At 45.0% G+C, this 118,420-nt stretch overlaps 4 protein-coding genes and 1 long non-coding RNA gene across 12 annotated transcripts; 1 reads left to right on the top strand and 4 right to left on the bottom strand.

Annotated features, from left to right (window-relative positions):
* Nucleotides 1-3,173: 3,173 nt before the first annotated feature.
* Nucleotides 3,174-19,087, bottom strand: ZGLP1 (zinc finger GATA like protein 1). Its single transcript, XM_083719768.1, has 6 exons — nucleotides 19,060-19,087; nucleotides 14,921-15,466; nucleotides 10,655-10,749; nucleotides 9,558-9,651; nucleotides 4,299-4,430; nucleotides 3,174-4,174 (listed from the first exon to the last, which is right to left on the bottom strand). The coding sequence occupies exons 2-6, from the start codon at nucleotides 15,445-15,447 to the stop codon at nucleotides 4,144-4,146; spliced, it is 879 nt and encodes a 292-aa protein (XP_083575894.1). The 5' UTR covers nucleotides 15,448-15,466; nucleotides 19,060-19,087; the 3' UTR covers nucleotides 3,174-4,143.
* Nucleotides 19,088-26,564: 7,477 nt separating this feature from the next.
* FDX2 (ferredoxin 2) lies at nucleotides 26,565-32,444 on the bottom strand. Its single transcript, XM_083719978.1, has 5 exons — nucleotides 32,308-32,444; nucleotides 31,656-31,695; nucleotides 30,241-30,347; nucleotides 29,046-29,133; nucleotides 26,565-27,379 (listed from the first exon to the last, which is right to left on the bottom strand). The coding sequence occupies exons 1-5, from the start codon at nucleotides 32,420-32,422 to the stop codon at nucleotides 27,223-27,225; spliced, it is 507 nt and encodes a 168-aa protein (XP_083576104.1). The 5' UTR covers nucleotides 32,423-32,444; the 3' UTR covers nucleotides 26,565-27,222.
* Nucleotides 32,445-34,316: 1,872 nt separating this feature from the next.
* LOC310835425 lies at nucleotides 34,317-36,488 on the top strand. Its single transcript, XR_014559664.1, has 2 exons — nucleotides 34,317-35,381; nucleotides 35,569-36,488. It is a non-coding gene; the product is annotated as an uncharacterized lncRNA (long non-coding RNA).
* Nucleotides 35,655-59,223, bottom strand: RAVER1 (ribonucleoprotein, PTB binding 1). 3 transcript variants are annotated; one of them, XM_083718831.1, is made up of 15 exons: nucleotides 58,748-59,223; nucleotides 52,555-52,621; nucleotides 50,060-50,529; nucleotides 48,264-48,455; nucleotides 47,444-47,573; nucleotides 46,674-46,774; nucleotides 46,003-46,086; nucleotides 44,122-44,233; nucleotides 42,505-42,740; nucleotides 41,389-41,482; nucleotides 40,837-40,979; nucleotides 40,235-40,312; nucleotides 39,389-39,514; nucleotides 37,427-37,510; nucleotides 35,655-37,330 (listed from the first exon to the last, which is right to left on the bottom strand). In XM_083718831.1, exons 1-15 carry the CDS (start codon nucleotides 58,955-58,957, stop codon nucleotides 37,184-37,186), a joined length of 2,274 nt encoding a protein of 757 aa, XP_083574957.1. In that variant the 5' UTR covers nucleotides 58,958-59,223; the 3' UTR covers nucleotides 35,655-37,183. The 3 variants fall into 3 exon arrangements, with proteins under 3 accessions (XP_083574957.1, XP_083574956.1, XP_083574958.1); XM_083718830.1 differs by having other exon boundaries at nucleotides 46,003-46,089; nucleotides 58,748-58,996; XM_083718832.1 differs by lacking the exon at nucleotides 46,003-46,086 and having other exon boundaries at nucleotides 58,748-59,034.
* A 2,986-nt stretch (nucleotides 59,224-62,209) lies between these two features.
* Nucleotides 62,210-115,827, bottom strand: TYK2 (tyrosine kinase 2). 6 transcript variants are annotated; one of them, XR_014559315.1, is made up of 25 exons: nucleotides 115,646-115,827; nucleotides 108,170-108,374; nucleotides 101,953-102,076; nucleotides 95,653-95,812; nucleotides 94,574-94,737; nucleotides 94,004-94,388; nucleotides 91,574-91,762; nucleotides 89,590-89,747; nucleotides 89,372-89,489; nucleotides 87,537-87,729; nucleotides 84,484-84,590; nucleotides 83,644-83,820; nucleotides 82,531-82,618; nucleotides 81,978-82,105; nucleotides 80,730-80,865; nucleotides 78,314-78,465; nucleotides 76,239-76,389; nucleotides 75,345-75,442; nucleotides 73,454-73,646; nucleotides 69,768-69,886; nucleotides 68,344-68,516; nucleotides 67,620-67,737; nucleotides 66,392-66,502; nucleotides 64,864-66,302; nucleotides 62,210-62,816 (listed from the first exon to the last, which is right to left on the bottom strand). XR_014559315.1 is itself a non-coding variant. In XM_083718440.1 (24 exons), exons 1-24 carry the CDS (start codon nucleotides 115,784-115,786, stop codon nucleotides 66,168-66,170), a joined length of 3,723 nt encoding a protein of 1,240 aa, XP_083574566.1. In that variant the 5' UTR covers nucleotides 115,787-115,827; the 3' UTR covers nucleotides 62,210-66,167. The 6 variants fall into 6 exon arrangements, 3 of the variants coding, with proteins under 3 accessions (XP_083574566.1, XP_083574568.1, XP_083574567.1); XR_014559316.1 differs by having other exon boundaries at nucleotides 62,210-63,932; nucleotides 64,956-66,302; XR_014559317.1 differs by having other exon boundaries at nucleotides 115,377-115,763.
* Between the last annotated feature and the right edge of the window lie 2,593 nt (nucleotides 115,828-118,420).

Genomic DNA, 118,420 nt, shown 5'->3' with positions numbered 1-118,420 from the left:
CTGGGACAATACTGAAGGAACAGCTGTCATGCAGCAATAAAGCATATATTTTGCATGCAAAATGTTCCAGATTCCATTCCTGACAACTGCAAATATAAGAGGAAAGATTCCACTCCGAAATCCTAGAGAGCAGCTGTCAGGCAGTGAATATAATTAGTGAGCATTGTGGGCTAATAGTCTGACTTAATATAAAGCAGTTTCATAGAAGGCAGCAGACAACAATAATCTAAATTTCCCTGAACTAGCAATAACTAAGATGGTGCCCTCCAGATGTTGTTGGAATCCAGATCCCATCATCCCCGAACAATGGCTGTGTTGGCTGGGTCTAATGGGAGTTTTGAAGGCATGATTGTTGACTATCCCAGCCTAAACTAAATATAGTGGTACCTCGGTTTTCGAACGTAATCCATTCTGGAAGACTGTTCGACTTCTGAAATGTTCAAAAACTGAGGTGCAAAGGGCTGACTGAAGGTTAAATTAAGACTATTGAAAAACACGCAGCAGAAGCTGTTCAACTTCTGAGGTGTGTTCGAAAACGGAAGCCTTTACATCCGTGTTTTCGGCGTTCGAAAACTGAAACGTTCAGCTTCTGAGACACTCGAAAACCGAGGTTCCACTGTACCTCACAGACACTCACTTGCTCTCTCACATACCTTGTACAACTAAAAAACTGACATCAGCCAAAGTTAAGCATTTCTTACTTCTATAGATTTCAAGGAGATAAATTTAAGAGCCCATGCTGAACTCCAACAAGGCTAAAAGGTCCTACACTTAGGAAAGAAGAACCAGCTGCACAAATATAAGATGCGGGACACCTGGCTTATTGGCAGTACCTGTGAAAATGATTTTGGGGTCTTAGTAGACCACAAGCTTAACAAGAGTCAACAGTGTGATGCACCCTTATAAATGTGTTTGGGGGAGCAATTATTGGTTTGTTTTTGTCCTTGTTTTTATTATGTATTGTGTGTGGTTTTTATCTTGTATATTTTATGTTGCAAACCACCCTTAGATCTACAGATGAAGGACAGTACACAAATTAATAAATAACAAGAACAAGAACGACAGCAATAATGTGAGTGGTGGAATTTGAAAAAACAAGCGAAGGAAGAACAGACTGTAATGTGTGAACATGGCAAGGGGAAAAAAGGGGGGGGAGGAAGGTATTATAATGCCAGCAGATCTAAGGAATATCCAAATACCCTTGAGCCTGATTATAGTAGGTGTACAGCAGAGTGAAGAAAACAGCTGCAGGTCAAAGCGAGGTGGAAGAAAGGATCTCTGAATAAAACCCAAAAAAACAGTAACAATAAAGGTGTAGAAGAAAACCAATTAAAACAGATAGTGATGGCAGCAAAGAAGGGGGCCACAGAGGAAATTCCCAGGAAACTTTGAATGAAAGAGGCAGGAGATAAGGACAAACTGGACTGAACAGAGAATGATTTTTAAAATTTATATACAAGAAGAGCAGATAGGCTGCTTACCGACAAAACAATTAAGAAATAACACTCAAAATGTATTGAATATTATCAAACTCTTAGAAAAGAAGAATGAAAAAGAGGCTATCTTAATATTTCTGGATACTGAAAAAGCATTTGACAATGCCTCTTGGGCATTTATGAAGAGAACTATGGAAATTATGCACTTTGGGATAGCATTTATCAAAGGGTTGGAAGCTATATATATATGAATCAATGAGCAAAAATATTAATCCATGCCTGAGATGTGGCACTGAAGACCTTAAAAGGCTTTTGATACAGTGGTACCTCGGGTTACAGACGCTTCAGGTTACAGACTCCACTAACCCAGAAATAGTACTTCAGGTTAAGAACTTTGCTTCAGGATAAGAACAGAAACCGTGCGGCGGCAGCAGTGGGAGGCCCCATTGGCTAAAGTGGTACCTCAGGTTAAGAACAGTTTCAGGTTAAGAACGGACCTCCGGAACAAATTAAGTTCTTAACCCGAGATACCACTGTATTGGGTAACTTGTACATCCTCACCAAGTTAGTCTTGTCTGTGGCAGCTTGGTTTCTTATCTCTGCTATGACAACCATGGTTCTCTGTCAAACTACATCAGGCCAAATGCATCTGGTAGGACACATACAGTGGTACCTCGGGTTACATACGCTTCAGGTTACACTCCGCTAACCCAGAAATAGTGCTTCAGGTTAAGAACTTTGCTTCAGGTTGAGAACAGAAATCGTGCTCCCGCAGCGCAGCAGCAGCAGGAGGCCCCATTAGCTAAAATGGTGCTTCAGGTTAAGAACAGTTTCAGGTTAAGTACAGACCTCCAGAACGAATTCAGTATTTAACCTGAGGTACCACTGTACTGGATCTGGCTTTCTGTACTGGGGTAGGGAGGTGGAAAGAGAAGGGAATTAATGATGGCTCTGTTGTCAGAGGCAGCTTGTTATCCAATTCAGTTGGACCTTTAGGCCACTTGCGGGGGTGGGGAGGAGTAGCATGGATCAGTTTTAGGGGTTTGCCCCTGTAAGGCTTGTTGGGTCCAGATCATTTCCCAAGGTCACTTGTGGAATTTTCTACCATTTTACTAGAGGCCAAGGTCTCTGCTTAGAAAACAGCTAAAAGGTAAAGGTAAAGGTACCCCTGCCCGTACGGGCCAGTCTTGACAGACTCTGGGGTTGTGCGCCCATCTCACTCAAGAGGCCAGGGGCCAGCGCTGTCCGGAGACACTTCCGGGTCACGTGGCCAGCGTGACATTGCTGCTCTGGCGAGCCAGAGCCGCACACGGAAACACCGTTTACCTTCCCGCTGGTAAGCGGTCCCTATTTATCTACTTGCACCCGGAGGTGCTTTCGAACTGCTAGGTTGGCAGGCGCTGGGACCGAGCAGCGGGAGCGCACCCCGCCGCAGGGATTCGAACCGCCGACCTTTTGATCGGCAAGTCCTAGGCGCTGAGGCTTTAACCCACAGCGCCACCTGCGTCCCTAGAAAACAGCTAGCCACCATCAAAATCCCAAGCACATCATGAGCTCCTATTTTGTAGGTTTCCTCTACTGTTATAATAAGGACTACAAAGCAGTACAGTAATTGCCTATCCACACCTAAATTCAATTGTGTATTTCTCAGGCTACTTTCCCTGCTTCCCTGCCCCTCAAAGCCTTTTTCCAAGTTTGACTGAAAAATTAGGAATTAAAAGAATTTCCTACACTTAGTTACAATAAATAATATTTATTGCAGAAGCTTATAACCAACAAAATAACCATCAAGAAGCTCAGTACTCTTGAACAAAACCTTGACTTGGGATAGTAAGCAGAAAATTACAGGAAAATCAGAGTAATTGCTTTCAATTTCACAACATTTTTCATTTTCATTTTCTTTTGGCTGTGCTATGTAAGGGAGAATACAGAAAACCAATACTTCAAGTATAAACACTATTTACAAAAATAAATACCACTTTGAAAAGAAACGTGCCACATGGCACAATCCTGGTTGGTCACACATTCTGAGACACATTCAGCAATGCTGTATGTTGTACTAACAAAGGATATTCATCAGCATCCCCAACAAATATTTGAATCAAGTATATAAATATTTTGTATCATAAATATTATATATTTACACTTGCCATATTTAGTGCAATAGAAAATCATCAGGAATTCACGAAAGAGCTTCATGTCTTTTAAACAAACTCCCTCCCCCACCACAACTGCTCAATGACTGCTGTTCCCAAAGTTTGTAGTTTGTGGAAATGTTTCTTTGTACTTTCCAGTCCATCACTACAAAGAACTATTAACAAGAAGGCAGCAACCCAAAGTGCTAAAAGATTGGGTGGGAATCACTGCTTGAAAGCAGTTTCAATATGTCCATCCTCAATGGGAACATTGCATTCTGTTCCAATATGTAGCCCCAATTGCTTATGGAAGTTAATGGAAACAAACACTTTTTTCCTTGCAAAAAACATCCCCTTCTTTCCTGCCTCCTCCCACACACTGCAAACAAACACCCAACATACGACACATAGCACTGACTTAAAAAACAAAAGCAGCGTACAAACAAAAGACAAAGACAAACAAAGAACAGCCCTTCATCCACTGAACCTCCTAATGACCAATCTACCAGGCTGTTCAGCCAGACCCTTCCGACAAGTCAGCCAGATTTCCCAAGAGCTGTTTTGATATCCAGCTAACTGCAAACCCTTAGAAAGCTTCCACATCTAGAAATGGAAAGAAAAGAGAGCCCTTAGGTTGGCAGCAGCTGTGTTTTCTTCCTGCCGGTGAAGGGCTAATGTAGGGCTGGTGTGTTTCAGAAGCTGCTTCTCCCGCCGCCTGCCCCTTTACCTTTTCCGAGATTTATCCTGGGCAGCAACTAAATGCAGCCTGCGTCCACAACTGGAACAATGAGAAAAGGGATTCCCACCATGCTTTGGAATATTCCAGCACTGAAAACACCGGATTCTGTACTTTTTGTACCTGAAGGTCAAAAACAGAGTTGATTAAGTCATGTGGCATGTCATACCATTCATTTAGGTCTGACTGTAGTAACCTCCCCACCCCCCAACTTAATCTCCCAGTTAATTCCAAATGGCATGAAAGTGGAGGTGCATCATCTTTCAGAGGGGTGTCAGGTGAAACATCAGGCTAAGGATCCCAGATGCAAGGATATAGGAAAGAAAGGTGATGGTGGCATATGATATGGGTCAGTCAGCATAGTGTTGGGGCTTCACGGAGCGTGGCCCAGAGACTGCAATGGCCTCAAGTGCTGTGGCCTGTTATATACCGTAAAGGTAAAGGGACCCCCAGATCCAGTCACTGATGACTCTGGAGTTGTGCGCTCGTCTTGCTCTATAGGCCAAGGGAGCCAGCGTTTGTCGACAGACAGCTTCCGGGTCATGTGGCCAGCATGACTAAGCCGCTTCTGGCAAACCAGAGCAGCGCACAGAAACGCCATTTACCCTCCCGCCTGGAGCGGTACCTATTTATCTACTTGCACTTGACGTGCTTTCGAACTGCTAGGTGGGCAGGATCTGGGACCGAACAACGGGAGCTCACCCCGTCGCGGGGATTCGAACTGTCGACCTTCCAATCAGCAAGCCCTAGGCTCTGTGCTTTAGACCACAGCGCCACCTGCATTCCTTGTTATATACTGTAGCATCCCACAATTAAGTAGATAATTTGTTACAGCCTGTTTCTGTACAGTGGCAACTGTTAGACCCTTTTAGATGAATAAGCCTTGAACAAACAGGTTAAGTTGTTTTATTTCAGGATGCTCTTGCACAATACATACTGTTCTAATGTGTTACTCTTCAATGTATAAACTTTTGACCATTGTAGCTTTTAAACCCCTTCATGGATCACTGCCTTGCTGTGGCGAAGGGGCTTGAATAACTCAGAGAAGCTATGAGCTATGCCGTGCAGGGCCACCCAAGATGGACAGGTCATAGTGGAGAGTTTTGACCAAACGTGATCCACCTGGAGCAGGAACCCGCAAGCCACTCCAGTATCCCTGCCAAGAAAACTCCATGGACAAAGACAACAGGCATATAAAAGTTATGATGCTGGAAGATGAGCCCCTCAGGTTGGAAGGCGTCCAACATGCTACTGAGGAAGAGCGGAGGACAATTACAAGTAGATCAAGAGCTGATGAAGCGGCTGGGCCAAAGCCGAAAGGACACTCAGTTGCGGATATGCCTGGAAGCGAAAGGAAAGGCCAATGCTGCAAAGAAAAAGATTGCATAGGAACCTGGAATGTAAGAACCATGAACCTGGGTAAGTTGGATGTGGTCAAAAATGAGATGGCAAGAATAAATATTGACATCCTGGGCATCAGTGAACTAAAATGGACGGGAATGGGCGAATTCAGTTCGGATGACCATCATATCTACTACTGTGGGCAAGAATCCCATAAAAGAAATGGAGTGGCCCTCATAGTCAACAAAAGAGTGGCAAAAGCTGTATTGGGATGCAATCTCAATAATGATAGAATGATCTTGATATGAATCCAAGGCAGACCTTTTAACATCACAGTAATCCAAGTTTATGCACCAACCACTGGTGATGAAGAAACTGAAATTGACCAATTCTATGAAGACTTACAACACCTTATAGAAATGATGCCAAAGAAGGATGTTCTTCTCCTTATAGGGGACTGGAATGCTAAAGTAGGGAGTCAAGAGATAAAAGGAACAACTGGCAAGTTTGGCCTTGGAGTTCAAAACGAAGCAGGGCAAAGGCTAATAGAGTTCTGCCAAGAGAACAAGCTGGTCATCACAAACACTTTTTTCCAACAACACAAGAGACGACTCTACACATGGACATCACCAGATGGGCAGCATCGGAATCAGATTGATTATATTCTCTGCAGCCAAAGATGGAGAAGCTCTATACAGTCATCAAAAACAAGACCTGGAGCTGACTGTGGCTCAGATCATCAGCTTCTTATAGCAAAATTCAAGCTTAAACTGAAGAAAGTAGGAAAAACCACTGGGCCGGTAAGATACAATCTAAGTCAAATCCCTTATGAATACACAGTGGAAGTGAGGAACAGGTTTAAGGATTTAGATTTGGTGGACAGAGTGCCTGAAGAACTATGGATGGAGGCTCGTAACATTATACAGGAGGCAGCAACTAAAACCATCCCAACAAACCATCCCAAGAAAGCAAAGTGGCTGTCCAACGAGGCCTTACATATAGCGGGGGAGAGAAGGCAAGCAAAATGTGAGGGAGATAGTGAAAGATACAGGAAATTGAATGCAGATTTCAAAAGAATAGCAAGGAGAGACAAGAAGGCCTTCTTAAACGAGCAATGCAAAGAAATAGAGGAAAACAACAGAATGGGAAAAACCAGAGATCTGTTGAAGAAAATTGGACATATGAAAGGAACATTTCATACAAAGATTACCATAATAAAAGACAAAGGTGGAAAGGACCTAACAGGAGCAGAAGACATCAAGGAGAGGTGGCAAGAATACACAAAGGAACTATACCAGAAAGAAATGGATGGCTTGTACACCCCAGGTGGTGAGGTTGCTGACCTTGAGCCAGACATCCTGGAGAGTGAAGTCAAATGGGCATTAGAAAGCACTGCAAATAACAAGGCCAGTGGAAGTGATGGTATTCCAGCTGAACTATTTAAAATTTTAAACGATGATGCCGTTAAAGTGCTACACTCAATATGCCAGCAAGTTTGGAAAACTCAGCAGTGGCCAGAGGATTGGAGAAGATCAGTCTACATCCCAATCCCAAAGAAGGGCAGTTCCAAAGAATGCTCCAACTACCGCACAATTGCACTCATTTCACACGCTAGCAAGGTTGTGCTTAAAATTCTACAAGGCAGGCTTAAGCAGTATGTGGACCAAGAACTCCCAGAAGAGCAAGCTGGATTTCGAAGGGGCAGAGGAACCAGAGACCAAATTGCAAACATGCGTGGATTATGGAGAAAGCTAGAGAGTTCCAGAAAGCCTTCTACTTCTGCTTCATTGACTATGCAAAAGCCTTTGACTGTGTCGACCACAGCAAACTATGGCAAGTTCTTAAAGAAATGGGAGTGCCTGATCACCTCATCTGTCTCCTGAGAAATCTCTACGTGGGACAAGAAGCTACAGTTAGAACTGGATATGGAACAACTGATTGGTTCAAAATTGGGAAAAGAGTACGACAAGGCTGTATATTGTCTCCCTGCTTATTTACCATATTTTTTGCCCTATAGGACGCACTGTCCCATAAGGCGCACCTAGTTTTTTGGGGGGAAATAAAGGGGGGGAATTATTTCTCCCCCAGGCACGGGGCTGGGGCGGGGGAAGCCCAAGCTTCCCGCTGGGACGGGGGAAGCACGGGCTCCCGCTGCTTGCGGAGAGGTGCGCGAAGCCTGGAGAGCGAGAGGGGTCGGTCCGCACCGACCCCTCTCACTCTCCAGGCTTCAGCGAAAGCCTGCATTCACCCCATAGGACGCACACACATCTCCCCTTCATTTTTGGAGCGGAAAAAGTGTGTCCTATAGGGCGAAAAATACGATAACTTATATGCAGAATTCATCATGTGAAAGGGTGGGCTGGATGAATCCCAAGCTGGAATTAAGATTGCCGGAAGAAATATCAACAACCTCAGATATGCAGATGACACAACCTTGATGGCAGAAAGTGAGGAGGAATTAAAGAACCTTTTAATGAGGGTGAAAGAGGAGAGCGCAAAATATGGCCTGAAGCTCAACATCAAAAAAACGAAGATCATGGCCACTGGTCCCATCACCTCCTGGCAAATAGAAGGGGAAGAAATGGAGGCAGTGAGAGATTTTACTTTCTTGGGCTCCATGATCACTGCAGATCGTAACAGCAGTCATGAAATTAAAAGACGCCTGCTCCTTGGGAGAAAGGCGATGGCAAACCTAGACAGCATCTTAAAAAGCAGAGACATCACCTTGCCAACAAAGGTCCGTATAGTTAAAGCCATGGTTTTCCCAGTAGTGATGTATGGAAGTGAGAGCTGGACCATAAAGAAGGCTGATCGCCGAATAATTGATGCTTTTGAATTATGGTGCTGAAGGAGACTCTTGAGAGTCCCATGGACTGCAAGAAGATCAAACCTATCCATTCTTCAGGAAATCAGCCCTGAGTGCTCACTGAAAGGACAGATCGTGAAGCTAAGGCTCCAATACTTTGGCCACCTCATAAGAAGAGAAGACTCCCTTGAAAAGACCCTGATGTTGGGAAAGATGGAGGGCACAAGGAGAAGGGGATGGCAGAGGACGAGATGGTTGGACAGTGTTCTTGAAGCTACCAGTATGAGTTTGACCAAACTGTGGGAGGCAGTGGAAGACAGGAGTGCCAGGCGTACTCTGGTCCATGGGGTCACAAAGAGTCGGACACGACTAAACAACAACAGCTTTTAAAAATTTGTGGTGAAAAGTTGGGTGTAACTTTATTTCTTGTTTTAAAAAAGCTCAGATAAATGCTTTCATATTGCCATGCAGTTCAGATCATCGCTTTTGTCTCATCATCGCTTTTTTTTGGGGGGGGGGTGCCTATATAGTGAAAAATCAAAAATAAATGGAGAGAAGAATGGCAGAGTTCATTAGACATTGTACACAGGTAAGTATCTTAGCCTACTGAAATATTAAAATAATACTAGCAGATGCCACAAATGAGGGGAAGAATAAGAAAGAGTATCTAGGAGTCAGATCACTGAGGATAAGCTCTAAAGGTATTGTCCTCATCTCCTTCATTCCACAAAGGCACAGTACCCAACACTTTAAGAACTTATGCTCATGTTGGTTTCTGGCTTATGTGATTTAGCATGTCATTTGAATGCATGTTAACACTTGTTGCGTCTTCTCCAGCCCATCTTTTAACTGATGAATTGCTTCAGACTTCCAGTATTTAGTGATGCAAATTCTAGCTGTCGCTAGGAGAGCTGCAATTGCTTCTAAATCTGTTGATCTCACCACAGGCTTCAGATAACAGAGAAGAGCCTTTTCAGGCTACATGGCAAGTTGTACTCAGTGCTGTTGTGTATTATCTTTTAAACTTTTTGCACTGCCAGAAGATATGCCGGGCATACCTTTTAAGGAAACCAACAAGAAATATTTCAGCAGTCATAAGGTACCTAATGCCACAAGCATTACAGAGGGGGGTCCCATCTTCAGCATCTCTCCATAGTGGTGTTTTCCTGGTCTTGCAAGAAGCACAGCACTTATCCCCTTAAAGACAAAGGGCAACTGGGTCAAATAGCAGTTTATAAGCCACAACCCCCTGGATGGTATTTAATGGATTAATACAAAACTTATTATAAACAATACTTAATGTTTATTGGATGTTCAAAGCACCTCCCTCATGTGTATTAATTTCAAATAGCCTGGCATACCTTATTTGGAATATTACTTCATCAAAAGATTCCAGAACAGCATTTCAAAGTTAAAATAGCTTTTATGAATAAAAGTTACTCTGATCAGCTAAGTAGTGATCAGACTGAGAGGTCAGAACTGGCTCAGATGATACAGCAGCCAAGCTTCCCTTGCCTTTCCCACAGTAAGCCCTTAAAGTGTTTAGGAAAGTTGCACATGGCTACACTCAGTTCAGCACAACCCACCATTAAGGCATACTGAGTATTTAGGAAGGTAACCCCCCTTTCACGCTTGTGGGTTTATTACAACAGCCACTAATGGCGTGAAGCGACTCTGGGATGGATGGGGGTTTTTTTAGAAAAAATTAATACATTGAAATAGGGGAGGCATCCATTTACCGTATTTTTCGCTCTATAAGACGCCTCAGACCACAAGACGCGCCTAGTTTTTGGAGGAGGAAAACAAGGGAAAAAATATTCTGAATCTCAGAAGCCAGAACAGCAAGAGGGATCACTGTGCAGCCTGCATTCGCTCCATAAGATGCACACACATTTCCCCTTACTTTTCAGGAGGGAAAAAGTGAGTCTTATAGAGCAGAAAATACGGTACTTCCTCTCTTTCTCTCCCCCTCCCTTGTTTTTGTTTTTTAAAAAACTAGCCTTACCAATAGGTGAAACAACAATGTTCATTGGTTTGCTACAGAAAAACCACATGCTTGGCAAGTGGAACAAGACCCTCCCCACTCTGTACTTCTCCTGGAGAAAAAAATATCACAACAAGCTTTTTTTTTTTTGTCCTTAGTATCCCAAATATTGCCAGCTGATACTACAAGTATTTATTGCCTAAATTATTGACATACTGTGGGTAGAGGGACATCCTTCTTCCTCCTTGGAACTGCCAGCTCTGCATTCTTCTCTTGCTAAAGGGGTTCGGCTTCTTTTCCCAAGTTTTCCACTGGACACAGATTAGATGTATAGTATTTTAGATCTGCTTCGAAAATCTAATTTCTAAACTAATTGACTTAGTTTTGCACTCTGCTGTGATTCCTGAGACTCAAGAGAACCAACAACCTTTTTCCTCATCTCACGTGTCTTCAGTCATTCCAGAACAGGCCACCTTATTCCCATTTTGATGATTGGGGAACTGAGGCTGAGAGGTGAATCATGCATTCAAGGACACCTAAACATCATTCTAAATAATCTATTGCTGACTGAGGGATTTGAAACCTGTGACATCTTCTAGAATCATCATTTGCCACTTAATCCACTTCCATTACAAACAGAAGCAAAATAAGCGAGGGTTACTAGAATTATACCATACAACACATGCTTAAAAAGAAAACATTAATGAACGTGAAAGCCTGTGGAGTAGTAAAACCAGACCCAGGTATTTAAAGCCTGTTTAAATTTATGTATTTAAAGACCCAGGTATTTAAAACCTGCTGCTTCCAGTTATATGTAACTCATCCCAGAAATGGAGCTACAATTATATTTACCTTCCCTGACTGAAAATATTTCAGAGTTAAGGCCCCTCTGCCCCATACATTTAAAGCACTATTACACCACTTTAAATAATCATGACATATGTATACTGTATATAACATTTGCACTTCAGCTTTCATCCAAGAAGCTCAAGGTGGTGTACGTACATGCATCCCCCCCCCATTTTATCTTCACAACAACCCTGTGAGGTAATCCAGGTCCTAGCCCAAGACTCAAACCATTACACCACACTGCCTCTTTTCTCCCAAAAGAATCCAGAAAATTGTAAAGGGTGCTGAGAGTTATTGGAGTACCCCTATTCATAGAATCATATATTGTGGACTTGGAAGGAACCCCAAGGGTCATCTAGACCAATGCCCTGCAATGAAGTAATATCAACTGAAGCATCCATGATAGATGGCCATCCAACCAGTGCCCAAAAACCTCCAAGAAAGGAGAGTCCACCCATTCCACTGTCAAACAGCTCTTACCATCAGAAAGTTCTTCCTGATGTTTAGTCCTTCCATTGAATCCATTAGTTCAGGTCCCAAAGCAAAAAAACAAACTTACTCCATCTTTCATGTGACAGACACCTCTTCAGCTGTTTGAAGATGGCTCCCTTAACTGTTCCTCATAAGGCTTGGTTTCCAGACCCTTGATCATCTTGGTTGCCTTCATATGAACATGTTCCAGCCTGTCAATATCCTTCTTAAATTGAGGGGCCCAGAACTTGACACACCATTACAGGTGTGGTCTGACCAAGGCAGAATAGAGTGGTACTATTATTTCCTTTGATTGGGAAACTAGACTTCTGTTGATGCAGAATAGCATGAGTTTTTGCTGCTGCATCACACTGTTGACTCACGTTCAGTTTGTGGTCTACAAAGACCCCTAGATCCTTTTCACATGTACTAATAGCGAGCCAGGTGTCCCTCAGCTTATTTTTTTGTGCAAATGGTTCTTCCTGCCTAAGTGCAGAACCTGACATTTGTCCCTGTTGATTTTCATTTTTTTTAGTTTGGGCCCAGTTCGCCAATCTGTTACAATCACATTGAAGCCTGATTCTGTGGCATCAGCTACCCTTCCCATAGAAACACAGAATCATAGTGTTAGAAGGGACCCCAAGGGTAATTTAGTCCTACCCCCTGTAATGGACAAATCTCAACTAAAGCATCCATTACAGATGCTTAAAACCTCCAATGAAGGAGTCTAGTCCACTGTCAAACAGCTCTTACTGTCAGAAAGTTCTTCCTGATGTTGATTTGGGATCTCCTTTCTTGTAACTTGTATCCTTTGGTAAAGGTCCTACCCTACAGAGCAGGAGAAAACAAGCTTGCTCCATCTTCCATGTGACAATCCTTAAGATAGTTGAAGATGACTATCAGATCTCAGTCCCTTGATCATCTTGACTGCCCTTCTCTACACACATTTCAGCTTGTCAATATCCTTCTTAAATTGTGGTGCCCAGTATTCCAGGTGGGGTCTGACCGAGGCAGAATAGAGTGGGACTATTGCTTCTCTTGATCTAAACACTAGACTTCTATTGATGCAGCCTAGAATGGCATTATCTTTTTTTGCTGCTGCATCACACTGTTGACTCATACTAAGCTTGTGATCCACTGAGAAACCTAGATCCCTTTCACACTTGGTAAACCAGGTGTGCAGCTGGTTCTTCCTTCCTAAGTGTAGAACCTTACATTTGTTCTAACTGAAATTAATTTTGTTAGTTTTGGCCCAGTTCTCCAATCTGTTAATGTCATTTTGAATCCCCACTCTGTCTTCTGTGGTATTAGCTACCCCTCCCAGTTAGGTGTCATCTGCAAATTGGATGAACATCCCCTCATTTCCTTCATCCAAGTTGTTTATAAAGATGTTGCGCCCAGGACAGAATCCTGTGGCACCCCACTTGTCTCTTTTTCTAGGATTACAAGGAACCATTAATGAGTACTCTTTGGGCTCAGTCAGTCAACCAGCTACAAATCCTCCTAACAGTAACCTCATTCAGCCCACATAATGCCAGCTTCTCTGCAAGAGTGGGGGACTTTGTGAAAAGCCTTACTGAAATCAAGATACACTACATCCACAACATTCCCCTGATCCATCCAGCTTGTGTGTGTGTGTGTGTGTGTATGTGTGTATGTGTGTGTGTGTGTGTGTGTGTGTGTGTGTGTGTGTACCAGACTTGTCTGGCATGATTTGTTTTTGAGAAACCCTTTCTGGGTCTTAGTAATCACAGCATCATTTTCTAAGTGATCACAGACTAACTGCTGAATTACAGTATTTTTCTAGGACCTTTCCTGGTATTGATGTCAAGCTCACAGGTCGATTGTTACCTGGGTCTTCTTTTCTCCCCTTTTTGAAGGTGGGGACAATATTTGCCCGCCTCCAGTCTGCAGGGACCTCACCTGTTCTCCAATAAGTCTCAAAGATTATAGACAGAGGCTCTGAGATTACACCTGCAAGCTCCTTTAGTACCCTTGGGTGCATCTCATCAGTCCCTGGAGATCTGAATTCATTTAAAGTAGCTAGGGGTTCGCTTACCACCTCTTTTCCTATACTGGGCTGCAGCTCACTCCTTGCATCGTTCTGTAATCACCAGATTGGGATATTCCACTCACAGAGCTACAGTTCCCTGGGCAGAGGGATTGATTATTAAACCACTCTGGAAATTGTAGTTATGTGAGGAGAAGGGAGGAGAACTACTCTCAGCACCCTTAACAAATTACAGTTCCCAAGATTCCTTGTGGGGAAGCAATGGCTGTTTAAAGTGGTATAACAGTGTGTTAAATGAACATGTCAAAATTACATCACAGGTGCAGTTGAAAATACAGCAGCATTAATCACCCTTCCAGCATGTAGAATAGAATTTGTTTTATCCAGTGTTCTAAGACAGAGGCAATATATTTTAAGTCAGGAAGACATAAGTTGTTAGTTGAAATTGTCTCCTCTGAACTTTTATTCTCAGGATGTTAAGGGGCAAAACACCTCTTCCTTCCATGCTATGCTTTCAGTCCAATTTGGTCCATCCCCACCATGCTGTTTTTTGTTTAAAAAAAGACTTCTAAATACATTTAAGTCCTTTGTAAAACTACATCATTCAAGCACTAATAACAAGATAAGTCAACATATCCTGTGCCAAGAAGATTCACCTTGGTTGTTAACTGAGCGGGAAATCTGCCCTCGCCTTTCAGAAATCCAACCAATAAATACAAAAGTGCTGTTATACGAGGTGCTTTTTAATTTAACAAAAATCCATTTTCGACTCCAGTGTTATTCATACTGAGAAAAGACTGGAGTTCATTGATTTCATTAGATCTCTTCTTGAGTATGAATGCGGTTGGAGGTCACTCACTAACTTCAAACATATTAGGCTGCCTATATTTAGGTCTGGCTATCCTGCAAGTACTCCCCCATCAGGCGAAGCGTTAGACCCCCTGTCTGCCTGTCTTCCCATTGAATGGCCTGGGAACTGCCATAGAAGCAGACTACGGGAGGTACATCTATGCCCTCTTGGGGATCTAAGGGGTCGTTAAAGACGAGGCGGAAAAAGCCAAGCATCTCATGAAACATCTCATGCCGGCTTTGCGTTTGCAGCCAAGCAGAAGAGAAACTCAACCTGCTCTTTCCCAGGGTGGCGGCTGTACCTGCTGTATCGCGGGCGAATGAGGAGCCGGCAACCCCCGGAGCTCTTTCGGCAGAAGCTCAGCTGCATCCGAAACGTGACCCCCTGGAAGGCGGCGTCCCTGGCCTCGCAGCTCCGCTGGGGACGGGGCTGCTTGCGGGAGACTCGCCTCCCGGCCCGCGGCGACTCGGCCGCAGGGAAGGCGTCCGCTCCGCGCTGCGCCTCCGCGCCCACTGCGCGCCGGCGCCGGGCGGGGAGCCCTTTGGCGAGGGCGCCGGGGATTCTCTCCCGGGCCGCCGCGCCGGGCTCTGCGTGCTCGCCCCGATCCGCGGGCTTGGCGCCGAGGCTGGCGCAGTGCAGGCTGATGAGGCTCAGGGCATCCAAGGGCTCGAGAGCGGCGCCTGGAGACGCGCTGCGCCTGGGGCGCGCGTCCCGGCCCGCCGGCCTGTCTGGCTTTCTGCCGCTGGGCTCCGGCGGGGAGAGGAGCTGGGCGGTCTCCTGCAGGAAGCTGAGCGCGTTGGGGTCCGGGAGCTGGAGGCAGCAGGCCATAGCGCCGAGGTGCCGGCACCTGCGGAGGAGGGAGAAGCAGAGGGCAGCGCGTCAGCCGGGAATATGTTTCATTCCATAAGATCTAAGGATGTTAACGTTTAAGTTAAATTTCATAAGAATTGGGATTTGGAAAACCGTTAAAAGGACATGCAATGGAATTCAACCAAGGGGAAGCGAGGAAGTCACTTAACAAAGTTAATAAATGCAATTTTTAATAAGGCTATGATTTATGTTTGTCTTGTGTATGTGTCTGTTTGTTTATAATATTGTGAAAACTAATTTTGAAAATTGGGGGGGGGGGGAGGGAAGAGCCGCCCGGCGTCCCAGCGAGCCGCTTCCGCGCCTGGCGATCGCGTCCCCCCCTCCCCGAACTCTTTGAAAGGCAAGATCGTGAGCACATGTCGACATCCACGCGGGTCGTGTTCCCACGGGACGGCTCTGGGTGGGTTGCTGCCACGAGGGAACGAACCCAGAGAAAAGCCCCCCTCGGCTCTGCCCTCAACCCCCCAGGACAGGACGGAAGGGCTAGTGGCCAAAACCAAGCGCAGCTTTTTCGAGAGCTGCAGCAATAGCAAACCCTCCGATTAACTCGCCGCAGTGTCCTTCTCGAAGTTCGCGCAGTTCGCACCCGGGGCTCTTTAACGGTTCCCAATGATAGCCAGTAGATGGAACCCGAGGGCTGTTGCGGCGAGCAGAAAAACCAAAACAAAAAATTCCTTCCAGTAGCACCTTAAAGACCAACTAAGTTAGTTCTAGGTATGAGCTTCCGTGTGCATGCACACTTCTTCAGATACGTATCAGATATTGGTATCTGAAGAAGTGTGCATGCACACGAAAGCTCATACCTAGAACTAACTTAGTTGGTCTTTAAGGTGCTACTGGAAGGAATTTTTTGTTTTGACTATGGCAGACCAACACGGCTACCTATCTGTAACAAGAAAAACCAAAAGCAGCGCAGCCCGGGGTGCCCCAGGTCAGCAGCGCGGCATCATTCGGGACTGGGTTGGCCAGCCCCGTCAGGGGGCGGCATAGGCGCCGACTCCATGGGGCCTGAGGGGGCCCGAGCCGCCCCCCCAATAATTTAAGAAAATTATTACCGTATTTTTCCGGCATTCTGCCTCAGGGTCTTACTGCCCACCCTGCTCTGTTTCCTTGCTGTGTTTGCTCAAACGGAACAAAGAGCAGGGAAAGCCCCTCCCCTCCAGGCAGAGGGAAAGCAGAGTGTGTCTCTGTGCTCTGTGCAGGAGGGAGAGAGAGAGAGCGAGAGAGAGCGCGCGAGCTGGCTGACTTGGGTGGGTAGGTGAGGGAAAACTTTTGCCTTCCTTTCCTCCCTCCTCCTGTTATACCCCTCTCCTGCATTCTTAGCCAGCTGCTTCTCTGCACACCCCTCTCCTGCTCCGTGTCCCTTCTGTGTTTTTCCTTCCCTCCCCACTTAAAATGTGGTTAAAAAGCATGGATCCACATGGATCCTCAGGATCTTTGCATTGGGTCAGCCCAAATTCACCATCAGATCACATAGCATGTCCATGGCTACAGCCTGCCCCCCCAAAATCACGCACCCACTGTTGCCTGGGGCTGCAATGGTGCAAAAACGTGGTTACAAAACATGGATCCACATGGATCCTCAGGATTTTTGCATTGGGTCACCCCAAATTCACCATCAGATCACATGTCTGTGGCCACAGCATGAAGCACAAAAATGATACATCCACTGTTTCATTCAGAATGTTTTTTCCCCTTGTTTTCCTCCTCTAAAAACGATGTGCGTGTTATGGTCAGGTGCGTGTTATAGAGCGAAAAATACGGTAGTTATATTATGCTTTGTAAAATCACAAAATTATGTTGGTATTTTTTATTTTCCTTGTTTGATGATAGTTACCTTTTAAAATACATTCAGTAATGAGTTAAAACAAATAATTATTACGGTAGTAAAAGAGGCGGCGCGAGTAGTTTTGCTCGGTGCGTGCGACTGGCCCAGCCCCTCTTTCCTTTTCCTCTCTTCTGCTCTCCCGCCGGGCGCCTGAGGGAGAGTTACTTAGCGGTTCTGAGGAGCCGCTGTTGTTTCGGCAGGGGAAAAACCGCCGCCCGCGAACCGCCGAGCTCCCTCTCTCTTTCCATCCTCTCTCTCTCTCTCTCTCTCGCGCGCGCTATGGCCAAGGAGGAGGAGAAGCCCTTCAGCCAGTCTATGGCCGAGTGGCGGAGGTTCATCTACAACCCCAACAGCGGCGAGTTCCTGGGGCGAACGGCCAAGAGCTGGGGTGAGGAGGGTGAGCGAGCGCGCGCGCGGGGAAGGGAGGGGAGGGGGCGGCCGGCACGAGGGGCGGTGGGAGGCGAGGCGCGGCGGGCACTTGCCTTGCCCACCACGCATCTCTCTCCTTCTCGGTCTCTCTCCCTCCCTCAGCTGGCAAGGGGGCCACGAGGCGGGCGGCAGCAGCAGCAACGGGCCGGGAGCGGATCTTATAAAACTTCCCGGGGCAGGACCCCAGTATGGGCCCCCCCAATATTTTTTATAAGTCGGCGCCCCTGGGGGGCGGACACAGTTTCAGGGCGAGAGCGGATCGTTCCCTGTGAACTGTCAGAGACTTCTAGATCCCCTTTGGCCAGATCACCACACACCACCTGCCTTTGTGCGCCCTGGGCTCGTGGAAGCAGGGACTTAAAACTAACTCCAAACAGTTAAACTACAAACTAACTAACTACAAACAGGTTCAGGAATGAGCACTTGGAATGAGCACCTTCCTGAAACCAAGGAGCTTCCCCAAGTTATCCCGACTCGGAGGCGGGCGGGTGCGGCATAAGGAGAGAGAACCCACGGATTGATTTTCGTTACTCCTGAGGTACAGAAATGAAGGTCTTAAAAAAGCCGGGCCCGGAGATGCCCGCTTCCAAGACTCGCTGAAGGGGCGGGACGAGAAGCGACTCTGTGTTTGTTATGTGCAAACGCCTTTAGACACCTATTAGGTCCATAAATGACCATGTATTCAACCCAAAACACAGCGACAATTTGTGGTTGACGAAGGAGAGCTGGACATATCAAGGGTCCCATTGCCTTCAGTAGCTGAGGGCCTCGTCAAACCTCAATCCGGCCCTGCACTAGTGGCAGGACTAGACGACCCTTGACCGCCCTCATTGTATCTCCCAGGATCACTTCAGGATCATCTCCCAGGATCACTTCAGCAGAAGGCGGGCATGAGAGCGAAGGAGAACTCGACGCTGTGTGTATCTGAAGAAGTGTGCATGCACACGAAAGCTCATACCAAGAACTAACTTAGTTGGTCTTTAAGGTGCTACTGGAAGGATTTTTTTTGTTTCGACTCTGAGGAGGATTCCTCGAGTCATTTGGGCGGCTGAGTTTGGAGCACAACCACCTGGGGAAGAAGGCGAAGCCACAGCGCCGCTTTTCCCTTCAGGAGGAAGGGATTCGTCCTTTCAGTGAAAGCTGTTCGCTCGCGCTCCTTTCCCACGGGTTTTGAGGCGAGGCGAGGCCGCGCCCTGGGGGGCTGGCCCCTGGGAAAGAGCCAGGGGGAGGCCCACGGCGCCCTCCCCGCCTAGCTGGGGCGACCCTCCGCCGCTCCTCCCCGGGGCTGCGCCAAGAACCGGCGCCTGCCTCACCAGCCCTGCCCAGGCGGCGCCTCGTCCCGCTTCGCCCGCCCTCTCCCCCCTGACTGACCTCCCCGGAGCCGCCCTCCTGCTGCCTCTCCCCTCAGGCGCCCCTCCCACGCCCGAGTCCTCGGCCAATGGCGGCGGGCCGGGCGGAGGCTCGCGCCGCTTGGCGGGCTGGCGATCCGGGGCAGCGCAGCGCAGCGCGCGCGAAGGAGCTGCCCGGGCCGCGCGGCGCCTTTTCCGGCGAGGAGCAGCGTTCAGGTCGGATCCGCTAGCCGATTTGATCAAGGAGCAGATGCCGGCTCGTGGAGCTGCGCCGAAGGCCGGATCCAATGCTTGCTGACTTGGAAGCCGGTCCCCTGAGCGCGCGGCTACTTGGGAGTAAGCATCGGCACGCCCAGGTGAAGGCTTGCTTTCGAGGAAGCGAGAAGAATCGGTCTCGCAGACCGATCCTAAGCAGTTTTTAGTCTTCCCATAAAGGGGATTTATTCCCTAGCAGCTGGGCGTTGCCAGGATTTATTTTAAGGAAGCAACTTTATGTTGGGGGGTAGAACCGAGTTATCTGCGACAACTGGTCAGTTAATAAATTTTATTTATTTACTTGACTTTGGGGGTGCAGCTGTTCCCCTGCACGCCTATGACTACGCCCATGCAAGACTTACATATAGATCAGCCCGCACAGTCCGATCTTATGGACATTGACTCGAAAGTAAACCCTGCGGAGTTTAGCGTCCGCAGGCTGCAGCCCTCGCTTGTTATCCTTGGGCTCCTAAAGTTAAATTGGATTCTCCTGCCTACCGTCAGGGACCGGTGCCCTGGGGCCGATCCAGAAGAAGGGGACGCTTCGGATCCTCCCTCCTTTAGGGGCAACTGATCTGGATTCGCCCCGTTCTCACGAGCAGGTGTCAAGAGGAGCTAACCTGGATCCTCTGGGAGCGGCGGCTTCTGGCTCAGCGCCCGCCGGATTGGGCCCTCCGGGGCTGCTGCTTGTCTCGGATTCCAGGCAGGGCGGGCTGAGCAGATCCTGCAGGACGGAGAATTCCGGGAGCTGCCCGTCCACGAAAACCTCGCCCTCCATGCTTAGCGGACCCAGAAGGAGCGGGGAAGTGCGGCTCTCCCAAGCCCATCAGATATTGCTTGCAGTGGGCCGGGAAGGGCGTTTAATTGGATACAGCTGAAAGCCCGGGGCGCCGGCAGCCATAAGGGGAGAGGGGCGGACCATTAGGAAGACTACAAAAGGGCCCGGGTCGCGGGATAAGGTTTGTGGAGAGAGGTTGGAGGCAGGATTAGCATCCCTGAGAAAGAGTGTCTTCTTCCGGAGTCCCGTTTAGGGTGCCAAATGATTTGTCCCTCCCATGGCAGGAGGGATGCTGTCAAGGTAGGACTTGGAGAGGCAGAGATGCTCAGTGCCCCACTTAGCAGAAGGAGCAGCAGGGTCTCTGCCCACCACAGTGGCGTAGTGCGGGGGTGCAGGGGGGGCCAGCCGCACCGGGCGCAACATCTGGGGTTTAGGGTTAGGGGGCGCAAATCCACAGGTTAGGGGGCGCAAATTACTTGCCTTGCCCCAGGTGCTGACAACCCACGCTACGCCACTGGCCCAACAGCAACGCCACAGGGCTAGCTTACCACATTTTGGTGTAAAGCACATTGCACCTGAATTGTTGTTGTTTAGTCGTTTAGTCGTGTCCGACTCTTCATGACTCCATGGACCAGAGCATGCCAGGCACTCTTGTCTTCCACTGCCTCCCGCAGTTTGGTCAAACTCATGTTTGTAGCTTCGAGAACACTGTCCAACCATCTCATCCTCTGTCGTCCCCTTCTCCTTGTGCCCTCCATCTTTCCCAACATCAGGGTCTTTTCCAGGGAGTCTTCTCTTCTCATGAGGTGGCCAAAGTTTTGGAGCCTCAGCTTCACAATCTGTCCTTCCAGTGAGCACTCAGGGCTGATTTCCTTCAGAATGGAGAGGTTTGATCTTCTTGCAGTCCATGGGACTCTCAAGAGTCTCCTCCAGCACCATAATTCAAAAGCATCAATTCTTTGGCGATCAGCCTTCTTTATGGTCCAGCTCTCACTTCCATACATTGCACCTGAATAGCAAACCCCAAAGGTTAAAATTACCTTAATGCCTTCTTTTACAGAGAGGGAAACTGAGGCAGCAGAGGCATTAACTGAGGGTCCTCAGTGTTTGTGATTGAGCAAGAAAACCTTTAAGAAGAATGAGGTAATGTGGTGGGAGGGTGGCTCCATATGGGGCTATTAGTAGCCATACCTAAACAGAGCCTCCATGTTCAACTGCAGTGTATCTACTGGGGGCATCACCTGCATATGGCTTTCCAGGGACAGTATTGGAAATGTATGTTGGATCTGATTCAGCAAAACTCTCTCAAAAGCTAGAAAATTGAACCAAGGCATTTCTGGTGCTGTTTTCTAGCCAGCAACCTTCTTTCTCTGCACAGCCCCAAGGATTATCTAGTCCAACCTTCTGCAATGCAGGAATCTCACCTAAAGCATCTATGATGGATGGTCATCCAGCCTCTGCTTAAAAGTCTCCCAGGAAGGAGAGTCCACAACCCTCTGAGGGTGACTGTTCCACTGTCAAACAGCTCTTACTGTCAGAAAGTTTTTCCGTATTAGTTGGAATCTCCTTTCTTGTAACGTGAAGCCGTTGGTTCGAGTCCTACCCTCCAGAACAAGATAAAAGAAGCTTGCTTTATGTTCCATGTGATAAAGGTAAAGGGACCCCTGACCATTAGGTCCAGTCGTGGCCAACTCTGGGGTTGTGGCGCTCATCTTGCTTTACTGGCCAAGGGAGCCGGCATACAGCTTCCGGGTCATGTGGCCAGCATAGAATCATAGAATCATAGAGTTGGAAGAGACCACAAGGGCCATCAAGTCCAACCCCCTGCCAAGCAGGAAACTATACCACTTCTGGCAAACCAGAGCAGTGCACGGAAATGCTGTTTACCTTCCCGCCGGAGCAGTACCTATTTATCTACTTGCACTTTGATGTGCTTTCGAACTGCTAGGTTGGCAGGAGCAGGGACTGAGCAACGGGAGCTCACCCCGTTGCGGGGATTCAAACTGCTGACCTTCTGATCGGCAAGTCCTAGGCTCTGTGGTTTAACCCACAGCGTCACCCACGTCCCACAGTTCCATGTGATAGCCTTCTTCAAATAGCTAAAGATCTATCATATCTCCTCTGGCTCCTCTTTTCCTCATAAGACTTGGTATCCAGACCCTTGAACATCTTGATTGCGCTCTTCTACAAATGTTCCAGCTTGTCAATGTCCTTCTTAAATTGTCGTGCCCAGAATTGGACACAGTATTCCAGATGGGGTCCAACAAAGGCACAACAGAGCAGTACTATTAGCTGCCTTGATCAGGATGCTAGACATCTGTTGATGCAGCCAAAAATAGCACTTGCTCTTTTTTTGCCTCTGCATCACACTGTTGACATTCAGCTTGTGGTCTTCTAAGACCCCCAGATCCTTTTCACATGTGCTATTAGCAAGCCAGGTGGTCCCCACTTTATATTTGTACAGCTGTTTTTTCCTGCCTAAGTGAAAAACCTAATGTTTGTCCTAGCTGAAATTCTTTTTGTTAGTTCTCCAATCTGTTAAGGTCTTCTTGAATCCCGATTTTGTCTTCAGTGGCATTAGCTATCCATCCCTGTCTGGTGTCATCTACAAATTGAACAACCTTTCAGTTCCTTTGTGCAAGTCGTTTAACATATTTCTAAATAACAGCTGGCCCAGGACAAAACCTGAAATCAAGATACACTATGTCCACAGCATTCTTCTGATCCACCAAGCTTGTAACTGTCAAAAAAGAAATGAGAGTTGTCTGGCATGACTTGTTTTTGAGAAACCCATGCTGGGTCTTAGTAATCACAGCATCCTTTTCAACGTACTTGCAGACCAACTGTTCTAGGAACTTCCTGGTTGGTAGGGGTGGTCTAGTTTGTAGACATGGACAGGTCTAGACTAGTGGGATCTATGTTCTTGAACCCTGAGGTCCACCAACCAGAGCTAGATGTAAAATGTTGGCCGGGGTGCCAACTTGAATAAAATACTGGAGGGGGGGGCCTCAGGTGAGCCCTGCCCCACTTAATCGATCACATGACATGGTGAGTGCATGCACACCATTTGAATAGCAATGCCCATCAAATCTAGGGTTGGGGCAATGATCTATGGCCCTCCAGATGTTTTGGGACTACAACTCCCATCATCCCTAGCTAACAGGACCAGTGGTCAGGGATGATGAGAATTGTAGTCCCAAAACATTTGGAGCGCCAAGTTTGGGGATGCCTCACAAGTCATACACAGGACTCACCTGCGTGTATAAGTTTCATTGCATTTCATGCATGCATGCATTCCCTGCCAAGGAGCCCTATGTGGCATGCATAGTTCCACGGTCCTAAGTTTATCCTAGCAACATCCCTGTGAGGTAGGTTCGGATGCGAGAGAGCAACTACTCCAAGATTTCCCAGTTGAATTTAGTGGCTGAGATTTGAGCAGGTTTTCACTACACCACCCTGTTACAAATCTATATCTGAATTACTACAGATCAAATATTCCAACAGCCTAACTTATGGCAATATTTTTGTTGTTGCTGTTGTTGTTAAATATATTCAAAGTTGATGCTATGCTACAAATCACCCAGCAATCTACCCTTCAGTCCAATCTACCTTCTGTCCACCTTTGGACTTGAGTGGTGGGTTTGGATGTGATCATTGCAGGGTCAAAACCATAAAAGGTAAAGGTAAAGGTACCCCTGCCCGTATGGGCCAGTCTTGACAGACTCTGGGGTTGTGCGCCCATCTCACTCAAGAGGCCAGGGGCCAGCGCTGTCCGGAGACACTTCCGGGTCACGTGGCCAGCGTGACATCGCTGCTCTGGCGAGCCAGAGCCGCACACGGAAACGCCGTTTACCTTCCCGCTGGTAAGCGGTCCCTATTTATCTACTTGCACCCGGAGGTGCTTTCGAACTGCTAGGTTGGCAGGCGCTGGGACCGAGCAGCGGGAGCGCACCCCGCTGCAGGGATTCGAACCGCCGACCTTTCGATCGGCAAGTCCTAGGCGCTGAGGCTTTAACCCACAGCGCCACCATACTTAGCCACAAATCTTTCTCAGCTGAACCTACTTTTCAGACTTCCTGTGAGGATAAAATGACAGTCCCCAGTGTACAGGTCTAGACTAGTGGGATCTATGTTCTTGAACCCTGAGGTCCACCAACCAGAGCTAGATGCAAAATGCTGGCAGGGGTGCCAACTTGAATAAAATACTGTAAAAACCAGTTCTGGTGTTCTAGACTTTTGTCAAGCAATTAGTCTTCCTATGCTTCGTCTGTATTGTATTAGCTGAGCCATCTGCTTGTCAAGTTTGATGACAAGCTGCCCCATTATGGGCAAATGCCCCATTTGCCCTGTGCTCCTAGCAGCCTTGTTGCAGAGCAAAGCTGTAAGGATGAATGAACCCCAAAGGAGCCACCCTCTGATGCTGTATTCGTGCCTCCAGAGTTAAATAATGCTTGAGCTTGAATTATGAAAATCCCTATGTCGGGGAGGTGAAACCTGTAGCCCTTCAGATCTTGCTGATGGACTACAACTCCCATAATGCCTGAGAGTTGGAGTCCCAACATCTGGAGAACCACAGGTCCTCTGCACTGCAAGCCTGGGAACAGTGAATGGATAGGGAAATGTTTCCATTATAAATGGACAGAACCCTCCTCATAAACACATCATAGCAAATCTCTTTCCCCATCAGAAATCCTCTCCCACCCACCACAAAACCCACCACACTTTGGATTCTGCTCAGATGTTTGGCTTTGGGAAACACTTACCCCAGTTCTTATCAACTTGGCTCCCTGCATGGAGAATTTATTCACCAACCTGGACTCTTGTTTAAGACATCCCGCACTGGTGGAGGCAGATTATACGTGCTGCACTCCCTGGGGATGTTCTCAATCTTTTAAAAGTTATTTTTGTGCACTTCTCTTCCCTTATCACAGGAATAGGCCAACTCGTCCCTCCAGATGTTTTTGGCCTACAACTCCCATGATCCCTAGCTAACAAGACCAGTGGTCAGGGATGATGGGAATTGTAGTCCAAAACATCTGGAGGGCCGAGTTTGCCTATGCCTGCCTTATCAGATGTTTCTCCTGGACAACAAAAGGCCAGGGCTGTGTCTATAAGTCGCTTTGAGTCACTTCCTTGAGCAAAGCAATTAACAAATATTAATAATATAACTACTACCTGTGATCATCCAGATATTGTTGGACTACCAAGTCCCATGTGATGGCTGCTGCAGTTCAATAACTTATGCACAGCACCTCCCTATCACTGCAGTTTAGGCAAAGAGAAGCAGGAACTGCCAAATTCAACTTATTGATTACCTGGGGGGCTCCCTGTGTAAATGTCTGGGCATACAGATGCACTGGTCCAACTATATTGTGTACCATATTGAAAGTATCTGCTTCCAAATACAGTGGTACCTCGGGTTAAGTACTTAATTCGTTCCGGAGGTCCATTCTTAACCTGAAACTGTTGTTAACCTGAAGCACCACTTTAGCTAATGGGGCCTCCTGCTGCTGCCGCACCTCCGGAGCACAATTTCTGTTCTCATCCTGAAGCAAAGTTCTTAACCCGAGGTAATATTTCTGGGTTAGCGGAGTCTGTAACCTGAAGCGTCTGTAACCCGAGGTACCACTGTACTTAATTCTGCAGCATTTGTGTGTTTCTGCCGGTCAGTTTCTAGTTTTGTCAAAAGTTTAAAGACATATTTGCAATCAGGATTGCTATGCAGTAGGATGAAATAGCCATCTTCAGGCAGTACCAGGCAGGCAAGAAATGGTGTGTGAATTGTGCAGCAAGTTTTTAAAACTATTGACCCTAGCCAAGAGGGCTGCACTGCTTAACTCGGCTGTATGTCCCACTCTGTTCAGTTAGGCTTACTCCCAAGTGAGTGTGCACAGGACTGGAGCCCTTGTTATCTGACAGTAGCAATAATTTTATATAAACAGCACTTTTAAATGAGCGCACCACAGAAAACATTTTGAGTGAAATCCACCACTCATGTACAGATGTTCACCTCTGGATTTAATCTTCTGATCATTTCAACAGTAGCTTAAGCTCAGCATAACCTTTAATGCTATCTCCTTTCCCATTCAGTGTCCACTACTAATGGTACTATCAACTTCAGTCAGGTTAAGTGTATAGAAGGAACTGTTTCGGATGGTGTATCACCACTTGCACTATAATGGAATTATTTTCCTTCCTCCCCAAACGACTTGCCAATATGCAGACTTGTACATTTTTTGAAAGCATTGGGAGACCTAGCCATTAGGGTTAAGTTGGAATAGAAGAGGGAGGGGTTATTTCAATGAATTTTAATGTGACGATATTATTGAAGAGTAGATGGATTGTTCTTGCTTGTATGGTATTCCAATCAAACACAACTCTGCATATAATAAAAGTATAATGTAAACTGAATGTCCCAATGCAATTTGTACACAAATGCAAGAACAACAGTAAGAGGCTGCTTTTATTTTTTTACTGATAAAAACCAGAGGTGTGGGGCGAGTGCCTTCCTCCTCTCAGCTTATTTGGTGCTATGAATGATGTTGCCGACCGATCTTCTCAGCGGTCAAATCGCAGGTGAGAGACAAGAAGTCCCCGATGAAAATTAATGCACTTGCTTGTGCAGCAAGAGAAAACACAGAAACAGAGAAAGAACACAACGGAAGAAACAGAGAGAAAGAACACTCCCCTCATCCCTCACTTTCCTTCTATGAAGCCAGTACTTGCTGTGCCCACCTTAAAATAGTGGTTCTAATGTGCAGGAGCCTCTTCTCCCCTTGAAACATTTCCCACAGGACTTGGGAAAGTGCTTCTAGGTTAGGGGAGGTACATCTCCCAACATCCTTCTCAAGCCGTGAATGCAGTTAAGCAATACCTTGAGAGGCTCAGAGAGGCAGAAAGCTCTGGCCTTACTCAGAATGCTCTCTGGAAGATACACATTTCTTTTCTTTGCCTCAGTCTTTTGTTCATAGAACACAATTTTATTTTTTAAAGCATCATGCGTGCTTTGACCGCATCGCTGTCTTGCTCTCTGATGGCTGCTTAAGAGATCAGGCTCACTTTGGAGATTGGTCCAGCCTTTGGCTCCATGGCACTCAGTGGGGTTTGGGGACGTGGCCGTCCACATAAAAGTTCCTAGTGATCTTGGGGAGGGTGAACTCTGCTCCTTCCAATTCTTTGTCGAGGATAATCTGGCAGCCAAGGCGAGAGTTCTCCTGAAGCAGTGGTGCCATGTCTAACATATCTTCCTCCCTACGAGAAGACAAGAAGAGTGACTTCCAGCCCATAACCCCCAAGGTGGATAAGAAGATTAAGAAGAGTTGGTATGACCAGTGCTAAAATACCAAGCAAGTCCACATTATAGTTCATCTGAACACATTTTAAACAATAAACAAGAATCAAGTCACTAGATGAAATTCAACACTGAACTGTGGGGAATGTTCACGTCAGTGCAAGCAGTGCAACTTGGCAGAAGAAACGATCCCCATTCTCCCCCTCTGATCAATATACATCCTGATGTATATATTGTGCTCTAGGGGGCTTAGTTTGGTCAGAATCAAGTATACACTTCCAAAGGTAAACACTAACTACATTACTTCTTGTTACAGGTAGGTAGCCATGTTGGTCTGCTGTAGTCGAAGCAAAATGAAAAAATTCCTTCCAGTAGCACCTTAGAGACCAACTAAGTTTGTTGTTGGTATGAACTTTCATGTGCATGCACACTTCTTCAGATACACTGAAACAGAAGTCACCAGACACTTAGATATAGTGAGAGGGTGGGGAGGGGTATTACTCGGAAGGGTGGTGGGAATGGCTGATTGGCTGATAGGTGTGGTAATCTGTTAACGACTGCAATTGGTCTTACAGGAAAAAGCAAGGGGTGAGATGGCTAAAAATAGCTATATCATGTATAATGAGATAAGAATCCAATTCAGACCAGGTCTCTCCATGGTTTTAAGTTTGATAATAAGTTGCAATTCAGCAACTTCTCTTTCCAGTCTATTTCTGAAATTATTTTGTAATATGACAGCTACTTTAAGATCTTGTTTAGAATGTCCTGGGGGACTGAAGTGTTCTCCTACTGGTTTCTCTGTCTTGTGATTCCTGATATCAGATTTATGTCCATTTATCCTTTGGCGTAGGGTTTGGCCTGTTTGTCCAATATAGAGAGCTGAAGGGCACTGTTGGCATTTGATGGCATACACAATGTTAGAAGATGAGCAATTAAATAGTCCTGAGATGGTATGTTTGATGTTGTTGGGGCCAGTAATGGTGTTGTCCGGGTGTATGTGGCAGCAAAGTTGGCCTCTAGGTTTATTGCAGGCTCTGGTACCAGTGTTCATGTTAAGTCTGGTTGTTGTATTATTGTGGGTGAGGAGTTGTTTAAGATTGGGTGGCTGTCTGTAGGCAATGAAAGGTCTTCCTTTCATTACTTCTTGTAAATGAGCCACCATAGTCACTAGAGGGCCATGAAAATTTGTGTCCCAGGCTTTTTAGACTCTTCTATCCAGGTACCATCTGAAACCCAAGGGGTGCATTGTTTGCCTGATGTGAAATTTTTTGGCATTATGTTCAGCTCTCCTACCCCACTAGAGGTCTCTCTCTGTCGCTGGGGCACTGCCTCCTTTTTTTGCACCAGAAACCTGTCAGTTTCTTCAGGCTTGGACAGCAGGGCCCTCCCAGCCATTGCTGAGGAAGTTGTGGAATGCCATCAGCAGGGAGCTAAGAAAGGCCATTTCTGCTACAAGGAGAGTGTCAAGGGATGGCTCAGTTGGTAAAGCATGGGGCTCTTAATCTTGAGGTCATGGGTTTGAGCTCCACATTGGGCAAAAGATTCCTGCATTGCAGGAGTTTGGACTAGATGACCCTCAGGGTCTTTTCCAACTCTACAATTCTATGGTCGTAAGGTGGTCCTTACCGTTCATCAGGCTGGGGGAGCTTGTCTACAACATCATGGCTCACATAGACATGACAAGTGGAACAGGCTAGGGAAGCTTCACAGGCACCTGTGCAGGTAAGAGGCATAGACAATGAGAGAGATTTTGCTGCCAAGTCAAGAGAAGGCACTCTGCAGGCTGTGCACTATTCCAATCACCTGGCCTCTCAAAAAGTGTATCATACAACTAGAAAAGGGCAACCAAAATGATCAAGGAGTTGTGGCACCTTTGATATGAGGAAATACCAGAGCTGTTGGGACTTACTGTATTTTTTGCTCTATAAGATGCACTTTTCCCCTCCTAAAAAGTAAGGGGAAATATGTGTGTGTCTCATGGAGCGAATGCAGGCTGCGCAGCTATCACTGAAGCCAGAAGAGCAAGAGGGATCGGTTTGCAGCGATCCCTCTTGCTCTCCTGGCTTCAGGGATAGCCATGCAAAGCCTCTTGAGCGCAGCGGGAGCGCTCCTGCCTCTTTGCTCAAGAGGCTTTGTGTTGCTTTCTTGTTTCTTGTTTCCCCCCTCTAAAAACTAGGTGTGTCTTATGGCCGGGTGCGTCTTATAGAGCGAAAAATACAGTAGTCCCCTCCCCCATACAACAAGGAGAGAGACAGCGGGGAGGGAGAGTGTAATATTTATACATTGATGAACAATGTGGAGGAAGGGTTGAGTTTTACTCCTTCCATTATAATACTAGAACTTGATACTGTGACCAGGTTACTTGAAAAAGCACCCATTGCCACACAAAGTGAAACAAGTAACATTGGCTAAGTATTTTAGAGCTTTGCCCTCATAAAGCAACAGACAGGAACAAGTCATTATACAATAGCCACATTGGCAAGCACACAGAATAATTAAGAAGCTGCTCTGTAACACCCAAGTTATTTACAATCTCAACTGAACTTGCCCAAACAGATGGGATGAGTTGCAAGTCAATAGGAAGGGATTTTACAGTGCTGGGGCACTACCAAAAAAGCATACTTGCACATTATTGTGCATACCATTAGCCAAAATGGCTACATACTACCTCCATGTGCAGAGACAGTACATATCAGATAACAAAGCATGCAGGAGAGGTTATATTTGGACTCCCCAATGGCATCCAGCTAGCCACTATTGGAAAGAGGATGCTAGACTGGACTGCTACATAGCCGGATAGAGCAGGGCACTTAAGACCTACCTTCTAGCTCAATGCCATGTTTCTGAGCCAAGCGCAGCACATCATCCCCAATTCTCCCTTGCACTGGGATCCTTTGCCCAGACCGGTCTATAAACACCACATTCACTCTGAGGCAGGATAAAAAGCATAGGCACATCTTCAATCAATGACCCTCCCATAATTGTCAGGTATAAGCATGGTTGAAAGTCTCCTGTGTTTCTGCATAAAGGCACAGATTACCAAGCAACATCTAACAGCTGACATAGGTTTGGAATTCCAAATATTCTCATCCCTTTATTTGCACTCATTGCTGTCATGCTGACATTGTTATTGTGACTTTTTATATAGGATCTGATTGTTACTATTAATGTTTGATGGTGATGATGATGATTTGTGTTGGAAGCCGCCCAGAGTGGCTGGGGCAACCCAGCCAGATGGGTGGGGTATAAATAAAATAAAAATAAAAATACAAGGGTGCATGCATGCCCAACAGGACAAGGAAAGCCTAGGACCTGAGTAGGCTGGAGGAAGGAGTGGGTAGCCCCACAGCTGGCAGAAATAGGAGGGGAAAGTCTTTCTCCCTTTTGTTCTTCCCCTGCTGCTGTGATACATTGCCAGTAGAAGGAAGCCTGCATTCTGTCAGTGGTGGTGGGACAACGACTTTCTCCTCTTCATTCCCCTCTTCACCACCACCACCAGCAGCGGGCGAAGGAGAGAAAGCAATGTGGGGAGCATGGCGATTGGGGACTTTGAGGGGGTGGATGGGGGCAGGGTTGGGCAAGATGCAGAAGGAGGTTGGCAAAGGGGGTGTGAGATGCAGCAGGTAGGCAGAATTGGTAAGCCAGTCCCTAGTAATGTTAAAAAGAAACAAACAGGAAGTGCTGAAGACTCAACAGAGCAAAAAGCTCCTCTAGCCAATTGAGTTTTAAGTGTTCGAAGTTTAGAACTGGTGTGTATCAACATAGCAGCTGTGAAGGGAGACAGATGCACATCTGGTATGCAGTCCAGATGCACCTAAAGCAGCCCCACCCCCACCCCATGGTGCTGCCAATGCATGATACAAGTAACAAGTGGTAACTGCAAGACCAGCATAGGATGAGCCACCACCCCAGTAAGAGTTGCACTGTGAACTAAGCAAACAATTGTACCTAGTGTATTTTGCTTCCCGTATTTCTGGTTAACACGCACAAGTATTTGTGAAGCTGCCCCCTGGACACACCACTGCAGAAATTAGGCTGCTAGGACTCTTGCAACCACCTAGCCTAACCAACTATGTACGCACTTACAATTAACAAGCAATATTTCAAACCACAAATTCTCATTGAGATGATGCTGTCAAAAGCACAAAATATCTCAACCGCCCAAAGAAGATCCAAGATTAGTTTAACTCAACCCACTCCCCAAAATTAAACTGGGCTACATTTTGTGCTACTCACACTTCTGCGGCAGAGTTCTCCTCTTCTGCTTGAACGGTCACTGGGGGGGAAAACACACAGCATTTTATATATTTATATGCATTTAGAGCCTTGCCTTTTACTATTGAATCTCAAGGCAGGGTACATATGTTGGTGTTAGCTGCCCTGAGCCCAGCCCTGGCCAGGGAGGGCGGGGTATAAATAAAAATTTATTATTATTTATTATATAGCTTAAAGCAACAAGGCATCTCATGTGTAACACTAAAGCATGGACTAGAGCCCCCAAACTTCTGGAGGGCACCAGGTTGGGGGAAGGCTGCATAGCAGGAAGGAGTGATCCTCCTAATTCCTCCAATTCGGAGCAAGTTTGTTTGGGTCGCCAAATCGAACTTCTGACGAAGAACAATCTGAGCCGTTGGCTACACAACAGGGAGAGAGGGATCCCGCTGGAACAAAAACACCGCCGATGAATCCCGAGGCGCCCCTCGCTTCGTGACCAAGTTGTGGTGCTGTTGTTGTTGTTGTACATTTATTGACACACCGCCTTTTCCCCTACAGGGACTCACGGCAGTTTACAGGGAAGGGGGAGGGGAGGGAAGAAAGAGCAACCAGCCTCCCCGCAGTCTTTCCCTGACCCCTGGGGAGAAAGAAGCCCCGCTCTCTCCTCGCCCACCTGCAGTGCGGAAGCCCCGGGGCAGGAGCCGGCCGGCCGCCGCCGCCAGGACCCGACGGCGCCCCGGGCACCGGGAGACGCCAGCGCCGCCCTTCGCGGCCCAGGAGGCCGCCATGACAGGCGCCACGTGACCGCCGGGGTCAGAGGGCGGCGGCTGTTTCCGTGGAAACGGAGGGGAAGGGGAGCCTGGCTCGTTGCGCGGAGATCTCCCCCACTCCTGGAAGGCGGCGTTGTCTTATTCTGCCTCTGCCTCTTTCAGAGGGAGTCTCCCTTGCGTATTCCGGCTGGAAACATTTGTGGGCGGAGGCTAGAAAGTGTTGAAGCGTTTCAAATTACCAAATGCAAGATAAACAATGTCAACAAATTAACTTGCTCAATTGATGGAATGTCGCCTGGTGGCTGATCTGGCCTTGGGCAGAATCTGCAGAAGGATTAGTACTGTAGTTTTCAATGTGGTTATTGTTGTAAACAAAATCTGCCCTTTTTCCCTTATGGGGTATCCAAGAGCCCATATAGAGTCCTTCCGTAGGTTCCCTATTGTTAGGAGAAAATAACAGAGGTCAACCAGAGAATGTTGTTGTTGTTTAGTCGTTTAGTCGTGTCCGACTCTTTGTGACCCCCTGGACCAGAGCACGTCAGGCACTCCTGTCTTCCACTGCCTCCCGCAGTTTGGTCAGACTCATGTTTGTGGCTTCGAGAACACTATCCAGTCATCTCGTCCTCTGTAGTCCCCTTCTCCTTGTGCCCTCCATCTTTCCCAACATCAGGGTTTTTTAAAAGGAGTCTTCTCTTCTCATGAAGTGGCCAAAGTACTGGAGCCTCAGCTTCACAATCTGTCCTTCCAGTGAGCACTCAGGGCTGATTTCCTGAAGAATGGAGAGGTTTGATCTTCTTGCCGTCCATGGAACTCTCAAGAGTCTCCTCCAGCACCATAATTCAAAAGCATCAATTCTTTGGCGATCAGCCTTCTTTATGGTATTGTATGGACCAGAGAATATTGAGAAGCAAAGCAGCTAGTAAGCCTGATCTTTATTGATCTGTTGCACTGCCAGGTTATCAGTCTGTCACCCATTAAAATGCTGATTACTCAATTCCTGAGACAATGGGAAGGCTCCCTGACCCCCTCCCTCCTTGCAGAGGAAACATTTGATCAGTTTGGGAATCAAAAATGGTTTCAGGTCGGTCTTCCTGTGCTGATCTATGCACTTGCTTGGTTGATACATTTATGAACATTTAATATATATCTAAGACCTTAAAATTCTGATCACATTATGTAGTTTTTAATGTGTTTTCTTTTTTTAATAACTACTTTGCTATTGTAATTATGTATCTTTTCATATTGTAAGCTGCCTTGAACGTTGTTTTAACTGTGGAAAGGCGGCATACGAATAAAATGATGACGACGCTGATGATGATGTACTCCAAAGTAAAGTATATTTCAGTGCCCTCCTGTCTCATTATGACATCTATCTTTTCGTGATATATGATGCCTGGAGAGAGAAAAATGTCCTGCCAAACCTGTCTGCCCGGCCCTATCATACTAAAAGGCTGAAATAAGTTACTTACCAAGAGCAGAATTACATAAGAAGCAAGAGACTGAAGAGATCAGATGCAATTTTTTATTTAAAAAGCTGCAAATCAAACACAGACAAATTGTTTGTTTGTATTTTTAATAATTTTTATTAAAGATTTGTGAGTGGTTCCACAGGACTTCTTCATTCTTAGAAGTAGCTTGAGTGAAGCGGAACTGGATTTTGATCAAAGCAGCTTGTTGATAAGAATCCTCCAAATATTGCTGCTTTTAATGTTTAAGAGTCCACCCTTTCCACCTTCCTAAGCTGCTTTTAAGTAACAAGTCAGAAGACCCAATCAGATCTGCTTTATTGCAAGTCATTTGGGCACAACGCTACTTGAGAACCTTCGGTGCTTCTGTTTTAGCATCTTAGAAATGCAGGATATCCCCTAACTTTGCAGATGCTGAAAGGACTAAAATAACCATTTTGTTAAACATAGGAGGATTAAGTCCAAAAGGTCCTGTGCTTGAATTCACTTAAATTCAATACCGAAATAAAGCAGATGAGCATGGCAGCCATGGAGGAAGCAAACAGAAAATGATCCATGAGGCAAGAAGGCCTACTGCTTAGCCACGGTAGCACCCGTTTCTCTGGAAAATGGCAGATCTTAATATTTTAATCAGAAGCCAATAGTAGCCCTATTTCATCTTGTCTCACGTAAGCTTATGGATGGTCCACCATTAAATCTTACCCGTTTTTCCTTTTGGGACATCACTATGTAGCCTTCTCACTCTCTTCTGGTGCATATTGGATTTATACACTAGTTAGCAACAAAGGTGTAAACAAGCCCTTCATCAACATTGTTGTAACAAGGTCCATTTATCTAATCTTTGAATATTTTGACAGGTATTATGTTTAAAATCTATGGCACAAATGGAGATACTATCCCTTCAAGAGTGGTTGAGGGCCGACAAGCCTTTCATTAACTGAGAAGAGATTTCCTTGGCCCAGTGGAGTGATAGCACTTTGCACAACTTGCATTGTATGCTGAAGCAAAGCAAGTGTATGTGTAATTTTGTTTCGATACAAAATTGTGTCGTTTTTATACAATATGTCATAGAGGAGGGAATTACGTATACCTTACAGGAAAAAAATTCTTATAAAAGACGGCACAAATCTATGCTGAAAGGATATCATTCAAACTTAATCCAACTTTCCCCAAAGAAATTAGAACTTGTAGTATTCATTTAGAGGAGCCTTTGTTAAAACAGATGCTTTACCTGTAGTCTAGCACCTTTGCACTTTAATGTGGTACTATTTGAATAATAATTCAACCTGTTTCGTAGTTACAAGTTGGGGGGGGGGGGAGAAAACCTTTCTCAGCCAGAGGGTCATATTTTCTTCTGGACTACTTTCCAGGTGCTGCATTCTTGTGGCAGGCAATGCCAGAGGCAAAAGGAAGCAGAACAATGGACGTGACTCATCTTTGAACACAGCCTACAGTTTAGTGCCAGTTCCAAACCACACACTCACCTCTCCATCTTCTATTTAAGCCAGCAAGTAGTATTACTAAAGTTCACTACAGAACTACTTTAGGAGGGTGGGTGTCAAACAGGTGCAACCTGGGTAGAGGAGCAGCCTGGAGAGAGTCCCACGATCCATACAGAGAGGCCCCTGAGTCTGAAGGTTGCCAACCCGCTCTAGAGTGTATTTTTACCTTTGTATATACAGTTGGTACAGAGATTAGGCAATCCAGCTTTCTCAAAAACATCTGCTTCCACTGCTCATTATTCTTAAAGCTCCATGCACAAAGAATGAAAAAGCAAGACAAGGTTTGATATAAATATAACTTTACTTTGGAAAGTTGGTATCCAGCTGCCAATGGATTTCAAATCCCACGACATATACAGCTAACCAAGCAGTATCTACAGTAGAATCATCATAGCATGTTTATAAAACAGAAAATGTATATAGGCTAAACTACAAATCCCCCAGGGAAAAGGCCACAGACCCCTTCTCTGTCTCAAAGCAAACTCCACACATGGAGAATGGGTAATATGGAACTATTGTGAACCTAAGATGGTTAAGCAACTTATAGGGCCATTTATTTATCTCTGTACCAAGCTAAACCTGGACCTTGTTCAGAAAATGTCCTGGTAGAATAGGGTTGTGCTTTCCATCTTTTCACCCTCAGCCCAGTGTAAGGGGAAGAGGATCATTCAGAGCCCAATAAGTTCAGACTGGAGCTTGAAAATGCCAGTTCAGTGGAACCCACTCAAAAATCTTAGCTCTGCAAAAAGTGCAGGTGTAACTTCAAAGCTGGGTCCTCTCAAAAAGCCAAATGGAGGACTCCTGTTGCCATCAAGATGGAAAAACACTAAGCAAAATTCTAAGTCACCCCAGGGAACAACACCCAAAGGCAGACCCAGCCACAGGAGCCTGGCTTAAGTGTTATCAGACTGCAGGATCAGCATTAAGACAAAACCACACTCACTCAAAAAACCTTTGCACCCAAGAAGGAATTGGTCTAAACCAATGAAAAAACAGCAACAACCCAAGGAGGGAGAGAATTTAAAACAAATAAATCAAGTTCATAGAGTTTACCAAGATCACACACTTCTAAACTATGTATTTTTAAAGGAAGTAACTAAACGCATGGATTTTTTTTTTAAAAAGGTAATTTACAAATTAATCATAACCAAAATAAGTACACAGACTTAATGTTTAAAAAAATAAAAGCAAAGTCAGATTGCAGGGGAGGCAGAGTCATGTCTCTACCTGGGGGCCGCAGGAGCAGAGTGAAAGTGACAGGCTGCAACTGACCAGGACCGTGTTTTCCAACGTGACACAAGAGTTCTCTGTTGCCATCTTCTTCCTCTTTAGTAGTTTGCTCTATCACACTGCAGCAATCCAGAGGCACCTACAGAATGCAAGTACATTCCTTCGCTGGAAAAAGTGTTAAGGCAAGACACTCGTATCTCTAGAAGGCAAGGCCCTTGCTCAACAGGACCATGCAAGTAGAATATACTGCAATAAGAGCACAGAACAGGAAGGAGCCCAAGTAGGGAAAAGGCATTCAGATTCATTTTGGTCCAGCTGACTGAGAGGCAGTAGGGAGCTGTCTGCAGTTTGGTGGTGCTTCTCCTGATTGTCGAAATAGCCTCACTTAGGGAAAAGGGGCATTTGCTGCAAAAAGCACCATCTTCAAAGCCCAGGATGTGCTTGCACTGGATCCCATGCTCAGAAGCCAAGTCCTCTGCACAGAGTCTTAAAACCAAGTCTAAGCAAAACATTAAAAACATTTTTACAAAAATTTACATATTTGGGGAAGGAGAAAAGTGAGTGCTTCTATAGGAAACTGATTAAAATATCCTCTTTCGCTTCATATAGGAGTCTGCGTAGTGCCCTCCCAGGCCTTGAGAATGCTGACCCACATAGCTCCCTTCTGGGCTGGGTTCTGGGGATGGGAGCAGGTGGGAAAAGGCCCGTTTCTGGCCACCAACCGGAGTCTGCAAAAGCAATGAGGGGGAAGAGAGGCAGAATTAGGGAAATGACAAGACATGGAGGAGCTAAAGGTTTCAAAGTTCAAAGCGCTACCAACCCACCTTTGAGTAGGTGCTGTGTGAGTGACTTGTTGGTCCTAGTCCCATGATGCCATCTGCTGCACTCACAGGGGGCATCCCAACTGCCTGGAAGAAAAGGCAAGAGTAGAGGTAACATCATTTCTGACTGCGAGGCTGACACCCCCCTCCACTACCCAGCATGATACTATGAAAAACACTACACTGATAAAGGCAAGATGTCAGTCCTTCAGGGATATGGAGGCAAAGCTAGGTCTCACAAGTGGCCTGAGTGAGTTGGCTTGTTTGCTTAGCATGGCTGTAAACCTGCCCCCCCCAACCTCTCTGGCTGTCCTGTGAGATTTCCTTCCAAATACTTTTTCTTTCAAGTTCCTGAAGAAAAGCATCCAAGAATTTCACGCTAGCAAATGAAGCCAGAAACCCTCTGTGCAAAATAACAGCATAAAATTAGACTACCGTATTTTTCGCTCTATAGGACACACTTTTTCCCCTCCAAAAATGAAGGGGAAATGTTTGTGCGTCCTATGGAGCGAATGCAGGCTCCTTGGCTTCAGCGAAAGCAACACAAAGCCTCCAAGGTGCAGAAGGAGCGCTCCCTCCATGCTCCAGAGGCTACACGTTGTTTTCGCTGAAGCCTGGAGAGTGAGAGGGGTTGGTGTGCACCGACTCCTCTCACTCTCCAGGCTTCAGAGATAGCCGCCTGAAGCCTGTGGAGCACTTTGGAGCAGTACCTCGCGCAGTGCTCCAAAATCTTCGGGTTCCTTTCGCTGAAGCCGGGAAAGCAAGACTCTCCTGGCTTCAGGTGGCTATCCCTGAAGCCTTTGGAGTGCAGCGAGACCTCGCGCTGCGCTCCAAAGGCTTCGGGGTCAGCTGCGCAAAGCCTCCGCAGGGCAGCGGGGTGAAGGCACCCCGCTGCCCTGCGGAGGCTTGAAAGGCTGTCCCTGAAGCCAGAACAGAGAGACGGAGCGCTGTGCAGCGTCTCGCTTGGTGATGCTGGGGCTTTATGGGGAAACCCCAGGCTTCCCCCTTCAGCCCTGACACTGATTTGATTCAAAATATTTTTTACTTGTTTTCCTCCTGCTCGGGTGCGCCCTATAGAGCGAAAAATACGGTAATTTAGTTTATATCTTGGGGTCAATCTACAGAAGGGTCTGCAGTTGCAGGTTTTGAGACTGCTAGTAATACAAGAACAGATCACTACGCTTGCCAAGGCATGTCTATCAGGCTCTTGCACTTTAAATAGATCAATGCAAGATCAGAATGCTTTTTAAAAAGCATCATCAGTTTCCAAAAGGTTTACAATGTATCATGGGGTCTGCTGTTGGCAAAGCAAGCCCAGAGCACAGTATAGGCACATAAACTAGTTTTCTTGTTATTTGGATCCCAGCCAATGTTACCAGTCTTGGATAATTATACTAATATTTTCCTTCTTATTCCAGGCTCCTGCCCTCCAGGTATTGTTGGGACTACAATTCTTGCGATCCCTGACCAGCTGCCGTGATGGCTGGGGCTGATGGGAGCTAGAATCCAACAACAAAATAGATTCTCTATCCCCACTATAATAATCAAAGCAATTCCATGTTCACCTTTTCTTTTACAAGATCTGCAACTCAAGCACTTTGTGGGTTATATCTGAAAGTGTCTGCAATCTCCCTTGATCATATTCTACTAAGGTTTGGCCATTTCTGTGTTGTCATAGGGAAAACTAGTGGCCACAGACTCAAGTGCAAAGCATGGGGGATGCTTCCAGACAGCCAATGAATGAGTTTGTCTTTATTTATTCTGTGTTCTCATTTTGTATTTTTATGTTGTGAACTGCCATGTGATCTTGGGGTGAAGAGAGGTATACAAATTTAACAGGTAACAAAATCAAAATGAGACCACAGCAGCAAGTGACTGGAGCTGTTTGTGTGCCAGTGTAGCATCCAAAACCATCCAAATTTGCATCCTAACACAAAGCACAGCCGGCATTATGGGAAATCTTACTTTGTTTAGGTGGCTCTGTCTGAGCCCAGCCTGAAGGCCGCTGGTGAAATAGGAGCTTGGGGATCCGGAATAGAACGGAGGCAGAGGGGCTCCAAGGCTGTTCCGTTCAAACCCAGGTGATGACACCTGGAAAAGGGGAACAAGATTCACACCGGCTCCTTGTATGCAGAGCTTCTCACACCCCTCTCCATACTGTAGGACAGCAACAACTAAAAATGACTGAGCCCCTCCCACCAGCCTATACAGCACTTCTAAGTGACAACTTGCCTTGGAGAGGGAGAGAAAGGAGAATGGCAGCAGGCACTTGTCACCAGTTCAGTACTGCAGGATGGCTAGAAGAAAGAGTCTGTTTCCCGCTCACAACCTTCCACAGCTCTGTGCCCTCCTTGTGCATTCTGCTACACAGTTAGCGACTGTTTCAAGTATGGCTTGCTCTTAACCGCCACGTTTGTGGGTGTTCCTTACCAGACCATCTTCCATGCACATTAAACTAGCACAAATCACAACATTTCATAACGACAAATCTCATACTTATGGCACTGCAGCATTCTAAACCTACTGCCTTTCAGTGGATGAGGCCAGGAGCCAACATTTTTTAGTGCCACCATATCAAATCCAACACAGTATTTAGGAATATAAATATGACAGAGGCAGCTCCCTTGGGACTAGCCCAGGGGTAGCCAACACGGTGCTCTCCAGATGCTGCTGAACTCCCATCAATTCACTCCAGCATGGCCAATGGCCAGCAATTATGGGAACTGCAGTTCAGCAAGGGCACCATGTTGGCTGCCTCTGGATCTGCCCCATCCAAGCTAGGTAGAGGCATTTAAAACAATGGATGTTTACCTTCTGCTTGTTGTGTGCAAATCCACCTAGCTGGGGCCCTGTCTCTCTGGCCTGCGGATACATTCGTGTTCCCAAGTCCTTTTGATAGAAAAGAGGAAAGGCAGGAACTCTTTAATCCCGAGTTGTGTAAACTGGATATAATGATGCCCCAAACTTTTCATAGCTGAGTTGGTTAAAGCATGGATCCTCAGGGTCCCTTCCAACTCTGATTCTATGTCATTTGAATTGATATGGTCACCAATGAGAACTAGAAATCTGTGCATACAGGAACATAACATTTATTTCATAAAATCAACATCACTTGATTGCAAAATAACCTCAAAGCACTTTACAAAAAGATAAGGCAATAAACTCAATAAAAAATTACAACCCTAAAACATACAAAAGGCAAAGTACTAAAAGAGATTAAAATTACACCCTAAGCATCTGGGCAGGCTTGTCTAAACAAGAATGTTTTTAGCAGATGCTGCCACACAGAATAATAATACAGAATGAAGAAGCAGAGCCTAAAGGGCATTAAGATAAATGAAAGCAACTCCAGCGCTTTAACCTTGCTGTTTATATTCAGAAGCCATGGCCATAATGGATCTTCAAGTACTCACTGGCTGGTAGTCAAAAGCACAGCCGTCTCCTGTCAGCCCAGAAGAAGGCAACACAGCATCAGATAGGGAGGCCTGTGGAATTCTGGGATTTGAAACATTGCCCAGTACACCAGTCTTCAAGCTGAATGCTTTGTTGGCCCCACCTACAAAGACAAAAGAGCTGACTATCAGCATGCAGGCAGCACGGTAGAAGAACCATGGATAGGAAAGGCTTTGTCCCACTCTAGACTCACCTCAGGGCTGCAGGAAACACCCTCATTGTCTAATCATGCAAGGCCTATAGCTGCAGGCAGAAAGCGCACTAAAAACTGCCATGCCTCTTACCCATCCTGCCTCCGTAAGACAGATCAAAACACAACAGAAATTAGATTTTCTAGCAAGTACTAGAGGACACAGTTTTGTACTTTCATTTCCCCTTGTGCCAAATAAGGGAAGGCATTCAGATAACTTTTATTCAGTGTAGACCCACTGAAATTAACATGTCTAAATTTGGCCCATTAATTTGAACAGGTCCACTTTAGCCGAATACCACTTAAGATGTGGCCACCTTACCTCCAGGCTTGTTCGTAGGGAGAAGACTTTGCAGATTTAAGTAAGGATTGAGTGGAATCTTGAAGTCTTTGGGTGGCTCTCCTAGCAGAGAGACCTGTAAGAGAGGCAACAGTGAGACCATTTCCTAGAGGTTTCCAGCTTGTGCCCCTAACAAAGGCGAATCACACATTGTGTGATTAAAAAGTTAAACAGTTTTATTTTTTGAAGAAAAGGTGGATGCATCCTCTATTAAAAAATAAAAAGTTAAAAGTTAAGTCCAGCGTTGGCACTTGGTGAAGTGATCTATTGGTTTGAAAGAGATTCTCAGCGACAGACACTTGGCAGTTTTTCTTCTAATAAAATGTGCGAGAGGATATACATGCTTTTGACATACTGATTACAGAAGTGTGTTCAGGCTAAACACAGTGCCTACACTATGCTGAACATCTTCCAGCTGATCACTTGCAGCCCCATTTTGAAAACCCCTGGAGTCAGTTATGCTATAAGGGGCTCCTCTTGGCAGTTCCACCTCCTGAGGGATATACCTCCCTCAGAAGTTTGTTGTGTGTGGCCCAGGGGGAGAGGGCCTTCTCTGCGGCAGCTCTGAAGATGAGGAATCTCCTCACCACAGATGTGCATCTGGCTTCTTCACTATACAGGTTTTGGAAATGTTCTTTACCCTGGCCTATGCTATCCAAGATAGGTGTTTTCAGGGCACCCCCTATTCCTGTGACTGTAATTTGCTTTAACTGTTTTCAATTCTGAATTTTAAATTGTTGTGACCTGCAGCTGAAGGGCAGGTAACAAATTTAGTGATAATAATATCTAGAAGTCTAGGAACTGGTTACGTTTCTATCCGGTTGCAACAGTTTCAACCCAGGGTTTCAATGCAGGCATGAGAACTGAAGAATTCAAAAGCAGGAGGAGAGCTGCAAGGGAAAAGGTACAGGAAGGAAAAGCACAACTGAAGCTGTCATGCAGTATAAAAGCACTTCAGTCAAGACCCTCACATGTTTCTAAACTACAATGATGAAGGACAGAAAAGCACCACATAACATATACTCAGATTTTCACAAATGTAAACCTTCACAAGGTACCAGATTCCTCACAAAAGTTCACTGATAGCCTCACACTTACCCCAGATGATGGAGGCCCATTTTCTGTCTGCTTTGGCTTCTGAAGCCCACTGATCACAGACCCCAGGATAGAAGTGGTGAGGCCTTGTAGCCCAGGTTGGGTCAGGTGGGGTCCTATCACAGAGTTCTCCCTCTCCATTCCCAATGGTCCCAGAAAGGATGGCAAAGGCAGGTTTCCTGAAGGCAAGATTGGAGACTTCACAGGTCCCGGAGCCATGTCAGAAGGTAGGGAGCCACCTAAGGAGAGAACATGCACCCAGGTGAGAGCCACTTCCTAAAATAAAGTAGTTTTGGAACCCAAGTCATCAGGTTGGGACAGTCAATTTACTGTTCAAATGTTGTCAACTAACCACTTCTTTAATTCATGGTGGTTAAAATACCTTAAAGAGTAGAAGGTCACTTGCTGGGCTTTTGCCAGTGAGTAAGGGAGTAAAATGGGGCTACCCAACCTGGTAAGGATTTATACATAACCTGCTGGTCTGAGTCCTTTCCACAGGAACAATGAAAAGCTCCAATGGGGGCAAGAGGACAATGGGTGGGGTGAAAGTTTGCTACTATCTTCAACAAAGGCATGGGTGGGGAGACTCCTTCAGACAATGCAAGAAAGGTAGCAAACCCTACCTCCTTGTATGTTGCTCAGGTTGCTGGCTTCCTGTGGAGCTAAAACTCAAAACATCCCTTCATTAAACACTATGGGACTCACTGCATGGAAGGAGAGTTAATCTGCTCCCTTCCATGCTGTCCTGCTCCGAATGAGAACTTGCTGAACAACTTGCTGTGCAACTAGCCTGAAACCTCTCCCTTCCGCAACAACTGCAGGCCTGAGGATATACTTGTTTGATCTGTTAGCAGAGTTCTTTGCTCTGCCGATCTTCCTACACATCTTCTGTGAGGAGTGGCGCCACCTACCTAATTTCCACACAGGGCTGCAGGAGCTACTCTGAAGTGAAGAGAAGTAAAAATAAAATGCACAGAAAGATTTCTCATGGGCCAGAACAAGCAGAACATAGCTGAAGAAGGAACTGCTGCTGCTCGCAAAAATAACAACAGAGTTACTGCAGTTGCTGTATGAGTAGATCTTGATGAGATGAAGTTGCTGTGAGGTGCAGCACCAATTACGCTAAGATTTCAAACAAAAAAAATATTTTGCCCTCTCACTACAACCCAAAGCCTTCTATTCAAAGGAGAGTCTGCTATACAGTAATTCAAGTAAATACTCTTCCTTCTGTTATGATGAAAGAATTCTGGACTTGGATCAGCAAGGTAAAAATCACACACAGCTTTATTGCAGTTCATAGACCCAAAATACAAAGTATAACAACAGTAACAGTTATTAAGGTGGTTTCTCTTCAGATCGTATAAATCTTCACCTTTTACTAAAAGTAAAAATCTACAAAGTAAGTTAAATGAGAGGGGAAAAACCGATAAGCTATATTTTGTGGTCAGTCAGTTTCTGAAAGAATCAGGAGTTTCCTTGATCCGTAGGTTTTTCCATACTTTCACTGCCTAGGTATTGACTTTATAGAACATGATTTCCCTAGCTTCTAGTAGAAACCATCACTCAAAAATTAAATTCTGGAGAGGATGTTGTTATGACCCTATACCACAAAGCACTTACCTGAGGACATCTCACTCAGTAACTGATTTCCTGTCTGAGAAGTTGGTGTGTTTTGCATTCCCAAAGCATGCTGCAAGGAACCCAGTGGAGACTCTCCCAAGATTCCTGGTTTCTACAAACAAATCAATATGTTCCCACAATTAAGACAGGAAACAAGACTGTGTGCGATAAAAATCCAACACACTCAAGCCAATAACCCACTACAAGCCACTAATTTCAAGCAAGGCAATGGCAAAGGCATACTGATCCAAATGGTTAAGGAAAAAGGGATCAACTACATACAGCCACATCACTCATGTCTCTAGAGCAGTGGTTCCCAAGCTTCCCCCCTCCCAAAGGACCACTTGAAAATTGCTGATGGACCACTTAATGATTTTTCTGTGCTGTGCTGGTGATGTATGGTTTAAAAATTAATTTTTTAGTGTTTCTTTTATTTCTAACATTTTGCATTCTATTAAATTCAGACTGTAACACAATAAAGTACAATATAAGAATCTAAAGAAGCAGTAAGAATACAATTGAAAACCAGTATTTAATGCATACATGCTGCAGACCACCTGAATGCAGCTTACAGACGCTGGGCAGATCATTTTGCTAAACCAGTGCCGAGGTAACTGAGCACCACCGGACACTCCTGGCAAGCTATGTTCAGATACAGAACAGCCTGAGAAAGATGGAGCTTTATAGATAGGAAAGAGGTGCACCAATGTCTTTCAGGTGGACTTCACAGGACTTTGAGGTAAAGACTGAGTGAGTTTAGCTGTTGCAAGTGGCCCAAATGCAACACAAACAGGATTCTACAGCACAAACTGTTAGCTTAAAGTCCAGCACACTCATGGCCTTTTCCCATTCTCCAGCTGTTCTTCTACAGCTGTATTTCCATTTCAAAGCAACCCTCAGAGAATCCAGTTCAGAAGGTCCTGGCTGCTAACTTCCTTGCATCACTGTTCTGAGTATACGAGTTACTATTATTTGAAAGATCCTGTACAGTGATAGTTGGGATGGATTTTGCTGTTCAGCTGCAACAGGGACAACATTAACAGCAGGCAAAACCACAACATTCAAGGCTATTTAATTCCGATGTGACTCCACCCCAACCATGGCAAGTTCTAATAGTTGTTTGTGGCAGATTCTTCCATCAATGGTTGGGGGCAGCAAAGCAGAATAGAAGCCTAGAGAGCTATGCTCTGAAACCCATCTTGTTGAGAACAAAAGTCTGAAGTTTGATAAGCAATGTTTTTCAACAAGGAGGCATCAGGAAGAGGTTTACCCCATCCAAATTCAGAGGGCCTATGTTAATCCAACTTCCAGAAGGCGATGGAGATGTGGAAAACAGACCTGTTCATATTATTATTTTTGCAGCTCTAGCTCTTTGCCCTCTACTCCACTGCTCCTTGTCAAATAATGCTAGATATTTGGAAAACTTCAGACCACCATGTACAGAATTGCTCCATCATGCACAATTAATTTTGCTCCACAACGGTACAGCTCAATTGATGGTGCACAGGCACACAGCACTCACTGGAATAAGTATGTTCCCATTCAGCCGTAAGGAAGTGAAGAGGCAGCGAAGAGGACTTGCATACTGACAAGAGCGCTCCTCATCAACCAAGAACCCTCTCTTTATCAGAAAACCTTCTACTAGTCATGCTAAATGCTACCGCAAGCCAGCCCCCCTGAAACTATGGGGTTTAAGGCTTGAACAGAGTGAAGTCCTAGATCTAGGGGGATGTGTTGCACAACACATCCTCCCCAGTGAGACTAGAATATGATTAAAGCTGGAGGCTGGTCCCTGCAGTGCACCTTCATGCAGCGTACACACAATAAACACCCACACACAAGCAGCATGATTTTCACACACAGGTCTGGCCTACCACTCACATGGAATATGGCCTGGTTTTCCTTGTTCTGCAGGAGTTGTGTCCAGACCTGGTTTTGGACTAAGAGCAAGTTTCCAAGAAATGCCTTCTGGAGCAGAAAGCAAATAGAGACCAGAGACAGGGTTACTAAAAGCCAAGAGAATTAAAACAGACAAGAAAAAAAACAGAGAAGGAAGTTGGAAAGTAAGAGCCTGCATCAAACTCCTGCTGTTTGCAAAGGCAAGCCACCCCAAGGACACTTCTATGACCAGGAGATCAAGCAGACTAGATCTTGCCCTGTAGGAACCAGATGAAACCACAGCTGATAAAATTCTCCCTGCCATTTGGCATAGCATTGCAACTGTACACAGAGAAGCTCCAGTGAAGAATTAAAGAATAGATGCAACTAGATTCTTTTGAGTGTGAGGCTAAAATGAGTTAGGCTGCTGGTGAGTAGTGGAAGAGAATGATCCCCAGGTATAACCCCAAGGTACTTGTTTCCAAAGCAGTCGCTGCCCCTGCAGAGATATGTATCTGTATATAGAGGGTGTTTTTTAGGAGCGGAGGGGGGGGGGAGAGACAGACAAGGAGATTGTTCTTTATCTTCTCGCAATCTGGAACACCAGCCCATCCATGGATAGGGCAAAAATTAACATCAATGTTATTTTACCTGCATCACTGAATGGCAGTTACCTGTTGTGCTTGTGTTTGATTTTGAAGCGCTAGCTGAAGCAGAGCTGTGGACAGGGCAGGGTTGCTTAGCAGGTGCACTGATGGAGGGGCTCCTAGGATTCCTGAAAAAGAAAAGGAAAGTTTTAAAAACTCTCCAATGTAATGGGGTGGGGAATCCCTTAGCAACCTCTTAAAATACTGCAGTAATGCAAACTGAACCAAAAAGAACAGCCCAAGCCATGAAACCCTTCATCTTTTAAAGTTATCAGAATACCTTATTCACTTTTGCCTTTGATGAATGAGTCCAAGTTAGGTCCGTCCCCCCCCCCTTACTTGACAGCACTAGTTTGTTAGGCACAAATCCTCACATTAGATAAACTACAAGTAAGAATAAACACCATTTTGGTTGCCTCATGAAGAATTCTAAAGCACCTACTACATCTGCAAAAGTGCCATCTTATCCATTTTGTATCCAACACAAATATTTGGTAAGAATTCAAGTTCTTTCTGATCTGAGGAAAGCTTCCCGTCTTTTTGAACCTGCTCTTCTACAGCCCAAGATAAAAACAACAACTATCATATCTGTATTGTGAATACAAACGATCCCTGTCTGATTGCAGCTCCAATCAAGTCAGTGACAACACATCTGGCCACTAGCAGATGCCACTAGGGCTGAGGAGATCTAACATACTCAATGGGCTCACAGTGGGAGGAAACCCCAAGATCACATAGCTCAATACCAAAGGTGCTTTCAGAGACATCCTATTTGAGGGCCACTTATGCATACTTGCCTTGCTTTCCTCCAATGGCTCCATGAAGGAGAGGGTTGAATAAGAGCTGGACTGACGTAGGATTCCCTAAGCTGTTCAGAATCTGAAGAAGATTGGGCTCGGGAAGAAGCCCTTTTCCACGGTTAAGTGCCTGTAAAAGCAACAGCAGCAAAAAACAAAACAAAAAAAATATCAAGAGGCACCCGGACTCACTAACTGATAGAAGAACCTTTTCATGATCATGACTCTAACCATGCAGGAAGGGAGCATCCGAGTGTACAGTTAAGGTTTCAGCTCACAAAGTAATTAACAGTTTACAACACAGAAGTCTTAAGACAGACAGCCTGCCACATTGGGCCATTGGAGGGGGACCTTTGGGCTTCTGTGAGCTGTATTTTGTTTTGATTCAAACATGTACCCTTGTAATGAGGTGAGCTGAAATGTGATTAAGTTGCTCTCCTTTTTACTTAATGAGTCTGTCAGTATCAAACCATCCGCACAATACAGTGGATGCCCATATAGAACAGATAATGGCTACAGGAGGAAGCCTTGTTGATGAGCAGAAGTCCGTCCAAAACCAAAACAATGGAGGCATTGTGTCAGTCCCTGGAGATGCAACACCCAACTCTGGGCCAAAGTATAAACCTCTTAAAAAGATATAGGCATGAGGAGAAAGGTGGATAAAGGAACAAAAGGTGGTACAGTATTGGCAAGGAGATGATTTCAAACTACCCACAGGAAGAGGCATCATTTAACATATTTATACCACTTGCTATGAAGAAAATCTCAGTGCAGCTCACAACATAAAACCATACAGTGATTATTGTGAATTGAACCTTACTGTTGCCTGTGCCGCTATCAGAGCAGCTAGCATGCTTCTCCCAGGAGGGCCTGGAGCACAGAAGGACACTCTGATGTGGTTTCCAGCAAGTGGCAAGCCATTGGTGGCCTCTTGGACCATCTCTGCTATCTCAGCTGACTCGTACTCGAGGACTGCAAAGCCCTTTAGCTGCCCATCCTGACCACAGGCCAACTATGCAAAAGGAAAAGAAGGCAGTAAGAACACAAGAGAAAGAGGACATGGCTGCTTTATATGCTTTGAGCCAACCAAAGCTGAAGAACCTACAGCCTCAGGGAATCCCAGCAAGATTCTGCATCAGTAAATCCTCCTGTGCTTAGGACAGGAGTAGTCAATGCGTACCCTCCAGATGTTGAATTCAAACATCCATCAGCCCTAGCCAGTATGGCAAGTGGTCAGGGATGATGAGAACTGTAGTCCAACATATGGAAAGCACCACAATGGATATCTCTGGCTTATTGGGACATGTATCACCTCATTTTGTCAAGAGAACCAAACTACTACAAGAGAATTGCTAGGCTAGGGGCGAATGACAGAACAATCTTACAACAAACCCCCACAAGAGTCTCATTAGCACAATCACAACAGCTAACCTCATCACTCTTTTGCCTTAAGGTTGGTAACCAACAAGCGCTTTCCCCCTCAAAAAGTCCAACAATGCAGTCAAAGAAAGCACTATGTTGTAATTCACATTTTGTTATATGGAATTGGGGGGCGGAGGAAGGTGAAGTTATAGCCAATAGCCCTGTTATTAGCATTACCAGACTGTTACAACAGGTAATTTGGCTAATTATATCCCATTTGCCCTGATGGGGCTTGTGCAGCTTTTAAAATATGCAACTGCCTGAGCCAGAGTCTTTTACATTTTCTACCCAACTGATTAATACTACTACTTAAATTGGTGTGGCAAACAGTCTACTAGTGTGGCTGCACCTGTTGCTACAGTTATCAGGTGGCAAAAAGGATATAGCCCATCTCCCGTTTATAGAAAACCACAAAAAATATGGAGGAGACAGGTGCCAGTATTTCAAAACTATATAGAATTTGAATAGAGACTATCTGTGGCCACAGAATGAGGCTTCTATGTTCTATACATTCCCTTGACCCTGGCCAGAAGTGCAATCTAGTCAACATGGGCTACATGATTCTTGTGATCCCTTCCAACTCTACATTTCTATTATAGTGGTACCTCTGGTTACGTACTTAATTCGTTCTGGAGGTCTGTTCTTAACCTGAAACTGTTCTTAACCTGAAGACCACTTTAGCTAATGGGGCCTCCCGTTGCTGCCGCACGATTTCTGTTCTCATCCTGAAGCAAAGTTCTTAACCCAAGGTACTATTTCTGGGTTAGCGGACTCTGTAACCTGAAGCATATGTAACCTGAAGCGTATATAACCCAAGGTACCACTGTATTCTATGTTGAGCACACAGAAAAACAAACTTTTTGCTGTTGGGATAGCTTGTGTGATTCAAGCAAACCAATTTCTTTGAGCTGGAAATTATGCCAAATGTTAATCCCCTGGCAGTGAGTGACCAAGCACTTAGGACCAGAAGTAGGTTTCTAAATTTCATTATTGAAGAAATTTGTGACACAACACTATTGTGCTATTCACAGAAGCAAACTGGAAGGGGTGGCAGCCTGATCTTTTGTTGCTTCAGAAATATCCTGGTAAATGGATTCTAAAATAAGTGCAATAAGCCTGTTGTGTGAAACTGCTTTGAGTGCTGCACTAAGGACAGGAAGGGCAGCCCTCTTCCCTGTGGCCCAAGGTGCTTACCTGACAGAATGTTGGAGGGCAGATGGCAGAGAAGGTCTGCCTCAGTTCTTCTATGTCATTGTAATTGTGTGGCAGTTTATCTATACATAAGCACTTTGAATGAATGAGGTCCAGGGTCAACTGGTTAACATCTGTCCAGTGAACATACAGAGTCCGTGTTCCCAACTGTTTGCCCAGCAGGTCAGATTTTGCTCGGGCTGCTGAATCCTTTTTCATGTACTCCACAAAGCCATAGCCTTTGGAGTGCCCCGTCTTCTCACTATACACCAAGAAGCAGCGTTCCAGGTTCCCAAAGGGCCGAACCAGGTCCTCAAACTGTTGCTGCGTGTAAAGCTGGGGCAGGTTGGCAATGCAGAGCAAGGCATCTGTAGGTTGTAACTGCACTGTGATCTCTTTGTCTCGCAGCTTGCTCAGATGGAATTGCTTAATGGCCGATTCTGCCTGTTCCCCATTCAGTAATGTGACGAAAGCTGCAAGAGAGCGAGGTTATGTAAAAGCTATTGACAAGACGTTATATAGCAACACACAAGTCAAGGCCCACAAACCTCTGCATAGATTTCAACGTGTATACAGTCAATCACCATTTTGCGCAGAGGTTCTGTTCCCAGCCCACCGCATATTGGTATGCCCTGCCCTGTTGTGCCTCTGACGTGTTTAGTGATGTTTTTGGGTCACTTCTGGGTTCAGTGCTGTGCATGCATGCACAATCGTACGTCATTCAGATGCACGTTAATTGGTTGTTGCCTGTACACAACAGAATTGTCATGCTGGACTAGTCTACCCAGTCCAGCAAACTGTCTTTAGTTGAGGCCAAGCAATAGATATCAAGCACAGCATGACTCAGACCACTATTTTCTTTTCATTCTCAACATCTGACATCCAGAGCTGGAAGATGCTGTAATAAAACTAACTGCCAGGGACATGATAAATTAATATTGTTTACCCCATGACTTTTAGGTGCTTACAGTGTGAGTTACACGTCCCGTTTAAGAGCACATCTGTGGTTACTCTTGGTGTTTCCCCATCCTAAATAAATTTTGTGCCTTTTATAAACTTGGTGACTACTCTGTTCAAACAATATACAAGTGACTTAAATTTGCTGATATTCATCCCTTGCTAAGTTTGCTTTCTTCCCTCTTTTTTCATTAATGTATTTACACATACATCTAAATCCCAGTTTTACTCCATTTTAAATTAATATTTTATTAAGAGATGGTTAAGTCCAGTCAAAGGCGACTATGGGGTGCGGCACTCATCTAGCTTTTCAGGCTGAGGGAGCCAGCATTTGTCACAGACAGCTTTCCGGGCTTCTGGCACAACGGGACACCATTATGAGTGCCAGAGTGCACGGAAACCCCGTTTACCTTCCTACCGCAGTGGTACCTATTTATCTACTTGCACTGGTGTGCTTTCAAACTGCTAGGTTGGCAGAAGCTGGGACGGAGCAATGGGAGCTCACCCCATGGTGGGGATTCGAACCGCTGACCTTCTGATCAGCAAGCCCAAGAGGCTCAGTGGTTTAGACCACAGCGCCACCCGCACCCCTTGATTGATGTTAGGACTGATGGGATGAATGGCCCACTAGTAGAACCACCAACCTTCAGGCATGCATGCCAGAAGCTCTTCCTTTTCATGAACAATTTCTAATGCACAACAATACTACAGTGGTGCCTCGGTAGACGAAATTAATCCGTTCCGCGATTCTCTTCGTCTAGCGGTTTTTTCATCTTGCGAAGCAAGCCCATTGACAGCTTAGCGGATTAGTGCTAGAGCTGTCAAGCGGCTTCCAACGATCAGCTGTTAAGCGGCTTATCAGCGGAACAGCTGTTAAGTGGCTTAGCGGCTTAGGAAAAGGGCGAAAAAAGCAAAAAAAAACCCGCCGGGGGACGCAAGATTTTTTCGTCTTGTGAAGCAACCCCATAGGGAAATTCGTTTTGCGAAGCGCCTCCAAAACGGAAAAACCCTTTCGTCTAGCGGGTTTTTCGTCTTGCGGGGCACCACTGTATACTGTTTCAACAAGGAAGAATATATGTGTAGCCTTGCCCAACCTGTGGAGAGTGAGTTATGGATATTCAGAAATAAACAGAAAAAGCCAATGGCGTTATTTCCAGCACAAAAACCAGATACCCCCATATAGCACATACAAGACCTCATGGGGCTTCTAATTTTCCAAATGAAGTCACTAGCCACCTCACATATGGTTGAATGTGCAAAACTGAAGGATGATCACACGCAGAGGACAGTAAGACCAAGACAAACAAAATGTCCACACCAGTGAGAGCAAGCAAGAAGAATATTAGAAAAGACCTCCACCCACATAAACTATGTGCATCAACCCAAAATTTTTGTTACCCATGAATCTGCATTCAATGGAGATTAATTGAAAGGGGCTGTCCATTCAGCTAGGTTCAGATTATTTTCTATTTGTCAAGAGTTGAACAGAGCCAACCCACCCTATGACAGAAAGGAGAATTCCGTAATGCTAGTTTACTTACCAGTTCCCTTGTATTTATCCACAAAACAGTACTTTAGTTCGTAGTCACTCAGCAGATCATGAACTTCCTGTGTAAAGTCAACAGAAGAAATCCAGTTTGAGCATGAGTGGGAAACATTACCTCTTTCATCAAAAGGAATCCCAGCCACTTCCCCCACTCCAGTCCACAGAGGCCAGAATCTGCCCAGAGGATACTTTCAGCAAAATACACCCAGTCCTCATTCCTGAAGCCAGTCACACCCCACTGCTAAACTGTAGAGCATGAAATGAGTATTTCATTTTATAGTAAAAGCTGCATCCATGTCCTGGCAGCAACTCCAGCAAAGCCTAATCAATGCTTTGAGCATTTCCTGGTTCTGGATTTTTTATCTGAAGATTTATCTTGCAGGCTTGGACAAAGTCCAACTAAACAGGCCACACAATTCAGGTTTTCACAGAACTGGTTTGAAAAGCTCTCCCTTGTTGAGCAGAAGAGTAAAAGTTTGGCAACACTGTGTGTGTGTGTGTGTGTGTGTGTGTGTGTGTGTGTGTGTCTGTGTGAACTGACAAAAATAGCAAATATGCTCTGCTCTTAAAAGTCCCCTTTCTGGGTTCAAACTCAGTAATATTACTGGCCACCCCTCAAATAAAGTAATCAGATACACATTTTGATCCTAAGTTCATAAAAGCCCTATAATAATCAAATATGGTTTTGGGAAGTCTTCTTAAACAAATAATTCTTTGTTAAAGTGCTTGTAACTTCAAAACTGAATGTGATAAAGTCCCTCTCTGTTTTATATGGGATACATTATTAGAAAATTATTGAATAAGCTGAGGATTGTGTTAAGTCACATTAAGAGTAACTTTACTGTGGTGTGGTCTGACAATCCCTGTTGCCAGTTTATAATAAGGTTTGGTTGACATAGGCTCTTTTCCTTTTCACATGATATATCTGAAATAGTAAAATATGTTTAAATGTTGTAATTTATTCTGAACTCATCCATTCTGAGATAAACGAGGAACAAACTTACCTGCTCAATGGATATGCTTTGGATAGGCTATATTATTATTATTATTATTATTATTATTATTATTATTATTATTATTATTATTATTATCATCATCATCATCATCATCATCTGCCCATCTGACTGGGTTGTCCTAGACACTCTGGGCAGCTTCCAACAAATATAAAAGCATAATAAAGCATAATAAAACTTCAAATGTCTTCTAAAACTTAAAGGGTTGTTTATCACCTGGATATCTGATGGGAGGGTGTTCCACAGGGTGGGTGCTACTACTGAAAAGGCCCTGTGCCTGGTTCCCTGTACCTTCACTTCTCGCAGGGAGGACTTTTCTGCAGTGGCTCCCCGTTTGTGGAATGCTCTTCACAGGGATGTTAATCTGGTGCCCTCATTATATATATTTAGGCTCCAGGCAAAAATGTTCCTCTTCAACCAGACCTTTGGCTGAACAACATTCTACAGCCTTTTAAATGTGCATGTGGGGGGTATTGTTTTGTTGTTTCAGTTTTAACTATTTATTTGTGCTTTTATCTTGTATTTTTATCTTGTGAATGGCCCCAAGATCTTTTGATGAAGGGCGGTATAGAAATCTAGTAATAAATATTGTCTCAAGGTACAATTCACAAACAAAACTGGCCTACATTCACCATTACAGTGGTGCCCGGCAAGACGAATGCCTCGCAAGACGAAAAACCCGCTAGACGAAAGGGTTTTCCGTTTTTCAAGGCGCTTTGCAAGACGAATTTCCCTATGGGCTTGCTTCGCAAAACGAAAACGTCTTGCGAGTTTTTCCCCTCCCCCCCTTTTTCTAAGCCGCTAATAGCCGCTAATAGCCGCTAATAGCGCTAATCCGCTAATAGGGATGCTTCGCAAGACAAAAAAACCGCTAGACAAAGAGACTCACGGAACGGATTATTTTCGTCTTGCGAGGCACCACTGTATAAGGATTACTTGCCAAATGACTTTGTGTTAATGGAATTAAAAGTTTTTCAACTAAAAAAGATGTTTGAATAGTAGAGAACCAGAAGGCACTATACCTCCACTTAAAGATGACATTATGGTCTGTATTTACTGAGGGAATTGCATAATCAGCATAAATCATCAACCAGAACAGCTGGCACCACAGGAGATCAGCAGCAAGCCAATATTTAGCATGTGCTTTATGCTGCCTGAGGCAACACTTTCGCTTATTGCTCAAGATACTTTTCACTTCTGGCAAGCAGGCGTGCTGAACAGGTTACCTCATTTGAGGCACATGTGTGCTCTTTTCACAGAAAGGAGTCAACCTCGCTCAAGGTCAAACTCTGCCAAGCCAGCTAGCTCCACCATTCTGACCATGAGACCAAGAGTGCATAGTTGGATAAGCAAGACTCTGGTTTGAAACGTGCCTCCCAGAGGCAGCTTGAAACACTCCAATGTACTCTTCCAACATAAACCTAGCCAAACTCTAGGGCGAGGGTGTTACTGACGCCCTTGAAAAGGCAGACATTCCAATTAAAGGCAATTCTAGAAGCCTGCCTCTGATACTTTGGCAGCAATCAATAGGGCTTGGGAATCAAGTGACCTCACCCAAACAATGAGGACAGGTCACAGGGTCAAACCTTTACCTGGTGGGCTGTTCAACTGTTTCTATGTAATAATGTAAAATGTACACAATGAGGATTTCCTATGAAGTTCCACTGTCCTTTCTAAAGTTCAATTGCCTTTCCTGATCAGGCAATTCAGCCCACTACAGGATGTGGATGTTAATGTAATCCTCACAAGAATTTATTTATTTTTTAAATGAGACATTTATACAGAGGTGCATCTTAGAACCTGTTTATGAAACACGTACAGTGGTACCTCGGGTTACATACGCTTCAGGTTACAGACGCCGCTAATCCAGAAATAGTACCTCGGGTTAAGAACTTTGCTTCAGGATGAGAACAGAAATCGTGCTCTGGCGGCGCAGCAGCAGCAGGAGGTCCCATTAGCTAAAGTAGTGCTTCAGGTTAAGAACAGTTTCAGGTTAAGAACAGACCTCCAAAACGAATTAAGTACTTAGCCCAAGGTACCACTGTATCTCTAAGAAATGGTATCTATCCATTTAGGAGTTTCAGCCCACCTATAGTGGGCCAAAACTCTCTGCTTTGCTTACAGAGCTCTGGGAGACGCCAGCAAGGCTGGCGAGTTCCCACAAGGACCTCACAGAGACCAATAAGCAAAGTGGAGAGCTTAAAAGCTCTTTCTGTGCCAGGAAATCTAGCACAAAAGGAGCTTTTAAGCTCTCCACCTTGCATGCAATTAATTGGCGGCATTTCAACCAACCGTCTTTCAACTGCTCAAGGTTGAAATCAGAGTTCTTCTGGCTTCAGCACTCTCCCCTCAGGTCTCTATGAACTAAATCTGAGAATGTGCATAGATGCCGTAGATTCATTACATTTCTAGTCCACCGTTCATCCAACTCAAGGTGGGCAATGACCAGACAACCCACATTTGATTAGTTTCAGCAAAGTTACTGCATCACATGTTCTGTGACACATCTTGAAAGAGATGCAAATATGTAAACACACACAGACAAAATGTTAGCACACTGCTTCCTTACCACTGTATTTCCCTTAACAACTCTGTTGGAGTGCTACTATTCTGTAATAAAATATGCTCATTTGTTTCCTCAAAAGCAGACAACTATGGCCAGTTTAATTTACAGTTCATAGAGAAAGTTTTCAGCAATGTACAATGGTGTCTTGTGTGAATAACTTGTCATCTTCCTTCTGTGTTAAAACTGCTGCTCATCAACCTCACTAAGTGAATGCCAACTAACTCAAGAAAACAACTATCTCTTTCTAGTAATGTACGCAGCAAAACATAAGAAGCCCGCGGGCACTTTAAAAGCCAACGTATTTCTTACTGCTTAAGTTTCAGAGTAAAAGCCACTTCAGCAGGTACACCACGTTACTCACTTGATAGGTGACAGGGTTATAGAAGAAAAAAGATTGAACATTCTATCCAATACAAGAGAGCAGCAGTACGTGTGTCAAAGTTCTTTAGAAAGTCCAAATGTAAACAAGATAATAAGCATTTTTTCACCAACATGAATGGTTATCACCAATGACTGCTATTGTGACTATCTTGAATGCATGTGGACTCTGCATAGAAATACCACACCTACTAATGCCCCTGGCACTTCTTCACCTTTTAAATTCACAGTTTACAACCCTAACTTCTGGTTCCTGCATTTAAAAACACAATGCATAGGTTATGGGAATGTATTGTGCTATTATTATGCATGGTGACTTGACTTTATGATGGTTTAGTAATGATTCACTGGTTGTTGAGAGTGAATTTGGTTAATTATTATTTGCTGATAATTTGAGAATGATATTTTGTCTAACAGATTATTGAATATTACTTTATTTGATAGAACTTGTTTATTTTAAGTTGTTCTTTTTATTATGACTTATTTTCATTGGATCAGATCATTATAAGACATGTGATCCTGGCTGTATATTCTGTTGTTTCTTCAGCTTGTAAACCACCTTGAGTACAACAATACAGAAAGATGGCGTACAAACTAAAGGTGTAGTGAAATATATCGATGATACATAGCTGAGGACAAAACAATGCACAACTGAGAGGTCGCCTCCAGCCCCATAGGATTATGTGCATTCTTCTATAACAGCCATAGAAACAGAAAAGATTGATGATGTGTCTCGCTCAATTCAGACATCATGCTGAATTATGGTTATGGCTTAGCTATAGTTTGTGGTATGGTGTCCAAGCTGACAAAGTCGTGGTGTGTGAGTGGGCAGGAAGTCAGATACAAAATCCACGGGCTGAAGTCTGTTTGTGAGCCATGGTGTCTGAGTGCCTGTATTGCAGAACACACATCTCTTCCCACTAGCAGTGCGTTCAGAACATGCCCTTCCTTCAGCGAATGTGTGAGGGGCCAAAGTGGCTATACCTGCTAGACACACACCCTGGACACCAGCTCTTCCTCCCCTGGAGGCTGCCCATTCAGTGTCTGTGTGAAAGAGATGTACAAGAGCCTTGTTTGCGTACAACTATAATAAATAATAATAATAAATTTTATTTATATCCCGCCCTCCCCAGCCGAAGCTGGGCTCAGGGCGGCTAACAACAATCAAAATAATCCAACGATTCTAAAAACATTTCATTATAAAAATTAATTAAAATCAAATTGATGGCAACCATTAAACAAAATTCTGTGCAGATTGCCAGAGGAGGGGGTCAGGCTGCGCCCTGACCAAAGGCCTGGTGGCACAGCTCTGTCTTGCAGGCCCTGCGGAAAGATGTCAAGTCCCGCAGGGCCCTAGTCTCTTGTGACAGAGCGTTCCACCAGATTGGAGCCGCAGCCGAGAAGGCCCTGGCTCTAGTTGAGGCCAGCCTAACCTCTCTGTGGCCTGGGATCTTCAAGATGTTTTTATTTGCAGACCGTAAGTTCCTCTGTGGGACATACCAGGAGAGGCGGTCCCGTAGGTATGAGGGTCCTAGGCCATATAGGGCTTTAAAGGTTCACTATACCTGTGAACAGAAAATACGTTGCCATGTTGGCAGGGGCCCATCTACAAGGTGTCATCCAACTGCCCCTCAGGTGTTCACTGTGTGTGTGAACACCCCTTAAAATAGCTGAACAACATGTCAGACTCCCATTTGCATCTGTACTGGGTTGCAGATGGGGCGTGAGTTTGTGAAGTGTTTGAATATTCCCCCATACTCCCTACACATAAAACCCTATGTCAGAGAGAAGGTTCTGCGCTAACTTTTCCTTGGCAGATTAGCTTTGTTTGCAAGATCTATTTCTTGAAGGCTGGAGAAGATCCACCGTTTACTGAAGGAAATGACACAGCCAGGAATAGATAAATGACCAAGGGTTTTTTGCTCGCCTGTTGCAGCTCTTACTTGCTGAGAACTGAAGTGAGAAAAGCAGTGATGATGCTTCGCTAGCAAAGGCGAATTACCTCACCCGGATCTCGAAACTTTTTCAGGCAGCGCTTCTGAAAAGCAGTAGCGTCAGGTGCTGGGAATTGAGGGTCCACCCTCAACCAGAGGCAGATGAGTTTGCCGCTATTCGAGAGCGAAGCGCCCTTCGCCGCGCGCGCGCAGGCTTGAGGGTTCAGCAGAGCTCCTCCGCAGGCAGGAGAAGGTGACTGAGAAAAGCGGCCGGAGGGGGGCGGGGAGAAGGCTCACCTGGTTAGCGACGTCGGCGGGCAGCCCCCGGACGAGCACCTTGCGCCGGTTGCGGAACTGCCGGGCGCTCCTCTCCAGGCGGCTCCTCACCTCGGCCGGCTCCAGGCGAGGGAGCTCCTCTTCGCGGGCGCTGGCCGGGGCCGACGAGGCAGAGTCGGCCGCCGCCGCCGCCGCGGGAACCCCCGCCACAACCGCCGCCGCCGCCGCCATCTTGGGAGCCAGCCGTCCTCTTCTCCCGCCCTCAGGCTAAGATCAGCGAGAGCGAGGGTTGGGAAAGAGCGGCTGCGGCGGCACCCTGGCAGCCCATTGGCCTGAGTAAGAACTCGGCCCGCCTCCCGGGCAGTCGTTGGTCGGGCGCGCCAATGAGATAGGGCCTGGTCGGGTGCGGGGAGGAGTGGTTAACCCTTCGCGGTCCGCGCGGGAGGCGGCTGCTCGCTCTTCTTCTTCCGGTAGCTCGTCCCGCGCGCTCGAGGGAGGAGTTTGACCCGAGGCCGCGGTGCGAGTGCCCGGCCGGAGCCGAATAAAGTGAAGCGAGCGCTCGGGCTGGTACCCCGGTAGGGCTCCGGAGAGGGAGAACCGCGCGCGCAGCCTCGGTCGCCCCCAGCCTATTGCCTGAGTCGCCCCAAGCCTATTGCCAGCTGTTCGCTTTTTCTATATACCGTATATATGATATATTTCCTGCGTTATTGTTGCAGAATGCACCAGTACCCAGGGCCGGATTTAGGTTTTAATGAGGCCCTAAGCTACTGAAAGTAATGAGGCCCTTTGTATGTCCGACTGTCCTTTGTCACAAATTGTCGCTGGTGTTTTTGCTCAATATACAGTATGTTATATGGTAATTTATGGACCTAATAGGTATCTAAAGCCATTTGCACATAACAAAGTATGTATTTTATCAAATTGATTGTTGAACTGAAATACAATTAAACAGTGAAACACTGTTGCTGTATGTAGGTTTAATTTTATTTGGCTTTTATCATATTTTGAAAATGTACATCCAGGTGTTTTTTTTCTTTAAAAAAATTTTTGGGGCCCCTAAGAGAGTGGGGCCCTAAGCTATAGCTTGTTTAGCTTTTTCGTAAACCCAGCACTGCCAATACCCATGGTTAAGGTGCAAGGTTTCTAAATGTAGATACCACTGCTAACATTTTAAGAACATAATAATATCCTCCTGGATCAGGCATCATGGTCTCACGGCGACTAGCCAGGTGCCTCTTGTGGGAAATCAGGGAGCAGAATGCAAGCTCAAGAGCAACCCTTCTCTTCTGTGGTTTCCAGCAGCTGGTATTCTGTGGCATTGCTACTTCCAACTATGGAGGTAGAGCATAGTCATCATGGCTAGTAGCCATCCATAGCCCTCTGCTCTGGTCCTCTTTTAAAGCCATCCGGTTGGTGGCCATCACTGGGAGTCAGTTCCACGGTTTTCACTATGCACTGCATGAAAAGGTACTTTCTTTAAGCTGTCCTGAATCGTCTAACATGTTGTGGGTGTCTTTGAGTTCTAGTGTTAGATTGGAAATACAGGTGTACCTTAGCAAAGGGGATACCGGGAAAGGCTTTATTTGAATTAATTTTGGGATGCATTTTAATTGATTTATTGCTTGTTTTTATGTATATTATGTTACTAATATGATGTTAGCCATTCTGAGCCCAGGGGAGGGCGGGATACAAATACAATTATTATTATTATTATTATTATTATTATTATTATTATTATTATTATGTGTGTGCTAAAGCAGAGTGACAAAATCAAGTTGCTACTGGGACGTTAAGAACATGAGGCCTGCTGGATCAGACCAAAGCAGCCACTGTCTCATTCCCCTGTAGCTTAGCCAGCTGCCTGGAGGAAGCCCATGAGGACAGGAAGGCAATAGCGACTCCTATTTGCTTTCTTTAACTAGTAGCTGGCTCTCACCAGCTTACTGCCCCTGAACCTTTTCATCATGACCAGCAGCAGCCAGCAGCAGAGGCAGCAAGTGGGCCTGGTGACTGGCACTTGGGTTGCTGAAAAATAGGGTGGGAGGCAGTTTTCTCACCTTAGGTTTTCTAATATGCATAGGATCTGGCCACCTGCTTACTCTTCCTCACCCCATTCACTCTTGAGAGTTGCTTGGTTTATGCCATTCTCAACACTTTTCACACTGTTAAGGTAACTCTGTAACCGGCAGGATGGCTTTTGTGTTTAAAAGTGTCATGCAATGTTTCTGATTTAAAGTGTCATCCTTCCTGCTGCCACCCTGATTTCTTTGGGGATGAAGCTTTCTGTTATTCCTTTCTTTATCCAGCACCATTTACTTTTATAAGAAGAAAATTAGGAGTTTGAAGTCTTCCAAGAGGAATTGCTCAAGAGAAACGGCTAGACCTAAGAAAGCAACTGCTTAAAAATTCAGCCTTTGCTCATTTGCCTTCTTTTGCTCCTAAACTACTTTAATGCTTCACCTTTCTTTCTCCTACACACTGATCACAGTTTCTCAGCTTTCCTCCCCCATCCAGGTTTTTCTCTGACATTTCTGTACCTTTCTGATCCTAGCATTCTTTTTCACATGTCTCCTCTTTATCTTCTTCTTCCATGCCCTTTACTATTCTTTATTTTCTTCACTGCCACCCAGTATTTCCTTCCCCCTCATTTTTAGCCGGAAACAGGAAGAGCACCGAGACAATGTTTCCTCCTCTCCCTTCACATTAAAGTTAGCTCCTAAATCTTGCAAGAATAATAAACTTGAGCATCATTGTAGAATGCAGATTTACCCAGTCTGTCTGAAAACTCTTTATGTATATATTTTTCAAAAGTTACACAAGGAAGCTGTGGAATCGCCATTGCATGCTAATGGCATCTTTCAGTATGCAAAGATCAAGGGCGTTTCCAAAAGTAAATACAGTGGTACCTCGGGTTAAGTACTTAATTCGTTCCGGAGGTCCGTACTTAACCTGAAACTGTTCTTAACCTGAAGCACCACTTTAGCTAATGGGGGCTGCCGCTGTTGCCGTGCCGCTGGAGCACGATTTGTGTTCTCATCCTGAAGCAAAGTTCTTAACCTGAAGCACTATTTCTGGGTTAGCAGAGTCTGTAACCTGAAGCGTATGGAACCTGAAGCGTATGGAACCCGAGGTACCACTCTACTGGGCTTCTTAGGGAGGCTAAGATAGTTGTCAAGGGTACATAAAAGAAGTATTGTGGCACCGTAGAAACTAATGGATTTATCATGGCATAAGATTTTGTAGACTAGAATCTACTTCATTTAGTGAAGTGGACTGTAGTCCTTGAGTGCACAATAAAACTGCTAGTTTTTAAGGTGCCACAAGACTGTTTTATTATTAATGGATTGTGCTGTAAACAATAAGCACAATCTGTTGAAATGTGTGGTTTCGACACCACACTTTGAATATACTCTAGATTGCCGTTTTCTAGTAATGGTAATTTTCATAAAAGCAGCCTACAGTAATCAAGACTCCACTGAGCCATTAAAAGTTACATGGTGTTTATTTGAATAAAATTTAAAGGACATCACCAGGATCTTGTTACATGTGGTTGGGGATTCTAGCTGCTGCTAGAGTAGTACAGAATACATTCACATTAGAGCAGGGTTTCCAGTAGAGAGCTCTCAATCTCTCTCCTTCTACGCACACACCAACACCAACACCCACACCCGTTTTGGATGCATAAAAAGTGGGGAGGAGAGGGGAATTAAAACCTGCCCAGGCTTCTGTGGAGGGAGAAATCCTTGCCTCAAATCAAGTGCAGTTTCAGATGCAAAGTTTTCCAGCTTAGCATTGTAGCCCAAAGACAATTTGCCAGCCAAAACAAGTGGGTGGGCTGCCACACTCCATAGACAGGGCTGGTAGTGCAGGCGTGGGGCAATCCTGAACCCACAAATAACATGTACCGGGGGACAAGTTTTGAAAAACAACCATTTAAGTTTATAGACAGTTTTGTATGCAATTATAAAAATAAAAATAGAGTTTAACACCAAATGTCTCTGCCTTTTCTATCAAGTAGTCCCATACACTTGAGGAGTAATAAAGAATAATAGAGTTGGAAGGGACCCCTAGGGTCATCTAGTCCAACCCCCTGCAATGCAGGAATCTCACCTAAAGCATCCATGACAGATGGCCATCCAACCTTTGCTTAAAAGCCTGACTCTCCAAGGAAGGAGAGTCCATAACCTCTTGAGGGAGACTGGCTACCAAATCTCCTCTCTCTCTCCTCTTTTCCAGTTCCTTCAACCACTCCTCATAAGGCTTGGTTTTTTTGCTGCTACATCACACTGTTGACTCATGTTAAGCTTGTAGTCCGCTAAGATCCCTAGATACTTTTCACATGTACTGCTAATAAGCCAGGTCTCCTCCATCTTATATTTGTGCATCTGGTTCTTCCTGCGTAAGTGCAGAACCTTACATTTGTTTCAATTGAAATTCATTTTGTTAGCCTGGGCCCAGTTCTCCAATCTGTTAAGGTCGTTTTGAATTCTGATTCTGGTTTCTGTGGCATTAGCTACCCCTCTCAGTTTGGTGTCATCTACAAATTTGATGAGCATCCCCTCAATTCCTTAATCCAAGTCATTTGTAAAGATGTTGAACAACAATGGGCCCAGGACAGCTCCCTGCGGCACCCCACTGGTCACTTTTTCCAAGGATGTCGAGGAACCATTAATGAGTACTCTTTGGGTTTGGTCAGTCAACCAGCTACAAATCCACCTGTTACCTCATTCAACCTACATTTTACAAGCTTTGTAACATCACAGTCGAATGGATAACCGCCACCTCTTCATGCTACAAACACTTTAAAGGATATGGAGGGATACCATTCAATAACAAACAAATATAAGGCTGTGATCCTATATACCTTTGTTTTAAAATAACTCTTTTGAGTTCAGCAGGCCATACTTCCCTTGGCCTTCAAGAATTAGTTTCATAATTCTTTAGAGATTGACTCAGGTCTGCCAGGAGTGGGAGACAACAGAAATTAAATGTTTCTTACATTCCTTCTAAGAGACAATGATAAGAACATTTGACCAGTCTTACCTATACCTACCCCCCCAACTGTGCCCCACTTGCAGTCTCTGAAGTATTCTGGCATGTGTGGGGTGTTAGGGTAGGGGTACCACCTCTGGTGGGAGACACCTCATGCTCCTTCTGGGGTAGTTTGTTCATCCTGCACTCAACTCCTAGGGCAGCCTTTCTCAACCTGTGGGTCCCCAGATGTTGTTGAACTACAACTCCCATCACCCCTAGCTAGCAAGGCAGAGCTCAGGCATGATGGGACTTGTAGTCCAACATCTGGGGACCCACAGGTTGAGAACCGCTGTCCTAGGAGCTGTCAGCATGCAACAGTTGCCACACCCCAAGAAATGGCTTCAACTGGCTGGCTAAACCAGGTGAGGGTAACTGATGAGTCTCAAACCCTTGTAGAGTTAGAGACTTCCCCTGCATGTGAAGACAGGCTACAGCGGATTGAGTGGACAAGACCAATAATGGGCCCACGTGTCAAGAAAGCGGTTTCTGCATGTGCTGTAGAGGGAAATGAGGGGGCAGGTGGGGCTCACCAACCTGGGAAGGTAGCCCATCTAGGAGGAGGACTGATCCTAAACCTCTGCTGCCTTGTGGGATATCTTTGGAAGAAGGCTAAGGAGTAAACCCTACACAAATCCAGAGTGGAGTCCCTAAGATGGTTGGACGGCACCCTGTAAGCCTCCTTCCAGCAACTCCTGCAGCCAAGCTGGGGCCAATCATATTGCTCTGCTTTCTTTTGGATCACATCAGTGAGGCTGAGAAAGGGCCTTGTCATCTGGGTAGCACAGGACCTCCATACACACTGTCCAGGCTTGCATCCCAGGGAGGTCACTTCGGTGCTTGACACACTTGACTTCACCTCCAGAGGTGCACTCCATTATCTCTCAAGACAGATGGATGCCAACAACAGAAATTTGGGCCTCAAGCTAGAGAAATGTCAGAAAGCTATGCTCTCATGGGTAGGTGGCAGCTAGTTTTCATCATAGCTCAGTCCGTAAAGCATGAGACTTTTAAACTCAGGGTTGTGAGTTCAAGTCCCACATTGGGCAAAAGATTCATGCATTATGGGGGGCTTGGACTAGATGACCCGCATGGCCTCTTCCAACTCTATGATTCTATGATAGACTAAGAATGTGGGCTTGCTAGCGGAGACCACTGCGACTTTGCTACATAAGCATGTTTTTTGGGCAGCAGCAACCAAGTTAGTGGCCAAAACACATTTCTCTTCTTCAATTTCCATACAATTTAAGGCCTGAAGCTTCCTTTCTGCCCCCCTCCCACTTCAAATTCACATTTTCTGAACTGACAATATCAGTGGATGGGTGTGTGTGAAGAGGGTTGTGGTTGGTTCTAAACCAACAATAAGAAGGAGAATGTGTCTTGGTACAACAGAAAAGTCAGGCTTGTTTATATCCTAGATGGTAGGCTCTGAGGAAGTTCAAAGAACAAGTGAGGAATCTACTGCATTAGTTAAGTTCTCACTGGGGGCGGGGAGCAATTTCTTTATTTGGGAGCAAGTAAGGATAGCTCTTTGGGAGCAATCCTTTATATACGCAGATACAATGACTTATGTATGATAAAGACATTCACCTCTCCAGTATCCAATCAGCTGAGACCATATCTGGCTCCACACTGGACTTCTAAAGGGTAGATGAGGGCCTTCTCCAAAGAGAAAATACAAATATATTATAGGAAGAGGGGTGGTGGTGGTATCTAAAAGCTCCAGCAGTTCTGAAACACCTAGAAATCAGGTGACTGGGGGGGGGGCGGTGTTAATATATCTTTGGGAGTCCAAAGCATTTACTTTGAAAAGAAAGGCCAAAGGCAAGTCTCAGAAAAAGCACATTTCCTTCAAAAGTTTTTGCAAGGAACATGAAAGGGCCAGATACCTCATCCCTGTTCCATAAGCAAGTGCAGCACTTAACATATTGGTCCAAGATGGTTATTTTCTATAGCAAGCTGGAGCGCTGTGCTTGAATAGCTTAGGCCTCCTTCCCATTCTCTCTCTGCATCAGACCAACAGGCCCAGCAGTCTGTTAAAAAGACTGTGAGGAAGTCAACTGATTCACTCATTTTCCTGCACCTGTGACCTCACACACTCAGACCAGGTATCGTGGCTTTCCAGGCACAGGCTGGGCACAGCAATTTACACTGCTTCATAAATAGCCTCTGCCTTTGTTCAGGGCAGAGAAACTTCACACTCATTACATCACATTTGGCGAGATCAAAAGGCAGAAATGTTCTGCGCTGGTTCTGGATACCAAAACAGCAGAAGTCAGAGTTTCAAGGTGTGCCAGTAGTCTGAAGCAGCTTCCATGGCACTGCGGCTTTCCAGGCACAAAAAAGACGGAACTGAGACACCAAGTGCAGAGAAGAGTGTGGTCTTTGGCCGAGAATCTCTGCATCCTGCTCAACACACGCTGAAAACGGAGGGGGCTTGGGCCCTGTACTTTTCATGGAAGGCTTTGAGGATAGGCACAAGGTTTGTGAAGGCTGGGCGGAATGAAGCTTCCGATTCCCAACAGTTTTTCATAAGACGGTAAATCTGTAGAAAATGGCAAAGGTTTAGAACAGCACACAGAATAAAAAGAGAAAAAACAGCAAAAGAAGAAAGAAAGGGAGAACCAGACTCACCTCACAAGGACAGTCCTTTGGGCTGGGCAGCCTTTTCCCTCTATCCAGTAGCTCTATAAGCCTCAGCACTGTCATTTGTCCCTGAGTTGCTCCAATCATCTCAATGAATTTCTAAGACAACAGGGAGAAATATGTTATTGAGCACTTTGAGAAAGAGACAGGGAGATGCTATTGAGATACATACCCATACCACACATGGTCAGCTCTGCCAATGGGTGGACCAGCCAGCTGCTTGATAGCTCAGTTGATAAGAGCATGAGACTCCCATGATCTATGATTTTTGATGACCACTGTGGTCATTTAGAATCATAGAATTATAGAGTTGGAAGGGACCCTCAGGGTCATCTAGAACAAACCCCCCGCAATGCAAGAATCTAAACTAAAGCATCTATGACAAATGGCCATCCAACCTCTGCTTAAAAATCTCAAAGAAAGGGGAGTCCACCCAGCAACACTGCATCCTCCAGCCTGGGGCTGGGGTGTGGAGGATGAACAAAACCCACTGCGCCAACCCAGTCCCCACCGCCAATGCAACCAGGTGGGTGCAGGGAACAGGGGTCTAAAGGATTGGAGGCGAGACAGGAGTTGCTGGTGCAGGTGGGCTGTGTACCACACACTGACAAGCTTCGCAGAGCTCTTTTTATTAGCAAGCATATGCAAAATCCACCAGACAAATTCAAGACTTTGCCCTTTAACTTCTCCAGTCATGAGCTCTCTGGGTGTCGCCCTGTTATTTGTGCAACCTGTTCCACCACGTCATGTTCCCATCAGAGGGGGAAATGAGCAACCCTTTTGCAGAGGAGGCAAAGGTCAAGGACAGCGCACAGCACATTGCAAAAGAGACAAAAGCTAAAAGCTAGGTCATGGCGGCTAGACATGCTGTGGCAGGGTGCCCCGCACCCTGCATCTGCCATCCCTACAGGGGGGTCTATAACAGAAACCCACAGTAAAGTCCCATCAGGAAGCAAACTATGGTAAGGCAAGTATTGTCAGAACATTGCTGTACACAGGCTCTGTGCCAACTGCAGTTAGCCACGGGGCCAGTGTGAGTCAAAGCACCCTGGATTACTGCACTGCAAGTGAAACTGCATAGTCAGTCTCCTGAAGTGCAGTGATCTAAATGTGTTCCAACACACATTAGATATTTGTAGACTTACGAGCCCTGCACATTGCAGCACTGCTAAACAAATGCTTTCACCTCCCTTGTATGCCCAGCAATCAGACTCACCGCTGGGGGGCTTTGACTAGAATCACAGTGTGTTAAGAGTTCATATAAAGTAACTCCAAAGGACCAAACATCAGAAGCACAGTAGAATTTACAGTCCTTCAGGCACTCCACAGCATACCTACAGCACAAGGAAAAACAAGAAAACAGAGCCGATGAACAACAAAATTTGTTCAATACTTTTAGAAAAACTCACAAGGGAATGACGATTATCTTTTTATCCCCAGTGGATAATACTACCTCTTGAACATGCAAGTTCTATTTAGATATGGCTTCCAGCTAGCTAGCTGGGCAGGTATCATGAGCCACCTTGCTGAATCATGTCATCTATTCCATTTCTCAGTCTCCAGCAGCAGCCAGACATATACCTCTAAAAGCTCACAAAGAGGTCATGTACTTTTAACATTCACTTATTTCCATTCTTCCCTTATTCTGCAGATATGCTTTTGGTGTTCCCATAGAAGTTGAAGAAGCACACAAGTGCTGCCCTTTCCTCCAGTGTCAACCATTTCACGGAAAGCTAAACATGTTGCAACATTAACCAGAAGAAAGGATAAAGTAAAAAGACAGCAAATTCTCTTAGAGACTGCCATTCAAGAGCTTGGGGTGTTCATGGGAGTATTCAGAATAACATCTTGCCCCACCTCAGGACTTGATTTTGAGTTACACTGCAGTCAAAACCCCTGTAATGTCTGAGAGACATGACATTTTATGAACGCTTTCTTACCAAAAAACTGGGCTGTCTCCATCTTCACACACACGGTAATAGTCATGTCCTTCAGGGATAGCTTTGGCAAGACCAAAGTCTCCAATCTTCACTACATTCTCATTCTCCAAGAGCACATTTCTGGCTGCCAGATCTCTGTGGATGTAGCGTAACGAGTGCAAATAAGCCATTCCCTGCAAAGAGCAAATATGGTGTTATTCCCCACCAGCTTTGCATGCAAGGAAGACAAACACCCAGGACTATACTCTGAATCAGAGGCCCCAATTTTGAATTTTAGCCTTTGTGCCTGCTAGACCAGGTGAGTGGCCCATCTGGTCCAGCATGCTGTTCTCACAGTGGCCAATCAGATACTTATGGGAAGCCCACAAGCAGCACACACCCTTTTGCTTGGTGTTCAGAAGCATCTCTGCCTCTGTCAGTGGAGGAAAAACATCTCTTTCAGAGTCAGTACAGTGGTGCTTCAGGTTACATACGCTTCAGGTTACAGACTCCGCTAACCCAGAAATGGTGCTTCAGGTTAAGAACTTTGCTTCAGGATGAGAACAGAAATCGTGCTTTGGCGGCACAGCAGCAAGAGGCCCCATTAGCTAAAGTGGTGCTTCAGGTTAAGAACAGTTTCAGGTTAAGAACGCACCTCTGGAACAAATTAAGTACTTAACCCAAGGTACCACTGTAGTTAGTTATCCCCCATGAATTCGTCTATCTTCTTTCAAAGCCCTCCAGCTTGGAAGCCGTCATTATGACAGCAATTTCCATAGTTTAACTATGTGGTGTGTGAAGTAGTACAGTCATACCTTCAACTTCCAAAAATGTTCAAAAACCAAGGCGCAGCTTCTGATTGGCTGCAGGAGCTTCATGCACTCAATCGGAAGCCGCGTCAGATGTTTGGGTTCCAAAGAACGTTTGCGAACCGGAACACTCACTTCCAGGTTTGCAGCGTTCGGGAGCCAAAACATTCGAGTTGCAAGGCGTTCGAGAACCAAAGTACGACTGTACTTTCTTTTGCCTGCCTTGAATCTCCCAGCATTCATTTTCATTAGAGGTCCCTTCTCTCTATCTACTCTCTCTGCACTGTTCATAATTTTATACATTTATATCATGTTAGCTCTTACCCACATTTTCTCTAAACTGAAAAGCCCCAAATCCTCATAAGGGAATTGTTCCACACGCTTGATCATTTTGATTCTCATTTCCCCAAAAAATTTCCCCAGCTCTGTCTGATCCTTTTTGAGGCAGGACAATCATAACTGTACACATTTCTCTTCCCAGAGCCAAGGAACGGCCATTTAAACAAACCCCGTAGCCTATTTCAACCACAGGAGTCCATGCCTCTTCTAGAACTCGACCAATAATCCCAAAACAAAGGAATATTCACTGTACCGTCAGCTACATTAATTTTAACACCCCAAGCTCATAGACTTTACCTCACAAATCTGCTGGGCAAAGAGGAGAATGTGGGCCAGGCTGACATTGTGCTTGGGGAGATAATCTCTCAGGCTCCCCAAAGGCACATACTCCATGATAAGCTGCACAACCTTTTCCCCTAGAGTTGGGGAGAAAAAAAATCCAACAATGATATTGCTCCAAAAGGAAGTGTTTTTACCTTCCTACATTTCATTATCTATAGAAGCCATGGCATGGGAGGTATCACATCTAGGGAAGGAAAACAGCAGGTGGAGACCAATTCAAGGCCGCACTGTGTAACCATGGTTGTACTGGTTTTTTTTTAAAAAAACAAGTTTTTCCTTGGATGAAAAAAGATCGTAAGAATAATAAATGATACAACTAAATAGACCAAGCCTTCTCACGTCATTTGTATATCCCAAAACTAGCATAATAAATTTGCAGTAATATCTGTAACATACGGTTCATTATTAGCAGACAATGCTAAGTTCTTGGTCCATGAATTGGTTCAAAGTTTAGACAATAACAAAGAGTAAACAAGAAAGAACAGAGTTAATGAATAACATTCGACATCACACAGACAAATGCCTAATCAGGAGCCCTTGTGGTTGTACTTCAATTAATAATAATAATAATAATAATAATAATAATAATAATTTATTATTTATACTCCGCCCATCTGGCTAGGTTTCCCCAGCCACTCTGGGCGGCTTCCAACAGAATATTAAAATACAATAGTCTATTAAACATTAAAAGCCTCCCTAAACAGGGCTGCCTTCAGATGTCTTCTAAAAGTCTGGTAGTTGTTGTTCTCTTTGACATCTGGTGGGAGGGCGTTCCACAGGACGGGTGCCACTACCGAGAAGGCCCTCTGACTGCTTCCCTGTAACTTGGCTTCTCGTAGCGAAGTTTGACTAATAGTCATTTTCCCTCTTATGTTATCAATGGATCAATATCAAGTGTTAGAATACTGATGAATGCGGGAGGGGGGTTCAAAGTGAAGCTAATTTATGTTTAAATTTAGATCTATGCTCTATGCCTGAAGGGCCATACTTCAGCCATAGAGCATCTGCTCTGCATGCAAAAGGTCCCAGGTTCACTCCCTGGCATCTCCAGGTAGGGCTTGGAGAGATTCCTGCCTGAAACCACGGAGAGTCGCTGCCAGTCAGTGTAGGTAACAATGAGCTAGATGGACCTGATTGAGTATAAGGCAGCTTCCTATGTACCTATGGAAGTTCTCAGGGTAATGTGGTAGGAATTTTATGGTCTTAGATATATGGTAATGTTCATAAGTGTACAAACCGAGCACATACATAGATCAGCACAGGAAGGCCAACCTGGAACCATTTTGATTCCTAAACTGAGCAAATGTTTTCTCTGCAAGGTCAAACTAGAAAAGCCGCCCCATTGTCTTTTCTTTCACAAATCCTGTCTTAAGGATATGTCTGTGTTTGAATAGGGTGTGAGCCTGTGACCTGGGGCCCAGGAACTAAGTACCGTATTTTTCTGACCATAACACTCACTTTTTTCCTCCTAGAAAGTAAGGGGAAATGTCTGTGCGTGTTATGGAGCGAATGCCTACGGATGGCGGGGGGATCTGCTGCTGTCGTGAGCAGAGGATCCATGGTTCCCCTTCCATCCCTCCTCGGTGGCTCGCTTTGAAACAGCAAAGCGGGAGAAGAGCCGCTGAGTGGGGAAGAGAGAGGGACAGAGAGCCTGCTTCTTTAAAGGAGCAAAGCGGGAGAGGAGAGGAGCCGCTAACACGAGTCCGGAGCTGTTTTTTTCAGCGAGCCGGGGAGGAGGGAGAGAACAGCTCGCTAAATAGCAGCAAAGTTTTTCGCAAGCAGGCTCTCTGTCCCTTCTCCTCCCCATTCAGCTGGCTAAATAGCAGCAAAGTTTTTCAGAGACGTGGAGGAGGGAGAGAAGCAGAGCCTTTAAAGGAGCAAAGCGGGAGAGGAGAGGAGCCTTCTCCTCTTATACCCCTCTTCTGCATTATTAACAGCATCCTTCTCCACCCACCCCACGCGTATTCCTTGTCCCTTGAGTGCTTTTCCTTCCCTCCCCACTTAAAACGTGGTTACAAAGCATGGATCCACATGGATCCTCAGGATTTTTGCATTGGGCTACCCCAAACTCACTGTCAGATCACATGTCTGTGGCCACAGCATGAACCACAAAAATCATACATCCACTGTTTCGTTTAGAATATTTTTTTTCTTGTTTTCCTCCTCTAAAAACTATGTGCATGTTATGGTCGGGTGCGTGTTATGGTGCGAAAAATACGGTATTTATCACTACAAATGAATGGCCAGGCTCCCCAGGCAATCCAATCAAGTAACCTGCCAGACAGGAGATAAACAACAACAGGAGAAAACAATATTGAAATTTCTGTTTTAGACCGCCTTTTCTGTGATGTAGGTGTGATGTATCTGAGGTTACACCCCTTCTGTGATGTATGTATGATGTTTCTGGGGGTGGTCTTGATCTACAGGATGGGAATTTCAAAAGACTTTATAAGGCCTTGCATGCCATTTTTCTGGGTTCCTCCTCTCCTGCTTGTAAGGGGACCACCCTGTTGCAACAGATCAATAAAGATCAGGCTTACTAGCTGCTTTGCTTCTCAATATTCTCTGGTTGACCTCTGTTATTCTCTCCTACCAATACGAAACCTATGTAAGGACTCCCTTTCCATGGAGGCGCAGGTTACAGCAACAGCCAAGGCGACATTTTTCCACCTTCGCCGCATCAAGCAGTTGGTCCCTTACCTTTCCCGCCCTGACTTGGCCACAGTGATCCATGCGACGGTCATCTCCAGGCTTGACTACTGTAATTCGCTCTATGCGGGGCTACCCTTGAAGCTGTCCCAGAAACTCCAGCGGGTACAGAATGCTGCAGCGAGGCTCCTCACGGGGTCTCTGCCATGGGAGCATATTCACCCAGTGCTTTTCAAGCTGCACTGGCTCCCGGTGGAGTACAGGGTCAGATTTAAGGTGCTGCTTTTGACCTTTAAAGCCCTTCACGGCCTAGGACCCTCGTACCTACGGGACCGCCTCTCCTGGTATGCCCCACGGAGAGCCTCAAGGTCCATAAATAATAACACCCTAGTGGTCCCGGGCCCTAAGGAAGTTAGATTGGCTTCGACCAGAGCCAGGGCCTTTTCAACTCTGGCTCTGGCCTGGTGGAACGCTCTGCCTCATGAGACCAGGGCCCTGCAGGATCTGATTTCTTTCCGCAGGGCCTGTAAGACAGAGTTGTTCCGCCTGGCCTTTGGCTTTGAGCCAGTTTGATTCCCTCCCTCCCCCCCCTCTCTCTTTTTTCCCCTTCTTTTCCTTCTCCTGCGATGAGGCTACATTTTAATATTTTAATGTTCCATTATTTTAATTGTTGTGTTTTATTTTTGTTTTTAAGTTTGTAATCATTCATCTTGTTTTTATTATTGCTTGTAAGCCGCTCTGAGCCCGGCCTTGGCTGGGGAGGGCGGGGTATAAATAAAAAAATATTATTATTATTATTATTATATGGGCTCTTGGATACCCCATAAGGGAAAAGGGCAATTTTTTTGTTTACAACAGAAACTGTGAGAAAGGAATGTGGTAGATGAAAGCACAATCCCATTTGTTATCTCCTGCCTCTCTTCCCCTGCCCACAAGGCACTCCTATCAACTGCGATCCAGCCCTCGAGGTGCCAACTCAGTCGATGCCATACCCTGCTCACTGCAGCAGCCCTTGTATTTAACAATGTTCTCATGGTAGAGGGTCTTCAAGATGTCAATTTCTTTCTTCCAGCTTGTCAGCAGCTGCTGGCTGCAGCCTGACTTCAATGACTTCACAGCTACCATCTCACCAGTACCATCATTGGTGGGATCATAGCAGTATAAGCTCACTTTGCCAAAGTGACCCTAGTAGAAAAAGAGGAAAAACAAACGAGCCAAGAATGAGATATTTCAAAAGGCAAATCATTCTAGCTGCTATCCTGTTAGAGCCTTCGCTGCACCTGGCTGGCATACATCACTTTTTCCAGAAGGTGGACTAATAACACTCTCAGGTAGAACAGTATCTTGCCACAAATCAGTGCAGGGATTAATCTGATAACAAGATCCACCTTCGCCCAGTATCCCTATCAAGCTCTGCTGACAGAGAGATGGGAAGGCCTGGCGGGGGGGGGGGGGGGATGGAAAAACAACAACAAAAAAAGGCTTTGGGAAAAAACAGGAAAAAACCTATTTGTGTCCGTCCCCCCCCCGCAATTTTTTCTGTTTTTGCCCCCAAGCCTTCCCATCTCTTTGTTGACATAACACAAATACCGTATTGGCCCAAATATAAGCCACACTTTCCCCCCAAATTCCAGCCATGAAAAGTTGAAGTGCGGCTTAAATTTCCCTTTAATTTTAAAGGTTTGGCTTATATTTGGATGCAGCTTATATTCAGGCCAATATGGTACTGAATTTCAGAAACCAATCTGATACTGAATTTCAGAAACCAATCTGAACCTTGCAATATTTCCTAAGGATCCCACTACATAACAAGATCGGCTTCTGGAGTCACCCCTGTGCCAGCAGTCCTACGTTTCAGAAGCTGGTTGTTTTGACTATATGCAATTTGATTTAATGTGTAATCCCCCAGAAAGTAACAGCCACACAATTTGTGAGTTAAATTCTACATTTTCCTTGTGAAAAGTGTGTTGGGAATCAACATTTTTTCCCTTTAGATTTTTTTTTTCTACAACTGAAACGGATCATTCATTTATTTAAAATATACCGTATTTTTCGTTCTATAGGACGCACATTTTCCCCTCCAAAAATTAAGGGGAAATGTGTGTGTGTCCTATAGAGCGAATGCAGGCTGCGCCGCTAAGCCCAAAGCCAGAACAGGAAGACGGAGCACTGCGGAGCGCTCCGTCTCGCTGCTCTAGCTTGGGGATGGCTGCACGCACAGCCTCTCCAGGGCGGCGGGGTGCCTTCACCCCGCTGTCCTGCAGAAGCTAGCAAGGCTGTTCCCAAGCCAGAACAGCGAGACGGAGGGCTCCGTCTCGCTGCTCTAGCTTGGGGACGGCTGTGCGCACAGTCTCTCCAGGGCAGCGGGGCGCTGCGCTCCAAAGGCTTCAGGGCAGCGCTTCCCCCCACCGCCAGCCCCACAAGCTCTGGTGAATGTACCTTGAATGCACCTTGTTTTAGAGGGGGAGAACAAGAAACAATTTTTTCCCCTGTTCTCCCCCTCCTATAATCCGGTGCGTCCTATGGTCCGGTGCGTCCAATGGAGCGAAAAATACGGTACATTTATTAACTATTTTTCAGTTTACAAAAATACATGCATTGTATTATTATTTATTGAATTTATATACCGCTCTATAACCAGAGGTCTCACATACAACCCTATGTCACAGAGGAGGCTTTGTGTTAACTTTTCCCTGACAACTAGTTTTGTTTGCAAAGATCTATTTCTTGAAGGCTGGAGAAGAGCCAACACTTGCTGTTGGAAATGGTACAACCAGGAACAGATAAATCACAAAGGGCACTGTTCATCTGTTTCAGCTCTTACTTGGTGAGAACTGAAGTAAAGAAATTAGTGATAATGCTTCACTAACAAAGGTGAATTACCTCACCCAGATCTCGAATCTTCTTTAGATAGCGCTTCTGAAAGACAGTAGGGTCAGGTACAGGGAATTCAGTGTACACAGAGCTGATGTCAAGGAGGTCTGAAAAAATAAGAGGAAGGAGCTGAAAAACACCAGGCAAGATGTACACTGACCAGTGGAAGGAAACAAATGCACTGGATCATCTTAGATATATTTGAGAAGAGCTAGATTTTGGTTCTGTCTAAAAAATTTTTGTTCCCCATTTAAGCAAACTATCAGCTTCCTAGGTTATCTTTGCCCTGGTTCACACATTATAATAAGCCAAGCCAAACCAAATCATGGCTTGTGCCTATGGGCAACCAGAGAGATTATAGCCACTTTGCTCCGCCTGTCTCTCTGCTGCTGTGCTGAGCCAAGCCATAGTTTAGCTTAATGCATCATCCAGACCATGAGCCATAAACTGCAGGACAAACATGGGTTACTTACAGCTCATGGTTAGTCTGGAGAGAACTGAACTACGAGCCCAGGTTTGGACAACACACAATGCGAAGCAATAGCTTAGCTCAGAACAGCATCAAAATGATTTGGGAGGAGCAAAATGTCTGCAGTCTGCTGTCCTGGAACCCATAGACATAGCTGTCAACGTTTCCCTTTTTTTAAGGGAAATTCCCTTATTCCGAATAGGATTCCTCATAAGAAAAGGGAAAAGTTGACAGCTATGCCCATAGAGCCATGGTGTGCCTTTGCATGACAAGAAACCATTGTAGGTTTCCTCATGCTGCCTTACACCATACTTGTATAGTACAATCACCATGATTTTGCACTCCATTTAACTTTTACATTTTCTTTTTTTGAGTTTTACATCTTGCTCCGAATTCAGTATTTTATTCTGTAGTTTGTGTTAATAAATCCTTACTATGTGGCTGCAGTTGTGTAAGGTCTCGTAAGATGGTCCGAAAGGAAGGCCGTTCCTCAGGAGAATAGTTCAGGCACTGACTGATTAAGGTAGCAAGTTCTTTGAAAGATGGTTCTGGAAGGCGATGTTTCTTCTCATAAAAACGTTCTTTCTGCAAAAAGGAGCACATTTATGAATTAAAGGAGTCTGTTGCAAAGCAACACCAGGCTTACAAGTTGAAAATGCTTGCATTTCTGGGTCATACAGATATGTCTAAATTGGGACATGTGAACCTAAGGCTCAAAAGAGCATAGCTGCGTTCCATTAACTTGCTTGCTTTTTTCCAATACTTTATTGTTTATTTGTATGACATGTAAGTGTAAATAAATAAAACGAGCATATAATACCAAACCAGAAAAAATACGAAGCAAAAAACCCTCACATAAATACTATCATGATAACAAAAACTACAGACAAGAATATAGGCGCTATATTCTCCTACGAAAAAGAAAAACCATTAACTTGCTTTCTATGGCCATGAAAATTGCTCTAAGCACACTAGTCCTCTATAATTTTCCATTATTCTAGCTCCTGACCAACCAATCCCCCCCAGCATGTTATGGAAAATAATAATAAAAAGCCACACAACTCCCAACTAAATTTACAACCACAAAATAAAATGTAAATTCAGCAATTTTAGACTTCTCTGCCCAATATTACTTAGCATTTATGCAATCCTATAACCACTTACTTGAGAGTAAGTGCCATTAAATTAAATGGGACTAATCTCTGAGCATACATGCACAGGACTGCACAATCAAGAGTGTTATTTGTATGTAAAGCACTTTAATCCTCACAGCAATCTTGTAAGGTATTACTATCGCCCTACTGCTGATTAGGATGGAATAATAGCAGCTTGCCTCAAGCCACTTGGCAAGTTCACAGCTGGAGAACCTCTTAGCTCACAGCTCAGCTATGAGCAAAATAATTCAGTGTGTGCACTTGCTCACAGAATATGCTTCGCTTTTGGGTGTAGAAATCAAGATCTCCCCCCAAGTTACTGTACTTTTCCATGTATTAGACAAGGGTTATTTACTCCAAAATAAAGCAAAAAATGGGGTGGGGTGTCATCTTATACATGGGTAGTGCTGAGGGGTGAGGTCATTGGTTGCATCCGTGAGCAGGATCTAGCGATTGGGTGGGTGAATGGTGTCTGCTGCAAGGGCTGCTTTGTATTGGCTGCAGCTTTGTCAAATGGGTGGGTTATTAGCGGATGTGGCAAGGGCTGCTTTTGATTGGCTGCCGCTTCGGTAATTTGGCTTTCGTCGCTTGCGATTGTTAGCGTCTGCCAGTTGGGTGAGTGATATTCGGTTCGGCAGGACTCAGGTGAATTCTCCCCCCCAAAATCTGAAGAACTCTGGGCAATCCTCCACAAAAAAGCTGAACAACTCTGTCCCACTTCCCCCCATGTTCTTAAATTTGAGCCCCCCCCCAATGTCTTATACATCTTATACATTTCTGTCTTATAGACAGAAAAGTACGGTATGAACCTGTAAGCTGGGCAAGCCAAACCCAACAACAAACTGGCACAACATTCCTATGGAAGAGTTACAGCTCAGATCCTGCCCAGTAGATACATCCCAGAATTTGATGATGCTCTGGAATAGGTTAGCTACTGTCTGCAGGCACCCTGTTCCAAGTCCTGCGGGCAAGATAGAGTAGGTCCTACTGTTTTATAGGATACTTGGAAAACCATTGCTCTCAAACAATATTTGATGTGTTTCGACTATTTTTTTTGCCAAGTAAATAACAAATAGATAACATATATTATGTAAGAGAAGTGAAATTAGGGGAGGGGGGGACCCAGTTAAAAATATAAGGAAGAAGTAAGGAGCCGCAATGAGGTGGAGGGAAGTCACACGTGAAGAAGTATTGATTTACTGGTATTTTGGTTTACATTTGTGTATAAGATAATGTATTTTGAAGAACGAAAGGAGTATGTATACAAATAAGCAATGTAAAAATTCAATAAAGAATATTTAAAAAGATAGAGAAGGTCCTAAAAGAGCAAAAAAGAGTGCAGAGGCAGATGCTACCTCAGAGGGGGTGCGTTCTTTCAGTGGCACATCCGCATCAAAGCATATCTCCAGCAGTGTGGTACCAAAGCTCCACTTGTCAGCTGCTGTACTGAGGTTGTTTACGTCTTTGACACACTCCGGAGCAATCCATGGGATCCTGTCAACTCGCTCTTGCAAGGAGGAAAGTCAAGAGTTAGAAATCCCCCAATGGATAACATATAAGTAAATACAAATATAGTGGTACCTCGGTTCTCAAACGTAATCCATTCCGGAACACCGTTTGATTTCCAAAACATTTGAAAACTGAGGGGCAAAGGGCTGGCTGCAAGTTCAATTGGAAAAATTGAAAAGCAGGCAGCAGAAGCCATTCGACTTCCAAGACACGTTCAAAAATGGTAGCAGTGTGGTGTAGTGGTTAAGAGTGGTTGTCTCGTAATCTGGTGAACCAGGTTCGCGTCTCTACTTCTCCACGTGCAGCTGCTGGGTGACCTTGGGCCAGTCACACTTCTTTGAAGTCTCTCAGCCCCACTCACCTCACAGAGTGTTTGTTGTGGGGGAGGAAGGGAAAGGAGAATGTTAGCCGCTTTGAGACTCCTTAGGGTAGTGATAAAGCGGGATATCAAATCCAAACTCTTCTTCTTCTTCTTCTTCTTCTTCTTCTTCTTCTTCTTCTTCTTAGCAATTACTTCCAGGTTTTCAGTGTTCGAAAACCGAAACGTTCAGCTTCCGAGACGCTTGAAAACTGAGGTTCCACAGTAGCAGGCAATATCTGATATATTTAATGCTAGTCCTAGTTTTGCTGAAGGTATGATAGAAAGGTCACTCAGACACTCACCTAGGCAGTGTTCATGTGGATTGCCATAGGATGTAATGTGCAATGTGAACAATCCACATGAAGGCCTGTACATATAGCCACTTGACTCATGGAATTATTTTTCCTCAGATATGGAGGTGAAAAGTATGAACTACACTTTCACAAGTATGGGATAAGCGGTATGGGATTTCCCCCAATCATTGGTCTGGAAAGAGAGGGGTCGTAGTGCAGCAACCCTTGTGGACCAAAGGTTGGGTAAGTCTGGGCCAGTGCAGGAAGCCTCTGCCTTAGAGGAATCTGCTCCTTCAGTACAGAGCTATTCTTCTCCAGTTAAGAGTCTTAACTAAATGCTTGTTTTGGTTGCTACAAGACACAACTCGGTTACATACTCTCAGTTCTGACAAAGCCAAGCAAACATCTTTTATGGAATTTCTCTGGGATGCCTTTTCCACCTATTAAAGGGGGCTCAGCAGACTATTACCGTACTGACCCGAATATATGCCGCACCCGAATATAAGTCGCACCTTTAAAATTGGAGGGGGGGGGGAGAAATACCCGAATATAAGCTGCTCCATTCCTCACTGCTCCTGGCTGCATACTTGGGAGGGGGAGCCGCACTGCATTGCCGGTGACCTTTCCCCTTCCTCGCTCTCTCCCTTCCCATTCTTGCGGGGAGGATGGGGGACTACGCATGAGCCGGTCACAGCTTTGCCACACTCCTGGAACTGTTTGCCCCATGCTCCTGGCTGCATACTGTAAGGCCGCACTTTAACTTTTCACAGTCGGAATTTGGGGGGAAAGTGAGGCTTATATTCAGGCCAATACGGTACTTAGGACACTTCAAAGGGAGCACCGATAATATCAAGCTGAAGAAGTTGAATAGGCCAATAAATGGAGGGCAGATTCCTCACATATTAGAAACAATGCTGCAAAAAAAAAGTGAATCATGCTGCCACTGACTTTTATGCTGTCTATATTGTTTTTCGTCATGTTTGAGTAACACTGTAAGCCTGCAACTTGCACAGGGGTTGTGTTGCAGGGATTGTGCCTAAAGCCAAAATTGTATATAGTCAAATTCCACTGGGTTCAATGGAAGGTGGGATTCCCAGATTCAATTTTCTCGGAACCCACTTTTTATTTTTTATTTTTTTTAAAAAAATGGCACGAGTAAATCTGAATCAGCACAAGTGAAATGTGTGCAAGTTGTGGGCTTATTGTGTGTCACTGAATGATATACAGTGACTTTGAAGTTTTAGAAATGAAATGAGTAAATGATTAGCAAGAGATGTGGTGTAATACTCGGAAGTGCAGCTGCCCGACACTGGAAGCAGATCACAGGCAGGCAGACATTCCCTTTCTTTAAACAGACACCCACCCACACCTGCACCCACCGACTTCTGAAGAAGCTGGTTTTGGAGATGGGACACGGAGCTGCTGCCAGAGAATGGTGTCAGCCACAATGCTCACTTACAGCAAACTATACACCATGACCTACCTCCTGCGATATGCAAACAGGGACACTGTGTCCAAATTAATTCCCTCTGCTCAACTCCAAAACCATGCACCTCCTGCGAAAGCAAATGTGAAAAGGGAAAAAGCCCTCTGAAGAGGAGGGTCTACCTTCTTGGGAGAGCACAGCAAAGCTGACTCCAGGGTCGCTGAGCTTAATGAAGGGCGTCGAGCCATCTTCCAAACCTTTCCTGGCCAACAGGATGTTCTTGGCACATACGCTGCCATGCACCAGGTTTTTGCCTTCCTGTTTAAATAGATGCAGAAAGGTAGTCTGTGAGAAGCCCTGTCTCTTTAGCATGCCTACTTGCAACTCGGCCGTTGATCCATTGTGCCTCTGTTTCCCCAAGGGGATCACTAAGCAAAAAGCAGAAAGTTAACTGGTTCAGTAGTCAGCTGGGCCTCCTTGCCAAACCTTAGAAGTTCTTTTAAGCAACTGGTCTACTGTCCATGTCTCTGTGCTGCCGCCCCTGCCCTGCCCAAACATCAGGGAAAGCAACCTTGAACTGCAAGTGCTGCTGCCTCTGGCTGATTCAAGCCTGACTTCAAGCCTGAGAATCACAGACTCAAAAGGGGTCAAAAAAGCATGAAACTCTGAATTCTTACTTCAAAGCAGGATCCCCAAAATTGACAAGCCCCAAATGGTTTGAGAATGGATAACCATCTCCTGTTCTGTTATCCTTATTGATCAGGTTGTGGGATTCTAAGATAATCGCTAGTGTACAGTTCTGCCCCTCTTGCTTCTCCCAAGCAAGGTGGTTTCTAATGTCATAGTTTACAAGGTAGGTTTAGATTCATGGTTATGATTCTCCCCAAGAGAACTGAAGTTCTGGGAGGTAAGGGAAGGAACACAGTCTAAGCAACACTCTCATCAAGACGCCACATCCCTGTCAGGGGTAAAGGTAAAGGGACCCCTGACCATTAGGTCCAGTCGTGACCGACTCTGGGGTTGCAGCGCTCATCTCGCTTTATTGGCCGAGGGAGCCGGCATGCAGCTTTCGGGTCATGTGGCCAGCATGACTAAGCTGCTTCTGGCAAACCAGAGCAGAACACGGAAACACCATTTACCTCCCTGCCGGAGCGGTACCTATTTATCTACTTGCACTTTGACATGCTTTCGAACTGCTAGGTTGGCAGGAGCTGGGACCGAGCAATGGGAGCTCACCCTGTCGCGGGGATTCGAACCGCCGACCTTCTGATCAGCAAGTCCTAGGCTCTGTGGTTTAACCCACAGCGCCACCCACGTCCCAGTGTCAGGGGTAAGCCCTGGCAATTGACGTGGTATAAGGTGGTATACACCTATAGTGAAGATCTGACACTTCCAGAAGGTTGGCTCCAAACCCTTCTAAGGAGACTTACCAAGTAACTCAGGGCACTTGCTAACTGTGCAGCAACAGTGAATTTCCAGCCCACCGTTATCCGCCCTTTGTTTTTCCGCAAGAAGACATCCAGGGGCCCATGCTCAATGTACTCTTCCACCATTATATCTGAAAGCAGGAAAAGGAAGAAATGTGATAATCCAAAAACAATATAGGTTTAGTATTGCTGCTTCTCAGCAGTGGGTAACATATTGGCTGAAGAACATGAATGGAAATGGGAAAGGGCTATTTTGGTTGCTCTCACAGATCTAAGACAACCACAAAAGGAAGATGAACCACAGGCTGAAAATGGAAGACATCTGTCTTCCAAAGTAATTTGTCAAGAGATGATTAAACATGGCTAAGTGGGTGACAGTCTGACACTGTTTCCCCAAATACAAAATGAAACACACAGTATTTCTCAAATAATAAAAAACTGCAGGACCGTAAGAATAAAATAGTGAAACATGCAGGGCAGCTGAGAACACAAGACAATTACATCTCAGTGAGCTATACGGGGAGAAGCCATGCAACAGAAAGCAGTTAATACTCACTCTCTAAGCCCCTTACACAAACCCCGTGCACAAAAGCCAAGTGGATGTGGGAGACCTGGCTCATCAGACTTGCTGTTTCAAAGAATGCCTGCAGAGGACAGAAGGGAGGCCATCACATGAGAGTTGTTATCCAAGGAATGTAACTGGGCCACTTCAATCCTAGCACAGGACCAGGATTCCAGCAACTACTGATTTGATTCCCAACCCAATAACAATTCTGCAGCTCTTCCTACCTTTTCCAGTGTCATGCAGTTAATTTCTTATCTGCCATTTTCATTTGCCAGCAAGATAAATAAACTTCATAAACAAACCTTTTCTAAAAAAATAAAGCTAGCTAGAGATCTGTTCTGATTCAAAATGTATCTTGCATTTATTTTTTTGCAATCATACTGCTGTTATTATATTTGTTTTATCAAAAGGAGGTAGCAGTTCTAGAAACAAAAGGGGGGAAATGTAACTAAATAATAAAATAAGTAAAATAAAAACCAGTTGCCACCTGTGGCTCCTAGAAGCTGTCAGCATGCGACAGCAGCCACACTCTCAGAACAGCTTTGACTGGCCAGCTAAACCAGGTGAGGGTAGCTGATGGGTCTCAAACCCTCGGTGAGTTAGGAACTTCTCCTGAATGCAAAGACAGGCTCCGGTGGATTGAGCGAACGAGAGCAATGTGGATCCAACGGTCAAAAAGATGACAGATGGGGCTTGTCCACCTGGGAAGGTAGCACATCTAGGAGCAGGAAAACTCTGATTCTAAAACTCCAGTGACTTGCAGGACATCTTTGGAAGAAGAAAATGCTAAGAAATAAACCCTACTCAAATCCAGAGTGGAGTCCCTAAGACAGTTGGATGGCGCCTTGTACAGCTCCTTCTGGCGACTCCTGCAAACAAGCTGGTGCCAAACGCACTGCTCTGCTCTCCTTTAGTCCACATCAGTGAAGTTGAGAGGGGAGTCTTGTTGTCTGGGCAGCCCAGGACCTGCCCCCACCCCACCGCTCAGGCTTGCACCTTAGGGAGGTAACTATGGTGCTACTAATGCAGCGGTTTGATTTCCTCCCCCGCCCGGAGGCATACTCCATTGTCTCTTGAGATAGACAGCTGCCAATAACAACTCACCAGGACAATGTCCCTGTGGCTAGGGTCAAGCACTTTGAGTACTACATGCATCTCACGATTGTTGTTGTTCTGCTCAGTAGAGTAGTATTCCGTCTCATCATCACCATTAGCTGCACCGCAGACATGCAGCACTCCATCATAAATGTTGGTGCACGTCCCTTGTCCTAGGTGAGATCTCTGAAGGAGATTTAAGACATGGATGTGTTAATCATCATCAGTCTATTTTTATGCCACTTTTCCATCGTTAAAATCATGCTCAAGGCAGCTTACAACATGGAAATATTTACAAACATAACAAAAGTAGTCATAAACAATAAATATAAAACATCAAAATGTACACAACCAAATTGAACAATTTCCAAATTATAAGATCTAAAAATAAAGCTACAAAAATAATATCAACAACAGTAACAACAGAAAGTCACCAAAACCGCCCACCAACCCACGTCCCAGTCCTATAGCCCACATGGTTTCCTGTGAATCTTTCACACCAACTACAGTAGAACTAAAGACAGGATTCATAGCTCTGTTATATAACAGTAAAACCAACTTTCTGTCTTCCAGCAATGCTTGTTAGGCACACAGTGAAGTCAATTTCCACCCCCTGGAAGGCATAAAACTCATACTAGAAGCCATGAGACTAGAGACCTAAGCCACTTGTCCAATAGGTACCTAAGCCTTAGTTTGGCATTACATCAAAATTAGCATACTGCACGGTCAGAATACTTGGGATTAAAGTTCCTTGCACAAAAAGAGAATGCTAGGTCCTTTCCAGGTTGATACACCTTTATTATCCTAATCCTTCATCTCCCACAAAAGTCACAAGACAACAGTGCTGACCTGGGTGATCTCATTCTTTCGGATCTGATGGAAGCTCAGCTGCGTCAAGTTCAGAATTTGTCGGGTGCTGTCCTTCACTTTTCGTGTGATCAGCAGGTCTGAGATCTCTGTAGAAGAGAGATTAGTCCCAAAGATCAGATCTACAAAAGCACACTAAAAAAAAAAAGAACAAAACAGAACAGAACAGAAAAGCAGACCATTTCTAAGAAAGTTATTTCACAACTTTGTTCACAAACAGAAACTTGTATATGGGAGGGTATAATAATCAGTAACTGAAAGATAGAGTAATGAAATGGTATGGTATATGTTTTTAAATTGTTGTTTTGTTTTGTTTAGTTTAGTGTGTTAAGGTTGTGTTTTGTATTGTTTATATATTGTATTGTTTTTTCGTTTTTCCTTTTTTCTTTTCTGCTCTATTTTGTCTTTCTTTTGCCTTTTTTCTTCTTTTTTCTTTTCTTGTAAGTCTTAAAAGTAATAAAGATTATATATATATATATATATATATATATATATATATATGCTTTCGTAGATTTTCACGGGTACAGGAATGCAGGTTTTGGTGTCCTCGGGTGTCTTCCCGTGTAAAATACCAGCAAAACAGGATTACGAAGCTAATCCAAAAGGAAACACCCCCCAAAAACCAAGACACAGAAGAAAACAATGGCATGGCCCTCCTTCCTTATATCAAGGGCACTACAGATAAAATTAGCAAAATCCTCCATAAACACAATATCAAAACAGCCTTTTGCACCAACCAAAAAATAGCCAATATCCTCAGAAACCCCAAGGATAAAATCCAGTTGGAAAACCAAGGGATCTATGAAATACCCTGCAAAGTATGCCCAGCCACGTACATTGGACAAACAAACAGACGAATAAATGCACGTATCGCAGAACACAAGAATGCCGTCAAAAAAGAAGAAAAAACTTCCTCTCTTTTCCAACACATGAAAGAAACAGGACACGAAATTAATTTTGCAGATTCCAAATTGCTCTTTAACACGGAACATCACCACAAGAGAATAATCATGGAAGCCATCGAGATAGAGAAACACCCTCACAACATGAACAAGCGTGACGACACATCCCGCTTGCCAGACATCTGGAAATTAGCCCTCCCCACAAAAACTGACACCAGATCCAGAGGCACACAGAACGCCAACACCAATCAACCACACCAGACCCAAACCCAGACCCTCTCCACAGATGAATTACTGACACCATCCAGTAGCCAGTCCATGGTGGCACCTCCGGATGCTGCACCCCCCTGCAATCCCTACACAGATCTGGCTGACACAAGCCACAAAACCACAGCTCGCCCCTATACACGAAGCCAAGCCAAAGCACAACTAAGTGCAATACAGCCATCTTCTCAGGAAAACTCTTCACAAAGTTCAAGAGGTCAAGACACAAAGACTTTAGCAACTAATCCACACCTAATGACCCACCTAAGTGGTACTCAGGATATCACTCAAGAAATCACTCAAGGTATCTCTCAAGTAATTAAGGAACAAAAGAAGAAAAGGCACACTAGCCTGGGAACTTCCTCTCTGCCCAGAACATTGGAGGCTAGACACCACACCCCCTCTACAGTATTTATAGGAACTCAAACATTGAGATCCCGCTCTGTTCCAGTAACAAGAAGCCGAAAGCACCAGCCTGAAGATGACGAGTGAGACCTCGTCGAAACGTCGCCTAGACACCCCAACTTTTACACGGGAAGACACCCGAGGACACCAAAACCTGCATATATATATATATATATATATATATATATATAAAAAATAATCAGTAACTGCATGCTGCAACCCAAGAGGTTTTAATTTAAGGAATTCCCTAAGTGAGTTTAATCAGCATTCCTTCCTGAATACAGCTTCTTTCTGTCAACATCTTATTGCTAAATTAGCACCTCTTTCAAGACACTGTGTGGAATTTAATGTTCCACTGCAGAAGCACTGCAGCCTGCCAGATCCCCTCTCTTTCACTGCATGCTGTTCTGAGGGGTTCTCCTGCCCCCACCCAGAGCCAATTTCAGGAGGTGGGAAGGGGGAGAGGAAGCCTAATTGCAAAAGCAGAAGCCCTGTGTAATCCTGCTGGTGGGGTTTCTTAAAGCTCGCCCAAACAGAGTGCCCTGGAAGGGATGGTGCTAAAGTGAAGAACCTGAAAAGCTCAGGTGATTCTTGTTCATGAAATAATAGTTCACACAACTAACAGAGAGGTTTTACTTCTGGAAAACAACATGGCAAGAAAGAATAGAGGCTATCCTGGATATGTTCTCACACAGTGGCCTGATTCAGACATAAAAACAAGCCTCGGTTTCCTCTCTATACAGAAAACTGTGGTTTATTAAAACCATAGTTAAGAAACCATGGTATTAAACCACAGGTTAATCCTGGTTTGATATTCCAGTTTCTTCACTAGCTATAGTTTGTACAAACCAGAGTTTCCTGTATTTGTGTGAAATGAGAAAATGCAATTAAAACATATCAACATGAAACCCTGACTAGAAGCTTTAGCTATTCTCCTGTTAGAGCTGGAGAAGAACACAAGCCCAAGGTTTGTGACTGCTAGTTCTTTCAATTACAAATGTTGATTTTATACCTAGATCAGGCAAGCAAAGTATATTGGAGGTCCAAGTTTATTCTTAACCTACAGTAAAAAATGCTGATTAGGGATGCTACTTCCCTTGAGATCCAATAGTACTCTCAGTGTAGATAGTGCTTAATTCTGGTTAAGTACCCAGAAGCCACCATGTTAATGTGGCCACATACTCCTGTTTAAAGTCTTGTCTACATTATCCATGACTGTGGTTTTAAAAAGCTGCAACTTCAGGAGTAATTATGCCTTGGACCAACATCTGAATCCCCTGAACTGCTGGATATTCGGTAAAATGCTAAACGATTACAAGGTCTTGTGGTAAGAAAAAGGCCCTATGCTGTGTAGCAGATTCATTTCTTCTCTTTCTATACTATATTCATGTAGCCAGATTATCTTTGGGAGAATATCACTAGGTCACTGTAAAAGGAACAGTATTTACAATTCTTGGCTTATACCTCCTGGCTTTGGGAGAGACCCCCTGCGGAAAATGAAGGTCTCATTTCCAGATCTCAGAGTACAGCCTTTGAGAGCATTCATCAGTTCTTGGATGCTTGGAAATTCTTGCTCCCAGCCTTCTAGCACAAAGGAATCCCCCTTCTTCTGGATTCGGAACTGTCTGTAGCTTGTGGCATCTTGGCTCTGCAAGGACTGTGGCAAACAAGAAGTATGAGAGAGAGTAAGAGCTGGACACTAGCCTACATGCCCAGCCAGCAGCATTGCTTGAAATATGCAGACTATGGAACACATCTCTCCCCAAATGCCTGTACCACTCACAGGCATTTCAAACTTTACACCCTCCTATTTGTCCCAATGATCAGAAGTCAGCAGACCACAGGGACATGCTTCTTACTCCTTCAATCTTCATGAAAAGCAGGAGCACAGCTGTTTCAGACCAAATCACTTTCTACAAGCACAGCTTCCAGCTGCAAAAGCTGCATCTACCTGATTTCCGGGGATCTCTCCCCTCCACCTCAAGCTATGAACCCACCCCATTCAGCAGGGTCCCTCGACCTTCTGAGGAGCATTTTTTGTAGGCTGCATGGGGAGGAGGCAGTCAAAAAAGTCAGCTACACCTGTTACACGTGATTAACTCTGAATCAAATCCAATCTATTTTTAATCGTTTTCAGTTTGCCTTATATCAAATATAATAATGTACAGATTGCATTATAACAAAGTACTATAATTTGTTAAAAGAACTGCATTAATGATCTTAAGAGTTCATTAAAAGTGCTAACTGAGGTTTGCAAATAACAACTCTGGTGTTTGCCTGAAGTAAGTAAGAATGGTCCCCAAGTGGTGAGCCACGGGTATGTTACAGAGTTTCCCAACAACAACCCCCAAACCCATTTGGAAACAAGTGACTAACATATTTATATTGTGGGAAACTAGTGTCAGCAATCTTAGTTGACTTATTAATGCAACCATAAAGCGTACTCTGTGAATCATTGCAGACTTCACACAAAACCAATCTGAGCAACCATGGCTTACAGCTGCTCATCAGCTTTCATTTTTCATCTGCTCAATTCCACTTTATGGACATACAGCAGACACAAGAACCTCAGTCCTGTTTCCCCAATGGCTTTCCACTATCTTTATTTCTTTGTATGAAATTGGTTGGACAATATACTGCCAGTAGCCTAGCACAGATTGATCACGCTGCTCAGAATCAAGAGCTACGTATTCATACTTGGAAAAGGCTCATTCACAAAGCATCAAGGACAAGGGCTGTATTCAACAAAATAAATGTGCAAGTGAAACAACTTCCCTGCCTCTCCTCTCCCTGCTCTGTACCCAGATCTGCTCTGGAGGATTAAGAGAAAACTCAGAAACTACCCGTATTTTTCGCTCTATAACACGCACCAGACCATAACACGCACATAGTTTTTAGAGGAGGAAAACAAGGGGGAAAATATTCTAAACAAAATAGTGGATATATGATTTTTGTGGTTCATGCTGTGGCCACAGACATGTGATCTGACAGTGAGTTTGGAGTAGCCCAATGCAAAAATCCTGAGGATCCATGTGGCTCCATGCTTTGTAACCACGGAGGAGGGAAGGAAGGGGAACCATGGATCCTCTGCTCACGACTGCAGCAGATCCCCCCCGCCACCCGCAGGCATTCGCTCCATAACACGCACAGACATTTCCCCTTACTTTCTAGGAGGAAAAAAGTGAGTGTTATGGTGCAAAAAATACGGTATTTAAGAGGTGAACAGGGGATGCAGGGGGAAGTTGCTTTACACAACCTATAGAATTAGAACAGACCACAACCACTCCCACAAATCTCACCTGGCCTCTCCTCAGTACCGACAATATCAATCTATTATAATCAAGGACGCTCCAGCGAAGGACGTACAGGCCATCCTCTTGTTCTTCTCGCTTCAGTTTAGCCATAATAAATTCTTCACTAGGAAAAGAAAACATTTTAGATGTGGCCTGTGGAGACCCCTGTCCCAAACCAAGTTCTGAGAAGAAAATGTTGAATGGCTTAAGCAGAGATCACTTACTGCATGGGTCCGTGGATACCATTCTGAATGCTCATTACCAACCGGGGCGGGGCTACTTCATGGCACAGGTAATGGTTAGAGTCAGCTGTCAATCTGAAATAACCATCCACCAGTGAAATCAAGGAGAGGGCAGCTTCGTAGGATGAAAGAGTCAGATCCTAGATAGAAATTTTTTTGAAAGCACAGTCATTAAGCATTAGTGCCGGGCTAAAGGCCCTTGGGAAGCTACAGTGCTTTAAGCCAGTGTTTTCCAGGCTGTTTTTTCCATGTACCACCTGAAAATTGCTGATGGTCATGAAAGACCACTTAATGATTTTACTGCCTGCTGTAGCAATTGCAATGTGCTGTGCTGGGTGCTGGATGGTTTTTAAATTTTATTTCTATTTTCTTCTTCTTCTTATAAATTGCATTCCATAGAATGCACTGACTGGCAAGCAGCTCTCTAGGTTGTCAGACAAGCGTCTCCACCAATCCTTCCTGGATTTGCTGGACACTGAACCTGGGACCTTCTACATGCAAAGAAGGTGCTCTACAACTGAACAGAGCTAATCAACCTACCCAGCTGAACTTGTTGTTTCTAAAAGGGTCTCTAAAAGCTGCAGATCAGTCATACAAGGAAACACTGAACAGACACATCCATCACATGTAAGGGTGGTGGGCCCATTCTGATAACCCGCCCTCAGAAACTGATGCAACCCATTATGTTCCTGAATGCTCTAGGGAATTTTCCATTGGAGAAAGATGGCAATCCTATGAGAGTGCCTTATGCCATAAGGCACTCTGATCTGTGGCATTGGCACTGTTTCAGGTACCACATCATACCTGCTTCACATTTGTAGGAACATGATCTTTTCGTGTGGCAGCACCTATACTTTGGAACTAACTCCGTGCCTATTGCTATTTTGGCATTTGCAAGTTTAGAAAGTTGCTGTGCGTTTTAATCTGGTTTAAACTATGATTGTTTTAACTCTTCAAAAGTATTAAATTATTGCTACTTTTTATTTGTGGTAATTTTTATTGTTTTGTCTTTTTTGTACAGCAGTACCTTGGTTCTTGATTTCAGGCTTGGCTCCTTAAAAATCGGCTCCCAAAAGCCGCAAACCTGGAAGTGAGTGTTCCAGTTTGTGAACGTTTTTCGGAAGTTGAACATCCGACGCAGCTTCCATTGAGTGCCGGAAGCTCCTGCAGCCAACCGGAAGCCGCACCTTGGTTTCTGAGCGGTTCCAGGAGTCGAATGGACTCCCGGAATGGATTAAGTTCGACAACCAAGGTACCATTGTAAATTACTTTGATTTTTTTAAAAAACAATCAAGTAGTGTATAAATTTTGTGAATAAATATACTGTTGTGACACCAGGACATGGGGGAAGCGAACCAAATGTGTGTGTATATCCCTAATGTCTAGCCTAGCAGCCCAGAGTATGCACCTTTGAGATTCCATATGCACAGAATTTGTAGTCTGATCTCATAGTGGTCAACCAGATGTCTATGGGAAGTCCCAAACAGGACACAAGCACAAAGGCACTCTCTACACATGATTTGTATAAAAGCATCATGATATTGCAAGTTTTATTTTTCAATCCCTTTCCTAACAAACCCTAGTAGAGTGGACCCTCAGCTTACCTTACCTTCGGGTAATGCAACTTCCGGGTTGCGAACATGGCAAACCCAGAACTGTATACTTCCGGGTTTAGCCTCGCGCGCATGCGCAGAAGTGCTCTATCGTGCCACGTGCGTGCGCAGAAGCAGCGCCTCATGTTGCAGACTTTTCGGGGTACATACGGATCCCCGGAACAAATTAAGTTTGTATCCGGAGGGTCCACTGTAATGGAATTTGCCTTTCCCACGGCTGCTACACACTGAATTGGCATAATTCAGCTATCTGCTATGACCCGAAGGCCTTGTTCTTGGTCATTCACCAACAGTTCACAGAAGTAATTGTAAAGGAATAAAGGTGAGTAGCAGAGGGACACATTCCCACCTACCAGGCACTTATTGTCTTGACGGTGGATGCTGACTCTGCAGTCTTTGATAACAATGTGTGTGATCTCCTGGAAGTCACAGAAGTGTACCCATTTGGATTCGCGTCGTTCCATTGGCTGGTAAGGCTGCTTGTGGTCTTTAGTCCTGGCCTTCTTTCCCAAATAACCTCTATGGGGATGGCTTTCCAATCTCTACAAAAGAAAGACAGAGCTAAGAGCCCAAGCTCCAGGACTGTCACATCAATATGCACACCAGCACTGCAGCACAGGTAGTTGTGTCTACACTCCAAAGGCAGTTTCAGGGTTGAAAGAGGGAGAAAAACAAATTACCACACTAGCTTTGAGGATTTTACGGCACTAGGTCATGCTATACACACAGTGAACATTTGGCTGATGTCAGGGACTGGCTAGAAGAGGAGTGGTGGAGACTGCCTGCCCAAGAGGCTTCCAGGGAAAGTACAGGAGAGGACAGTTTGGACTCAGGTTTATGGTGGTGGGAAACAGGAACCCCCCCCCCCAGAGGAGGAGGAGGACTGGGAAATACTGGAAGCTGGGAGTCAGGAGGGTGAGGAACAAGAGGAAACACACAGAAGCCCCAGGCCTGAGCAAGGACAGGAATCAGGTCTAATAGAGGCAACATCAGCACCAGCTTACAGCTTGTCCCTTGACAGCCTGTCAGACCCACTGTTCACCTCTAAAACAAGACAATTACTCCACATACAGAACAGAAAACAAGGCAGAAACAAAGAGGGTCCCTTGAGGTCTGAGGCATAGAAAATAGACAAGATGGGAGGAGCTAGCCACTTTGGGCAACAGCTCATGATGCAGGAGCTGTTTCTGTGTTGACACTAATAAAAGAGCTGCTAGCTGAAGTGAGCTGTGTACCTTGTTTCTCTCTGCTATTTGCCAAATGTGCTTGCTGCTGGCTCCCGTGACAGTTGACCAGCATTTTCCAGAAGCTGAATATTTCCCACCCTCTGAATCTTTTTGGCCGCTGTTAAAAGTTCTACTGCTGAGAAGCAGCATGCACATAGCTAGGTGGATAGTTTGGAGAGTGAGGATGTCCAGAATAGCAACCGTGGCATAATACCCATGAAGGAATTCATTTCCCCCACTATTTTATGCTGCTGTTTTTGCTGTAATATAGCTGAGGTGGTATCCAACAGAGTACTTCCACTAGAGCAAGGACTTCTGGCTACACAACAGAACTGTGCAAGGGGAAAACTCAATTGTGCAAGCTGAAATCCTTGCATGGGTGGAAATACTTCATTGGATACCACCCTGAGTTTCTGATTTAGAGATGTTTCTGGCAGGAGGTTCAAGTTCCCAAGAAGCAGTTTCTGTGGCTGCAAACTGCTGTGGCTTACCATGGGTCATTGGGAGCACATTTGTCAGTGCTCCACAATCTCCACCAATTCTGTAGTGACTTTAAAACTCATTTAATGGTGCCAGAGCCCTAAACGACTGAGGTCCAGCATACTTAAGGAACTTGCCTCTACAATTACCACATCTAAGATGTACCTGGCATGACTTTATTATCAACAGTGTAAAGACCCACAGAATGGCATGCACTGCGGTGGCATTGAGTGGAATTTTTTATTGCTACTAAGACACACTCTTCACTTTTCTGAAAAACTTGCTCTTCAAAGTGTGTCTCCAAAGGCTGAGTCAGCTTGAAGACTGAAGCTTCTGGCTGCTATCCAATCATAGGCAACCAGTCAACTGGCCTACTTATTTTCAACTATTTGGTCAACCATAGCGCACTTGTTCACCACTGGTGAGCACGTATTTTAGGTCAGAGATCAAAAGTTCAGCCCAAGGTCCTCGGGTTTCTTTTGAAGTGCCTCTGAAGTGAAACACATGTCAGGATGAGACGATCCCTGCCTCCAAAGTCAAAGCAAAGGCTAGAGTGATGGCAGGAATAACTTTTGGTTGGATAGCAACAGCCACAATGTGCAGCTTTGCACCCTGCAAATTGCTTCTTCAAAGGGACAAATTAGTCAAGACAAACTCAAAATGTGCAAAACCCTTCTAAACTTAAGTTTCACATCTGCTTCATCATGGTTAGGGCTTACTAACCATGTCAGGTTCAGTTTATTCAGACCTATATTTTGAACCGGTAACCTAATTCCCACCCCCCATCTTTTTGTGAATCCTGCTCTAGTACAGGAAAGATATAACTGCAATTCAGCTTGGGTTGACCCGACTTCCTGGCTTAACTATTGGTAACTTGGGCTTTTCATTAACTGATTATTACTTGCCCTGATCCCCTGAGAAGTGAGCTAAAAGCCAGAGCAAAATTAATGTATTGTGCCAAATAAAGTTAAGTACTCAATATGGCTTTCCAATCCAGGAAGTGGAGTCCCAGTGCCCAAAGATGGAGAGCCTGTTACTGATTACAATAGTTGGCGATGAACTCACAAGTGAACATACCTCAGCAGAGATGGGACGCCACTGAATGCCATCTGTGCCCGTGACCAGAACCTCATGCGTGGCAAGCCTGTCACTGGGAGGAGGGGAATGGGAATTCTCCAGATGTGTGTGTCCACCATTGATGTAAAGTGGCACCTTCTCACCCTCTGAAACAGTTTCCAGTGAGAGGACCATGAATAACTCACTCCCAAAACGTGGGGCCAGGTTCTCCAAGGTCACCAGGTACTTATACATGATGTCCTGTTCCGTCAGCTTGCCAGAGCTCATTGTATGTCGCTGGAAACGTTGCAAGAACTTCTTAAAAACATTCCTCATGCGGAATTTGGTCAGATAATTGTTTTGCTGAATCTGCCGACAAAAAGAACGGGGGATGCATTCCTTGAAGCTGTAAGAGAAACAAATGCAGTAAGCGGGACGACCACCCCATGTGCATCAATGCCACACTTCAAGTGAAGATGAGGGGGGGAGAGAGAGAACATACCAACAACCCTCTGCAAAGCAGTTTGGGATTACTGGATTGGGAAGCACACCATAAACACAACTACTTGTCCCGTCCCCACAATAATTCACCTGGTTCTCTCTGTCACTTCTTCAAGGGAGATGCCTCTCTTAAGTGCAATGTGACACAGGTGGAGGACAGCCATCCCCAGGCTGTCATTTTTAAACTGGTGAATCTCCTGCTCAGTGTGTAGGTCTTTTAGAGAGGCAATGTCGTTAATGAAGTCATATTTCCCCTGGGAAGAAAAAGATAAAAAATTATGGAGGTACGTTCCCAAGCTAACAGGTCCCAAATCAGTCTCTCCTTTGGCTCTTCAAGTTGAGCTACTGAAGATCTGAACTCAAAAGATGTCAGGGATCCAACCTGCAGTCTCATGTAGGCAACACTACTAGCAGTTGTGTAAAAAGGAGGGAAATAAACTTTTCCATCTTATCTCATCCAGTTCTTCCAAAATTTAGAGCTTGACTGCACACCATATATGAGGTGGAATCCGGCTGCCTAATAACTATGAGAAAGGGGTTTCTCTTTCCTTGGTGGAACGTGGCTCATTTGGCTGGCTTGCACCTCTCTGAAGACAGATCTAGAATATAAGAATTGACTATCTGCATCACATTTCCTCAAAGGGAGGGGGAAAGCTGAGAAGTCTACTAATCTCCCCACCCCCGCACGCCCCATTTCATCACTTCCCTCGTGCTGGCTTAGAGTCTGTTGATGTCACCAGTAACCTCAACAGCTTTTATCCACTCCTGCTTCCTTACTTACATTTTTTGTGTAAGTAATTTCATCCTCCTGGATTGCTATTTACCCCCTAAGCTATTTGACAGACACTTAGGCTCCAAGTGCCTGACATATAGAGTTATTTCTTCTCTGTGGTGTACCTCTTCTCTGCCCAAGGCATGCTGCAGTCTGGATTGCACAGGCTGGTCAGGGGAGATGGATGAAACAGCTGTATAGCATGGAGTTGGCCTTTATGGCTTTGACAGTGCAACTGAAGAGATATCTAAGTTTGCCTGATGAAGCCACGGAATCCCAAGGAAACTTAATTTTAAGGAAGAAGGATGGAAACCTCTCTGGACAGTCCAAAGAGGGTAGGATGGCAAATACATAACAGGCCTAATCTGAACAGAACAACATCAACAAAGCTTCATACTTGCTCAAAGAGATACTCAAATGACGGTTTATCCAGCAGGGCACTGCCTTGCTCGCTCCTTGATTGCTGTGACTTGTCCTCAGAGTCACTTGTGCGATGGAGGCTGCGACAGACAGCTGGCTCCTTCTCATTTGTCCCATGCCAGTTTCGGAAATAATACCTGAGAGAGAGAGAGAATATGCACATCTTACTTGGTGTATGAGAGGCAGGAATGATTAAACTTTGCCCAGGCAAGGTGCATATTCCTCAAGGAATGCAGGACCTAGGTCAGACAGGTGCTCTTCTACTTCTTCAAACTCTAATTTATGGCACCTATGCCTTGCACCTTCTCACCCTCACAGAAGCTTACTAGCTCACAATTTGTTAGGCCACTTTTCCATCCAGGCTATTTGAGACATATAGTATAAGTGGCCTGAAATGTGTGGGAGTCGAACTCTTTCTAAGCGCTTCTTTGTCTGATAGCTTGGAGGAACTGAGTCACTCAATCTGTTCACCAGTGGTAAGCCCCCTTTTGAATTTTTCTTTCACGTTTCATGGCAAGAAAACTATTAGAACAATGGTTCTAGACAGAAGTCCTGTAGTTCCGTGAGAAAATAGTAGTTAGTGCAAACCAGAAAACCATCTGTACACGTCACAGCACATAACACAGTTCAACTGTTAATATTTTAAACTTAACAAAAAAAAGTTTGTGGCACATTAAGTACACATTTATTATAGCATAAGCTTTTGTGAGTTACAGTCCACTTCATCAGATGCATGAATTAATCTGAGGAAGTAGACTGCAACCAATGAAAACTTATGCCACAATAAATTTGCTAGCCTTTAAGAAACAACAAGACTAACACAGTTACCCCCTCTACAGTGTTAGAAACTAGGCTGAAAAGCTAGGAGCCATATGGCTCCTGGGGCCTGGGTTGTGGGTGCCAAAACAGAATGTCTAGTGGCCACTGGGGGGATGGGAAACACTTTTTATTATTTTGATAGGCATGATTTAATACGCAATTCACACAAGTGACACATTGGTAATATCACATTTTTAGCAGAAATTATTAATACATGTTTAATTTGGTGTTTACAATAAAAATATTGATACCAAACTTCAGTTTTCAAAACACTCTACTCTTTATTGTTAAACTTCTTAACATATCATCTATCCTTAACATATACTTCAAGGCTTCAAAGCACATAAATTTCAGTAAAACTTGAGTGTCAGCCAGGCGCAAAAAAAAAAGCACCCAGACTTTTTGAGGTGCTCGCAAATGGAGAAACTTTAGGCACAAAATGCTCCTGGCACCTGCTAATTTCGAACCCTGCCCCTCTAGAAATTCTAACTTACTGAACTTGCTGTAATCTTGTGGCAGCTGGTTTACCAGAGTGATAAAAAAACAGGACTCAACCTAGCCATGAAATCACTGGGCAACTTTTGGAAAACCACTGTGACTTAATTAGCAGTATACAGATAATACTGGCCCACCTGACATAGCTGATGCAAGGATTGCTGATAGCATGCCTGCAAAGTGTTTTCAACACTTAATAACAGTGCTGAATAAATGCTAGCTACAATTGCTAAAGCAATTTTTTATTGTTTATGTTTCAGAGACAAACAGTATCAAGGTTCTTCTGGGATACATCAGCTGGCAGTGAAAATCTGTTTTCTAAACAAGTATGATAAAAGTTATCCTTACTTATTTTATTTAACAAAATTTGTATACCATGTGATTGCAATAAAACCTCAAGTGGTTTGTAAGAATTAAAATTATTAATAAATACACTTAAAGCCTATTAAAAACAGTTAAAATCCTAGCAGTAGATGCAAGTAAAATTGTAGATGAACTATGAAGCCATTTAGACACTCTTCCTAGAGATTACCGGTAACTAAGGCCACCTAACTAGGCTGACTTAAGAGTTAAAACAAAGATGCTGCCTGTAGATGTAAAGGGAAAGGTAAAGGGACCCCTGACCATTAGGTCCAGTCGTGACCAACTCTGGGGTTGCGGCGCTCATCTCACTTTATTGGCCAAGGGAGCTGGCGTTTGTCCGCAGACAGCTTCTGGGTCATGTGGCCAGCATGACTAAGCCGCTTCTGGCGAACCAGAGCAGCAAACGGAAACGCCGTTTACCTTCCCGCTGGAGCGGTACCTATTTATCTACTTGCACTTTGTGCTTTCGAACTGCTAGGTTGGCAGGAGCTGGGACTGAACAATGGAAGCTCACCCCGTCACGGGGATTCGAACCGTCGACCTTCGGATCGGCAAGTCCTAGGCTCTGTGGTTTAACCCACAGCGCCACCCTTGCCTGTAGATGTATGTGGAAGCAAATTTTGCTCAGGAAATATAGTACACACACTAATATGTATATATATTACGCCAATAAAGGCTGAATATATGAATGAGCATGAGAGTGTGTGTGTCTGTGACTTCATGAAATTGATTCCAGGGTAGTAAAGAAGTGGACTTTATTCACCAGACAGGAAAACCAATGAGTTTCAAGATAAATGAACTTGCTAGGGTAAATTAGATTGAACCAAGCTTATAATACTGATAAGCATGGCTATATCTCCTGAAAAGGTTCTGTCAAAAGGTAATACTGCTCCAATGTTAAAGCAGTGTGCTCTGGTTCTATTCATCTGGTTCATTCAATTCACCACACACAAGCTAAACTAAAGCCCAAGCTCAGCTCAGCATTCGCAGAAACTGAAGGATGTTCTCTTCATTGATGTACTAGGCACCCTGCCCACTTCCTTCCCACCCACTTCCTTCTCAGATCACAGCTGCACACACGCAAATCTGCCTGAAGGATCTACAACAGTTTGTACCAAAAAACACACAACAAATAGACCTGGATCACAATCCTAGATGCACTTACTAGAAAGCAAGTCTCACTAAACTTAGAGGGACCTACTTCTGAGTAAATATGCTTAGGACTGCACAGTTAAGGAGTCTAAGAAGGAAAGAATACCCTACTAGTGGTGGAAGCTGGTTCACTGGGGGGCAAGCAGGGCCCTCCTAAGCCAAGCCCAGCCTTCCTTCAGTCAGCCCCCACCTGCCTGCTTTCTTACTGCCAGCTCCCTCTGTAGTCTCAGTTATTACCCTTGTAGAACTCAGCAGGGAGGATGGGGACAAAACAAGAATTGGCCCCTTCTGTCATTTGCTCTGGTGTCACCCTACCAGTTCCAGTGGGCACCAGTCACCATTGCCTACTAAGGTTACTTTTCTAAAAGTGTATATGATGCCCCAAGGAGCATCAACATTCCAGATACATATGAAAATTAGATTTGGGGAAGTGCTGAAATGAGGCCAGGCTGAGACCTCTCCCTCTACTTTCAAACACCCCAGTATTGTTGTGGTACAGCAGACAGGATGCTCTTTTTATACCAGCCCATGCTCTCTGGCAGAAACAACCAGCTCTTTTAAATTATGTAGCCAAACCACACTGACCATGACACAGATTCGCCTAACTTGAGGGAGGAAGTATGCTGAGGAGGAAAAAAAACCACAATTTAATTTTGACACCAACAGCAATGGTGCATGTGTTTTCCCATTATTAAATCAATGTATTAGGTCCTGTGCCATTATTCTACTCCGAATTCAAAGTGGAAGACACTACTACTGGCAAATGTGGACATACTTAATGCTTCCAGAACAAGGGCAAACTAACTATTATGAATGCAGGATGTACTGCATTCATGCCTTGCCATTCAACATGCCCAAAGCAGCATCTCGATATACCAAACACTACATGAAAAACCATTTTAATACACAAAAATAACTCAGTCATTTGGATATTCTATGGGTAATAAAGCAAACACCTGCTCGGTCTAATGGAACTTGTATAAATGAGACTATGAGACTTTCTTGACTATAATACAGTGGTGCCCCGCAAGACGAACGCCTCGCAAGACAGAAAACCCGCTAGACGAAAGGGTTTTCCGTTTTGGAGGCACTTCGCAAAATGAATTTCCCTATGGGCTTCCTTCGCAAGATGAAAGCCCATAGGGAAATCTCCGGGACAGCGGGGAAGCACAGCGCGTCTTCCCCACTGTCCTCGGACCTCCTCCGAAGGCTGGCGATGGGGCGGAGAGCCCTTCTCCCCCCGCCAGGCTTCGGATGGCTCCTCCGAAGGCTGGCGATGGGGCGGAGAGCCCTTCTCCCCCCGCCAGGCTTCGGAAGGCTCCTCCGAAGGCTGGCGATGGGGCGGAGAGCCCTTCTCCCCCCGCCAGGCTTCGGATGGCTCCTCCGAAGGCTGGCGATGGGGCCGAGAGCCCTTCTCCCCGCGCCAGGCTTCGGAAGGCTCCTCCGAAGGCTGGTGATGGGGCTGAGAGCCCTTCTCCCCCCGCCAGGCTTCGGATGGCTCCTCCGAAGGCTGGCGATGGGGCCGAGAGCCCTTCTCCCCGCGCCAGGCTTCGGAAGGCTCCTCCGAAGGCTGGCGATGGGGCCGAGAGCCCTTCTGTGCGCCTTCCCCTCTGTTCCCGTACCTGTGCTGAAGGCTTGCGGTGGGGAGAAAAGCCCTCCTCCGCACCGCCAGCCTGGCAAGCGGTCTCCATAGGAACGCATTAATTGATTTTTAATGCATTCCTATGAGAAACCGTGCTTCGCAAGACGAAAAACTCGCAAGAAGAAAAAACTTGCGGAACGAATTAATTTCGTCTTGCGAGGCACCACTGTAATCTTACACTGCTTTCAGAAAGCCTAGATGGCTATGCACAAGTAGGTTTTCCTGGGCAAATTACTTTATTATATGTAAGAAAACCTGCAAAAAAAATGCTGCCATGTACCCCACTTCCTAAAAAGTAGGCCTTGCAACTATAGATAAAATGCCAATTAATAATTATAATTATAATTTATTATTTATATGCTGCTTGTGCCAATGTTTTTAAAACATAAAAAGCAGCAGTTACCGTATTTTTCGCCCCATAGGACGCACCAGCCCATAAGGCGCACCTAGTTTTTTGGGGGGGAAATAAAGCGCACCCAGGCTTCGGCATGCAGGCAACTCTCCGCAAGCCGTGGGAGCCCAGCGGCGGGCTCCCACCACTTGCGGAGAGCTGCTCAAAGCTCGAAACCTGGGGCACACTGAGCTCAGTCTGCCCCAGGCTTCACCGTGCAGGCAACTCTCTGCAAGCTGTGGGAGCCCAGCACCTTGCGGAGAGCTGTGCAAAGCCTGGAGAGCAAGAGGGATCGGTGCGCACCCCAGGCTTCAGGAAAAGTCTGCATTCGCCCCATAGGACGCACACACATTTCCCCTTCATTTTTGGAGAGGAAAAAGTGCGTCCTATAGGGCGAAAAATACGGTAAGTACCCAAATCCACTGTCTTCTAAACATCTTTCTGAAGAATGATGTGCAGCCCCTTCTGAATGCACCAAAGACTGTGATTCGGTAAACCCCTTCCAAGATGCTATTCCACAGACCCAGAACCACCATTAAAAAGCCATTATACTTGCCAAGGCTGACTTGACTTTACACAATGGCAGAACACAGGGGAAAAGAGATGACCCCAAAGGTATGCAGATCCAGGTAATCACCATATACAGTGTGTGAACTTTTTAGAAAGCATATGCTTACACTATGTTGTCTGAGCTCTGGACATAAATCGCAGAGGAGATCAATCTGCTTCTTGATTAGTTTTGAGCACTACCCAATTACGATCAATTGACCTAATAATTCAGGGGTCAGCATATTCCCCGGTACCTGCTACAACAGGGGCCACCGACCTTATCAGACTGATGGGCACATTTTGTATTTTCAGAGACGCCATGGGTACCAGTCACAAATGGCTGCCATGAGGTCATGGCATAACACAGAATTAGAGGGAGTGCAGTCATTCCTGCTTCTCACCCCATCCCCTGCACAATCTCAGGTTTACCGTGGAAAGCTATGTCCTGCTCTTTCCGATTGCGGAGATACAGCAGTTAAACGCACAAGGGGAATATAAATGTTTAAGATGAAGAAGTGAAGTGTACTAAACAAGAAGGGAAAATAGCACTTCTTGAGGAGTCTGGGGATTTCTATTGCATGGTGTCCAAACAACTCACTTACCAATCACAGTTCTGACTTCCTTCACCAGCTAAAATCACTGACAGGCAGGAGAAGCTAGGTTGGCTCATTTCACAGAAATCACTTAGAAGGGTACCTGCACATTTTGCTCCATAACTTTCTATCTAAATGAAAGCTCAAGCATCTTCATGGGCTCATGGGTGCTAGGCAGGGGGTTCTACAAGCATCCAGTTGTACAGCCAATAAATATTTAATCCCAAAACTACAGAAGCGAAGGTGAAATACATGGGGAAAGGATGTTCTTACCTCAAACGAAAATGCAGAATCAACTTAATGCCACTATCTATGTCAAACACATGGTTAGGAGGGAACCATAATTTGGCCAGTGGATCATACAGTGCAAAGAAGCTCAAGCAGATTGGCGTGATTCCTGTGGAAGACAAAAAGATCTAGTAAGAAATGTTGAAGGAAACTATCATATTGGGCACAGCTTGGTAGTTACTCCTTAAAAGGCACTAATTTCTAACTGACCCTTTCCCTGAGATAACCCTGAGCCCAGGGTTGGGGAAACGATCAATACAAATAAGATAGCATATTAAATGAAACCAAGAAAGCACCCTTGTCAGTTGTAACATTATCTTTACTGCATCCCAATGTCATCTAAAGGCAGAACTGAGGTTCCTATCCCCAGGATTAGGGTGCTGTCAGGGAACTGCCTTCGGAAGAACAGGTGGTAGAAAGGCTCCAGGAGAACAGGAGAGACTCTGCAGCAGAAGAGGGAACCAGTAGGGGGGGAGCAGGAGCTCAAAGGGAAAGGGAGTCGGAGGGGAGGCTCTGGGATACTTCCAGTGAGAACAGTGAGGAGGTAACAAGACCCCCTTTAGCAACCCCCACCCCTCGCCGGAAGCTGTCACGCAGAGAGTCCAGGAGGCGCATGTCCGTCAAACAGCTTTTATGTTGGAGTAAGTTCCGTAGACGCCCACTGTCGGATCCTACCAGCGACTGACGGAGTCATGCTTTGGGGGGCTCCGTTAGAGACTTAGGTTGGCTGACCAGCCAAAACCCGGAGGGATCAAGCTTTACGCACAAGCAGCTCATTATCCCATCAAAGGTGCATACACAAATGCTTTACTGCATCCCAATGTCATCTAAAGGCAGAACTGAGGTTCCTATCCCCAGGATTAGGGTGCATACACAAATGCTTTTTTTTCTTTTTAGAGAAAGGACCTCCTGCTCTGAACTTCCACTGACGAGGTTTTAGGCACACACACACATCACTCCAGCCTGACTTAAAGTACTGTATATGGAATTGCATCAGCTGCTGTGCTGGGCAGAACAGAAGTCAGCGGCACATAAAATTTTACTCCTCTGCTCCTGGGGCCCATGGTCTACATGTGCAGGTGAGAGGTGCCTTTTAAAAAAAATCATAAGGACGATTTAAAAAGCTCCCAGCATTAAGAACTAGCACACCAGCAAGAAAGATTTCAGTTTAGAAAACCAGTGCTATAGGGAGTAGGCTATCTGCAGAGAGCATTAGAAATGTGGTCCTTTGCCTGCAGTCTGAAGTGGTACAGTCTATTCTACCTCAAAACATTTATCTATAACCTGTTTTCCGGCTAAGGTTGGCTCCCAAAGTGGTCTACTATCTACACAATGGTATAATGTAATTAGGTATATGCTGGCATGGTCGCAGAGGTGGTCTCTTCTAGTCCCTGACAGCTGGTAACCAATGGACCAGGTTTTAGGATCTCAGGATCTTCTTTCCAGGAGAAGTTCCACTGAATGGGTGGACTAGGCTTCAGTTCAAATACATTCACAAATACAAAAAGGGCAACAAAGCTCATAAAATCCCACTGTTCTATAAAGTCAAAGCATGCCACAAGTCTACCCCAAAATGTATAGAATGTGAAGGTACTCCTAGGTTTGGATCCAAGCGTTAAGGCTCTGCCAAGCTAAAAAAAATAGGCAGAATGCTCAAGGCTTTAAGCCTAGCTGAACAACTTCAGACTGTAAAGCAATTTGCAGTCCACAGTCATCTATCAGACTTCTTTTATGTAACGGCAGATTTATACAACTGTATGTGATAAGGAGCTGCAGGAAATCAAACAAACCACTCATCCCCCTGCAAAATACTTTTCTAGTCCTTTTATTAGAGATCCTTTTATCCTGGGGACTTCCAAGGGAGGGATCACGGCAGACTGAAGGTATTTTGTCAGTTCTTTACCAATGGTGATAACAGTGTGATGTTTGCTGATAGCCAGACACAAGTCTGGCTGCCAGCTTCACTTCTTTTCTTTTCGTTTTTAATATATTTTTATTAAAGATTTATTGGTTTATGTGCAATGTCTCTTTCTTCACAGTGACATTTTCTACAGATCAGTTTCATTTGTTGAGACATTAGTGTTACATTAGGAAGAAAAGGGAGAAAGAGGGGGAGGGGGGAATGGTGAGTGGGGTGGGGTCAGGTGGCAATGCTTACTTACTGTATATGTGGGGTGTAGTAAAGTTAGTCTCTGTTTAGAAGCTGTTCCTTGGTCAAGCAACAAGAGTGAGGCCTTGTGGGTAACCAACAAGCCACAAGGACTATGGGAAATAAGTCCTGTCCCTTTAACTTCAGACTAACAGGCTCCCAGGGTGTGAGAGATTTACTATGGGAAAGGAAACCCCTGATTTAATTAAAGCTTTGACACCTGGGTCCGAAGTTATGTGCATTTTCTCAGAGATGTTATCTGCCTTAATTGCCTGAGAATGTGTATCTGCATAAACGCCAAGGAAGGGAGGAAACCCCTTTGATTTAAGTTCTGGCTTCTTAATGAGACCAGCTGCCAGAAGTTAGATTGATTGGGTCGCAGACCGGTCATTGGAGAATTTGAAAAATAATCAGGAGTTATGATTGGTTTTGGGGGTTCCGACGCTACGAGAAGGCGTGCTCAGCAATCTGCAAACTGCCGGGCTGCTGATGTTCCAACTAGTAGCCGTTCTTTCATCCTTTGTGATGGAAGGACTTTAACCATTCTATCTGTCTCTTAGTTGTGAGTATGTAAGTCAGTTAGATTTTACAATGTTCTTGTTTTTCTTGCTTGTAACTTACCAAAGAAGTGCCTGCTATTTTAGCATGTTTTCTTATGTTCTTTTAAAATAAATTTTTAAAGAAGAAACTGTTTGGTTTGTGTGCCTTTCCGGGGGGGGGGGGGAGCTAATTCCTAGCCTTACGCTTGGTTACACTCTACCGTGTAATTTCTGTCTGCAAGTTTGTGGATACAACTTGTGGAGTGGGGATAACTAACCATAATTGGGCACAGCCTTCTCCCTGGGTTGTGGCTCTGAGTTCCCAGGACCAAAGGGAGTGGTGGCAGCCTTACCGGTTCTATTTGTCCCCATGTCAGTTTCAATTTGTTGGTTAATTTTTCTAATAAGGCTGTTTCCCATACTATTTGATACCACTGGTCTATGCTTACTCCTGACACGTCTCTCCAGTGTCTGGCTATAATGTTTCTGGCTGCCGAGAGTAGGTGGGTTATGAGCTCTTTGTGAGTGGGCATTATTGTCTTGGAAGATGTTTAGTAGGGCCAGTTCTGGGGTGACTTCTAATACTTGCTTAGTTATTTTGCATATTTCTTATATGACTGACGTCCAGAAGAGTTGGATTTTAGGACATTTCCACCACATGTGGAGGTATGTGCCTGTGGAGGTACATCCTCTCCAGTATTTTGGTGATGATCCTGGGCATATTAGCATTTGTTTCCATGGTGGTAAAGGTAAAGGGACCCCTGACCGTTAGATCCTGTCACGGACGACTCTGGGGTTGCGGCGCTCATCTCGCTTTACTGGCTGAGGGAGCCAGTGTACAGCTTCTGGGTCATGTGGCCAGCATGACTAAGCCGCTTCTGATGAACCAGAGCAGTGCACGGAAACTCCGTTTACCTTCCCGCCAGAGCGGTACCTATTTATCTACTTGCACCTATTCACTTCTGAAAAGGAGCTGGAAGGAAGGGATTGCTCCTCGTGGGACAGGGGGACTGCTGAGGGGCTCATCTCCTGCCCTGTGAGTTGAGTGACTGGAAGCTGATAATTGTCAACTTGCTCAAACTACACTGCAGTCCTATTATGGGCACCAAGACTACCTCCCTGTCTTAATTGCCTTCGGAATGAGATAATTTACAACCTTAAAGAGTTTCTGAGTCTGTTAGCAAAAAGCAAAAACCAACACCTGGTGAGTGAACTGCTTTCCATAATAAAGAAGGAGAAGGCAAGCAAGCTACTGTTCACACCATCATAGAAGTGACATAAAGCTAGATTTATGGTGTGAAACAAAGTTTTAAATGGACAAGGGGCATATGCAAAGCTTTTTATTTTTTCTTACTTTTTGACTAAAGTGTTTTAAGTAATGGAAAGCTACGTTGCCAGCTAACACTGTATTCCTGAAGATGGAATTTGCCATATCTCATGTTGTTGCCAAAACAAGGTTAAATTGCTGAAGGGATAGAAGCTGTTTAGAGACAGAAATTCTAATAAAGTGAAGCAAGAAAAACTTAAACATTCAGAATGCTGCTTACAAGAAAAGGAAAAGAAGAAAGAGAAGTGGGGGGAGAGAATGAGATCTTCAGGGTCCCTGCTCACTGTGGATAATCTTATGCAGGTGATGACAGAGCAAACAAAGTCTCTTAAGAGATCAATAGAGACTTTAGAAGAAGAATTAGAAAATTGAGAAGATTAGAAGGATCAGTCAATAAAATAGAGGCATCTTATACACAACTGACAGGGGAAATAGGCCAATTAAATGATAAAGTTGAGACCTTAGAAACAAAAAATGAAGTGATAAATAGAGAGATGGAAAAATGTTTTGATAATTCAGCATTAATGGAGCTGAGAAAAAATGAGTTCTGCTTAAGACTCAGAGTCATTCCAGAGGAAGGAGAAGACATCAGAACCAAAGTTATTAACCTACTGGCAGAATTACTGAGAAAGGAAGTGCTGGATGTGAAGGCAGAATTAAATGGCCAGATTCCAGCAGTTTGACTTGTTTTACTATGATGCTGAACTTGAAAGAAATTTGAGAGAGAGGGAGGGGGAGAGAGAGAGAGATGTGAAACTACTGTGGAATGGTGATGGGAAAGTAGATTATTTGGGAGAAGGGCTGTGAGGAGGGTGGGGCAGTAGAAATATAGTTCTAGGAGCATTCTTCCTAAATAATAGGGGTTGGAGGAAGAAAGGAGGTCCCAAACCTCACCAAAGCAACCTTCCAGCATTACAGAAGCAAGAAAGGAATGCCCACAAACAGGAGGACAACAAAGCACCCCCTCCACTCTTCCTTGATTCCCTTCCCACCTCAGCCATGCTAGCAAGCCTCTCTCTCTTGCTCCTCTAAATTGAACTAGATGCTCTATCAGGTGGCAAAAGGGGGTGGGGGAGATGATTGCCTGGAAGAGAAGGAAGAAGGAGAGTGACACCAAAGCACCCCTCTCCTATTCACCAGGATCCCAAAGCAGAGCTGAAAATGCTCCTCATTAAAAGGAGCTCTGGAGGAGAGGTGGCAATGGGTGGGCTGAAAAATCATATGCTACAGCCTTCAGAAACGGGGTGGGGTGGTGGGGGCTTTGCTACCACAGAAGGACTAAGCTTGTGGTAAAAGAGCAGCTTGTTTTTCCACAATGGAAAGTCTCAGAACATCAAAAGGCTTCCTGGGGAGCAAGACTGAAAGGGAATGCCAGAAGCTCAATAGTTGGTAACAGCTTACCAGCATTTGTGGTCAGTCAAGAAGGCTGCCTTCACTCTCCCGCTCAAGTAGGTGGTGCTGTGGAGATTTCAGTTGCAATAGGAAATCTCGACTTGGTCAGGAGGGGAGTTTCACAGACATGAGGCCAACACCAAGGAGGCCATATCTCATGCCTGCCCACCTAATTAGTCTCACCGGTGAACACATTAGCAAGGTCCCTGGAGTTTTCTTAAAGCATAGGCAAGTCATACAGGTGATGGAAGCTGCTCTAACAACTTGGTCATTTAGGGCTTCAATGATCAACAGCAGCACTTAATGGGCTCAGAAATACACCAGCAACCAGTGCATCCAGTACAAGAATGATGTCACATGTTCCCACAGCCTTGCCCCCACTGGCATCTGAGTGGCTGCATTTTGTATCAAGCCATCTTTAAAGGCTGCCCACATAGAGTACAGTGCCTATATATCATTACAGTAGTCTTGTCTGGATGTCACTGGAAGGCAAGGTCTGCCTTCTCTAGTTAGGACTGGTACACCAGCTACAACCCTAAGCTAGCAGAAGCCACCACATACACCTCCATGTAAAATGCTGAGTCCAGGAGGGCTCTCAGAAAGTGAACTTGCTCCTTCAGGGGGAGTACAACTCCATACAAATCCAATTGCAAGGCTCCACTGCAGCCCAAGCCTCTGGATGTCATATTCCAATGGTTTTCTATAGATATTGAACAACATGGGCGATAAGGCACTTCTCCAAGAAGGGCTACATGTTTCCCACATATCTCTAAACAAGCCCTATGGGCCACTTACCAATCTTCTGTGCAATATCGATGCAGATCTCTTCAGCACAAGGAGTCCCTTGCATATAAGTCTGGTACTGTTCCTCCTGCTCACCCGTCCAGTGAAGATATACCCTCAGCCCTCCAGAAGGTGAAAAACGACATCCCTCCATGTCTGATTCACTGTGCTTCACTGCACAATGGCACAGTGGCCTCCTGCCAATTCTTCCAAGTCCCTAGGTGGGAGGAAACAGAGACCTCATTAAGGAAACCTAAAACGCTTTCAGGAAACGTAGTCTTCAGCTACGCATACTCTCAGGAACATAGAGAGTGTGTGTAATACAATGTAATATATATAGTGAATGATTCACACCCCTACACGACTTCCCTTTTGATAATATCAGGAAGAGCTTCCAAATATATGAAGTCTAAACCAGAGAAACAGGGGGTTACAATCAGTTTGTAGAGGAAAGGCAGCTCAAGCAAAAGGATAATGTGGAGCATCCACAGATTGTTTAATTTTTCCAGAATCCACATACACTAGTACCCAACAACAATCCTTCCTAGCAGCTCTAAAGCATAGGTGACAGCAGGCCCAGGGTCTTTTGCCACTCCAGGCAAAACTGAAAATGATGCCCCTGCAGCTGGGAGGGGCAGCATTGCTGTAGCAGCAGTAAAGGACCACTGGATGGTTTAGTCCAGTCAAAAGTGACTATGGGGTGCGGCACTCATCTTGCTTCAGGCCAAAGGAGCTGGCATTTGTCCACAGACAGCTTCCTAGGTCATGTGGCCAGAATGACTAAATCGCTTCTAGCACAATGGGACACCATGACAGTAGCCAGAGTGCATGGAAACACTGTTTACCTTCCCGCCACAGCGGTACCTATTTATCTACTTGCACCAGTGTGCTTTCAAACTCCTAGGGTGGCAGAAGCTGGGAAAGAGCAACGGAAGCTCACCATTGCCACACGGATTCAAACCTCCGACTTTCAGATCCACAAGCCCAGAGGCTCAGTGGTTTAGACCACAGTGCCACCCATGTCTCATAAGGTGGTGTAAGTGGTGGTACCACCCGTCCCAGCTGCCCAGAGGCTGCCAACCTGAGGCAACTGCCTCACCACACTTCATGGGTGATAGTGAAGTTACCCACCAGCACATGAGAAAGCAGGCACATTACAAATCATCACATAAGGCAGAAATGGGCACAGGAGCCAAGTGTTATTCAGTTCATCTTCTCACTGTTCTAGCTGGTAGGGAGGGATGCGTTACATAGGAGTCTCATCCAAGAACTACAATGGACCTCATGCATCATTCAGTTCAACCCACTGGGTTGAAGCCATTCCTGAAAGAACTATTCTTTTCTTCACAAACAACTTGCATGGTCAACATTAGGAAATATTTCCCCATCTCTAAATCTAAGACTGTGTTGATTCCAAAGCACTAGTGATCCCAAATGAAAACACACTTTCCTGCTTCATGTACAATGAAGTGTTCTTTCATACCAAAGTAGGTGCAGCAAGCATTAACTCAAACATCTGGTCAAACCAGAGGTCTCATTTCTTTCAATAGAGACCAAAGGATCATAATACCAGCCAGGTCTTCCTGGCAATTATACTATGCAGCAGTAAAATTCCAGTCTAGGAATGCAATTTCTTGCTGGTTTATGCAGAACAAGTAGGAAGAGCAGAATTCTGTCCCACCACCCAGCTGTTCCTCTCTACTCCTGGTATTTAAAATAAAATAAATAAAATAAAATCAGACCTACTATTTGGCTTCTGAAAAAGAGGTGGTTGATTCACTTCAGTATCACAAATTATACGGAATATATATTTATATCCCTGTTACTGAAATCTATGTGTATGTTGTTTAAGGAGTTCATCTTAAGTTCATGTAGGACACATACTTGATCAAAGGACATGCTGCTTTTTCCTCTCCTTGAGCATTCCTATTATAGTAATTAAAAATAAATATATCTCTACAAATTATACTGGTTCTGCAGTCTAGGTTTCTTTATCTGAATTTGGTATGTTTTATCCTAACATTTTTTTAACACACACACACACACACACACACACGGGCTGGGGAGGACGACCCCAACTCAAAGTTAACTTGAGAAGTACATGTGTGCAGTGTTTGAAATTAGCCAGGTGCACTTTGCAACTGGGGCAGGTCCAATTGTGACCCCATGGAGATCTGTGGATGCCAGGCTGATGACTGACATATCAATCTGGCTGCCCCCCCCCCAGGTTTCTTAAGCAGGTAAGCAGAAGAGCTTATTTATTGCATTTATATCCCACCTTTTTCTCCAACGAGTACATGGTTCACCCCACTACTCAGTTAATCCCTACAACAACCCTGTGAGAGAGGTTAAGAGGCTGTGACTGGCCCAAGGTCACCCAGTTAGTTTCATGACTGAGTGGGGATTTGAACCCTGATCTTCCAGGTCCTAGCCCAATACTCTAACCACTACACCACACTGGCTTCCTAGAGTACTTCTACTATGCTATGAGCTAAATTAAATAGGTAAATAAATATGGGGGAGGCAAAATGCCACTTAGAGAAGGATGTGAAATATTTTCCTTGAAGCTAGAATTTGTTTTATTCTGTATTGCTTTATTTGATGTTTTAATGTGTTGTAAACCACTTTGAATTTTTTTCATTTAAAATATAAAGTAGTATAGAAATAAAATGTATAATAACAATAATAAATCTCACCCAGGGGGAAATGGCACCTAGACATTCTGTTGTGGTAACCATAACCTAGGTTTAAGGTGCCATTTGGCAATTACCTTATATATCTGAGTTTCTAACACTGCATGTGTGGCCAGATTTTTCTGAGGTAAATGGAAAGGAATGCCAAGCCAGAGGAAGGGTGCAGAACAATGCAGAATTGATTTTTTTAACTTCTATCTCTTGGAACCTATCTTTCAATTCCAAGAGTTTCACTTTAAAGGGAACTGGAAGCCAGGTTTCAGAGGCACACATGCACAAATATTCTATTAACGGCAAAAATAAGCAAATGGTTTTCCTTTAAAGCTAACATGTTTATTTCCATGCAGCATCCTATGCTCCAAACCAAGTATTATGGGCAGTAAGAGTCAGCATTGTCTAGCAGATAAAAATGCCTGAACCTGGACTTTGAAAAAACCTCAGTTCAAATCTGACATAATCTACCAACTCTCTGGGTTGTCTCAGGTACTAATCTTGCATCCCAGTGTCAATTTCTGAGCAAAGCTTTAGGATAAGTGTTGCCTCCACCCTTTCCTCAAAGGAATGAAAAGCAAGGAATCGGCATGTATTTTGACGGCACTTCTTATTCAGCATATTTTATTTATCCTTATGTGTGGGAAGGATGTGGTTATAGGTGTCAGGACTGGAGCAAAGATCTGCCATGAAGTCCACTGGGTGGCATATGCTGGTCAGTCTCTCAGTCTATCCCACCCCTCAGATTTTTTGGGAGCTAGTGTACATTGCCTTGTGTCCATTGGAGATGGATATAAAACTAATGAATAATAATCATTAATATATGTTGTCTGCCATTTGCAAGTCTTATAATTGTGCAGCAACTTGTAGCTAAGCCTCCACACACTCTATCCAGTACAATAGTACAGTGCTGAGAGATACACCATGTGCTCATTTCTACTCCAAGAGAAATACACTATATGCATCTTCCATTTAACAAAGTATCACAGCTGCATTTGAAGTAAGGCCTGAACTTCAGAACTTCTTCACCACAATTAGAAGGAATGGGAAAGAGTTTGCTACAAAGCACTAAAGTTAGCAGACCACATTCAGTATCTGCACATCTGCTGTACTAAATAATACAGGACTAATCACTTGGGAGAATAGTTAAACCAAAAAGGAGATTGAGATCCAGGCTGCCATCCTTGCTGACTCAGATCTGCAGCCCATGGGAAAATCAAGTTCTCTTTACTTTTGGGGGAAGGGATGATGTATAAAATAAGAAGTGATTTCAGTCTGAACAAGAATGGACAGAACAAGCATGACAAAACAAACAGGAATCCATCCACAGTTACCTTATTGCTTAGTCTTAAGAGAAACAAAAACAATATGTGCAACAGTGTTCTCTTCAGAACCCTGATTAGTTGAACTGTGCATCTATGAAAGGCATTTGAATAATAAGCAAGACCCTTCTTTTTATTAGGCTCCCATTAAGCTGTCAAACCTGCAATACACTAAGAAACTACCTTCTATGTTTTCCTATTACAATACTTGTATTATTATATGATAAACCCATTGTATAAACCCAAGCAGTCAGGCAGTTGGCTAGCTCATACTTTGGCAATGAAAACAACTTCATTCAAGTTAAGAATTAAAGCTAAGATTTTACCTGATGTGCTCTTCCATGCTAACCAAAGAATACAAAATTACACCACAGCAAATATTATAATCCCATGAGCAAAGCATTTGGCAAGGGAGAAGGACAGGTGGAAAAACAAACACTTGCCAGGATACCAAAAACTATAAACACCTCCACAAGTTATAGATCAGATCACACTATGCTGGCCAAGCCCCTTCATAAGCAATAAAAATTACAATCTTAAAAACCTGATATAGAAGACAAGTGAGTGCAGCCCACCATACCATTTCCTTTCCTTGGGTAATACCTGTCCCACAGTAATGTTTCTCAATTCATTTCACATCCCTCTAGTTTCTTCTCATATACATACAGCAATCCTAGAAAGACCCACAAGGGTTCCTCCAATCTGCACACATCATTTCTTCCAACGAAAACCACATTATGTCAGCTGGTAGAAACATCCTGTATTACCCCTTTCACAGCACAATTCAACCTATACTGGTTTGAACACGTTTATAAATCCTATGATCTTCCTAGAACTCCCCAGCCCCCAGAAACAGTCCACTATCTCTCTGTACAAATCTCTATGCAGCCCAGTAATTGCCTTCTTTCCATAATGCTAACTAGCATTGAGTTAATGCTTTTATAATGTTCAAGTCTTCACATTATCTTGTTGCAATCCCAATAACCTTGTAAGGCAGGTCAGCACTACTATCTCTGTACTGCAGATGGGAAAATGAGGTTGTCTGAGAGATTTGCTTGCTATAGATCACTGAGTAAGTTCATGCTAGAAGATAGATTTGAATTAAGGGCTTCCTGATTCATTGGTTTATCAACACTAATGTAAGTAATCAGTGCTCTCATATTGGGCCCCAAATATGTGTTGAAATACACTGGAATTTCCACCACCATGTGAAACGGCAATGGACAGGAGGGCTTTTTCTGTGGTGGTCCTCAGATTGTGGAATCGTTTCCCCTCCAAGGTGTCCCTCACTTCTGCAAAGGCTTTGGGGTGGAAGATGTTACATACATGTAACCCACCCAGGGACTGCAAGGCAAAGGGCGGGATATACATGAGACTAAATAAATAGTCAAAGGCAGGCTTCCTCTGGTTTCAAATCTCCCTCTCAACCAACCATCTACAGAGACTCTTTTTTGCAGACAATATAACTGCAGATTACATTAGATGGTCCACTGGATCCAGAAGCTTCCAACCCCCACTCTCTCTCAGACTTCTACCTTGCCTCCAACTGCCAAGGTCAGCTTCTCTATCCTGCATCATCCCACAGTGTACAAACTAGCTAAGACCATGTTGTAAGTTTCTTTGTGAACTTGTTTAGGTAAAGAACACCAACAATTTATTTTTTAAAAAAAAACTTTCTTCATTTCATCTATTGCCCTCTGCCTGCAGCACTGTTAGGGGCAGATGTCAGGAGCAGGTCAGCAATAAATCACATGGCATCAGCGAAGTCAACTCGTTATTCAAGGAAACACAATTAGCTCGGGAGGCCAGGCTAGTGAGCACAGCAAGCTGTCCTGGTAGATCTTGCCCCTTATGAGGCAGCTGCAAGGACTGAAGGCCCCCGCCTTCCCACAGTTGCCTAAGCCTCCACCTTCCCTGGTTGCATCAAGAGAGGAAACACCCCCTGGCTTCTTCAGTAGCCTGCATGATCTCTGCTTCTTGCCCCCCCCCCCAGCCTCTGCTTCGGCATCTGATTCTGGACTGCTCTCTGCCACGGGCTCTCCCCACTCAATAAACCTTGTTGCCTCTTCACCTTCTGACACCTCCTCTTCTCAGTCTGCTCCCTCTTCTCCCTCCGACCACTCACTGTCATCCCACCCCCAGTCCCCTGGCTCTGAGCCTTCTTCCGGGGGGGGGGGGTGTCCCAGCTGGTACCTCCCAAGGCTCCTCTGCTTCCAGCCTGTCCATGACACTTAGTGATCTGGTGTTGAATACTGGCTAAGAAGGTGAGTCAGTAAGTCCTCAGGAAAGATCTCATGTCTACCATGAGCACACCAGACAGTGTGCAGTATTATCTTCATACTGCAAATGTGGATGCAGAAACAGGGGGGGGGGGGGAATCTGCATTGTCTAAGGCTATCTTGCACTGGTATTATTGGTATTACTAAGATTATGTATAAGTGCTCTGAGGCACACATAATATTCTGTGCAGTGCACCCTATGTAATATGTATTATGCACCAGTGATTCTTACAAGCCTTCATAAATAGTGAATCCACCACACCTTTTCAAAGCTTTCTTCTTCTTTCTTCTCATAGCCTCTCTCTGGCCTCCAGATGCCCCTCACCCTGAATCTAAACCTTTCGCTGCCTCCATCACAAGTACCTCCTCAACAGCCCCATAATAACTTTGCTGGATCAAACCTGCTTCATTACTTGGTTCCCCAAAGCAGCCAGCTAGAAGCATGAAAATGTCACCATCACCATCTAGCTTCTGGGAAGCATGCAGATAAGCATAGTCAACAGGAACATTGAAAGATCTCTCTGTACTCATTGATTTGGCATTAATCTTCCACACACGCAATCTTCCCCAACGCATACATCACAGCTCTCTTAAGTAAACAAAACATAATAAACTGTGTAAATGAATAGAAGAAGAAACACAATTTCGACGCGACGCAACAACACAAAAGCTAGAGGAACTAACTTCCACCACATTATTCCCACGACTCTTTTCCCAACAGCCATCCTTCCTCTCGCTGCAGGTGCCATCCTCGTGTTCATTTCCAAGGCTCCGCATTTTGTCAAAACATCTAGTTCGCACATTGCACTCGCCAGCTCTCTGGGAAGAGATCACGCCACTAGAGAGAAGCGCCAGCGGAAGTCAGGGGCCGCAGAAGCAGCCACACGGCTCGAGGGGACTGGTCTACCGATCCTCCAAACGCCGCGTATCTTACTTTTTCTTTTCTTTTCAAGCTGTCTCTAGGCGGAAAGCGGCTGTCGGCGCCAGCGCCTCTCGCGGCTGGCCTCCGCCTGCCCCAGCTCTCCCAAAGGTAGACTGCCCCTGGGCGTGGAGGTTCCACCGGTCGGCGGGCTTCGCACAAACACCGACGGGCTTGGGCTCAGAAGGCGTTTCTGAAGGGTCGCCTAGCTTCCGAGTTAACCGAGTCCTCTACTCCGCCCCCAGCCCCCACCCCGGGAACACTTTCCTCCCCCTCACGCCTACCTCGCGACCTGGGGGAGGGGAGCCCCTCGACACCGACGCCCCCCCTCCCGCCGCCGCCTCAGGGAGCCAAGCGCAGCCGAAGGCCCGCCCGCCCGCCGCTCGCACCCGTCGCACAGAGGCGCAGCTCGCAATAGGCTCCATGAGACGCCGCCTCCCATTGGCTCGCCCTCCGCCTCCAGGCGCGCCCTTTGCGGCGCCCCGCCCCCCTTCGCCGGGACCCCACCCACCGGCCCGCGCGCCTCTCTATTGGCGGCTCCAAGTGAAGGGATTTACTTGGAGGCCTCGGGAGCGCATGCGCACTTCTTGTCACCCTGAGGTGCTCTGGCCAGGCGCTTCCCTGGTCAGGAGCGCACTGCTTAGTGTTGTTGCTGTGGAAGCGGAGGGAGACAGGCTGCCTTCATGCAGCAAGGGCGTAGGGTGGCCATATTTCGGAAAGTCAAAACCAGGACACCCCGAAAGTTGTTGAGCAGCTCTTTTGAGTACACCTCGAACTTGTTGACCTTTTTTTTATTTTTTATTTTAAGAAAACCATCGAAATTGAGCTTTTAAATTTGTATACAGTACTGCCCTTCATCTGATGATCTCAGGGCGGTTCACAGCATAAAAATAAATAGCAAAACAGCCCCCCCCCCAGTACATACAAAACATTGTGCAGGGACAACTTGAAAAATCATTGTACTGATCAGCAACACCATTTATATTAGCAGTGAAGTGTTCAGAGTACTTTGTTTTCTCCATAGTCCTTATGAAGAAATAAACGTGTAAATGAGAGTAAGGTTAAGTACTTAATTCGTTATGGAGGTCCGTTCTTAACCTGAAACTATTCTTAACCTGAAGCACCACTTTAGCTAATGGGGCCTCCTGCTGCTGCTGCGCCGCCAGAGCCCGATTTCTGTTCTCATCCTGAAGCAAAGTTCTTAACCCGAGGTAATATTTCTGGGTTAGCGGAGTCTGTAACCTGAAGCGTATGTAACCCAAGGTACCAATGTATTGTTCTTCCTATATTGCAGTTAAGATCTGAGAGCAGTGAAGTAGGCAGGGGCAAGAACAGACTTGGGAAATTTTTTGCTTAAAGCTCATACTCTTTAGCTACATGAGCTCAAATACAGCGCTGTGGTCTAAACCACTGAGCCTCTTGGGCTTGCTGATTGGAAGGTTGGCGGTTAGAATCCAGGGTAGGCTCTTGTTGCTCTGTCCCAGCTTCTGCCAACCTAGCAGTTTGAAAGCACACCAGTGCAAGTAGATAAATAAGTACCACTGTGGCAGGAAGATAAATGGCGTTTCCGTGCACTCTGGCACTCATCACGATGTCCCGTTGTGCCAGAAGTAGTTTAGTCATGCTGGCCACATGACCCAGAAAGCTGCCTGCAAACACTGGCTCCCTCGGCCTGAAGCAAGATGAGTACCGCACCCCAGTTGCCTTTTACTGGACTTAACCGTCCAGGGGTCATTTACTGTCAAATGTGTGTTTAGTTAACTGCTCCTGCTCCCACTTCTCTGAAGTTTCTTTTCTAGCCTAGCTAAAGCCTTGTGAGAAATGTTCTCTGCCCTGTTATTCTTCCCTCATCTCACAAACAGCTTGCAAATAATTCCAGGGGGCTTTTGTAATAATTACCTAAGTCTCTGCATTCTTCTCCCATTTGTCTGATGGCCTTGAAGCTTCTGTGCTACACAATGTATGTGGGTGGGGAAGGAGCACAGAAATGACAATGGAGAGCATTTGCATGGGTATCTTTGTTAAAACACTCGGAGCATAATCAAGCACTTAGTGGAGATGACTGCAAAATATAACAAAGCTCAAAAAAGGGGTTATCGGTCTTGACAGCTAAATTATCTTGCTAAGCTGTGAGGCACAGTCACGCTGAAAGATGGATATGACTCCAAGAGAAGCCATCAACCATACAGACAATTTGCAAGGTGTTCTGAAGATCAAGCAAACAACCAGAATCATTGTACAGAGAAAGGTGGGCTGGTTCTCACTACTATTCTATCCTGCCTTGGAAAAGAACACAGATAGCAAGTCAAATGCTATTGGGCTAAAACAGGGATTCTGAAACTAATATTGTGAGTTTCTCTCAAAAAAATATACCTTCTCTCCCTGCCACTGCCACCCCTGGCAAAAAAAGGACCAGAAACTTCAATGGTGATGACACTTGGAGAGAGGCAATGGCAATGGCTTAGATTAAAGAAAGAACAGGGACAGATGAGGATCTGAGGTATGAAACTTCCTGCATTCTCACACATAAATACACAAGAATTCAGGGTTTCTCAGTGGAGCATTAACTTTGCCTTCATTAGGACAGCATAGGAAAAACTCTTAGTGAGGATAGCAAGTCTGAAACAAGAACGGATTCCCTCGGAAGGTGGTGGACTCTCCTTCATTGGAGACTTTTAAGCAGAGGCTAAATGGCCATCTGTCCTGGGTGTTTTAGTCCAGATTCCTGCAATGCAGGAACTAGATGACCTGCAAGATACATTCCAACCCTGCAATTATTTGATTCTAAGTGTATGCAAGAGTATGCTTGTTGGGCAAGGAGAATGGCAGTGTGTTTTGCGTGTCCCCTCTAGAAGACATTACAAATTTACTTTTGTAAAAAAAATATTGAATCATTAATATTCAGTGCATTATAGGTGTTTTTTAAATATGGTCAGGCACAAATACCTGAGTGCAGTCTATGTATAGACATTGTAGTTTAGGGGGGGGGGGATACTTTATCATTTTATTCCCCGCTCACAATACTGCATCAATATCACTATCAATATCACATTTTTGTC

The sequence above is a fragment of the Podarcis gaigeae genome (assembly GCF_964106915.1).
Source record: "Podarcis gaigeae genome assembly, chromosome: 17".
NCBI classification, from domain to species: Eukaryota; Metazoa; Chordata; class Lepidosauria; order Squamata; family Lacertidae; genus Podarcis; species Podarcis gaigeae.
Note: the sequence above shows the minus strand (reverse complement) of the source record. Positions and strands in the feature narration are given on the sequence as shown.

Bases quoted from the DNA above. Each gene is read 5' to 3' on its own strand.
- ZGLP1 (XM_083719768.1), bottom strand. From the start codon at position 15,447: ATGGCCTGCTGCCTCCAGCTCCCGGACCCCAACGCGCTCAGCTTCCTG. The intron at 9,652-10,654 runs GTATGTCAATAA...TTTGTCTTTAAG, and splicing joins AGGATGTCCCTCTACCCACA to GGGATAAGTGCTGTGCTTCT. The intron at 4,431-9,557 runs GTACCTTATGAC...TTTGACCTTCAG, and splicing joins TGTAATGCTTGTGGCATTAG to GTACAAAAAGTACAGAATCC.
- FDX2 (XM_083719978.1), bottom strand. From the start codon at position 32,422: ATGGCGGCCTCCTGGGCCGCGAAGGGCGGCGCTGGCGTCTCCCGGTGC. The intron at 30,348-31,655 runs GTGAGTAGCACA...ATCCTGCCTCAG, and splicing joins GAGAACTCTGCCGCAGAAGT to AGTGAATGTGGTGTTTATAG. The intron at 29,134-30,240 runs GTAGGTCTTAAG...TTACCTGCACAG, and splicing joins ACATGGCATTGAGCTAGAAG to GTGCCTGTGAAGCTTCCCTA.
- RAVER1 (XM_083718830.1), bottom strand. From the start codon at position 58,957: ATGGCGGCGGCGGCGGCGGTTGTGGCGGGGGTTCCCGCGGCGGCGGCG. The intron at 46,090-46,673 runs GTAACTGCCATT...TTTCTGCTCCAG, and splicing joins ATCAAACACAAGCACAACAG to AAGGCATTTCTTGGAAACTT. The intron at 44,234-46,002 runs GTGAGTGGTAGG...ATTTGTTTGTAG, and splicing joins AAAACCAGGCCATATTCCAT to AAACCAGGAATCTTGGGAGA.
- TYK2 (XM_083718440.1), bottom strand. From the start codon at position 115,786: ATGGAGCCTATTGCGAGCTGCGCCTCTGTGCGACGGGTGCGAGCGGCG. The intron at 95,813-101,952 runs GTAAGAACATCC...TCTCTCTCTCAG, and splicing joins ATTCTGCATTTTCGTTTGAG to GTATTATTTCCGAAACTGGC. The intron at 94,389-94,573 runs GTGAATTATTGT...TTTCTCTTACAG, and splicing joins GAAGTGACAGAGAGAACCAG to CTTCAAGGAATGCATCCCCC.